The sequence below is a fragment of the Ranitomeya imitator genome, chromosome 3 (assembly GCF_032444005.1).
Source record: "Ranitomeya imitator isolate aRanImi1 chromosome 3, aRanImi1.pri, whole genome shotgun sequence".
In the NCBI taxonomy this organism is placed as follows: Eukaryota; Metazoa; Chordata; class Amphibia; order Anura; family Dendrobatidae; genus Ranitomeya; species Ranitomeya imitator.
The window spans coordinates 29,887,108-30,021,607 of NC_091284.1; the positions used below are offsets into that span (position 1 = coordinate 29,887,108).

At 45.1% G+C, this 134,500-nt stretch overlaps 1 protein-coding gene across 1 annotated transcript; it reads right to left on the reverse strand.

The window, feature by feature from the left end:
* Window positions 1-8,059: 8,059 nt before the first annotated feature.
* On the reverse strand, window positions 8,060-103,257 carry ABCG1 (ATP binding cassette subfamily G member 1). Its single transcript, XM_069760680.1, has 15 exons — window positions 103,161-103,257; window positions 95,172-95,415; window positions 49,269-49,386; window positions 48,821-48,953; window positions 48,309-48,359; window positions 45,857-46,002; window positions 42,034-42,157; window positions 41,284-41,398; window positions 39,166-39,311; window positions 29,844-29,945; window positions 17,760-17,928; window positions 16,440-16,540; window positions 15,910-16,068; window positions 15,392-15,510; window positions 8,060-10,999 (listed from the first exon to the last, which is right to left on the reverse strand). The coding sequence occupies exons 1-15, from the start codon at window positions 103,200-103,202 to the stop codon at window positions 10,771-10,773; spliced, it is 1,998 nt and encodes a 665-aa protein (XP_069616781.1). The 5' UTR covers window positions 103,203-103,257; the 3' UTR covers window positions 8,060-10,770.
* Window positions 103,258-134,500: the final 31,243 nt, after the last annotated feature.

The following is a 134,500-nucleotide window of genomic DNA, read 5'->3' on the forward strand; positions in this document are numbered from 1 at the left end:
CGCCATATAAAGTATAACAGAAAGTTCTACAATTTGTCAACATTCTTAGTTTCAGTTGTTTTGCTTTTTTTAAAAAAAAAAAATCTCTGGTTGCTGTCAGAGAACGTGACCGGTATTTCTTAAATCTGGAGGATGAATATTTCTACAAGTTTTGGTGCTGGGGTCTTGGGGTTTGGGTGCAAAGATGTTGACTGTGGGTGTTATGGAGTCTTGGTGATAGGATCATGGTGTTATTGTCTGAGTTCTGAAGTCATGATGTGTGGGACCTGGTGGTATGGTCGGGGTTCTGGAATCATGGTGTTGGGGACTGGGTGGTATGATCTTGGTTCTGGAGTGGAGTTATGTTGTTGAGGATTGGGTGGGACTGTCTCAGCTCTGGAGTCCTGGTGTTGGGGACTGGGTGGTATGATCTTGGTTCTCTAATGGAGTTATGTTGTTGAGGATTGGGTGGGACTGTCTCAGCTCTGGAGTCCTGGCGTTGGGGACTGGGTCGTATGATCTTGGTTCTCTAATGGAGTTACAGTATGTTGTTGAGGATTGGGTGGGACTGTCTCAGCTCTGGAGTCCTGGCGTTGGGGACTGGGTGGTATGATCTTGGTTCTCTAATGGAGTTATGTTGTTGAGGATTGGGTGGGACTGTCTCAGCTCTGGAGTCCTGGCGTTGGGGACTGGGTGGTATGATCTTGGTTCTCTAATGGAGTTATGTTGTTGAGGATTGGGTGGGACTGTCTCAGCTCTGGAGTCCTGGTGTTGGGGACTGGGTGGTATGATCTTGGTTCTAGAGTGGAGTTATGTTGTTGAGGATTGGGTGGGACTGTCTCAGCTCTTGAGTCCTGGTGTTGGGGACAGGGTGGTATGATCTTGGTTCTCTAATGGAGTTATGTTGTTGAGGATTGGGTGGGACTGTCTCAGCTCTGAAGTCCTGGTATTGGGGACTGGGTCGTATGATCTTGGTTCTCTAATGGAGTTACAGTATGTTGTTGAGGATTGGGTGGGACTGTCTCAGCTCTGGAGTCCTGGCGTTGGGGACTGGGTGGTATGATCTTGGTTCTCTAATGGAGTTATGTTGTTGAGGATTGGGTGGGACTGTCTCAGCTCTGGAGTCCTGGTGTTGGGGACTGGGTGGTATGATCTTGGTTCTCTAATGGAGTTATGTTGTTGAGGATTGGGCGGGACTGTCTCAGCTCTGGAGTCCTGGTGTTGGGGACTGGGTGGTATGATCTTGGTTCTAGAGTGGAGTTATGTTGTTGAGGATTGGGTGGGACTGTCTCAGCTCTGGAGTCCTGGTGTTGGGGACTGGGTCGTATGATCTTGGTTCTGGAGTGGAGTTATGTTGTTGAGGATTGGGTGGGACTGTCTCAGCTCTGGAGTCCTGGCGTTGGGGACTGGGTGGTATGATCTTGGTTCTCTAATGGAGTTATGTTGTTGAGGATTGGGTGGGACTGTCTCAGCTCTGGAGTCCTGGTGTTGGGGACTGGGTGGCATGATCTTGGTTCTCTAATGGAGTTATGTTGTTGAGGATTGGGCGGGACTGTCTCAGCTCTGGAGTCCTGGTGTTGGGGACTGGGTGGTATGATCTTGGTTCTAGAGTGGAGTTATGTTGTTGAGGATTGGGTGGGACTGTCTCAGCTCTGGAGTCCTGGTGTTGGGGACTGGGTCGTATGATCTTGGTTCTGGAGTGGAGTTATGTTGTTGAGGATTGGGTGGGACTGTCTCAGCTCTGGAGTACTGGTGTTGGGGACTGGGTCGTATGATCTTGGTTCTGGAGTGGAGTTATGTTGTTGAGAATTGGGTGGGACTGTCTCAGCTTTGAAGTCCTGGTGTTGGGGACAGGGTGGTATGATCTTGGTTCTCTAATGGAGTTATGTTGTTGAGGATTGGGTGGGACTGTCTCAGCTTTGAAGTCCTGGTGTTGGGGACTGGGTGGTATGATCTTGGTTCTAGAGTGGAGTTATGTTGTTGAGGATTGGGTGGGACTGTCTCAGCTCTGGAGTTCTGGTGTTGGGGACTGGGTGGTATGATCTTGGTTCTCTAATGGAGTTATGTTGTTGAGGATTGGGTGGGACTGTCTCAGCTCTGGAGTCCTGGTGTTGGGGACTGGGTGGTATGATCTTGGTTCTAGAGTGGAGTTATGTTGTTGAGGATTGGGTGGGACTGTCTCAGCTCTTGAGTCCTGGTGTAGGGGACAGGGTGGTATGATCTTGGTTCTCTAATGGAGTTATGTTGTTGAGGATTGGGTGGGACTGTCTCAGCTCTGGAGTCCTGGTGTTGGGGACTGGGTCGTATGATCTTGGTTCTCTAATGGAGTTATGTTGTTGAGGATTGGGTGGGACTGTCTCAGCTCTGGAGTCCTGGTGTTGGGGACTGAGTGGTATGATCTTGGTTCTCTAATGGAGTTATGTTGTTGAGGATTGGGTGGGACTGTCTCAGCTCTGGAGTCCTGGTGTTGGGGACTGGGTGGTATGATCTTGGTTCTCTAATGGAGTTATGTTGTTGAGAATTGGGTGGGACTGTCTCAGCTCTGGAGTCCTGGTGTTGGGGACTGGGTGGTATGATCTTGGTTCTCTAATGGAGTTATGTTGTTGAGGATTGGGTGGGACTGTCTCAGCTCTGGAGTTCTGGTGTTGGGGACTGAGTGGTATGATCTTGGTTCTCTAATGGAGTTATGTTGTTGAGGATTGGGTGGGACTGTCTCAGCTCTGGAGTCCTGGTGTTGGGGACTGGGTGGTATGATCTTGGTTCTCTAATGGGTTATGTTGTTGAGAATTGGGTGGGACTGTCTCAGCTCTGGAGTCCTGGTGTTGGGGACTGGGTGGTATGATCTTGGTTCTCTAATGGAGTTATGTTGTTGAGGATTGGGTGGGACTGTCTCAGCTCTGGAGTCCTGGTGTTGGGGACTGAGTGGTATGATCTTGGTTCGCTAATGGAGTTATGTTGTTGAGGATTGGGTGGGACTGTCTCAGCTCTGGAGTCCTGGTGTTGGTGACTGAGTGGTATGATCTTGGTTCTCTAATGGAGTTATGTTGTTGAGAATTGGGTGGGACTGTCTCAGCTCTGGAGTCCTGGTGTTGGGGACTGGGTGGTATGATCTTGGTTCTAGAGTTCTGGTTTTTGAGACTCATGGTATTGTCTTGCTTCAAGAGTCCTGGTGTGTTGAGGACTTGGTGGTATGGTCTACATTCTGGATTCTGGGGTTTTAAACTAGGTGGTATGCCCTGGGTTTTGGAATCATGTTGTTGGAGACTAGTTAGAACAGTATCGGTTCTGGAGTCCTGATGTTCAAGACTGAGTGGCATGGTCCTGGTTCTGGAGTCCTTACGTCGAGGTTTTTCATGGTATGGTCTGAGTTGTGGAGTCATGGTGTTGAGGTGTTGGTGTTTGGGTCTGAATTCTGAAGTCTTGAGGTCTTATTGTCAGGGTTCTAGAGTTTTGGTGTTGGAGTAGGGTTGTTAAAGTATTAATGATAGAGTCTCGTTGCTCTGCTCAGGGCAAAGGCGGACATATCATTGGTGCAACCTGTGCATCAAACAGGTGCCCAAGAGGAAAGGTAACCCATTTCCACATCTAAAGCAGAAAGAATTGTGCATTATGATGAGTTATTGGACTGTAAAGGGTCCATATACTATTCTTGCACAGGGGCCCTATTCTGTCTGTGTCTGCCAGTGGGTCAGGGTGCTACAATATGGGTCGTGCTGTCCTGATGTTGTGGTCAAGATGTCACGGTGTAGGTTCAGGATTTTTGGTGTTGAGGTGGAGTGTTGGTGCTGGTTTCTGACATTTTGATGTTGGGGTCAGGGTGTTTTGATTAGGATTATAGTCTCGATGTTAGAGTTAGTGTGTTACAATCTGGGTTGTGAAGTCCTGGTGTTGGGGTAAGACGTCATGGTCTAGGTTCTGGATTTTGGGTTTTGAGTTATGGTTTTGGGGTGTGACATTGTGGGTGTTTACATCTGGTTTCCGATTCATTACGTTGAGGTCAAGGTGTAATGTTACAGATTCAGAATTTTTGGTATTTGGCTCTGGGTGTTTTGGTTAAGATTATAGAGTTTTTTGTTAAGAGTTAGTGTGTTACAATCTGGGTCGTGAAGTCCTGGTGTTGTAGGTAAGATGAAATGGTCTAGGTTCTGAATTTTTGGTTTTGAGTTATGTTGGGGTAAGGGTATTATAGTAAAGGTTCTGGATTTTTAATGTTTGTGTGTAACAGTGTGGGTGCTTACATGTGGTTTCTGAGGTCAAGGTGTCATGTTATAGATTATGAATTTTTGGTGTTGGGGTCAGGGTGTCACGGTCAAGCTTCTGGATCTTCAAGGCCCTATTCATTAAGACTGGTGATGTACATGCCAAAAATATTCGACTTTTCAAAGTATTTTATGACAGTTTTCAGGCGTACAATCGAGTCCTTGGTATTGTGGTCAAGGTGTTGCGGAGTGTTGGAGTCTCAGGTCTGACATTCTGGGGGCTGGAGCTTTTCGGGTCACTAGTTCTGAATCATTGAAATCTGAAGGAGTTTTGAGAAGCTACCTATATATTAAAAACTGGGAAACGTGTATGTCATGCCATCCACAATTCCTCCCTGAATAAAATTTAGCAAAAAAGGGGGCAATTCTGACCCAGAATTATCACAACTGTTCGAAATACAACGATTATATCTATTAGAAACCAGAAAACCTTTCATACATTCAGTCTGGAGGTCTCAATGTAGACTAGAAAACAATCTACAAGGAAAACTAAATATGGACTCAATATAAGTGAACTATCACCATGTCTGGGCCCTGTGTTCTGGAATTCCTGCAATTGAGCTCAACCACAGGTGAAAAAAACAAAACAACTAATCTGGTTGCTATGGGCATGCAGGAGGTCCATAGCAACCAATCACAGCGCAGCTTATATCTCTTAAACAGCTCTACAAATATGGAAGTAGAGCTCTGATTGGTTGCTCGGGCCAAGCTAGATGAGATGTAATGAATGATAACACACAGATGGTAAAATCCGGGCCGGCATCAGTAAAAGGGCTGTCCAGTAAATAAACCTTAAAGGGATCTTCCCAATATTGGCATTTGTGGCATACGCACAGGAATCTGGGTGCATTCATTCTTTGCTTGGATGTTGTGGCTGGGGGCCACGTCACCCAGGACTGGGCTCAGGTTTATGGGGGCTCTTAGATGACAGATTACCAGGGGGCCTCTCTTGGTCGAATTTTTCTCCTCACTTTCCAGGCGTTATAACTTTTTTATATTTTGGGTGAAAGGGTTATAATTTTCCTCATTACCATTTTGGGGTCTGGTCTCTTTTTACACAATTTTCTAGGATGAGAAATGATCAAAACACCGATTCTGTCATTTCCAACCTCTTCTATGCTGCAGTCAGGATGGGCAGTGGCAGCTAAGCGGTTGAACTGATCCGATCTCAGCTGGGATACCTGCAGTTCAGAAGCCCAGCCCATACATGCAGTGTGTACGTCCGCTGTACTTGTGCAGTGGATGTCACCTATGGGGGGCTGCCCTGACCTCACCAGATGGGTTGGAGGACCTGCCTTCTCCATGTAGATCTGAATCCTAGAAATAGAACCCATATCTACCCTGTATATCCTGTAGATATGCCATTAACGCGCCTGGGAGGAGGAGCTGGTAATTTAGATGTAAGGGACACATCATGTAAATCTTATCCTGCAGTTACCAATTTTTACCCATAATTGCTTCTGGGAGTACTCCTATATATTGCATGTAGGTAGCATTTACAATTCCAGAGCTGCATTCATAATTCTGCTGTTTTTGAAATTCACACAGTTCGGCATTCTCTGTTGGTTCAGATTCTGCACGGAACTTGATCTGCTGATATGTTTTCTTTTAGGTGTCATCTGTATATCTGGTATTGTAGAGTAGCTGACTCCACCAGCAGAATAGTGAGTGCAGCTCTGGGGTATAATAGAGGTTGTAACTCAGGATCAGTAATGTAATGTTTTGTACACGGTGACTGCACCAGCTGAATAGTGAGTGCAGCTCTGGGGTATAATACAGGATGTAACTCAGGATCAGTAATGTAATGTATGTACACAGTGACTGCACCAGCAGAATAGTGAGTGCAGCTCTGGAGTATAATACAGGATGTAACTCAGGATCAGTAATGTAATGTATGTACACAGTGACTCCACCAGCAGAATAGTGAGTGCAGCTCTGGGGTACAATAGAGGTTGTAACTCAGGATCAGTAATGTTATGTTTTGTACACGGTGACTGCACCAGCTGAATAGTGAGTGCAGCTCTGGAGTAATATAGGATGTAACTCAGGATCTGTAATGTAATGTATGTACACAGTGTCTGCACCAGCAGAATAGTGAGTACAGCTCTGGAGTAATACAGGATGTAACTCAGGATCAGTAATGTAATGTATGTACACAGTGTCTGCACCAGCAGAATAGTGAGTGCAGCTCTGGAGTATAAAACAGGATGTAACTCAGGATCAGTAATGTAATGTATATACACAGTGAATGCACCAGCCGAATAGTGAGTGCAGCTCTGGGGTATAATACAGGATGTAACTCAGGATCAGTAATGTAATGTATGTATCGTGTATACTCAAGTATAAGCCGAGATTTTCAGCCCATTGTTTTAGGCTGAAAGTGCCCCTCTTGGCTTATACTCGAGTCATTGTCGGCGGGGGAGGGGGAGCGGCGGGCTATCACATACCTGCTCCTGGCGAGGTCCCTGCATCTCCGATGAGCTCCGGGCGCTGACAGCTTCCTCCTGTGTTCATCGGTCACATGGTACCACTCTTTACAGTAATGAATATGGACGTGACTCCAATCCCATAGGGGTTTAGCCGCATATTCATTACTGTAATGAGCGGTACCAGTGACCGCTCAACGCTGGAAGAAGCTGTCAGCGCCCGGAGACCATCAGTAAGAGAGAAGTAGGGACCACGCCGGGAGCAGGTGAGTATAATGGGGAGTGTGAGCACTGCGCAATATTCACCTGTCCCTATTCCACCGCCGGGCGCCGCTCCATCTTCCGCGTCCTCTGCAGTGACTGTTCAGGTCAGAAGGCGCGATGACGTGTATAGTGAGTGAACAGTCACTGCAGAGGATGCGGAAGACGGAGCCCGGCGGTGGAACGAGGACAGGTGAATATTGCAAGTACTGGGGGCCTGAGCGATGAGAGGTGAGTATGTCATGTTTTTTTTTTTTAAATCGCAGCAACAGCATATGGGGCAAACGTTTCTATGGAGCATCTTATGGGGCCATAATCAGCATTTGTGCAGGATTATATGGGGCATATTTTCTATGGAGCATCTTATGGGGGCCATAATCAGCATTTGTGCAGCATTATATGGGGCATATTTTCTATGGAGCATCTTATGGGGGCCATAATCAGCATTTGTGCAGCATTATATGGGGCATATTTTCTATGGAGCATCTTATGGGGCCATTATTAACCTTTGTGCAGCATTATATGGGGCATATTTTAATATCATCTTATGGGCCCATCATAAACTTTATGGAGCATTATATGGGGCTTCTGATTCAATATGGATATTCAAAAACACTTAACCTACTGATGTCTCAATTAATTTTACTTTTATTGGTAACTATTTTTACTTTTGACATTTACCAGTAGCTACTGCATTTTCCACCCTAGGCTTATACTCGAGTCATTAAGTTTTCCGAGTTTTTTTGTGGCAAAATTAGGGGGGGGGTCGGCTTATACTCGGGTCAGCTTATACTCGAGTATATACGGTACACAGCAACTACACCAGCAGAATAGTGAGTGCAGCTCTGGAGTATAATACAGGATGTAACTCAGGATCAGTAATATAATGTATGTACACAGTGACTGCACAAGCAGAATAGTGAATGCAGCTCTGAAGTATAATACAGGATGTAACTCAGGATCAGTAATGTAATGTATGTACACAGTGACTGCACCAGAAGAATAGTGAATGCAGCTCTGAAGTATAATACAGGATGTAACTCAGGATCTTACTCCTCTAATCATGTGACTCTGGCCACGATTATAATTTATATGAATTGATGCGATGAAATGAAAACAATGATTTGATGGATATAGGTTTTAAATACAAATTTATTTATCTATACAAAATATTAATATGTTCTCTGCTGATCCACTTTACAAACACAACAGGATCGCCAGAAATCTTTTGGTCAAAGAAAAGGAAAAATCTCTTCTAGTTCATTCTAGGTCGGTGTCGCAATCAGTTAATTAAATAAGTATAAAATAATAAAAATTAAAAGAAAAATCTACCATGAGGTTATCAGATGCTGCTGCGGAAGACCGGACAACCAGCAATGTGACGGCCGCCATTAATGTCCTCAGTATCGGGACCATGTATCCATGTACTATAAGTCTACACTTCTTCCGGCCACAAATTGGAATATGGTGACCACCTTTTATGTAGAATCGGAGTGACAATATTCAAGGTGGAAAAATGCTGAACCATGGCCCTCAATATTTCCCCCCCATGGGACCCCGATGCTGGTGACGGTGCTTTATAAACATGCAGGTAGCGTCGTAGATACATTCGGATAGGGAACACTTCTGCGTTGCAGACTCTAAAGAATACTTTACCTAAAACCCTCAGTGTAGTTGAGCTTATTGTTGAGGTAGTTTGTGCGTAGAGTGGAGAGCAAAAATACCACCAAGCTTGGGTGGGACAACAACGATCGAATGGGGTCTCCACCAAGAGTCTCGGGAGCGGTTTTGAGTCTACATTCAGTAAAGTTTTGTTTCATTCTACAGAACATCTGATCAATAAGTAACTTAAGAAACAATTTTCCATAGGTTTTTTTTTTTTTAGAAAAAATCTGATTACTAATACCAATGGCTACTGGATCCACTGCCTAAATCCATTGGGTCATTAGTCAGTCCTTTCCAGGACTAAGACAAAAAAGGGACAAGGAAGCTTAGCTGGATCTCCGCCATGTTCTTCTCTTACATTCTACTGATTTATTCATCAGATTTTGGTAAAAATATAGAGAATACTTAACCCCTGGCCTGGATTTACATTGAATACGATCTAGCACTATAGACGAGGGCAGACAGTGGTTGATAGGATTAAGACGGTTTTTTTTGCTCTGATTTTTTTTTAAGGTAAGTCAAAGTATAAATCTGTATATCTAAAAAAAAACATACAAATGGTCTTCAGTTTCTTTTTGCGTGGTCAAAAAAAAATCCATAACAAATTATCAGACTAAGGTATGACATCACTTTATGATCGGCGGGCTGCCAGCCTACTGGAACCCCCACTGGTCCTGGTTATAAAGGGGCAGTAGCGCTAATTTTACCCCTGTTCTCCTTTACTGCTTCTTTCTGCACACTGGCACTCTGCTACCTGCCCGCGCCCAATTCAAGTCGGTGGCCATTATAAAAGGAAAACTTAGAGGGGCACAGTGCGAAATCAGGTATATGGACCCTTCATTCTTAGAATCAATGGAGGTCCCAGGAGCCAGACCCCATCGGTCATAAAGTGATGGTATATTCTATTGATAAGCGAGCATTTTACAAGATGGGAGTAGTCTTCTAAGGACATGATAGGGTGGTGAAAGTCACCCCATCTTGGGTCATATAGACCACAAGTTCCCACATCCTTTGCTCCCCGAAAGTCCACAAATTTTTATGCAGAGAAAGATAGGGGCTGAAAAGTCTTTTGCTTGGGAGAGAGTCAGCTTTCTGGTGCCCCCTTCTCCTCCTCGTGGTCCCATAACGTTGCTTTGGCATGCCTCAAAAGACAAGTCCACTAAAGACAAGTGAAATTACAAACCTGGATGTGGATGATTTTGGTTAAAAGTTTTTGTGAGCGATTTTGTAAGTACCTTACAATCAAATGACTCCCTCAAAATCATCTCGTGACTACATTCAGACCTCAACCAAGTCTATGGTGGGGCCATATAATAAAAGTTACGTTTAGATATACGCCTTCAAGAATACTTCTGAGACCAGTTCTGGAAAAGCAGAACAAAATTTTAAAGGATTCCCATTCCTAATCAAGCTGAAGCAAGACTCTATAGGTCATATTTGGGTCTCGCCTTTTTCACCAGAAAACGACCATGATGTTGCCCTAAGGTCAACATCTCCCTGCCCCACAGGGGCAGAAATCACTAGTTCCCACGACTTCCAGGATGTCCCTGCTAAGAGGGTATTAGCACATAAGGCATGTTTTATTACCACCCCCCATCCCCAATAGCTACCTGGGGTAGTTTTTTAATAGATGCAACTGTACCCACCAGGTCAATCCTATTGCGTTATCTCAAATATTCCCTTGGTGACCGATTCTGGGATTGTCAAAGTCATCTGGAGCATTTGGAAGATCTATAATTTCCAAGAAGCAGATGTCTTCAGGATTCAAAAAAGGAAACATTTTTCCTAGTGTCAAATTAGCAAAATTACCCCATTACACAGTCATTAGCTGCAGGGACATTCTACGTCAATAATAGACCAAGGTTTATGGGATGAAGATGTCTGTCCGCCCTTATCCTTGAAGGAACACTGAGAAGTTGACTCTTGACCTTCTAGATTTCCCTTCTGCTTCTTCCTAGTTAAATCTAGGAAGTTTATAATTAACCAATGGCCTGAAGGAAAAGAAAAATACCTCCACAGTTTTTGAGAAGATCACCCAACGAGTCAACTAACCCAACCAGGATGCAGCAAAGTTGGGTCTGGTGGCATCTCCCGAGCCCTTGTAGACCAGTACAATAATGATCTTCGGTGGAAGTCTTCCATGTATCCATCTAACTAACCTTTCTTCATAGCCCAAACTTTTACCTCTCCGCCCGGATTTTGTATCGTAGTACGAAATAGGCTATGAGGCGCAGAGTGATGAAGAAGACTCCCAGGATGATAAAGTCTAAGTACAGCTTTGCATTTTCAACATCCAGTTCTTTCAGTATGGCTTCCGACTTCTGGAAGTGGCAGGTTTCATCTTTGTCGCAGTGAAGGTCTTCTCTGTCCAGACCGTAAATAGATAAAATGACTCCCTCGAAGCCGTATCTGTTTAAAAAAAGATATTGTGTAAATCTAGTGGGAGTGAAAAATAAAGGTGAAAAGAAAAATTGCTATTGAGGTGGAGAACATAAAGAGCACCCGTCGTTTTAATTTTTATTTCATAAATCAATAGTACAAGTAAAGATAAGCAACTTTGCAATATATGTTATGGGTGAAATCTGCTTCTTTCTCCTGAACTGATAATTTGCTCTCAAACCAGGGAACTAAAATTAGCAAAATCTGTGTTCAGGGAAGACACATTTTCCCATTACTGAGATTGGAGATGATAGATGGTGCTGTTAAAAGTCCATGGTGGAGGGAGGAGCTAGAGGCGGATACAGACATTCTATGGAGGGGGAGGAGCTAAAGGAACACAGACATTCCATGCAGGGGGAGGAGCTAGAGGAACACACAGACATTCTGTGGAGGGGAGGAGCTAGTGGAACAGACATTCTATGGAGGGGAGGAGCTAGAGGCATACATAGACATTCTATGGAGGGGAGGAGCTAGAGGAACACACAGACATTCTATGGAGGGGAGGAGCTAGAGGAACAGCCAGACATTCTATGCAGGGGAGGAGCTAGAGGAACACACAGACATTCTATGGAGGGGAGGAGCTAGAGGCAGACAGACATTCTATGGAGGGGAAGAGCTAGAGGAACACACAGACATTCTATGGAGGGGAGGAGCTAGAGGCAGACAGACATTCTATGGAGGGGAAGAGCTAGATGAACACACAGACATTCTATGGAGGGGAGGAGCTAGAGGAACAGACAGACATTCTATGCAGGGGAGGAGCTAGAGGCAGACATAGACATTCTATGGAGGGGAGGAGCTAGAGGCAGACATAGACATTCTATGGAGGGGAGGAGCTAGAGGCAGACATAGACATTCTATGGAGGGGAGGAGCTAAAGGCAGACAGACATTCTATGGAGGGGGAGGAGCTAGTGGCAGACACAGACATCCTATGGAGGGGAGGAGCTAGAGGCAGACACAGACATTCTATGGAGGGGAGGAGCTAGAGGAACACACAGACATTCTATGGAGGGGAGGAGCTAGTGGCAGACACAGACATTCTATGGAGGGGAGGAGCTAGAGGAACACACAGACATTCTATGGAGGGGAGGAGCTAGAGGAACAGACAGACATTCTATGGAGGGGAGGAGCTAGAGGAACAGACAGACATTCTATGGAGGGGAGGAGCTAGAGGCAGACATAGACATTCTATGGAGGGGAGGAGCTAGAGGAACACACAGACATTCTATGGAGGGGAGGAGCTAGAGGAACACACAGACATTCTATGGAGGGGAGGAGCTAGAGGAACAGACAGACATTCTATGGAGGGGAGGAGCTAGAGGCAGACATAGACATTCTATGGAGGGGGAGGAGCTAGTGGCAGACACAGACATTCTATGGAGAGGAGGAGCTAGAGACTGACATAGACATTCTATGGAGGGGAGGAGCTAGAGGAACACACAGACATTCTATGGAGGGGAGGAGCTAGAGGAACACACAGACATTCTATGCAGGGGAGGAGCTAGAGGCAGACATACACATTCTATGGAGGGGAGGAGCTAGAGGCAGACACAGACATTCTATGGAGGGGAGGAGCTAGAGGAACACACAGACATTCTATGCAGGGGAGGAGCTAGAGGCAGACATAGACATTCTATGGAGGGAAGGAGCTAGAGGCAGACATAGACATTCTATGGAGGGGAGGAGCTAGAGGCAGACATAGACATTCTATGGAGGGGAGGAGCTAGAGGCAGACATAGACATTCTATGGAGGGGAGGAGCTAGAGGCAGACAGACATTCTATGGAGGGGGAGGAGCTAGAGGCAGACATACACATTCTATGGAGGGGAGGAGCTAGAGGCAGACATAGACATTCTATGGAGGGGGAGGAGCTAGTGGCAGACACAGACATTCTATGGAGGGGAGGAGCTAGAGGAACACACAGACATTCTATGGAGAGGAGGAGCTAGAGGCAGACATAGACATTCTATGGAGGGGAGGAGCTAGAGGCAGACATACACATTCTATGGAGGGGAGGAGCTAGTGGCAGACATAGACATTCTATGGAGGGGAGGAGCTAGAGGCAGACATACACATTCTATGGAGGGGAGGAGCTAGAGGCAGACATACACATTCTATGGAGGGGAGGAGCTAGTGGCAGACATAGACATTCTATGGAGGGGGAGGAGCTAGTGGCAGACACAGACATTCTATGGAGGGGAGGAGCTAGAGGAACACACAGACATTCTATGCAGGGGAGGAGCTAGAGGCAGACATAGACATTCTATGGAGGGAAGGAGCTAGAGGCAGACATAGACATTCTATGGAGGGGGAGGAGCTAGTGGCAGACACAGACATTCTATGGAGAGGAGGAGCTAGAGGCAGACATAGACATTCTATGGAGGGGAGGAGCTAGAGGCAGACATACACATTCTATGGAGGGGAGGAGCTAGAGGCAGACATAGACATTCTATGGAGGGGGAGGAGCTAGTGGCAGACACAGACATTCTATGGAGGGGAGGAGCTAGAGGAACACACAGACATTCTATGCATGGGAGGAGCTAGAGGCAGACATAGACATTCTATGGAGGGAAGGAGCTAGAGGCAGACATAGACATTCTATGGAGGGGGAGGAGCTAGTGGCAGACACAGACATTCTATGGAGAGGAGGAGCTAGAGGCAGACATAGACATTCTATGGAGGGGAGGAGCTAGAGGCAGACATACACATTCTATGGAGGGGAGGAGCTAGAGGCAGACAGACATTCTATGGAGGGGAGGAGCTAGTGGCAGACATACACATTCTATGGAGAGGAGGAGCTAGAGGCAGACATAGACATTCTATGGAGGGAAGGAGCTAGAGGCAGACATAGACATTCTATGGAGGGGAGGAGCTAGAGGCAGACATAGACATTCTATGGAGGGGAGGAGCTAGAGGCAGACATAGACATTCTATGGAGGGGGAGGAGCTAGTGGCAGACATAGACATTCTATGGAGGGGAGGAGCTAGAGGCAGACACACATTCTATGGAGGGGAGGAGCTAGAGGCAGACATAGACATTCTATGGAGGGGAGGAGCTAGAGGCAGACAGACATTCTATGGAGGGGAGGAGCTAGAGGCAGACAGACATTCTATGGAGGGGAGGAGCTAGCAAAACACACACACATTCTGTGAAAGAGGAAGGAGTTCGTGGTACACACAGACATTCTACAGAAGGGTGGAACTAGTTGCACACACACATTCTGTAGAGGGGGAACAAGTTAGTGGAACACACATTCTGTAGAGAGGGAGGAGCTAGTGGAAGTTACACACCAACATTCCACTGCAAGTTCTTCTTCACACTCCTCCGTAGAACTTTATAAGCACCAACTGTCATCTCCTATCTCAGGAAAGGGAAAATCTGTGTTTACATGAAAATTGAGAATTTTGAGAATAAGAAAATTGGTCTAGGAGGAGAAACAGGCAGATTTTGGTAATAAGATATATTACTTGTTTCTTGTTTTCACATGTACTTTTGAATTATGGAAGAAAAAAAAAATTCAACTGACACCTAGTCATCAAAAGAAGGGGAAAGGGTGTCCACTACTAAAAAAGTTTGCTCTTATTGTGCATGATCCAACTGTCAGATCAGTTGGATCTTTGATCAGTCACCCTGCATGTTGATGGTTTCCTGACAGCAACAGATTTTTTTTTACACTAAAACTAATGAACAGAGCTGAAAGCTAAGAATAATAAATGCTGCGCACTACCTCACTCCCGGAAAGAAATGGCGGGCATCCTAGAACAACAGCACTACCTGAATAGCAAATGTTAATACAAAGCGAACAAACATAATCTCTGTGGGAACTGTCATGTTTATGTCTCTGATCATCATTAATATATATTTTTTATTTTCAAATAGATTAACAAAGCGACGGCTCCATGGTTGGCATCGATCACTGATGATGCCGGCAGCAGGCTGGCGTTGCGCCATTAGCCGTTGCTGTGTGGTTGTAAAATAGCTCCCCCCGGTGGACACAATGAAAATCTCTAGGATAGTTTTCAGGGGCAAATAGCATTGAAGGGGTTGTTCATGATTAGAAAAATGTCTGCTTTCTCCCAGAAACAGCAACACCCCTGGGTTCTTGTGTTATTTCAGCTCAGCTCCATTCACTTCAATGGGGCTGATTTGCAGTACCAGATACAACCCATTTTCAGAGGGGAGTGCTGTTTCTAAAAGAAACCAGACATTTTCTATTCCTGGACAACCCCTTTAAGTGGGGTCATAGACTCATTTGTTGTCCTAGTGTAGCTTTCATGTCTACCGGGCGCTGCTTATCTCTATAGGAACCACGGCCTCATATAAATACAGGAATGCACAAGGCAAATTAATGCCGCCATACCTGACATATGACATATAGGACATCCACTGCAGGTAGCCGGGAATAGTGTCAAAGCTGACAAAGAATCCAGAAAACAGCAAAACGGGGATCGCCGTCACCGGACCCACAAAAGTCGCCACCTGTAGAAGGAAGAGGAGTATTAGTCTTAAAGCGATCTTTGACGTTGACGTTCAATATCCTAAAAATCCCTCTAGATTTACTGATGTAGCAGAGCTGAGTCAGAATTCACATTCTGATGCGTCATCTATTCTTTATAAAGGAAGGTAAAGCCGTAGTGAAGAAATAAAGCCGCCCCAAAAACGTACATGACAAATTCAGCTCTGCTATATCGGTATGAATCCGTGCACTATATACGGTATACTGACAAACATTCATTTTCTCACTAGGTGGCAGAGTGTACATGTCTCATAGAGCGAGTCTTACACAGGACGCCCCCTAGTGGTGGCGACAGGCGGTAGATATTTTAACATTGATGTATGAAAGCGGAGGGAATGATCCGAATCCGGTAACCTCCGTACCTGTAACGAGGTCGACGCTGCCCCAATCAGAAGTCCCAAGGACTGAGCCACTAGGGAGGTCATGGTTCCCAGAGCCGAGAACAAGACGAATCTCAGGGCGTCCGACGGCTGCGATGTCATCCAGTACACGATGCTGCAGTACGCCACCGGGAACATAATCTAGAAATAAAAAGAATACATGGATGGGGTGACTACCGCCTTCAGCTCCAGGAGGGGGGGTACATACATGCATAACAGGATTGGGAAGTCCCACATTTGTCTGACTATTTCCCAAAAAATTGGGACAGTCCGGTCAATCTGGGACTGTTGGCAAGTATATAGCATTCCCAAAAACTCAAAAAATTCCTATCTGTAGGAAATCTCATAACCAGGGACGTAACTATAGTGTGTGCAGCAGAGGATGCAGCCGCACCAGAGCCCAAAAAAGCCCCGTATATATATATACACAGCTGGATGCCGGTCACCTAGCTTCATTTTTAAAACCTTGCTTTAAAAAAAATGAATAAGTGTAAAATGTGTTTATATGTTACCTGGAAGGGGACGTCGGCCATGGTTTTGGCGAGGTAGTACGCCTTCAGACTGTACCAGTAGTTGAGATGTTCCCTAAGAAACACCCCCATCTCTAGAGGAACTGCGCAGAAACAGAAGGCAGGAGATTATTATTATCATTACATCCACTGCAATCACAGGATGGACACTGCTTTCCTGAAATACTCTGTGCTGCGGGGTAGTCTCTCAGTTGTCTTCTTCCCCGGCTCCCATCACGACACCGCCCCTGTCCTCACTAACATAACATGAGCCGACTGGTCACTGCTTCCCACAAGGTCAGCACACTCGTCTCCTGAAACACTCTGTGCTGCTGGGGGACTCATTCCCAGCCTGTGAATTCCTACCCCTCCGCAGGTCATGACACTATCAGCCATGTTCTTGCTAATGACAGAATTGACAGGTCGCTGCCTCCTCCAGGATCAGAGCGTTCATCTCCTGAAACACTCTGTGCTGCTGGGGTTACTCTGCTGCTTCCACTATTTGATACATCGCCATTCCCCTCCTCTCTAACGCCATCACATGATTGAATAGGTCACTGCCTCCTACTAACTCAGATCACTCATCTCCTGAAATACTCTGTGCTGCAGGAATCACTATTACTTCCCCTATGGGACTCTCAGTCCCTGACCTTGCACTTGCCTCCATTTCCCACCTCACTTCATGACGCTGTCCTCTCTAATATCATCACACGATGGGATAGGTCACTGCTTCCTACAAAGTCAGATCACTCATCTCCTGAAATACTTTGTGCTGCAGGAAATCCTACTACTTCCCCTATGGGACTCTCAGTCCCTGACCTTGCACTTGCCTCCATTTCACTGCTCGCATCATGCCCTCTCTAATGCCATCATCTAATGGGATAGGTCGCTGCCTCCTTCAAAATCAGATCACTCATCTCCTGAAATACTTTGTGCTGCAGGAAATCCTACTACTTCCCTTTGGGACTCTTAAACCCTGACATTACACTTACCTCAATTTCCCTCCTCACTTCATGACGCTGTCCTCTCTAATATCATCACACGATGGGGTAGGTCACTGCCTCCTACAAAATCAGATCACTCTTCCTATAATACTCTGTGCTGCAGGAAACCCTACTACTTCCACTATGGGAGTCTCATTCCCTGGCTTTGCTCTTCCCTCCATTTCCTTCCTCATATCCCCTGTCCTCAGTAGCCTCATCACAGGTCACTGCCTCCCACAAGGTCAGCGCACTCTTCTTCCGCTGCTGTAATCATTTCCCCACCATCACCTGGACTCGCATAGTGAAATGAACGGTAATAGTTTCCATACATTATACTCACACGTGAGGACGGTCGGCATGAGAGCCGCGAACATCAAGAAGAGCATGGAGAAGAAGAGGAAGCCGGAGTTACTCAGGACCTTCTTAGCCTCGTTACCGATCCCGAGGTAGAGCAGCCCGATAAGGAGGCCGATGCCAATGTGGGACATGATACGTAAGTGGGTCAGCACCTGGGGAGGGGAGGAAAGTCAGCTGAGGCCCAGACAACCCCCCGAAATGTTACACAATGCGCACTGGCTCTAGAGACTGCAGCTTGGGATGTGATTGGAGAACACAATGACAACGTCCCCTTAACGCGCCTATTTTAGGGAAAGAAAAGTTTCAGTCTTTTGAACACAACTTAAATGGAGAGGCATTGTACAGCACTGATATGTACTCACTGTATGGCACTATTATGTAGGCACTACGTGGCAGTATTATATGATATAGGCACTGTACAGCACTGATATGTACTCACTGTATGGCACTATTATGTAGGCACTACGTGGCAGTATTATATGATATAGGCACTGTATAGCACTGATATGTACTCACTGTATGGCACTGATATGTAGGCACTACGTGGCAGTATTATATGATATAGGCACTGTACAGCACTGATATGTACTCACTGTATGGCACTGATATGTAGGCACTACGTGGCAGTATTATATGATATAGGCACTGTATGGCACTGATATGTACTCACTGTATGGCACTGATATGTAGGCACTACGTGGCAGTATTATATGGTATAGGCACTGTATGGCACTGATATGTACTCAGTGTATGGCACTATTATGTAGGCACTACGTGGCAGTATTATATGATATAGGCACTGTGTAGCACTGATATGTACTCACTGTATGGCACTATTATGTAGGCACTACGTGGCAGTATTATATGATATAGGCACTGTACAGCACTGATATGTACTCACTGTATGGCACTATTATGTAGGCACTACGTGGCAGTATTATATGATATAGGCACTGTACAGCACTGATATGTACTCACTGTATGGCACTGATATGTAGGCACTACGTGGCAGTATTATATGGTATAGGCACTGTATAGCACTGATATGTACTCACTGTATGGCACTGATATGTAGGCACTACGTGGCAGTATTATATGATATAGGCACTGTATGGCACTGATATGTACTCACTGTATGGCACTGATATGTAGGCACTACGTGGCAGTATTATATGGTATAGGCACTGTATGGCACTGATATGTACTCAGTGTATGGCACTATTATGTAGGCACTACGTGGCAGTATTATATGATATAGGCACTGTGTAGCACTGATATGTACTCATTGTATGGCACTGTTATGTAGGCACTACGTGGCAGTATTATATGGTATAGGCACTGTATGGCACTGATATGTACTCACTGTATGGCACTGATATGTAGGCACTACGTGGCAGTATTATATGGTATAGGCACTGTATGGCACTGATATGTACTCACTGTATGGCACTGATATGTAGGCACTACGTGGCAGTATTATATGGTATAGGCACTGTATAGCACTGATATGTACTCACTGTATGGCACTGATATGTAGGCACTACGTGGCAGTATTATATGATATAGGCACTGTATGGCACTGATATGTACTCACTGTATGGCACTGATATGTAGGCACTACGTGGCAGTATTATATGATATAGGCACTGTATAGCACTGATATGTACTCACTGTATGGCACTGATATGTAGGCACTACGTGGCAGTATTATATGGTATAGGCACTGTATAGCACTGATATGTACTCATTGTATGGCACTATTATGTAGGCACTACGTGGCAGTATTATATGGTATAGGCACTGTATGGCACTGATATGTACTCAGTGTATGGCACTATTATGTAGGCACTACGTGGCAGTATTATATGATATAGGCACTGTGTAGCACTGATATGTACTCATTGTATGGCACTATTATGTAGGCACTACGTGGCAGTATTATATGGTATAGGCACTGTATGGCACTGATATGTACTCATTGTATGGCACTATTATGTAGGCACTACGTGGCAGTATTATATGATATAGGCACTGTATAGCACTGATATGTACTCATTGTATGGCACTATTATGTAGGCACTACGTGGCAGTATTATATGATATAGGCACTGTATGGCACTGATATGTACTCACTGTATGGCACTGTTATGTAGGCGCTATATGGCACTATTTTATGAGATAGGCACTGTATAGCACTGATATGTACTCACTGTATGGCACTATTATGTAGGCACTATGTGGCAGTATTTTATGAGATGGGCATTGTACAGCACTGATATGTACTCACTGTATGGCACTATTATGTAGGCACTACGTGGCAGTATTTTATGAGATGGGCACTGTATAGCACTGATATATACTCACTTTATGGCACTATTATGTAGGCACTACGTGGTAGTATTATATGGTATAGGCACTGTATGGCACTGATATGTACTCACTGTATGGCACTATTATGTAGGCACTACGTGGCAGTATTTTATGAGATAGGCACTGTATGGCACTGATATGTACTCATTGTATGGCACTATTATGTAGGCGCTATATGGCAGTATTTTATGAGATAGGCACTGTATGGCACTGATATGTACTCACTGTATGGCGCTATTATGTAGGCACTACGTGGCAGTATTATATGGTATAGGCACTGTATGGCACTGATATGTACTCATTGTATGGCACTATTATGTAGGCACTACGTGGCAGTATTATATGATATAGGCACTGTATGGCACTATTATGTAGGCACTACGTGGCAGTATTTTATTAGATAGGCACTGTATAGCACTGATATGTACTCACTGTATGGCACTATTATGTAGGCGCTATATGGCAGTATTTTATGAGATAGGCACTGTATGGCACTGATATGTACTCACTGTATGGCACTATTATGTAGGCACTACGTGGCAGTATTTTATGAGATAGGCACTGTATAGCACTGATATGTACTCACTGTATGGCACTATTATGTAGGCACTACGTGGCAGTATTTTATGAGATAGGCACTGTATGGCACTGATATGTACTCATTGTATGGCACTATTATGTAGGCACTATGTGGCAGTATTTTATGAGATAGGCACTGTATAGCACTGATATGTACTCACTGTATGGCACTATTATGTAGGCACTACGTGGCAGTATTTTATGAGATGGGCACTGTATAGCACTGATATGTACTCACTTTATGGCACTATTATGTAGGCACTACGTGTCAGTATTATATGGTATAGGCACTGTATGGAACTGATATGTACTCACTGTATGGCACTATTATGTAGGCACTACGTGGCAGTATTTTATGAGATAGGCACTGTATGGCACTGATATGTACTCATTGTATGGCACTATTATGTAGGCGCTATATGGCAGTATTTTATGAGATAGGCACTGTATGGCACTGATATGTACTCACTGTATGGCACTATTATGTAGGCACTACGTGGCAGTATTTTATTAGATAGGCACTGTATAGCACTGATATGTACTCACTGTATGGCACTATTATGTAGGCACTACGTGGCAGTATTTTATGAGATGGGCACTGTATAGTACTGATATGTACTCACTGTATGGCACTATTATGTAGGCACTACGTGGCAGTATTATATGATATAGGCACTGTATAGCACTGATATGTACTCACTGTATGGCACTGATATGTAGGCACTACGTGGCAGTATTATATGGTATAGGCACTGTATAGCACTGATATGTACTCATTGTATGGCACTATTATGTAGGCACTACGTGGCAGTATTATATGGTATAGGCACTGTATGGCACTGATATGTACTCAGTGTATGGCACTATTATGTAGGCACTACGTGGCAGTATTATATGATATAGGCACTGTGTAGCACTGATATGTACTCATTGTATGGCACTATTATGTAGGCACTACGTGGCAGTATTATATGGTATAGGCACTGTATGGCACTGATATGTACTCATTGTATGGCACTATTATGTAGGCACTACGTGGCAGTATTATATGATATAGGCACTGTATAGCACTGATATGTACTCATTGTATGGCACTATTATGTAGGCACTACGTGGCAGTATTATATGATATAGGCACTGTATGGCACTGATATGTACTCACTGTATGGCACTGTTATGTAGGCGCTATATGGCAGTATTTTATGAGATAGGCACTGTATAGCACTGATATGTACTCACTGTATGGCACTATTATGTAGGCACTATGTGGCAGTATTTTATGAGATGGGCATTGTACAGCACTGATATGTACTCACTGTATGGCACTATTATGTAGGCACTACGTGGCAGTATTTTATGAGATGGGCACTGTATAGCACTGATATATACTCACTTTATGGCACTATTATGTAGGCACTACGTGGTAGTATTATATGGTATAGGCACTGTATGGCACTGATATGTACTCACTGTATGGCACTATTATGTAGGCACTACGTGGCAGTATTTTATGAGATAGGCACTGTATGGCACTGATATGTACTCATTGTATGGCACTATTATGTAGGCGCTATATGGCAGTATTTTATGAGATAGGCACTGTATGGCACTGATATGTACTCACTGTATGGCACTATTATGTAGGCACTACGTGGCAGTATTTTATGAGATAGGCACTGTATGGTACTGATGTGTACTCTTTGTGTGGCACTGTTATGTAGGCACTATATGGCAGTATTATATGATATAGGCACTGTATGGCACTGATGTGTACTCATTGTGTGTAGGGTATGTGTCCACGTTCAGGATTGCATCAGGATTTGGTCAGTATTTTACATCAGTATTTGTAGCCAAAACCAGGAGTGGGTGATAAATGCAGAAGTTGTGCATATGTTTCTATTATACTTTTCCTCTAATTGTTCCACTCCTGGTTTTGGCTACAAATACTGACATAAAATCCTGACCAAATCCTGATGCAATCCTGAACGTGGACACATACCCTTATGTAGGCGCTATATGGCAGTATTTTATGAGATAGGCACTATATGGCACTGATATGTACTCATTGTGTGGCACTGTTATGTAGGCGCTATATGGCAGTATTTTATGAGATAGGCGCTATATGGCACTGATATGTACTCATTGTGTGGCACTGTTATGTAGGCTGTGAGGCAGTGACCCCTGTTACAGCTAGGGGGCGCTGTATGTGCTCTGCAGAATGTGCATGGAAGCGTAGTGAGGCCATGAGGGTACTACAGACACAGGTGTGGCTGTAACTAGAATGATGAAGCAGTGACTGATTAAAAGCCCTGTAGTAGTGGGGGAGGTGAGTCAGTGTGTTCTTGGAAGCAGACAGTCTGTTGTCTGCAGAGCTCTCTGTGTGGAGCAGCACAGAGGCTAAAGGAACCAAAGAGACTGACACCCTGCGTCTTAGGCTGTCTTATGTGTACCCGGCTGCACTCCAGAGGATAAAGAGTGCAGTGCGCTGAAGTGAGTACAGAGACTTGTTACCGGCGTGCGGTCACCCAGGGAAACTGGACAGAGGGAAGTTCGGCCTGTGTATTGACTGTGTCATATAGCCATGCATTATTAATGGACTGTATGAAGAAGCTGTATACTATATTGACTGTGTGAAGTAACACAATAAAAGAATGTTTTGTTTGAAATTGCTTGGGTCACTGCGGTTTCACTGTGTATGGTCCTACCGCTGCATCACATATGGTGGAAAGAATGCGGGCCATGAGAACTGAGGCATACCCAAAGCGTGCTGCATGTCACTGATTAAGCCTGCAAAGCTACAGTTTGAGCCAGCTGGAAAAATGGAGGAACTTTTGGAGCAGGTTGTGCTCAGTCAGCAAAGGCTTCATCGAGAGACGCTGCAGTTTCAACATTCCCAGCAAGAGGTTTTTCAGCAGCAGCAGCAGCGGCAGCAGGAGACACTGCAGAGGGAGCTAGCACAGCTTCAACGATGTAAAGTGGAGACCTCTAATGTGAGGGGTGAACAGCAGATACGTAGGTGACAGGATGACCCGTGGGGTTAGTGAACCTGAAGTAAACAAAGTAAAGACCACCCAAAACTGGCCCAAATCTGCGGTTAATCAGAAAAGATTTCACTTCTGCAATGGAGATCGGGGTGGGTGGTCCCGTAATGAAATATGGAGGAGAAACGCAAAGGGGAGGGATGCGTGCGTTGATCGATGGTTCCAGTCCCTACTTTGGTTTCTTAATGTAGAGAGCGGGGATGTCAGGGGGGCATACCGATGCCCTGGCTTTTGCCCTTACGGGGTAACAAATGTTCAACCCCACAGGTATGAACAGGGGGAGAGGATATGTGAGGCAGTGACCCCTGTTACAGCTAAGGGGCGCTGTATGTGCTCTGCAGAATGTGCATGGAAGCGTAGTGAGGCCATGAGGGTACTACAAGTTGCAAAATACTCCGGTCACATGGAAGCGCACAGGACACAGATGAAAGGATTAAAAGTTTCTTTGTTTATTGAAATCCACACAGCGGTAGAGGGCAATTTTGCCAACCGCCAGTGGGGACTGCGCGATGAAGACGGACTCCGTCTCTGCGCTCCGTTAGCCTGTCCTTTCTGTATCTATGAGGGTACTACAGACACAGGTGTGGCTGTAATTAGAATAGTGAAGCAGTGACTGATTAAAAAGCCCTGTAGTAGTGGGGGAGGTGTCAGTGTGTTCTTGGAAGCAGACAGTCTGTTGTCTGCAGAGCTCTCTGTGTGGAGCAGCACAGAGGCTAAAGGAACCAGAGAGACTGACACCCTGCGTCTTGGGATGTCTTGTATGTACCCGGCTGCACTCCAGAGGATAAAGAGTGCAGTGCCCTGAGTGAGTACAGAGACTTGTTACCGGCGTGCGGTCACCCAGGGAAACTGGACAGAGGGAAGTTCAGTCTGTGTATTGACTGCGTCATATAGCCATGCATTATTAATGGACTGTATGAAGAAGCCGTATATTATATTGACTGTGTGAAGTAACACAATAAAAGAACGTTTTGTTTGAACTTGCTTGGGTCACTGCCATTATACTGTATATGGTCCTACCGCTGCATCACAAGGCGCTATATGGCAGTATTTTATGAGATAGGCACTGTATGGTACTGATATGTACTTATTGTGTGGCACTGTTATGTAGGCGCTATATGGCAGTATTATATGGTATAGGCGCTATATGGCACTGATGTGTACTCATTGTGTGGCACTGTTATGTAGGCGCTATATGGCAGTATTTTATGAGATAGGCACTGTATGGCACTGATATGTACACATTGTATGGCACTTATGTAGGCGCTATGTGGCAGTATTATATGATGTGGGCAATGTATGACACTGATATGTAATCATGTAGAACTAATTAGGTAGACACTGTATGGCAGCATTATACAGACAATGTATGGCACGCTCATGTGCTTACTGCATGACACTTTTATGTCAGAACAATAGGGTAATACAATGTGGGCCGTGAATTGCAGTATTATGTGTTGTTGCTATTATTTCAGAGGCCGTGTACCGTAGTATCATGTGGCCGCCATAGGGTACTCATGTTCTTTGTATGGATCTATTACGTAGGCATTATATGTGAGTATCATGTGGGCTCTGTATGACATGTGTACACGGTATGGTAATATGATGTAGGCACTGTATGGGGGTACAATGTGGGCTCTGTATGACGTGTACACGGTATGGTAATATGATGCAGGCACTGTATGGGGGTATAGTGTGGGCTCTGTATGGCATGTGTACACGGTATGGTAATATGATGTAGGTACTGTATGGGGGTATAATGTGGGCTCTGTATGACATGTGTACACGGTATGGTAATATGATGCAGGCACTGTATGGGGGTACAATGTGGGCTCTGTATGACATGTGTACACGGAATGGTAATATGATGTAAGTACTGTATGGGGGTACAATGTGGGCTCTGTATGACATGTGTACACGGTATGGTGACATGATGTAGGCAGTGTATGGGGGTATAATGTGGGCTCTGTATGACATGTGTACACGGTATGGTAATATGATGTAGGTACTGTATGGGGGTATAATGTGGGCTCTGTATGACATGTGTACACGGTATGGTAATATGATGTAGGTACTGTATGGGGGTATAATGTGGGCTCTGTATGGCATGTGTACACGGTATGGTAATATGATGTAGGTACTGTATGGGGGTACAATGTGGGCTCTGTATGACGTGTACACGGTATGGTAATATGATGCAGGCACTGTATGGGGGTACAATGTGGGCTCTGTATGGCATGTGTACACGGTATGGTAATATGATGTAGGCACTGTATGGAGGTATAATGTGGGCTCTGTATGACGTGTACACGGGATGGTAATATGATGTAAGCACTGTATGGGGGTGTAATTTGGGCTCTGTATGACATGTGTACACGGTATGGTAATATGATGTAGGTACTGTATGGGGGTACAATGTGGGCTCTGTATGGCATGTGTACATGGTATGGTAATATGATGCAGGCACTGTATGGAGGTATAATGTGGGCTCTGTATGGCATGTGTACACGGTATGGAAATATGATGTAGGTACTGTATGGGGGTACAATGTGGGCTCTGTATGACATGTGTACACGGTATGGTAATATGATGCAGGCACTGTATGGGGGTATAATGTGGGCTCTGTATGACATGTGTACACGGTATGGTAATATGATGCAGGCACTGTATGGGGGTATAATGTGGGCTCTGTATGACGTGTACACGGGATGGTAATATGATGTAAGCACTGTATGGGGGTGTAATGTGGGCTCTGTATGACATGTGTACACGGTATGGTAATATGATGTAGGTACTGTATGGTGGTATAATGTGGGCTCTGTATGACGTGTACACGGTATGGTAATATGATGTAGGCACTGTATGGAGGTATAATGTGGGCTCTGTATGACATGTGTACACGGTATGGTAATATGATATAGGCACTGTATGGGGGTATAATGTGGGCTCTGTATGACATGTGTATATGGTATGGTAATATGATGTAGATACTGTATGGGGGTATAATGTGGGCTCTGTATGACATGTGTACACGGTATGGAAATATGATGTAGGTACTGTATGGGGGTATAATGTGGGCTCTGTATGACATGTGTATATGGTATGGTAATATGATGTAGATACTGTATGGGGGTATAATGTGGGCTCTGTATGACATGTGTACACGGTATGGAAATATGATGCAGGCACTGTATGGGGGTACAATGTGGGCTCTGTATGACATGTGTACACGGTATGGTAATATGATGTAGGCACTGTATGGGGGTATAATGTGGGCTCTGTATGACATGTGTACACGGTATGGTAATATGATGTAGGTACTGTATGGTGGTATAATGTGGGCTCTGTATGACATGTGTATACGGTATGGTAATATGATGTAGGCACTGTATGGGGGTATAATGTGGGCTCTGTATGGCATGTGTACACGGTATGGTAATATGATGCAGGCACTGTATGGGGGTACAATGTGGGCTCTGTATGACATGTGTACACGGTATGGTAATATGATGTAGGTACTGTATGGGGGTATAATGTGGGCTCTGTATGACATGTGTACACGGTATGGTAATATGATGTAGGTACTGTATGGGGGTATAATGTGGGCTCTGTATGACGTGTACACGGGATGGTAATATGATGTAGGTACTGTATGGGGGTATAATGTGGGCTCTGTATGACATGTGTACACGGTATGGTAATATGATGTAGGTACTGTATGGGGGTACAATGTGGGCTCTGTATGACATGTGTACACGGTATGGTAATATGATGTAGGCACTGTATGGGGATATAATGTGGGCTCTGTATGGCATGTGTATATGGTATGGTAATATGATGCAGGCACTGTATGGGGGTACAATGTGGGCTCTGTATGACATGTGTACACGGTATGGTAATATGATGTAGGTACTGTATGGGGGTACAATGTGGGCTCTGTATGACATGTGTACACGGTATGGTAATATGATGTAGGTACTGTATGGGGGTACAATGTGGGCTCTGTATGACATGTGTACACGGTATGGTAATATGATGTAGGTACTGTATGGGGGTATAATGTGGGCTCTGTATGACATGTGTATATGGTATGGTAATATGATGCAGGTACTGTATGGGGGTATAATGTGGGCTCTGTATGACATGTGTACACGGTATTGTAATATGGTGCAGGCACTGTATGGGGGTATAATGTGGGCTCTGTATGGCATGTGTACACGGTATGGAAATATGATGTAGGTACTGTATGGGGGTATAATGTGGGCTCTGTATGGCATGTGTACACGGTATGGTAATATGCAGGCACTGTATGGGGGTATAATGTGGGCTCTGTATGACATGTGTACACAGTATGGTAATATGATGTAGGCACTGTATGGGGGTACAATGTGGGCTCTGTATGACATGTGTACACAGTATGGTAATATGATGTAGGCACTGTATGGGGGTATAATGTGGGCTCTGTATGGCATGTGTACACGGTATGGTAATATGATGTAGGCACTGTATGGGGGTATAATGTGGGCTCTGTATGGCATGTGTACACGGTATTGTAATATGATGCAGGCACTGTATGGGGGTATAATGTGGGCTCTGTATGGCATGTGTACACGGTATTGTAATATGATGCAGGCACTGTATGGGGGTACAATGTGGGCTCTGTATGGCATGTGTACACGGTATTGTAATATGATGCAGGCACTGTATGGGGGTATAATGTGGGCTCTGTATGGCATGTGTACACGGTATTGTAATATGATGCAGGCACTGTATGGGGGTACAATGTGGGCTCTGTATGGCATGTGTACACGGTATTGTAATATGATGCAGGCACTGTATGGGGGTACAATGTGGGCTCTGTATGGCATGTGTACACGGTATTGTAATATGATGCAGGCACTGTATGGGGGTACAATGTGGGCTCTGTATGGCATGTGTACACGGTATTGTAATATGATGCAGGCACTGTATGGGGGTATAATGTGGGCTCTGTATGGCATGTGTACACGGTATTGTAATATGATGCAGGCACTGTATGGGGGTACAATGTGGGCTCTGTATGGCATGTGTACACGGTATTGTAATATGATGCAGGCACTGTATGGGGGTACAATGTGGGCTCTGTATGGCATGTGTACACGGTATTGTAATATGATGCAGGCACTGTATGGGGGTGTAATGTGGGCTCTGTATGGCATGTGTACACGGTATTGTAATATGATGCAGGCACTGTATGGGGGTACAATGTGGGCTCTGTATGGCATGTGTACACGGTATTGTAATATGATGCAGGCACTGTATGGGGGTACAATGTGGGCTCTGTATGGCATGTGTACACGGTATTGTAATATGATGCAGGCACTGTATGGGGGTATAATGTGGGCTCTGTATGGCACTCATATGTTCACTGTATGGTATACCATAAACGCTATTATATACTGTAATAGTACATCTGGTTTGTATGGACACTGTTATGTGTTCATTGTATGGTATTTGGAGGTGTACGGTGATATTTTTGGGCAGTATTGAACCAAAATGATTTACATGACTTTCCATTAACAAAAATGAGCAGCGGCTTCTTCACAAATTTCATTAGCACCAACCTTTCTCATAGGATAGAGATGGGGGTTATTACCGTAAGTGACCCCTATTCCCAGGGCCTGGATCTATTCTTATACAATCGCTCTCATACAGAACCCGATTGTTCTCATTCCTCCCAATATTTCCTGGAAAGGTCAATTTCCCATTGATTGCCGCCCTTCAGACAATTATAATAACCCTACATTTTGTGTTCCTGTCACGCAGATCACAGAAAATTATACCCGTCGTCATGGAAACTGAGGTAAACGAGTATTATTTTTAAAGTCAACACAATGGGGGAGTTTTATAAAAACCCGACAGTGTTGCCTATAGCAACCAATCACAACTCAGCTTTCATTTCGTATAGTGCTCTTAAAAAATGAAAGCTGCGCAGTGATTGGTTGTTATGGACAACACTGATAGTTGATAAATCTGTCTCATAAACCATTCATTTTAACCCATTCCGGTATAATATCTGGACGGACGGCGTGACTTACCGAGTCCCTCATGATGCTCAGACACGTCCGCTTAAACAGGATACAGAACTGGGTAAGGCAGCTGGCGGAGAAGCTGTGACAGCCCTCTGTGGGCGACGCGTCCTGCAACAAGAAGGGCCGCGGTTATCGGGCATTTACTATCATCTGTAGAAATGTACAGCATACTCAACTCTGCTACATCATCGTTACAGAATCCTGGATTCCCTGACTACCCTCCTGATCACCATCACAGTACAGCATACCCGACTCTGCTACATCACCATTACAGAATCCTGGATTCCCTGATTACCGTCCTGATCACCATCACAGTACAGCATACCCGACTCTGCTACATCACCATTACAGAATCCTGGATTCCCTGATTACCGTCCTGATCACCATCACAGTACAGCATACCCGACTCTGCTACATCACCATTACAGAATCCTGGATTCCCTGATTACCCTCCTGACCACCATCACAGTACAGCATACCCGACTCTGCTACATCACCATTACAGCATCCTGGATTCCCTGATTACCGTCCTGACCACCATCACAGTACAGCATACCCGACTCTGCTACATCACCGCTACAGAATCCTGGATTCCCTGATTACCCTCCTGATCACCATCACAGTACAGCATACCCGACTCTGCTACATCACCATTACAGCATCCTGGATTCCCTGATTACCCTCCTGATCACCATCACAGTACAGCATACCCAACTCTGCTACATCACCATTACAGAATCCTGGATTCCCTGACTACCCTCCCGATCACCATCACAGTACAGCATACCCGACCCTGCTACATCACCGCTACAGAATCCTGGATTCCCTGATTACCCTCCTGACCACCATCACAGTACAGCATACCCGACTCTGCTACATCACCGCTACAGAATCCTGGATTCCCTGATTACCGTCCTGACCACCATCACAGTACAGCATACCCGACTCTGCTACATCACCATTACAGCATCCTGGATTCCCTGATTACCCACCCAATCACCATCACAGTACAGCATACCCGACTCTGCTACATCACCGCTACAGAATCCTGGATTCCCTGATTACCGTCCTGACCACCATCACAGTACAGCATACCCGACTCTGCTACATCACCGTTACAGAATCCTGGATTCCCTGATTACCCACCCAATCACCATCACAGTACAGCATACCCGACTCTGCTACATCACCATTACAGAATCCTGGATTCCCTGATTACCCACCCAATCACCATCACAGTACAGCATACCCGACTCTGCTACATCACCATTACAGAATCCTGGATTCCCTGACTACCCTCCTGATCACCATCACAGTACAGCATACCCGACTCTGCTACATCACCATTACAGAATCCTGGATTCCCTGACTACCCTCCTGATCACCATCACAGTACAGCATACCCGACTCTGCTACATCACCATTACAGAATCCTGGATTCCCTGATTACCCACCTGATCACCATCACAGTACAGCATACCCGACTCTGCTACATCACCATTACAGCATCCTGGATTCCCTGATTACCCACCCAATCAACATCACAGTACAGCATACCCGACACTGCTACATCACCATTACAGAATCCTGGATTCCCTGATTACCCACCCAATCACCATCACAGTACAGCATACCCGACTCTGCTACATCACCATTACAGCATCCTGGATTCCCTGATTACCCTTCCGATCACCATCACAGTACAGCATACCCGACTCTGCTACATCACCATTACAGAATCCTGGATTCCCTGACTACCCTCCTGATCACCATCACAGTACAGCATACCCAACTCTGCTACATCACCATTACAGAATCCTGGATTCCCTGATTACCCTCCTGATTACCATCACAGTACAGCATACCCGACTCTGCTACATCACCATTACAGCATCCTGGATTCCCTGATTACCCTTCCGATCACCATCACAGTACAGCATACCCGACTCTGCTACATCACCATTACAGAATCCTGGATTCCCTGACTACCCTCCTGATCACCATCACAGTACAGCATACCCAACTCTGCTACATCACCGTTACAGAATCCTGGATTCCCTGATTACCCACCTGACCACCATCACAGTACAGCATACCCGACTCTGCTACATCACCATTACAGAATCCTGGATTCCCTGATTACCCTCCGGATCACCATCACAGTACAGCATACCCGACTCTGCTACATCACCATTACAGAATCCTGGATTCCCTGATTACCCTCCGGATCACCATCACAGTACAGCATACCCGACTCTGCTACATCACCGTTACAGAATCCTGGATTCCCTGATTACCCTCCCGATCACCATCACAGTACAGCATACCCGACCCTGCTACATCACCGTTACAGAATCCTGGATTCCCTGACTACCCTCCCGATCACCATCACAGTACAGCATACCCGACTCTGCTACATCACCGTTACAGAATCCTGGATTCCCTGATTACCGTCCTGACCACCATCACAGTACAGCATACCCAACTCTGCTACATCACCGTTACAGAATCCTGGATTCCCTGATTACCCACCTGACCACCATCACAGTACAGCATACCCGACTCTGCTACATCACCATTACAGAATCCTGGATTCCCTGATTACCCACCTGACCACCATCACAGTACAGCATACCCGACTCTGCTACATCACCATTACAGAATCCTGGATTCCCTGACTACCCTCCTGATCACCATCACAGTACAGCATACCCGACTCTGCTACATCACCATTACAGAATCCTGGATTCCCTGATTACCCTCCCGATCACCATCACAGTACAGCATACCCGACTCTGCTACATCACCATTACAGAATCCTGGATTCCCTGATTACCCTCCTGATCACCATCACAGTACAGCATACCCGACTCTGCTACATCACCATTACAGCATCCTGGATTCCCTGATTACCGTCCTGACCACCATCACAGTACAGCATACCCGACTCTGCTACATCACCATTACAGAATCCTGGATTCCCTGACTACCCTCCTGATCACCATCACAGTACAGCATACCCGACTCTGCTACATCACCATAACAGAATCCTGGATTCCCTGACTACCCTCCTGATCACCATCACAGTACAGCATACCCGACTCTGCTACATCACCATTACAGAATCCTGGATTCCCTGACTACCCTCCTGACCACCATCACAGTACAGCATACCCGACTCTGCTACATCACCGTTACAGAATCCTGGATTCCCTGACTACCCTCCCGATCACCATCACAGTACAGCATACCCGACTCTGCTACATCACCGTTACAGAATCCTGGATTCCCTGATTACCCTCCTGATCATCATCACAGTACAGCATACCCGACTCTGCTACATCACCGCTACAGAATCCTGGATTCCCTGACTACCCTCCTGATCACCATGACAGTGACTGCCACCTCTGACTATATGACTACCCTCCTCACCAGTCCTATATAATCCCTGGACTTTTCTATGTGTAATAATCCCGCAATATTTCATCATTAAAGGTTCACCGCAGGGCATCCGTCCTCTGTACGCTGAATGAATATGTCGGGGGGCTCTCCAGATACCAGTATGGGGGGCTGTGTTGTGAATTCTGTGGCTGAGTTCACTTCTGTGGTCACAAGTGGTATTGCAGTCTCTGGGCTTCCTCCCTCAGGTGTTTTGGTGAGCTCGTTGGCTGCCTTGCTATTTAGCTCCACCTGAGTCTGTCTTCCTTGCTCCTTGTCAATGTTCCAGTGTTGGATCTGAGCTACTGCATCTTTCCTTGGGCCTGCTGCTCTGCTAGATAAGTGCTTCTAGTTTGTTTTCTGTTTTTTCTGTCCAGCTTGCTATTAACTTTTGCTGGAAGCTCTGAGAAGCAAAGGGGTGCACCGCCGTGCTGTTAGTTCGGCACGGTGGGTCTTTTTGCCCCTTTGCGTGGTTTTCGTTTTAGGGTTTTTTGTAGACTGCATAGTTCTCTTTGCTATCCTCGCTCTGTCTAGAATATCGGGCCTCACTTTGCTGAATCTATTTCATTCCTACGTTTGTCTTTTCATCTTGCTAACAGTCATTATATGTGGGGGGCTGCCTATTCCTTTGGGGTAATTCTCTGAGGTAAGTCAGGCTTGTATTTCTATCTTCAGGCTAGTCAGCTCCTCAGGCAGTGCCGAGTTGCATAGGTAGTGATAGGCGCAATCCACTGCTGCTTATAGTTGTGTGAGGATAGATCAGGTACTGCAGTCTACAGAGATTCCACGTCTCAGAGCTCGTCCTATTGTTTTTGGTTATTGCCAGATCTCTGTATGTGCGCTGATTACTGCACGCTGTGTTGCCTGATTGCCAGCCATAACAGTACAAGGAGCCTCACCAATGATTCCCAATAGAGGGAAAAAAGAAATCCTGACATCATTTTTTTTTCTTAGCTCTGTCTTCAGTCTTTTTTTTCCCCTAGACATTAGAGTGCTTCAGGACACAGCTGTGGACATGGATATTCAGGCTCTGTGCTCCTCAATGGATAATCTCGTTGTAAATGTACAAAAGATTCAAGATACTATTGATCAGAAATCGATGCTAGAACCAAGAATTCCGATTCCTGATTTGTTTTTTGGTGACAGAACTAAGTTCCTGAGCTTCAGAAATAATTGTAAGCTATTTTTGGCCTTGAAACCTCATTCTTCTGGTAATCCTATTCAACAGGTTTTGATTATTATTTCTTTTTTGCGCGGCGACCCACAGGACTGGGCGTTTTCTCTTGCACCAGGAGATTCTGCATTGAGTAATGTTGATGCATTTTTCCAGGCGCTGGGATTGCTTTACGATGAGCCTAATTCAGTGGATCAGGCTGAGAAAAATCTGCTGGCTTTATGCCAGGGTCAGGATGATGTAGAAGTATATTGTCAGAAATTTAGGAAGTGGTCAGTACTCACTCTGTGGAATGAATCTGCACTAGCGGCTTTGTTCAGAAAGGGTCTCTCTGAAGCTCTTAAGGATGTAATGGTGGGATTTCCTATGCCTGCTGGTTTGAATGAGTCTATGTCCTTGGCCATTCAGATCGGTCGTCGCTTGCGCGAGCGTAAATCTGTGCACCATCTGGCGGTATTGTCTGAGAGTAAACCTGAGCCTATGCAGTGCGACAGGACTATGACTAAAGTAGAACGGCAAGAACACAGACGTCTGAACAGACTGTGTTTCTATTGTGGTGATTCTACTCATGCTATTTCTAATTGTCCTAAACGCACTAGGCGGTTCGATAGCACTGCCGTTATTGGTACTGTACAGTCCAAATTCCTTCTGTCCATTACCTTGATATGCTCTTTGTCGTCGTTTTCTGTCATGGCGTTTGTGGATTCAGGCGCTGCCCTGAATCTGATGGATTTGGATTATGCTAAACGTTGTGGATTTTTCTTGGAGCCTTTGCGGTGTCCTATTCCGTTGAGAGGAATTGATGCTACACCTTTGGCCAAGAATAAACCTCAGTACTGGGCCCAGCTGACCATGTGCATGGCTCCTGCACATCAGGAAGTTATTCGCTTTCTGGTACTGCATAATTTGCATGATGTGGTCGTGTTGGGTTTGCCATGGCTACAAACCCATAATCCAGTATTGGATTGGAACTCTATGTCGGTAACCAGCTGGGGTTGTCAGGGAGTACATGGTGATGTTCCATTTTTGTCTATTTCGTCATCCATTCCTTCTGACATCCCAGAGTTTTTGTCTGATTATCAGGATGTATTTGAAGAGTCCAAGTCCGATGCTCTACCTCCGCATAGGAATTGTGATTGTGCTATCGATTTGATTCCTGGTAGTAAATTCCCTAAGGGTCATTTATTTAATTTGTCCGTACCTGAACACACCGCTATGCGCAGTTATGTGAAGGAGTCCCTGGAGAAGGGACATATTCGCCCATCGTCGTCACCACTGGGAGCAGGGTTCTTTTTTGTAGCCAAGAAGGATGGTTCGCTGAGACCGTGTATTGATTACCGCCTTCTTAATAAGATCACTGTTAAGTTTCAGTATCCCTTGCCATTGATTTCTGACTTGTTTGCTCGGATTAAGGGGGCTAGTTGGTTTACTAAGATTGATCTTCGTGGTGCGTATAATCTGGTGAGAATCAGGCAGGGAGATGAATGGAAAACGGCATTTAATACGCCCGAGGGTCATTTTGAGTATCTGGTGATGCCGTTCGGACTTGCCAATGCTCCATCTGTTTTTCAGTCTTTTATGCATGACATTTTCCGTGAGTATCTGGATAAATTCTTGATTGTTTACTTGGATGACATTTTGATCTTCTCAGATGATTGGGAGTCTCATGTGAAGCAAGTCAGAATGGTTTTCCAGGTACTGCGTGCTAATTCCTTGTTCGTGAAGGGATCAAAGTGTCTCTTCGGTGTGCAGAAAGTTTCATTTTTGGGGTTCATCTTTACCCCTTCTACTATCGAGATGGATCCAGTTAAGGTTCAGGCCATCCAGGATTGGACTCAGCCGACATCTCTAAAAAGTCTGCAGAAATTCCTGGGCTTTGCTAATTTTTATCGTCGCTTCATCTGTAATTTTTCTAGCATTGCCAGACCATTGACCGATTTGACCAAGAAGGGTGCTGATTTGGTTAATTGGTCTTCTGCTGCCGTGGAAGCTTTTCAGGAGTTGAAGCGTCGTTTTTGTTCTGCCCCTGTGTTGTGTCAACCTGATGTTTCTCTTCCGTTCCAGGTCGAGGTTGATGCTTCTGAGATTGGAGCAGGGGCGGTTTTGTCACAGAGAGGTTCTGGTTGCTCAGTGTTCAAACCATGTGCTTTCTTTTCCAGGAAATTTTCTGCTGCTGAGCGTAATTATGATGTGGGTAACCGAGAGTTGCTGGCCATGAAGTGGGCATTCGAGGAGTGGCGTCATTGGCTTGAGGGTGCTAAGCATCGCGTGGTGGTTTTGACTGATCATAAGAACCTTACTTATCTTGAGTCTGCCAAGCGCTTGAATCCTAGACAGGCCCGTTGGTCGTTATTTTTTGCTCGTTTTGATTTTGTGATTTCATACCTTCCGGGCTCTAAAAATGTGAAGGCGGATGCTCTGTCTAGGAGTTTTGTGCCCGACTCTCCGGGGTTATCTGAGCCGGCGAGTATCCTCAAGGAAGGAGTCATTGTGTCTGCCATCTCCCCTGATTTGCGGAGAGTGTTGCAGAAATTTCAGGCGAATAAACCTGATCGTTGTCCGGCCGAGAAACTGTTCGTCCCTGATAGGTGGACTAATAAACTTATCTCTGAACTTCATTGTTCGGTGTTGGCTGGTCATCCTGGAATCTTTGGTACCAGAGAGTTAGTGGCTAGATCCTTTTGGTGGCCGTCTCTGTCGCGGGATGTGCGTGCTTTTGTGCAGTCCTGTGGAATTTGTGCTAGGGCTAAGCCCTGCTGTTCACGTGCCAGTGGGTTGCTTTTGCCCTTGCCGGTCCCGAAGAGGCCTTGGACACATATTTCGATGGATTTCATTTCTGACCTTCCCGTTTCTCAAAAAATGTCGGTCATTTGGGTGGTCTGTGATCGCTTTTCTAAAATGGTCCATCTGGTGCCCTTGGTTAAATTGCCTTCCTCCTCTGATTTGGTGCCTTTGTTCTTCCAGCATGTGGTTCGTTTACATGGCATTCCTGAGAATATTGTTTCTGACAGAGGTTCCCAGTTTGTCTCAAGGTTCTGGCGAGCCTTTTGTGGTAGGATGGGCATTGACCTATCTTTCTCCTCGGCTTTCCATCCTCAGACTAATGGCCAGACCGAACGAACCAATCAGACCTTGGAAACATATCTGAGATGTTTTGTTTCCGCTGACCAGGATGATTGGGTGTCATTTTTGCCGTTGGCTGAGTTCGCCCTTAATAATCGGGCCAGCTCGGCTACCTTGGTCTCTCCATTTTTCTGCAATTCTGGGTTCCATCCTCGTTTCTCTTCAGGACAGGTTGAGTCTTCGGACTGTCCTGGTGTGGATTCTGTGGTGGACAGGTTGCAGCAGATCTGGACTCAGGTAGTGGACAATTTGACCTTGTCCCAGGAGAAGGCTCAGCTTTTCGCTAATCGCAGACGCCGTGTGGGACCCCGACTTCGTGTTGGGGATCTGGTTTGGTTATCTTCTCGTCATATTCCTATGAAGGTTTCCTCTCCTAAATTTAAACCTCGTTTTATTGGTCCGTATAGGATTTCTGAGATTCTCAATCCGGTGTCTTTTCGTCTGATCCTCCCAGACTCCTTTTCCATACATAATGTATTCCATAGGTCGTTGTTGAGGAGATACGTGGCACCTATGGTTCCATCTGTGGAGCCTCCTGCCCCTGTTTTGGTGGAGGGGGAATTGGAGTATATTGTGGAGAAGATTTTGGATTCTCGTGTCTCTAGACGGAAACTCCAGTATCTGGTCAAATGGAAGGGTTATGCTCAGGAGGATAATTCCTGGGTTTTTGCCTCTGATGTCCATGCCCCAGATCTTGTTCGTGCCTTTCATGTGGCTCATCCTGGTCGGCCTGGGGGTTCTGGTGAGGGTTCGGTGACCCCTCCTCAAGGGGGGGGTACTGTTGTGAATTCTGTGGCTGAGTTCACTTCTGTGGTCACAAGTGGTATTGCAGTCTCTGGGCTTCCTCCCTCAGGTGTTTTGGTGAGCTCGTTGGCTGCCTTGCTATTTAGCTCCACCTGAGTCTGTCTTCCTTGCTCCTTGTCAATGTTCCAGTGTTGGATCTGAGCTACTGCATCTTTCCTTGGGCCTGCTGCTCTGCTAGATAAGTGCTTCTAGTTTGTTTTCTGTTTTTTCTGTCCAGCTTGCTATTAACTTTTGCTGGAAGCTCTGAGAAGCAAAGGGGTGCACCGCCGTGCTGTTAGTTCGGCACGGTGGGTCTTTTTGCCCCTTTGCGTGGTTTTCGTTTTAGGGTTTTTTGTAGACTGCATAGTTCTCTTTGCTATCCTCGCTCTGTCTAGAATATCGGGCCTCACTTTGCTGAATCTATTTCATTCCTACGTTTGTTTTTTCATCTTGCTAACAGTCATTATATGTGGGGGGCTGCCTATTCCTTTGGGGTATTTCTCTGAGGTAAGTCAGGCTTGTATTTCTATCTTCAGGCTAGTCAGCTCCTCAGGCAGTGCCGAGTTGCATAGGTAGTGATAGGCGCAATCCACTGCTGCTTACAGTTGTGTGAGGATAGATCAGGTACTGCAGTCTACAGATATTCCACGTCTCAGAGCTCGTCCTATTGTTTTGGGTTATTGCCAGATTTCTGTATGTGCGCTGATTACTGCACGCTGTGTTGCCTGATTGCCAGCCATAACAGGGCTGTACCCCAGCACATAGGTATATGGGTATACGGCTGTAATAAACCATCCTAGCCCTGATTACCTCCTCGGATGGTTTGTGCCACAGGAACAGGTTGGGTTCGGTCTCCCCGCAATGATCCCTTTTCTGCTCGGCCGCGCACACCTCCTGGACGGCTCTCACAAGCCGCGGATTCTGGTCGCCGTACTCTCCGGAGGCCACCTCCATGACTGCGGGCGGGGAAGAAGAAGACATGAATCATGGGGATATCATGGTATAACATAGGTACAAGTGAGGATGTGGGTATACAGCTCCTATGCAGACCTATGCGTCTCCATGGTAACAGACTACAAATAAATCCTGCGTAGTCTGAAGCTGCAGTCATATTGTCATCTGTTTCTCATCCCCAATTTATCACTAATTTTCCAAATGTATCCGAGCAATAAGTAAGGATCAGATGGAAACACACAGGTTGTGTGAACATAGGGAGGTTGTGTGCGCAAAATTAAAGGTGAATTATAATAAAAGACTATCGGCAAAGTTCCTTCATTTGTTATTTTAGGAGTTGAGGCAACACAAGAAATAGTATATGGTTTATACAACTGCAAAGGTCTATGGTCAGCCAAGATACTAGGCTAGCAGGATTTTAGAACTGTCCGGTTATACACCGTTTGACCACTAGAGGGCAATAGTGTATAATTAGGAAAATATTTAATCTACTTTTTTTTAAATATTAACATTTATAAGCATCTAAAAAATAAAAAAAAGTAGAAAAACAGACATTTTTCTCTATTGCTTGAGGTAGGACCCAATTGTACGTTAGATATAATGCAAGATTGCCCCTCTACTATATAAATATATACATATATACACACACACACACACACACACACACACACACACACACACACACACACACACACATTCTAAGTCTGTAAACTTTTTCACACGTAAAGCACCCTGGAATTAAAGATGCTTTAAAAATAAATACATTAATTAATAAAAAATACTCATTTATAAATAATACTAAATACTATAATTAATAGTCATAATTACAGTATTTTTATAATAATAAAAATATAATTTATAAATGATGATAATAATGAAATAAAATAAATAATACCAGTTATAATGATAGTATCTTTTATAAATAGCACAACCAATAATAAAATAATAATCATTGTATAAATGATAGTAATATAACACTTATAAATAACTATACAAATAATAATAAAATAAATCACAAATTATGACAATAAATCGTAATAATACCGATAGTAAAAAATCATTGTATAAATGGCAATAGCTATTTATTTATAAATAATTATACATATAATATTTGCATAATAATAATAATAATGTCAAAATAATAATAATATAATTTACAATATTTTTATAATAATAATATAACTTTATAAATAATAATGTATGAGTGAAAACAGTAATATTAATTTATAAATAATAATACCAATAATAATAGTAATTTTTTATACATACTAATGTCAATAATTAAATAATAATATTTATATAAATTAAAATAGTAATTTATTTATAAAAAATGATAATTTTTATACCAATAAAATGCTAATAATTTTTATAATTAATAGTAATAAGCATAATGAAAATAAAATAATAATAATTATAGAAAAAATGCTCCAGACCCCACCCCCATCCCAAAATAATATGCAATTAAATTTACTGATGTTAATGTCAATAATAATAATATTTATATAAATTAAAATAATAATTTATTTATAAAAATGATAAATTTTTATACCAATAAAATGCTAATAATTTTTTTTATAAATAATAGTAATAAGAATAATGAAAATAAAATAATAATTATAGAAAAAATGTTCCAGACCCTACCCCCATCCCAAAATAATATGCAATTATTATTACTGATGTCCTGTAGCATAGAGGTAAGGATGACCCTAGTGACTAGCAGGGCAGTACCTAATGCCCCTCTGGTTACACCCACTGAATCATAACGCAACCAGTATTTTTTTTTTTTTTTTTTTTGGAGTAGCCCTTTTTTTTTCCATGCATCCGCTCTGCCTGACGAAAAGATGACACCAGAAAATAAATTAAAATAGTAAGCATTTGTATGCTGGGAGTAGTAGTTCTACAACGACTGGAGGGCCTGATACTTTTGTTGCACAAGGTCCATTATTTTATTACAGAGAAGCAGATTTTACTCACTGAAGTCGGCCGGGTTGTGATAGGTCGGGCAGTTTAATCCTAGAACCCGCAAGTACGGAACGAGATTTGACACTTTCCCACGGTAGATACATTGTCCCTGGCTTAGTACATAAAGCTGTGTATGAAAAGGAGAGAGAAACGTGTAACGTTATCCGTTCTGCAGATTTACTGAGAATTTAATGCTAGAAACTAATCATCAGTCTTAACAGTCCTGCAAATTGGGTTTGTGGATTGGGAGGGAGGAGAGAGGGAGAGAAAAAAGATCATCGATAAAACTTCCGCAGGTCCTATCACATATTGTTACAAGGGTCTCCAGATAATAAGCTGACTGCAGTGTGTCATCATCAGCTGCAAACTATAGAGGATCAAGTGTTTAATTTCCCCACAGCACCCCCGCAGGTGAAATAAAGTATTGCATAATTCCAGTTAATGGGAATTAGCTGTCCTAATACATAGACATGCCGGGTTCTCCATAGAGAAATGCTCCTTGTATTGGTTCCCAGCTCAGCCTAATAGACAAAGATCCAAAATCAAGGAACCCCTGTTTTTTTAGGGAAAGGGGGGCTTTTATCGTACAGCTAGGTCACTTGACAAGGGTGGTATGAACCATAAAGGAAGATATTATGGCTCCTCAGGGGCTGGTCGATAGGAAGAACCCAGCTCTGATTGGCTAAATCCATTTCCTCATGGGAGGTACAAACTCTAACATACATACAATTTTTTTTCAGTGATTTCAGGTGATTAACTCACCTGATCAAAAAGCTCGAACAGTTTGGCACTGGGCTGGTGAATGGTACAGATTATATTCCGGCCGCCTTGTGCCAATGATTTCATTAAGGAGACAACCTGAAAACAAGAAGAACTGTCCAGTCCACTAGAAAAGGGAAAGATAAAAAAAAATCATAAAATATATATAAAAACCCAACAAAAGCAAAAAGCAGGTGACATTTCCTGATAAAGGTAATATACTACATTACATAGTAACCTGTATTTGTGTAAACCCAGCTGTATTGCGGTATTATTAACCACGGTATTGTTACCTAATCCCTGTATCACAGTACTGTATAGTATCTACAGTGGCATGTAAAAGTTTGGGCGCCCCTGGTCAAAATTACTGTGAACAGTTAAGTAAGGCCTAAAGTTAAAGATGACACATTTCCTTTGTATTTTAGGCAAAAAAATATATTTATATTTTCATCTTACATTTTAAAAATTACAAAAATGAAAATTGTCCGATGCCAAAGTTTGGGCACCCTGTATGGTTAGTACCTAGTACCACTTCCTTTTGCAAGTATCACATATTGTAAATGCTTTTTGTAGCCAGACAAGAGTCTTTCATTTCTTGTTTGAGGGATTTTCATCCATTCTTCCTTGGAGAATTCCAGTTCTGGATCGTCTTGCTTCCTCTGCTATTTTGAGGACTAGACACAGATTTTCAATGATGTTTAGATCAGGGGACTGTGAGGGCCATTGTAAATCCTTCAGTTTGCGCATTTTGAGGTCGTCTATTCTGGATTTTGCCATGTGTTTAGGATCATTATCCATTTGTAGAAGCCGTCCTCTTCCTCTTTTCATCTTCAGCTTTTTTATAGATGGTGTTATGTTTGCATCAAGAATTTGTTTAAATTTCATTGAATCCGTCCTTACCTCTATTAGTGAAATGTTCTGCGTACCAATGGCGGCAACACAACCCCAAAGCATGATTGATCCACCCCCATGTATATTGGTTGGCGAGATGTTCTTTTCCTGAAATTATGTGCCCCTTTATCTCCACACCCATCTTTCATCATTATGGCCAAAGAGTTCTATTTTAACCTCATCGATCCACACGACTTGTTTCCATCAGTCTTGTTTAGATGTTCTTTTGCATACTTCTGATGCTGAATTTTATGGTGAGAACGCAGGAGAGGTTTTCTTCTGATGACTTTTCCATGAAGGCCATATTTGTACCGGTGTCTCTGAACAGTAGAACAATATACAACAACTCTAGAGTCTGCTAAATATTTCTGAAGGTCTTTTGCAGTCAAAGAGGGTTCTGATTTGCCTCTCTAGCAATCCTACGATCAGCTCTTTGCTTGGTCTTCCAGACCTTATCTCGACCTCCATTTCTTAATTGCATTTCGAACTGTGGAAAGGGCAACTAGAAAACGTTTTGCTATCTTCTTATAGCCTTCTCCTGCTTTGTGCGCCTCCACCATTTTCATTTTCAGACTGCTAGGCTGCTGCTTAGAAGAACCCATGGCTTCTATTTTTGTGGCAGAAGGCTAGAGGAGGCTGGGTTTTTATCAAGCTGGGAAATTTGGGCCTTTCCTAACGATGATATTCATAACACTAACAGGCTAATTAAGGTCTGAAGCCTCCAAATTTCCAAGGGAGCCCAAATTTCTGCATCGGCCTATTGGCTGCCATTATTTGTATACATAGATGTATTATATAGGTGCTGTTATCTGAGCACAGTCTGGCGCTTTTTTTATTTAAATTCCTTCTCTTAAGCTTTTTCATTTATCATCACTTCCAAACATGGCGAAATAAAAAATGGAAATCAGCGCAATACTTATATATATATATATATATATATATATACACAGTGGGGCAAAAAAGTATTTAGTCAGTCAGCAATAGTGCAAGTTCCACCACTTAAAAAGATGAGAGGGACTTTCAACTCCCTCCAAAGGTTTTCTATAGGGTTGAGATCTGGAGACTGGCTAGGCCACTCCAGGACCTTGAAATGCTTCTTACGAAGCCACTCCTTCGTTGCCCTGGCGGTGTGCTTTGGATCATTGTCATGTTGAAAGACCCAGCCACGTTTCATCTTCAATGCCCTTGCTGATGGAAGGAGGTTTGCACTCAAAATCTCACGATACATGGCCCCATTCATTCTTTCATGTACCCGGATCAGTCGTCCTGGCCCCTTTGCAGAGAAACAGCCCCAAAGCATGATGTTTCCACCACCATGCTTTACAGTAGGTATGGTGTTTGATGGATGCAACTCAGTATTCTTTTTCCTCCAAACACGACAAGTTGTGTTTCTACCAAACAGTTCCAGTTTGGTTTCATCAAACCATAGGACATTCTCCCAAAACTCCTCTGGATCATCCAAATGCTCTCTAGCAAACTTCAGACGGGCCCGGACATGTACTGGCTTAAGCAGTGGGACACGTCTGGCACTGCAGGATCTGAGTCCATGGTGGCGTAGTGTGTTACTTATGGTAGGCCTTGTTACATTGGTCCCAGCTCTCTGCAGTTCATTCACTAGGTCTCCCCGCGTGGTTCTGGGATTTTTGCTCACCGTTCTTGTGATCATTCTGACCCCACGGGGTGGGATTTTGCGTGGAGCCCCAGATCGAGGGAGATTATCAGTGGTCTTGTATGTCTTCCATTTTCTAATTATTGCTCTAACTGTTGATTTCTTCACTCCAAGCTGGTTGGCTATTGCAGATTCAGTCTTCCCAGTCTGGTGCAGGGCTACAATTTTGTTTCTGGTGTCCTTTGACAGCTCTTTGGTCTTCACCATAGTGGAGTTTGGAGTCAGACTGTTTGAGGGTGTGCACAGGTGTCTTTTTATACTGATAACAAGTTTAAACAGGTGCCATTACTACAGGTAATGAGTGGAGGAAAGAGGAGACTCTTAAAGAAGAAGTTACAGGTCTGTGAGAGCCAGAAATCTTGATTGTTTGTTTCTGACCAAATACTTATTTTCCACCATAATATGCAAAAAAAATGATAAAAAAACAGACAATGTGATTTTCTGGATTTTTTTTTCTCAGTTTGTCTCCCATAGTTGAGGTCTACCTATGATGTAAATTACAGACGCCTCTCATCTTTTTAAGTGGTGGAACTTGCACTATTGCTGACTGACTAAATACTTTTTTGCCCCACTGTATGTATATATATATATATATATATATATATATATATATATATATATATATATATATATATATATATATATATATTTTTTTTTACTGAGGCTTCTATAGACCTTTATCCGGCCCTGAATCTACAAATGTATAACACACTGCAGAGCCGACTAAGCAGTAAAAGCCAGCCCATAATACAACCCGCAGCACACCGAGCCGCCTCTGACCCACTTTCATGATTACTGCTTTAATTAAAAGTTAATGGATTAAAAGATTACAAGTTTTCTCTGTTCTCAGCCAAACACGGCCAAGACTCCTCGACGGAGTAAGACGTAAAAAAAAAATCACAATCGCATTATAAATGAAAAAAAACGCAAAATCGGATAAATGTAATCATCTGACTCAGGACTTCTCCATTGGCATCGGTGTGCGATTTCCTACCCACAGGATGACTTGGCTGCTACCATTGGCTCCAGGATTAAAAATACATGGCCGCTTTCTTTTAAAAACAGCGCCACCCTTGACGATGGGCTCTGCGTGGTATTGCAGCTCAGCTCCAATGACTTTAATGGGGCTGAGTTGCAATACCAGATGCAACCCGTGGTCAGAGGTGGCAATTTCTTAAAGAAAACAGCCAGTTTTTATAATTCTGGACAACCCCTTTAAGTCGACCATAAGTGTAGCTTTTCACTAATTTTGATATAGGCACCTACCTGGTGGGTTCATCAAAGAACATGACTGGGGGATTGTTCACCAGTTCTAGAGCAATCGCCAAACGTTTCCTCTGCCCCCCAGAGAGGCATCCAGTCCTGGTGTCCGCACACGGCATCAATCCCAGCGCAGTCAGGATCTCCTTTACCTGAAATAAAAGTTTTACAATGATTCACATCTAACATACCTTTATCTATCGCACCTCTGTTTTTTCTGACACAGAGCTCCAAATCTACAGCATAAACATGAATTTAGGCATTTCAGATTCTTAATACCGCCAACCACCACTAGAGGGAGCCTACTGCACACTGTGTAGACATCATAGAGCCTCAGAGCTCCCTCTAGTGGTGGCTGAAAGCTACATTTTATCATACTCTAGTGTTGCAAAAAAAAAAAATTCAGGAATTCAAACTTGGAAAATATTTAAAGAAATGTGGTGTTAGATCTAAAAACTACATTTTGTTAAATTAAATTCGCTTTAAATTAAAGGAATATTAAAGAAAACCAAAACAAACTGTTGATCATTTTTTATAATATGGCAATTCTGACGTTATAATTATGAACGAGGAAGATCGGTTCTATAGGTTCCGGTAGCTCTTATAGTACTCTTGTATTGTCATTATAGCTACAAACCAGAAAGATCAGGATGATCGGTTCTATACGTCTCAATAGATGGTGCAGTATTGTAATCCAGGCTATTTTACTAATGAACCAGGAAGATTAGGATGATCTGGTCTATAAGTCTCAATATTGTTTAGTAAAAGCAGATAGGCCACAAAGTGTGAATTCCTATCCCACGAAGTGATGGCACAACACTAGGATATAATGCCACTTAAGGTCCCAGAGTTTGGGTCCCCACAAATGAAAAAGTGATGACATATCCTGGTTATATACCATTATTTAATCATATGCAAATATATAGAGAAACAAACAGAAAACTAGGAGGAGGAACCATCAGCAATTGTCAATTTACCCCTTTCTGAAGAAGTCACACCTCTCCGCACCCTTTTCCCCACAATCCTGAATAAAGAAATCTCCCAGAATCACTGGATTCCCAGAATGATTGGTGAGGTTTGACAGGACAACAGTATGATTCCCCCCACAAATTACCTACACAGTATGATGTCACCACAGTCACCCTACACAGTATAATGCCCCCAAAGTCCCCCTACACAGTAGGATGCCCCTAAAGTCTTTCTACATAGTATGATGTCACCATAATCACCCTACACAGTATAATGTCCCCAAAGTCCCCCTACACAGTAGGATGCCCCCAAAGTCTCTCTACATAGTATGATGTCACCATAATCACCCTACACAGTATAATGCCCCCAAAGTCCCCCTACACAGTAGGATGCCCCCAAAGTCTCTCTACACAGTATGATGTCACCATAATCACCCTACACAGTATAATGCACCCAAAGTTCCTCTACACAGTATGATGCCACTGTAGGTCCCCATACAATATAATACTCCCAAAGTCCTCCACACACCGTATGATAAACCTACAATCCTCATGCACAGTATGATGCCCCCACAGTACCACACACAATTTGATGCCCAAAAGTCCTCCATACACAATATGATGTCCACATAGTCCCCCTACACAGTATGCCTTCACAGTCCCATTCACAGTATGATGCCGCCACATTGCCACACAAAGTATGATGCTCCCCATGTCCCACACGCAAAATATGATGACCTCCACAGTCTCATTTACCCAGTATGATGCCCTGACAGTCTGACTCACGCATACTGTGATACCCTCACAGTACATCCTACATAGTATGATGTCCCCACAGTCCCACACAAACAGTAAGATGCCCCCATAGTCATCCACACAATTTCATGACCTCCACAGTCTCACCTACCCAGTATGATACCCTCACAGTCTGACTCGCACACACTGTGATACCTACCTACCTACTACAGAGTATGATGTCCCCACAGCCCCACACAAACAGTAAGATGCCCCCATAGTCCTCCACACACAATTTGATGACCTCCACAGTCTCACCTACCCAGTATGATGCCCTCACAGTCTGACCCACACACAGTGTGATACCCTCACAGTACATCCTACACAGTATGATGTCCCCACAGTCCCACACAAAAAGCATGATTCCCCCATAGTCCTCCACACACACTTTGATACCCTCACAGTCCTTTCTACACAATATGTTGCCCCCATAGTCCCCCCTTCCGCAAACAGAGTATGATGTTCCCCCGACACAGACTTCACACTTGCCAGTCACATCTCTGCTTTCTGCTCCTGTTACTGAGCTGGTCTCTACTGCCAGTCAAGGTAATGCCTGAAGGTCTATCATGATTTGCTGACTCTTCCTGGAGTCCATAGGTCTCCGTTTATTCCGGGAGTCTCCCAGGCATTATAGAAGTGTGGTCAAGTATGAGCTAGTGGGATATGATAAGAATATACTGTATACTATAACTTACCATTTCCCTCCGTCCCTCGTCTTTCTCTTGCAGCTTCAGGTGAGCAGAGACCTACAATACAATTCATATATGAGAGATATAAGGGCGGCCTATATCAGCATCACCCTCCCAGCGACACCATTCAATACAATATGGAGGACATATAATAAGAGTATAACAGTAATAATGTGGTATTATGATGCTCAAAACCATAAGAATTAAAAATCAACATGCCCCATTGTCTCACGTTTTCTGGTTCTATAGAAGTTGTCTTTTTTGGGGATATGGGGGTGTAATGGCCCCCATAACAGGACCCCTCAAAATAAGTAAGGTACAGGAGGATAAGGAGCTCTTCAAGGTGGACATCCTCTTTGGTCAACATATGCTAACAGGAAAAGCCCACAAGATGGTTCTGGAATTTTTAGAACTTTTTATGGCTGCTAAGTATAAGGTGACCCTCAGCACAGGAGCGGCATAAGAAGGCGGCCACCAGATGACATGATCGTATATGTAGGGTTTGCCATTGAACTTACCATCATGGCCTCCTGTACAGTTAGATGGGGCAGCAACATGTCATCCTGCATGATGTAACAGGACACTTTCCGGAAGGTCCTCAAGTCACGAGGCTGCCCATTGATGAGAATCTCTCCCTTCATGCCAGTCTCTCTGGAAAACAGCAGAAAAAAAACTCGTATCAATGATGTCCCCTGCCTGTAATACCAGGTACAACATCGTAGACCCCTAAAAACAAAAGTCCAGACCGAAAATGTTTACTTTCTCTACAGCGCCCCCAGAGGTGAATTGAAGAATGGCATAGCTTCCATTGAAACCCAGTAGTTGTCTGTATAATGAATGGACTTGCTTAGACCTCCACAGAAGGTCCCAAATATGTGACCCCCATTTATTACGCAGCCTCCCCAGTACCTTCTGTATTATATTAGGTTAACTTACATTATTCATGATCTGTTCCTCATTACTGACCTGTATCCTGCTAGTATGTTCATCAGCGTAGACTTTCCAGCCCCTGATGGGCCCATTATTGCTACAAGTTCTCCGCATCCGAATTTCCCGGAGATTCCTTTCAGCAACGTTTTATAACCTGAGGACAAAAAAAAATTAGAAACCATCAAAAATGTCCTGATGAAGCAGGCAACAGGCGAAACCACATCCATGCTATGATGAGACTGCTGTAAATCTTTTTTCCTTTTTTCTCTTGTATTCTTTAACATTTTTTGTGACAAATTCTTGAATTTTGAGCAATATAAAAAACACTTTATATTTAACCTTTTTTGCACCTTTTTCGAGCAAAAAAAAAAATCACACGTTCCATTAAAAATTTTTTTTACAAAACTCAAATTTGCAGAAAAAAAATATTTCATACAAAAAAATAATTCCTTGGGGGCGGGACAAAAGAAGTACATTTCGGCAAAAAATTTAGCAACTTTTAAAAAAAAAAATTGCCATTAATGATTCGGCCGCAGATATCTGGATAATAAAAATCAGGTCGACAGTGACAAACAAACAAAAAAAAAAAACCCAGATGAACAGGTCGTCTTCCATGAAAAATTCCTTTTTCATCTGTGATTTTGTTTTGCATGTGTGACTGTATTATAATATGATGAAAAAATTAAATAAATAAAAAAACTTCTTTTTCTGGAAGGATTTAACGAAAATTACAGAGAATCCGGTTGTTTGCATCGGCAGTGATCAGCTCTGATCTATAAAGGAACATAGAAAGCAGGTTTTATTCTCCCTGCAGCTCCCCCAAAGGGAAGAAGAGGTATTACATGGTGCTCATTGAAATCAGTGGGCTGTCCAGGTAATGCACAGATGTGTTGGGTCCTCCAGAGTCAAAAACAGTCTTGGTGCAAATGTATGACTTTGAGTATTAGATGTAGGTTCCGAATTAGTGACTGTCTTCATTTAAAGGGGTTGTCTGGTTTAGGAAACCAGTTTTAATACACCATATTAGGAAAGTGAGGTAACAGGGAGAGCCTCGTTTTTTTTGCCTAGAGTAGACAGCAGTTTCTCTCTCTGGAGGACCCATCTTGTCCATAGACAGCCCATTGATGTGAATAGACACTGTGTAATGCTTCATTCGGCCTGTGGGGGCGCTGCAGGGAAATGTAATACATGTTTCCCTACGGATTACAGCTGATCGCTGGTGGTCCCAGCAGAAACTCGCGTTGTGATCAGCGGGGAACCTTCTAAAAAGTAGAGATTTAATTTTCAACCATTCCTTAAAGGCAACTTCCCGTTCCTATAAGACACTATAGTGTAACAGTTGACTCCTTTCTCACATTAATTAACCATCAGGCCACACGGAAATCCGGGATACAGGGAACGGCTCCCGTCTGAGCAGCTACACTATATCCATTGTCCACCTCACAGAAGGAGGCGAATGTGTCCTGATGAACCCCCCGCACAGGATTTCACCGCCGTCGCCGGCTTATCATCCGCCATTGTACACTGATTATCCATTCGACCTCATGACAAAATAATGGGATCATTTCACGTCTTCTCTCAGGCAATAAATGGCTTCCATTCATCTCCTGTGGGGTCTGAGACAGAACATCAGTGTCCGGGCGATCGCCATGGCGGATCTTCCAAAAGTTCCACAAGGGAATATTACCGCCAGTTTTATTTATCAGAAAATATAGGAAATCCTTACTATAATACATTAATATTATTGTCTCATATTAACTATAACTTTCCATATTATAGGGTGACAAATACGGGGGTCTTAACTCTGGACCCGGTCAGAAGTTATACACCTGGTGTGAAGGACCGGAGGATTAAACACCGGGGGGGGGGGGGGAGGAATTGGGGTGCGAGATGTTATACACCGGGGGTGAGGAGGCAGAGGTTATACACTGGGGTGGGGGCCAGAGATTATACATCGGACGCGGAGGCCGTAGGTTATACATCCGGGAGCGAGGGACCAGAGGTTATTCACCGTGAGTGAGAGGCCAGCAGTTATACGGTGGGAGGTGAGGGACCAGAGGTTATACACCGGGGGGTGGGGGGGGCCATAGGTTAGACACCTCGCACCCTGCACCCTGCACCTCGCACCATGCACCCCACACCCTGCACCTCGCACCCCACACCCTACACCTCGCACCCTACACCCACACCCTGCACCTCGCACCATGCACCCCACACCCTGCACCCCACACCCTACACCTCGCACCCTACACCCACACCCCACACCTTACACCCTGCACCCCACACCTCGCACCCCACACCCTGCACCTCGCACCCCGGCAGCCGAATGCTCCCTGAATATTTCTATTTTCCATTGTGCATTAAGTGATCAATAGACACTGCAGACCTCGGCTATTACTACAGGGTCGTGTCCAGTATTGATTGGAGAGGACAATGTAGGTCACCGATCTATCATGGCCCATCCATTAGACAGGGTGATGGGATACCAGAGCCGACCCATGGACCCCGAGAACTGGATACAGCAAGTGAGTTATATCAGGACAAGCAGCAGTTATAGAATACAGATCATGACATATCTGAGCTTCTATCAGGAGAATAAAAGTGTCACATTGTACTGAAGAACTACAAATAGATAATAGATAGATAATAGATAATAGATAGATAATAGACAGATAATAGATAGATACAGGTGCTTCTCACTAAATTAGAATATCATCAAAAAGTTAATTTATTTCAGTTCTTCGATACAAAAGGTGAATCTCCTATATTCTATAGAGTCATTACACACAGAGTGATCTATTTCACATGTTTATTTCTGTTAATGTTGATGATTATGGCTTACAGCCAATGAAAACCCAAAAGTCATTATCTCAGTAAATTAGAATAATTAACAAAAAACACCTGTAAAGGCTCCTAAGTGATTATAAAGGTCCCTTAGTCTGTTTCAGTAGCTCCACAATCATGGGGAAGACTGCTGACCTGACTGATGTCCAGAAGGCGTCACTGACACACTCCACAAGGAGGAGAAGCCACAAAAGGTCATTGCTAAGAAGGCGGCTGTTCAGAGTGCTGCATCCAAGCAGATTAATGGAAAGTAGAGTGGAAGAAAAAAGAATGGTAGAAAAAGGTGCACAAGCAAGCGGGATAACCGCAGCCTGGACAGGATTGTTAAGAAAAGGACAGTCAATAATTTGGGGAAGATTCACAAGGAGCGGACTGCTGCCGGAGTGATTGGTTTAAGAGCCACCGCACACAGACGTATCCAGGACATGGGCTACAAGTGTCGCATTCCTTGTGTCAAGTCACTCATGACCAATAGACAACGCCAGAAGCATCTTACCTGGGCCAAGGAGAAAAAGAACCGGACTGTTGTCAGTGGTCCAAGGTGTTGTGTTCAGATAAAAGTAAATTTTGCATTTCATTTGGAAATCAAAGTCCCAGACTCTGGAGGAAGAGTGGAGGCCACAATCCAAGCTGCTGGAGGTCTAGCGTGAAGTGTCCACAATCAGTGATGGTTTGGGAGCCATATCATCTGCTGGTGTAGGTCCACTGTGTTTTATCAAGGCCAAAGTCAGCACAGCCGTCAACCAGGAAATGTTAGAGCCCTTCATGCTTCCCTCTGCCGACAAGCTTTTTGGAGATGGAAATTTCATTCTCCAGTAGGACTTGTCCCCTGTCCACACGGCCAAAAGTATCAATACCTGGTGTAAAAACAACAGTATCACTGGGCTTCATTGGCAGCAAACTCGCCTGACCTTAACCCCATAGAGAATCTATGGAGTATTGTCAAGAGGAAAATGAGACACCAGACCCAACAATGCAGACGAGCTGAAGGTTTCTATCAAAGCAACCTGGGCTTCCATAACCTCTCAGCAGCGCCACAGGCTGATCGCCTCCATGCCACGCTGCATTGATGCAGTAATTGCTGCAAAAGGAGCCTGACCAAGTACTGAGTGCATTTACAGAACATACATTTCAGTAGGACAACATTTCGGATCTTAAAATCATGTTTCAAGCTGCTGTTATAAAGTATTCTAATTTACTGAGATAATAACTTTTGGGTTTTCATTGGCTGTAAGCCATAATCATCAACATTAACAGAAATAAACACGTGAAATAGATCACCCTGTGTGTAATGACTCTACAGAATATATAAGATTCACTTTTTGTATTGAAGAACTGAAATAAATGAACTTTTTGATGATATTCTAATTTTGTGAGAAGCCCCTGTAGATAACAGATAGATAATAGAAATATGGATAATTATTAGACGTTACACACAGTCAGTATTTTGCACACGTCGTTGCTCTTCTCCTTCCCCACAGATTTCATGATCACACAGAACATTTTGCAGGGAGTCTACGCTAAAAAACCCTGTAGTGCCAGGAGAGAAGTGAGGAATTGTGGGTAATAGAGGGGATGAGGGCCCGAGGCCTGTTCACATCCTGACACTTTTTAATGAGCTCCTTCTTTTTCTGTTCTTTGACTTAAAAATGGAACTTTCTAACAAAATACTGAAAACCTGTTTCCTGTATAAATGATTAATGTCAGCCTCAAATCCGAGATATTATTGAATGCGAAAATGAAAAATAAAAAAAAAAACCGAAAACTTTCCTGAGATTTACATATAAAAAATGTTGACAGCTAGAACTTAAGAGGATAACTCCACCCAGACATGATAACACTTCTGGAGTTATCTTAGGTGTACTATGTAATGGGGTCTACTGTGCTGTAGTACCTCTTCAGCACCCCCCCCCCACGTGTTTCAGGAGGTCCATTCTGACTTTTGCTGGATTCCGAATGAAGGACGCTGGCTAGGATTTCTTGATTACATGAGAGCATATAAAAGCTGACTGCTACTCCAGGTATTTGCAGTCTTAAAGAACACACTTTATTTACAGCACACAGAATATATAACACAGATACACAGGGCAGGCCAATAGAAAAAACAGGCCAGACATACATTACAATAGCCACAGGGGGCCGGAACCTGCTGATATTTACTGGGGGAATTACAAAGGTGGGGGAGGACAGAAGGGGGATATCTTGTCCTCTCTGCCCAGGGATGCAGCCTGTGGATTGATGCATTTCACATGGAACCTATTATACCTAATATATATATATAGCATAACATATTCTTGGTGCTGGGGGTTCTGTAACATACTATGATTAGCATTCCTTTTCGGTTGGATGGATCCCCGTTGATCAGATGTCCTTTTGCTAGGATCTCCAATGATCAGCTGTAATGTGTAAGTGCTCCTTTTTCCTGCAGCACTTCCAGAGGAAAAATGAGGTATTACACCTGATCTCACTATTTGTAATTACATCTATATAACGTCTGGACTTGCTGGTCCTTTCTAGCCTCACTTTACTCTAGTTAGAAGATGAGGGTCTTGAACAGTGAATTCCCTCTAAGAACTGAGAATTGAACAACAGGTTATGTGGCCGGATCATACAGGCAGTGCCCAACTGATCTATGCACTTCATGATTAGCCTCTATATGTAAATAAAAATGTTCCTGTTCACTGACAGCAAGCGCGGATTATGAAAATGTTCAGAAATTGAAGCACAAAGTGTATTACAAAACTGCAGAATTTTTCATCATATGGTGAACGACATTTATTTAGCTTACTTTAGAAAACCTCATAATTAATGATAATTACTGAATGGCAGCATTTGCTTCACATCGGCTTCTACTTCCCAGCACATACTGACAGCGTTTTCCAGACATCAAGGATAGGGGAAGCTCCTATTGACTTCAGCACCATCTATATAAATCCATTTGTAGTGAGCTCCCTCTAGTGGTGGTCGTATAGAGTGGTATGTGGGGCGCTCCCCCTAGTGGTGACTGTATAGATCTGTATGTAGTGAGCTCCCTCTAGTGGTGGCGGCATAAATCTGAATGTACTGAGTGCAATCTAGTGGTGGCTGTACAGATCTGTATGTAGTGAGCTCCCCATAGTGGTGACTGTATAAATCTGTATGTAGTGAGCTCCCACTAGTGGTGACTGTATAAATCTGTATGTAGTGAGCTCAGTAAGGGGCTATATAAATCTGAATGTTTTGAGCTCCCCCTAGTGGTGGCTGTATAGATCTGTATGTAGTGAGCTCCCACTAGTGGTGACTGTATAGATCTGTATGTAGTGAGCTCCCACTAGTGGTGGCTGTATAAATCTGTATGTAGTGAGCTCCCACTAGTGGTGACTGTACAGATCTGTATGGGGTGAGCTCCCACTAGTGGTGGCTGTATAGATCTGTATGTAGTGAGCTGCCCATAGTGGTGACTGTATAAATCTGTATGTAGTGAGCTCCCACTAGTGGTGACTGTATAAATCTGTATGTAGTGAGCTCAGTAGGGGGCTGTATAAATCTGAATGTTTTGAGCTCCCCCTAGTGGTGGCTGTATAGATCTGTATGTAGTGAGCTCCCACTAGTGGTGACTGTATAGATCTGTATGTAGTGAGCTCCCCCTAGTGGTGGCTGTATAAATCTGTATGTAGTGAGCTCCCACTAGTGGTGACTGTATAAATCTGTATGTAGTGAGCTCAGTAGGGGGCTGTATAAATCTGAATGTTTTGAGCTCCCCCTAGTGGTGGCTGTATAGATCTGTATGTAGTGAGCTCCCCCTAGTGGTGGCTGTATAGATCTGTATGTAGTGAGCTCCCACTAGTGGTGGCTGTATAAATCTGTATGTAGTGAGCTCCCACTAGTGGTGACTGTACAGATCTGTATGGGGTGAGCTCCCACTAGTGGTGGCTGTATAAATCTGTATGTAGTGAGCTCCCCCTAGTGGTGGCGGCATAAGTCTGAATGTACTGAGTGCCCTCTAGTGGTAAAAACCACCAAAAATATATATTCCAGAACCCTTTCAAGCTCAAAAAACCAAAAAAAAAAAAAAAACAGGATTCATAAAAAATAACCTTTAATAATATATACTACTAAAATCTCTAATCATTAAAACACAACAGCAGAAATGTGCCTATATAGTCCTAGAGCGACACTAAGCTTAGTCCTACCTGGCAGCGGGGGTTGGCACCCTAAATTACGCTTGGCGCCCCCACTCCACGGCGGCTCGCCCTCAGAATCCCTAAAAATCCCTACAATGCAGGAAACCTGGAGGGACCTAATAAACGCCTAACGGACAAACCCTACCTAACAGTGGAGGTTGGCACCCTACTTTGAAACGGTTGGCGCCCCCACTCGACGTCGACTTACCCTAGGATCCCTCAAACATCCCTACAATGGAGATAAAGGATAGAAAAATGTCCCAATACAGCCTGATAACCACAAAAAGAAATTGAAAAAAAGTGTAAACAAAAACATAAAAAACATAAACCAACAAAATAGTGTAATGCAGTATTTCACAGATTGGGCTTCAATCAGCAAAGTGAGATATACCTAGCTGATGGAAATCAGATGTGCCCGACTCATAAAGGTATATCAGGATGCAATAAATAAATCTCATATCATCAAAATAAGCGAAGATGATAGCAAGTATCCAGTAGGGGGATGCACTTATATCTCAAAGTCAAATAGGTAAATGACTATATAACCGAGACACAATCGTCTCTAACAGGTCAGGCAATATACAGGTATCTAGATCAATTGCCCTAAAGGCCCCCTTATATGGACACAAACATAGGCTATTATACCATTCTCCAATCATATAGATACCAACGGCAATAATAAAGTGCAAAGTGCCAAACTAATCCTACACCCCTTAGTAGAGGGCACAGTAATCCAGTGATTTAGCATAGTAAGATCAGGGATACTCATCTGTGTGCCGCAGCTCACAGATGAGTATCCCTGATCTTACTATGCTAAATCACTGGATTACTGTGCTGCTGTAACCTCTATTATTGAGGATTGAGCTCAAATCAGTACGGTGCACTTTGTGACAACAACGCTGCTTAATTGTCGGTCCTGTGCCCTCTACTAAGGGGTGTACAGCCACCCTCTACTGGTGACTGTATAAATCTGTATGTAGTGAGCTCCCCCTAGTGGTGACTGTATAAATCTGTATGTAGTGAGCTCCCTCTAGTGGTGACTGTATAGATCTGTATGCAGTGAGCTCCTTCTAGTGGTGACTGTATAGATCTGTATGTAGTGAGCTCCCCTAGTGGTGGCTGTACAGATCTGTATGTAGTGAGCTCCCCCTAGTGGTGACTGTATAAATCTGTATGTAGTGAGCTCCCTCTAGTGGTGACTGTATAGATATGTATGTAGTGAGCTCCCTCTAGTGGTGACTGTATAGATCTGTATGCAGTGAGCTCCTTCTAGTGGTGGCTGTATAAATCTGTATGTAGTGAGCTCCCTCTAGTGGTGGCTGTACAGATCTGTATGTAGTGAGCTCCCCCTAGTGGTGACTGTATAAATCTGTATGTAGTGAGCTCCCTCTAGTGGTGACTGTATAGATATGTATGTAGTGAGCTCCCTCTAGTGGTGACTGTATAGATCTGTATGTAGTGAGCTCCCTCTAGTGGTGACTGTATAAATCTGTATGTAGTGAGCTCCCCCTAGTGGTGACTGTATAGATCTGCATGTAGTGAGCTCCCCCTAGTGGTGACTGTATAGATCTGTATGTAGTGAGCTCCCCCTAGTGGTGGCTGTACAGATCTGTATGTAGTGAACTCCCTCTAGTGGTGACTGTATAGATCTGTATGGGGTGAGCTTCCTCTAGTGGTGACTGTATAAATCTGTATGTAGTGAGCTCCCCCTAGTGGTGGCTGTATAGATCTGTATGTAGTGAACTCCCTCTAGTGGTGACTGTATAGATCTGTATGCAGTGAGCTTCCTCTAGTGGTGGCTGTATAGATCTGTATGTAGTGAGCTCCCTCTAGTGGTGACTGTATAAATCTGTATGTAGTGAGCTCCCCCTAGTGGTGACTGTATAGATCTGCATGTAGTGAGCTCCCCCTAGTGGTGACTGTATAGATCTGCATGTAGTGAGCTCCCCCTAGTGGTGACTGTATAGATCTGCATGTAGTGAGCTCCCCCTAGTGGTGACTGTATAGATCTGCATGTAGTGAGCTCCCCCTAGTGGTGACTGTATAGATCTGCATGTAGTGAGCTCCCCCTAGTGGTGACCGCAAATAACAAGTGTTGTATCCTTCTACATCTGTGGCTATTGCACATCTGTCACAGATCGCAGTAATATTTGGACCCTCCCTTGATTCCTAAAGTAGAACATAAAGGAAAATGTTTTCACATGGGAGAGAAATGTAGAAGAAAATGGTTTTATATATAAGTGGGTCAGTGGTAACGGGTTCAGAGAGAAAAATGTTGAATATTTAATTCCGTCTTTGTTTAACATGAATGAGACATTAGTTTGTGTTTAGCGGGACCGAGAAGCCTTAAAGGGACGGTAAAAGGGGCAGAAGCCGCTTAAAGTTGTTTTCAGGTTTAATGTAATTAAAGAAATCATTGGAAGTCGAAAACGTTTGCAACTTTCCAATCTACTTTTTGATACATCTTAAGAGCACTGCTTGCTGTCAGTGAATTGGAATATTCATCTTATATCTATTTATCAGTGCCGCTGGCTATCTAGGAGGGAGGAGACCTGGGGTAAAAGGCACACGCCGGGGCGCGCGGGGGGCACCAACCAGCCACTTTGCCCCCATTAGGGTATTTATGGTGAGGGCAGTAAACTGATCCTTTGCACTGGGTTACAGAGAGCCCAGCAGAGGGGCGATTACATTTCACAGCTGAGGGTTTGCTACAAATAATTAAAAAAAAATGTACAAAAAAAAAGCACAAAAATTCAAAGCCGATTAGAAAATCAAACCATACGTCATCCTGATTAGTGAAGTAATTTGCGGCATATTAACCCCTTCCTGACACATACTAAACAACTGCAGCGAATAAATGTTTAGGAAGTCTTTGGGGAGGGGACTAAAAAAAATTTGTGAAAAAAAATAAAATAAAATAAAAAAAAATAGAAAAAACAATATGGCTGCCACTTGCGGAAGTAAGGATGTCACAGACAGAATTTTAGAAGCTAGACAGAATTAAAAAATCCATTTTCCAGTCCGGTGTGTACTGCTCCTTTAAAAACCGAAGTGTTTGACCTTCTGAACTATCAATGAGGAAGGTGACCAACCTTTCACCACATGCAATCTATTGTTCTCTGTTATCAGCCATCAATGGAGTGACTGACAGAAGCTTGGAGAACTATCACTTTGCCCAACCTATCTATGATGTGAGCTCTGGTTATAACGCTCTGGCACTATTATAAGCTGCGGGCTGTACTGCACAGTGCCCCTCCGAGGTGCTGCATGCTGCGCTCCCCTGCCGAACACGTCCTGATACGGTAGGATGTAAACCGGTCTTTCTAGTTTCAGGAACAACAGATGATGACACCATGAATTCTGTCGGCTTTACAGAAAAACTTGAAGCCGGTCCAAATTTTTTTAACTATTTGAGATCATGAAAAAAGGTACCATCTGGTCCAGCGTCTGTATTGTGGTGTCTGGCGTCTGTACGAAAGGAAATTCAGGGTCTATATTAGCTCAGAGGCTCTGGAGTGTCTGGAGATATTTAGAGGTTCTAGTCTGGGGTCTGTATATATTTAGGGAACCTGATCTAGGGTCTGTGCTTGTTTATGGGGATTGGCATAGGATTTGTATTTGTTTGGACATCTGAGCTGGGTTCTGTATCTATGTAATGTGCTTCACCTGGGCTTGGTATTTGTTTAGGGCTCTGGTCTCAGGTCTGTATATAATTAGGGGATCTGGTCTGGGATCTTTACTTGTTTATGGGGATTGGCCTGAGATCTGTATTTGTTTAGACATCTGATCTGGGTTCTGTATCTATGTAATGTGTTTCACCTGGGCTTAGTATTTGTTTAGAGGTCTGGTCTCAGGTCTGTATATATTTAGAGGATCTGGTCTGCGGTCTGTACTTGTTTATGGGGATTGGCCTGGGATCGGTATTTGTTTGGGCAACTAGTCTGGGTTCTGTATTTGTGTAATGTGTTTTGGCTAGGCTTAGTATTTGTTTAGGGGTCTGGGTCTATATACAGGTCCTTCTCAAAAAATTAGCATATAGTGTTAAATTTCATTATTTACCATAATGTAATGATTACAATTAAACTTTCATATATTATAGATTCATTATCCACCAACTGAAATTTGTCAGGTCTTTTATTGTTTTAATACTGATGATTTTGGCATACAACTCCTGATAACCCAAAAAACCTGTCTCAATAAATTAGCATATCAAGAAAAGGTTCTCTAAACGACCTATTACCCTAATCTTCTGAAATCAACTAATTAACTCTAAACACATGCAAAAGATACCTGAGGCTTTTATAAACTCCCTGCCTGGTTCATTACTCAAAACCCCCATCATGGGTAAGACTAGCGACCTGACAGATGTCAAGAAGGCCATCATTGACACCCTCAAGCAAGAGGGTAAGACCCAGAAAGAAATTTCTCAACAAATAGGCTGTTCCCAGAGTGCTGTATCAAGGCACCTCAATGGTAAGTCTGTTGGAAGGAAACAATGTGGCAGAAAGCGCTGTACAACGAGAAGAGGAGACCGGACCCTGAGGAAGATTGTGGAGAAGGACCGATTCCAGACCTTGGGGAACCTGAGGAAGCAGTGGACTGAGTCTGGTGTGGAAACATCCAGAGCCACCGTGCACAGGCGTGTGCAGGAAATGGGCTACAGGTGCCGCATTCCCCAGGTAAAGCCACATTTGAACCATAAACAGCGGCAGAGGCGCCTGACCTGGGCTACAGAGAAGCAGCACTGGACTGTTGCTAAGTGGTCCCAAGTACTTTTTTCTGATGAAAGCAAATTTTGCATGTCATTCGGAAATCAAGGTGCCAGAGTCTGGAGGAAGACTGGGGAGAAGGAAATGCCAAAATGCCTGAAGTCCAGTGTCAAGTACCCACAGTCAGTGATGGTGTGGGGTGCCATGTCAGCTGCTGGTGTTGGTCCACTGTGTTTCATCAAGGGCAGGGTCAATGCAGCTAGCTATCAGGAGATTTTGGAGCACTTCATGCTTCCATCGGCTGAAATGCTTTATGGAGATGAAGATTTCATTTTTCAGCACGACCTGGCACCTGCTCACAGTGCCAAAACCACTGGTAAATGGTTTACTGACCATGGTATTACTGTGCTCAATTGGCCTGCCAACTCTCCTGACCTGAACCCCATAGAGAATCTGTGGGATATTGTGAACAGAAAGTTGAGAGACGCAAGACCCAACACTCTGGATGAGCTTAAGGCCGCTATTGAAGCATCCTGGGCCTCCATAACATCTCAGCAGTGTCACAGGCTGATTGCCTCCATGCCACGCCGCATTGAAGCAGTCATTTCTGCCAAAGGATTCCCGACCAAGTATTGAGTGCATAACTGAACATTATTATTTGATGGTTTTTTTGTTTGTTATTAAAAAACACTTTTATTTGATTGGATGGGTGAAATATGCTAATTTATTGAGACAGGTTTTTTGGGTTATCAGGAGTTGTATGCCAAAATCATCAGTATTAAAACAATAAAAGACCTGACAAATTTCAGTTGGTGGATAATGAATCTATAATATATGAAAGTTTAATTGTAATCACTACATTATGGTAAATAATGAAATTTAACACTATATGCTAATTTTTTGAGAAGGACCTGTAATTAGGGTATCTGGTCTGCGGTCTGTAATTGTTTATGGGGATTGGCCTGGGATTGGTATTTGTTTGGACATCTGATCTGGGTTCTGTATCTATGTAATGTGCTTCACCTGGGCTTGGTATTTGTTTAGGGCTCTGGTCTCGGGTCTGTATATAATTAGGGGATCTGGTCTGGGATCTTTACTTGTTTATGGGGATTGGCCTGAGATCTGTATTTAATTAGACATCTGATCTGGGTTCTGTATCTATGTAATGTGTTTCACCCGGGCTTAGTATTTGTTTAGAGGTCTGGTCTCAGGTCTGTATATATTTAGAGGATCTGGTCTGCGGTCTGTACTTGTTTATGGGGATTGGCCTGGGATCGGTATTTGTTTGGGCAACTAGTCTGGGTTCTGTATTTGTGTAATGTGTTTTGGCTAGGCTTAGTATTTGTTTAGGGGTCTGGGTCTATATAATTAGGGTATCTGGTCTGCGGTCTGTAATTGTTTATGGGGATTGGCCTGGGATTGGTATTTGTTTGGACATCTGATCTGGGTTCTGTATCTATGTAATGTGCTTCACCTGGGCTTGGTATTTGTTTAGGGCTCTGGTCTCGGGTCTGTATATAATTAGGGGATCTGGTCTGGGATCTTTACTTGTTTATGGGGATTGGCCTGAGATCTGTATTTAATTAGACATCTGATCTGGGTTCTGTATCTATGTAATGTGTTTCACCCGGGCTTAGTATTTGTTTAGAGGTCTGGTCTCAGGTCTGTATATATTTAGAGGATCTGGTCTGCGGTCTGTACTTGTTTATGGGGATTGGCCTGGAATCGGTATTTGTTTGGGCAACTAGTCTGGGTTCTGTATTTGTGTAATGTGTTTTGGCTAGGCTTAGTATTTGTTTAGGGGTCTGGGTCTATATAATTAGGGTATCTGGTCTGCGGTCTGTAATTGTTTATGGGGATTGGCCTGGGATTGGTATTTGTTTGGACATCTGATCTGGGTTCTGTATCTATGTAATGTGTTTCACCTGGGCTTGGTACTTGTTTAGGGCTCTGGTCTCGGGTCTGTGTATATTTAGGGGATCTGGTCTGTGGTCTGTAAATGTTTATGGGAATTGGCACATGATTTGTATTTGTTTGGGCTTATAGTCTGGGATCTGCATTTTTGTAATATGTTTGATCTGGGCTTGGTATTTGTTTAGGGGTCTGGTCTCGGGTCTGTATATAATTAGGGGATTTGGTCTGGGATCTTTACTTGTTTATGGGGATTGGCCTGAGATCTGTATTTAATTAGACATCTGATCTGGGTTCTGTATTTATGTAATTTGTTTCACCTGGGCTTGGTATTTGTTTAATGGTCTGGTCTCGGGTCTGTATATAATTAGGGGATCTAGTCTGTGGTCTGTATATAATTAGGGGATCTGGTCTGTGGTCTGTAAAGGTTTATGGGAATTGGCATAGGATTTGTATTTGTTTAGGCTTCTAGTCTGGGATCTGTATTTGTGTAATATGTGTCATCTGGGTTTGGTATTTTTTTAGGGGTCTGGTCTCAGGTCTGTATATATTTAGAAGATCTGGTCTGCGATCTGTACTTGATTATGAAGATTGGCCTGGGATTGGTATTTGTTTGGGCATCTGGTCTGGGTTCTGTATTTGTGTAATGTGCTTCATCTGGGCTTAGTATTCGTTTAGGGGTCTGGTCTGAGGTTGGAATTTGTTTAGGAGGTCTGATCTGTGTTCTATATTTTTTAGGGGTCCAGCCTAGGGTCTGTATTTAGAGGGTTTGGTTGGGGGTCTGCATTTGTTTAGTGCTCCAGCCTGGTGTCTGTATTAAGACAGTCAAATTGGGGGTCTGTAATTGTTTAGGTGCCCTGGTCTGATAACTGCAGGTGTTTAAAGGGTCTAGTCGGGTGGCTGCATTTGCCTGGTGGTCTAAAATAGTCTTGACCTTTTTGATTAGGTTTCTCGTCTGGGATCTGTATTAATTTGGGGTTTCTGCTCTGGGGTCTATATTTATTTGATCTAGGGGGGTCTGTACTCATTATGGATGTGATGAGGGGTCTCATGTGCACTATTTGGAAATGGATTACCATAGGCTGGGGAGTCGGACACACCATATATATATATATGGGGCAAAAGTTAGTACTCTGGTCTCCTGAGGTCCCATCCCAAACATTGGAGAGTACAATTTTAGCAGAGAGCTGTCCCCCCGACTGTAGGGAGAGAGAACATAGCCGTGACTTCTATGGGACCCCTGGAGAGTGAGGACCCCAGATCTGATTAACCTTAGTGACAACTTGCACTGCTGTTACATTGTTAGTACAGTCACACTTTTATTATTATTATCACAGTTTTGAACGCTCTAATACAGTTTGTATGTCGATTTGCCATCATTTCCAATATCTCTGCTTGCTGCCAGTGAATGGTCACACTCTGGTTTACATCCAAATTCTGTTCCTATATATTGGCCAATGATTGTCTCTTTCTGCTTCTCCGGGCACATTTCCATCCTGAGCCCGCTGCAGTGATGACATCATGGTACGAGCTGGAAAGCGTCGGGCAGGCAGGTGGCAGCGTGCGGCCGCAGAAAGACTGCAATATTTTCATCTATTTTTAATATGAGACGGCGGCGTTCACAGCCTTCCCAAAAACTGCAAAATCTGACATTCTCTGTTCACACTGATATGGAAAAAATCCTTAAAAGTTTGTACCTCTCCAGTTTTCATTGGGTACACCTTGTTGTTACTAGTGTTAGGGACCATCCTGATTGGGGGCACCTTGTCGTTATTAGAATTAGGGACCATCTTGATTGGGGGCACCTTGTTGTTACTAGTGTTAGGGACCATCCTGATTGGGGGCACCTTATCGTTACTGGTGTTAGGGACCATCCTGATTAGGGCACCTTGTCGTTAGTAGAATTAGGTATTATCCTGATTGGGGCACCTTGTCCTTATTAGAGTTAGGGACCATCCTGATTAGGGACACCTTGTCGTTACTAGAGTTAGGGAATGTCCTGATTGGGGACACCTTGGCATTACTAGAGTTAGGTACTGACCTGATTGGGGATACCTTGTTGTTAATAGAGTCATGGTACGTCCTGATTGGGGACACCTTGTCATTCCTAGAGTTAGGGACCATCCTGATTGGGGACACCTTGTCGTTACTGGAGTTAGGGAATGTCTTGATTGGGGACACCTTGTCGTTACTAGAGTTAGGGAATGTCCTGATCAGGGCACCTTGTCGTTAGTAGCATTAGGGACCATCCTGATTGGGGGCACCTTATCGTTACTGGAGTTAGGGACCATCCTGATTAGGGACACCTTGTCATTACTAGAGTTAGGGACCATCCTGATTAGGGACACCTTGTCGTTACTAGAGTTAGGGACCATCCTGATTAGGGCACCTTGTCGTTAGTAGAATTAGGTATTATCCTGATTGGGGCACCTTGTCCTTATTAGAGTTAGGGACCATCCTGATTAGGGACACCTTGTCGTTACTAGAGTTAGGGAATGTCCTGATTGGGGACACCTTGGCATTACTAGAGTTAGGTACTGACCTGATTGGGGATACCTTGTTGTTAATAGAGTTATGGTACGTCCTGATTGGGGACACCTTGTCGTTAATAGAGTTAAGGACTGTCCTGATTGAGGACACCTTGTCATTCCTAGAGTTAGGGACCATCCTGATTGGGGACACCTTGTCGTTACTAGAATTAGGGACCGTTCTGATTGGGGTCACCTTGTCGTTACTAGAATTAGGGACCGTTCTGATTGGGTTCACCTTGTCGTTACTAGAATTAGGGACCGTTCTGATTGGGGACACCTTGTTGTTACTAGAATTAGGGACCGTCCTAATTGGGAATACCTTGTCGTTACTAGAATTAGGGACCGTTCTGATTGGGGTCACCTTGTCGTTACTAGAATTAGGGACCGTTCTGATTGGGGTCACCTTGTCGTGGTGGCAGCTAAGTCCCCTATTTTATTTATATGTACTATTACTATTTACTTACTGCAGGAGATTTGCTCATTTTTTCCCTAGGTTTTGTGGCTCAGCTCTGCTCCATCTCTTGCTGTGCTGCAGGCAGGCATGTGAGGGCAGCAGCGTCATACATCGGGTGTGTATACTTATGCACTGAGCCGGAGCGCTGCACAATCCTGCTTCCCTCTTAGCAACAAGGCAGGCGTCAGCCAATCAGCCGCCGGTGTATTCAGCCTGGATCCGGTGCGGGGTTACTGTCGGGCAATGTCCAGGAGTAACCGGGGAGCGATGCTGGCGACGGGCGCTGCACCTCCACTGCAATGCACCTGCCGGGCGGCCGCCTCCATTGTCTGCTGGGGATTAGGTGATAAACTAGGGCACATCCGAATGGCGATGATACAGATGATACGACGCACGCGGCTGATAATATCTGCAGATCTCCCCTGCAAATAGCATTAACCAGCCGGCTGCCGCAATGGGATTGTCAGCAGAGTCCGGGGTTACTATAGGGCAAAAAGTCCTCGACCTGGAATACAGCCCGCGGCTCCACGTACCGCAACCATCACAGTGCGGAAGCCTGACGCTGCCACAATGGCGGGATAAAATCAGAATAATCTGAATCATAATGTAATAATATGGAAATAATAAGAGCGGAGGGCTGTGTGCAAGCGATGCGCAGCCATAGTGCCGCCATATATCAATCTCTGGGGCCATACCGCACCCCCACGTCATTAATTATGTATAGACAGGGGGCTATCGCGCTGCGGAGCTGTAATCCCCCCGGAGCACGGATTTTATGGTAAAATACGACGTGTCGCTCGAAGTCTCCAATACAGAAGACACCACTACTAATCATAAAATAGGAAACTACTACTAATACCGCTAATACTGCACCGCAACCATTAGTCTATACCGCGGCCAGCACAGGTGATAAGGAAGATATAGTAAAAAATACTACTAGTAATAACAACGATGATATTGTAAGAAATGACTAATGATAATAAATGGTAAAACACTAGAGCCACCGCGCTCTACTTATCACTCCCACTAATAATAGGAATATGATTAAATACCTCTCTACTATCTCCACAAGTCATGATGTCTTTCAGCAGATTTCACAGCACAAACTACATGTTAAAAAGCATATTTCTCAGACCTGATGAAAGTGGTGTACTTACTTTCAAAATCCATGTCAGAATAGATGTGTGAACATGAAAAGCTTGACTCAGTTTTCTCCATTAGTCTGATTGACAATTCCTCAGTGTGCCTCCTCCCTGCTCCTGAATCCATGTCCACCTAGTCCGATAGACAATTCCTCAGTGTGCCTCCTCCCTGCTGCTGAATCCATGCCAACCTAGCCCAACTGACAATTCCTCAGTGTGCCTTCTCCCTGCTGCTGAATCCATGCCAACCTAGCCCAACTGACAATTCCTCAGTGTACCTCCTCCCTGCTGCTGAATCCATGCCAACCTAGCCCAACTGACAATTCCTCAGTGTTCCTCCTCCCTGCTCCTGAATCCATGCCCACCTAGCCTGATTGACAATTCCTCAGTGTGCCTCCTCCCTGCTGCTGAATCCATGTCCACCTAGTCCGATAGACAATTCCTCAGTGTGCCTCCTCCCTGCTGCTGAATCCATGCCAACCTAGCCCAACTGACAATTCCTCAGTGTGCCTTCTCCCTGCTGCTGAATCCATGCCAACCTAGCCCAACTGACAATTCCTCAGTGTACCTCCTCCCTGCTGCTGAATCCATGCCAACCTAGCCCAACTGACAATTCCTCAGTGTGCCTCCTCCCTGCTCCTGAATCCATGCCCACCTAGCCTGATTGACAATTCCTCAGTGTGCCTCCTCCCTGCTGCTGAATCCTTGCCACCCTAGCCCAACTGACAATTCCTCAGTGGGCCTCCTCCCTGCTACTGAATCCATGCCAACCTAGCCCAACTGACAATTCCTCAGTGTGCCTCCTCCCTGCTGCTGAATCCATGCCCACCTAGCCCAACTGACAATTCCTCAGTGTGCCTCCTCCCTGCTGCTGAATCCATGCCAACCTAGCCCAACTGACAATTCCTCAGTGTTCCTCCTCCCTGCTGCTGAATCCATGCCCACCTAGCCTGATTGACAATTCCTCAGTGTGCCTCCTCCCTGCTGCTGAATCCATGCCAACCTAGCCCAACTGACAATTCCTCAGTGTGCCTCCTCCCTGCTGCTGAATCCTTGCCACCCTAGCCCAACTGACAATTCCTCAGTGGGCCTCCTCCCTGCTACTGAATCCATGCCAACCTAGCCCAACTGACAATTCCTCAGTGTGCCTCCTCCCTGCTGCTGAATCCATGCCCACCTAGCCCAACTGACAATTCCTCAGTGTGCCTCCTCCCTGCTGCTGAATCCATGCCAACCTAGCCCAACTGACAATTCCTCAGTGTTCCTCCTCCCTGCTGCTGAATCCATGCCCACCTAACAATTCCTCAGTGTGCCTCCTCCCTGCTGCTGAATCCATGCCAACCTAGCCCAACTGACAATTCCTCAGTGTGCCTCCTCCCTGCTGTTGAATCCTTGCCAACGTAGCCCAACTGACAATGCCTCAGTGTGCCTCCTCCCTGCTGCTGAATCCATGCCAACCTAGCCCTACTGACAATTCCTCAGTGTACCTCCTCCCTGCTCCTGAATCCATGCCCACCTAGCCTGATTGACAATTCCTCAGTGTGCCTCCTCCCTGCTACTGAATCCATGCCAACCTAGCCCAACTGACAATTCCTCAGTGTACCTCCTCCCTGCTGCTGAATCCATGCCCACCTAGCCCAACTGACAATTCCTCAGTGTGCCTCATCCCTGCTGCTGAATCCATGCCAACCTAGCCCAACTGACAATTCCTCAGTGTGCCTCCTCCCTGCTGCTGAATCCATGCCAACCTAGCCCAACTGACAATTCCTCAGTGTGCCTCCTCCCTGCTGCTGAATCCATGCCAACCTAGCCCAACTGACAATTCCTCAGTGTGCCTCCTCCCTGCTGCTGAATCCATGCCAACCTAGCCCAACTGACAATTCCTCAGTGTGCCTCCTCCCTGCTGCTGAATCCATGCCAACCTAGCCCAATTGACAATTCCTCAGTGTCTCCTCCCTGCTGCTGAATCCATGCCCAACTGACAATTCCCCAGTGTGCCTCTTCCCTGCTGCTGAATCCATGCCAACCTAGCCCAACTGACAATTCCTCAGTGTGCCTCCTCTCTGCTGCTGAATCTCTGCCCATATTGTCTGATTGACAGCTCCTCAGTGTCCTTCCTCCCTGCTGCTGAATCTCTGCCTACCTACCATGATTGACAGCTCCTCAGTGTCCTTCCTCCCTGCTGCTGAATCTCTGCCTACCTACCATGATTGACAGCTTGACAGTGTACCTCCTCCCTGCTGCTGATTCTTTACGCACCTAGTTTGTTTGACAGCTCCTCAGTGTCCCTCTCCCCTGCTGTTGTTTGCCCACCTACGTTGATTAACAGCTTTTCAGCGTCATTACTTCTTGTGGCTGCTAAATTTCTGCCCACCTAGCATGACTAACAGCTCACCAGTGTCCCTCCTCCCTGCGGCCTCTGAATCTCCGTCCTTGTAGCCTGATTGACGGCTCTTCAGTGTCACACCTTTCTCCTCCTGCTCAGTACAAGCTGCAGCTGTCAATCAGGATGGATGGACAGAGGCTGAATACACGTGGACTCAAACCGATTCATTCTGTAGGTCAACTCCTAAAATGCTCAATTTATTACACGACTATGCCATGGATTTTTTTTTTTTAAGTAAGTACATCCGTCTCATCTGGTCTAAGAGACCTATGTAATCATATATGCAGTTTGTATTGTGAAATCAGCTGACACATCTGCCTTAATGATATAATTCACAAAGCGATTTTTCCTCTGAACGTCCGCTGTGTATTTTATTTCTAAGCTTATTAAATACATTGTGACATTTTACTCTTAAAAGAATGAAAAAAAGCAAAAGAGTGAACTACTAATGAAAAAATACCGCAATACTAATGACCACAGTAATAATAATCAGCATTAACGTTTTTGCTGTTTTTCATACATGTCTGTGCTACACGGCTAAGAACCGGGTGGTGAAACTTCACGCGGATATACTTTTTATACTCGCGGTTTTTCAATTTTTTTGTAGGAGGGTATTTGCCCTGTACCTTGATGGGCTCTGCAATTCTGGTGGTACTTTAAAAGGATTTGTCATGAGGTCAAAATTGGCCATTACTTGCTCTTATTTTATTCCCGCTAATCCCTTGAATATTCCATTTTTTTATTTTTTAAAACCCGCCATATAGTTCCAGAGATGTGAACCTTTTTATTTAGTGTTAGTTTTTATGGTCTTTACAAGGTGGTGTTGCTCACAGGATCCTCGGGGGCGTGTCTTTAGGCTCCTTTCTACACGTGAGCCACGCCTCTTTGACCATAAAAAATTAGCACAAAATAAAAAGGTCCATAACTCTGAAACTGTATAGCGGATTTTAAAAAAGAAAAAAGTTTAATACTCGGGGGAACAGCGGGAATAAAAGAAGAGCCAAAAAAACTAAACCATTTACACTCTCTGTTCTACGTGGGAATCATATAGCAGCATCAGAATCTATTCATTATGGCGGAAACATAGAACAATAATTCTATTAGAAAGTTGCAGAACTTTTCATTCTCCGATGATTTATTTATAGGGGTCAGGATCATCAATACATCTCAAACGCGGCTGCTCCAAGGTGACATTGCGGCCCCTCTGCAGTCCTCACCCTTCGCCCAGGCAGTTTTTTGGCAGGTAAAATCCTAACTAGCACTTCTGGAAAAAAAAAAAAAAAAAAAAGAGGCAAAATGTTTCCAGGACGGAATAATTATTGTCCCCTGAGGTCATATATAAAGCGCACTGTCAGGATCTCAGCACAGACCATGAGGCCACGCTTCACAATGTGAATCTAATTACCCAGAATTCAGATATTTATTTCCCACTATTCGTATAAGCACCAACATAGTCTGTAGCGCTGTACAAAGAATTATTCCATAGCCTATTTATGGCCGGTGCCATCAGGGGCACAATGTTCTTCTCTTATGCTTTATGTCCCCTTGTACATAGTATTAGGGCTAGTAACCAGCACAGTATTGGCTGCAGCAGACACAGTATTGGGACAGTCAATTTATTTGGGTGAGAAGTAACACAGTATTAGGAGGGAACAACTATTTCTGGTAGTGGCAGGCACAGTATTAGGGGTAGAGGCAGGCACAGTATTAGGGGTAGAGGCAGGCACAGTATTTGGGGTAGTGGCAGGCACAGTATTAGGGGTAGAGGCAGGCACAGTATTAGGGGTAGAGGCAGGCACAGTATTAGGGGTAGTGGCAGGCACAGTATTAGGGGTAGTGGCAGGCACAGTATTAGGGGAAGTGGCAGGCACAGTATTAGGGACAGTGGCAGGCACAGTATTAGGGACAGTGGCAGGCACTTTATTAGGGACAGTGGCAGGCACAGTATTTGGGGTAGTTGCAGGCACAGTATTAGGAGTAGTAACAGGCACAGTATTAGGGATAGTGGCAGGAACAGTATTAGGGGTAGTGGCAGGCACAATATTTGGGGTAGTGGCAGGCACACTATTAGGAGTAGTGGTAGGCACAGTATTAGGGATAGTGGCAGGCACAATATTAGGGGTAGTGGCAGGCACAGTATTTGGTGTAGTGGCAGGTGCAGTATTTGGGATAGTGGAAGGTACAGTATTAAGGATAGTGGCAGGCACATTTTTTGGGGGAGAAATATCAGTGCAGCAAGAACAATATTGTGTACCCCTGAGACAGTACCATGGCATGATATTGGGACCAGCAGGCACAGCATTGGGGGTAGCATTAGACGGTATAATCAGACACTATATGGAGGGAGTAGTGCAGCAGGCACAGTATTGGAGGTAGCATTAGACGGTATAATCAGACACTATATGGAGGGAGCAGTGCAGCAGGCACAGTATTGGGGGTAGCATTAGACGGTATAATCAGACACTATATGGAGGGAGTAGTGCAGCAGGCACAGTATTGGGGGTAGCATTAGACGGTATAATCAGACACTATATGGAGGGAGTAGTGCAGCAGGCACAGTATTGGAGGGAGCATTAGACGGTATAATCAGACACTATATGGAGGGAGTAGTGCAGCAGGCACAGCATTGGGGGTAGCATTAGACGGTATAATCAGACACTATATGGAGGGAGTAGTGCAGCAGGCACAGCATTGGGGGTAGCATTAGACGGTATAATCAGACACTATATGGAGGGAGTAGTGCAGCAGGCACAGCATTGGGGGTAGCATTAGACGGTATAATCAGACACTATATGGAGGGAGTAGTGCAGCAGGCACAGTATTGGGGGTAGCATTAGACGGTATAATCAGACACTATATGGAGGGAGTAGTGCAGCAGGTACAGTATTGGGGGTCGCATTAGACGGTATAATCAGACACTATATGGAGGGAGTAGTGCAGCAGGCACAGTATTGGGGGTCGCATTAGACGGTATAATCAGACACTATATGGAGGGAGTAGTGCAGCAGGCACAGTATTGGAGGGAGCATTAGACGGTATAATCAGACACTATATGGAGGGAGTAGTGCAGCAGGCACAGCATTGGGGGTCGCATTAGACGGTATAATCAGACACTATATGGAGGGAGTAGTGCAGCAGGCACAGTATTGCGGGTAGCATTAGACGGTATAATCAGACACTATATGGAGGGAGTAGTGCAGCAGGCACAGTATTGGGGGTAGCATTAGACGGTATAATCAGACACTATATGGAGGGAGTAGTGCAGCAGGTACAGCATTGGGGGTAGCATTAGACGGTATAATCAGACACTATATGGAGGGAGTAGTGCAGCAGGCACAGTATTGGGGGTAGCATTAGACGGTATAATCAGACACTATATGGAGGGAGTAGTGCAGCAGGCACAGCATTGGGGGTAGCATTAGACGGTATAATCAGACACTATATGGAGGGAGTAGTGCAGCAGGCACAGTATTGGGGGTAGCATTAGACGGTATAATCAGACACTATATGGAGGGAGCAGTGCAGCAGGCACAGTATTGGGGGTAGCATTAGACGGTATAATCAGACACTATATGGAGGGAGTAGTGCAGCAGGCACAGTATTGGAGGGAGCATTAGACGGTATAATCAGACACTATATGGAGGGAGTAGTGCAGCAGGCACAGTATTGGGGGTCGCATTAGACGGTATAATCAGACACTATATGGAGGGAGTAGTGCAGCAGGCACAGTATTGGAGGTAGCATTAGACGGTATAATCAGACACTATATGGAGGGAGTAGTGCAGCAGGTACAGCATTGGGGGTCGCATTAGACGGTATAATCAGACACTATATGGAGGGAGTAGTGCAGCAGGCACAGTATTGGGGGTAGCATTAGACGGTATAATCAGACACTATATGGAGGGAGTAGTGCAGCAGGCACAGTATTGGGGGTAGCATTAGACGGTATAATCAGACACTATATGGAGGGAGTAGTGCAGCAGGTACAGCATTGGGGGTAGCATTAGACGGTATAATCAGACACTATATGGAGGGAGTAGTGCAGCAGGCACAGTATTGGGGGTAGCATTAGACGGTATAATCAGACACTATATGGAGGGAGTAGTGCAGCAGGCACAGTATTGGGGGTCGCATTAGACGGTATAATCAGACACTATATGGAGGGAGTAGTGCAGCAGGCACAGTATTGGGGGTCGCATTAGACGGTATAATCAGACACTATATGGAGGGAGTAGTGCAGCAGGCACAGTATTGGGGGTCGCATTAGACGGTATAATCAGACACTATATGGAGGGAGTAGTGCAGCAGGCACAGTATTGGGGGTCGCATTAGACGGTATAATCAGACACTATATGGAGGGAGTAGTGCAGCAGGCACAGCATTGGGGGTAGCATTAGACGGTATAATCAGACACTATATGGAGGGAGTAGTGCAGCAGGTACAGTATTGGGGGTCGCATTAGACGGTATAATCAGACACTATATGGAGGGAGTAGTGCAGCAGGCACAGTATTGGAGGGAGCATTAGACGGTATAATCAGACACTATATGGAGGGAGTAGTGCAGCAGGCACAGCATTGGGGGTAGCATTAGACGGTATAATCAGACACTATATGGAGGGAGTAGTGCAGCAGGTACAGTATTGGGGGTCGCATTAGACGGTATAATCAGACACTATATGGAGGGAGTAGTGCAGCAGGCACAGTATTGGAGGGAGCATTAGACGGTATAATCAGACACTATATGGAGGGAGTAGTGCAGCAGGCACAGTATTGGGGGTAGCATTAGACGGTATAATCAGACACTATATGGAGGGAGTAGTGCAGCAGGTACAGTATTGGGGGTCGCATTAGACGGTATAATCAGACACTATATGGAGGGAGTAGTGCAGCAGGCACAGTATTGGGGGTAGCATTAGACGGTATAATCAGACACTATATGGAGGGAGTAGTGCAGCAGGTACAGTATTGGGGGTCGCATTAGACGGTATAATCAGACACTATATGGAGGGAGTAGTGCAGCAGGCACAGTATTGGGGGTAGCATTAGACGGTATAATCAGACACTATATGGAGGGAGTAGTGCAGCAGGCACAGTATTGGGGGTCGCATTAGACGGTATAATCAGACACTATATGGAGGGAGTAGTGCAGCAGGCACAGTATTGGGGGTCGCATTAGACGGTATAATCAGACACTATATGGAGGGAGTAGTGCAGCAGGCACAGTATTGGGGGTAGCATTAGACGGTATAATCAGACACTATATGGAGGGAGTAGTGCAGCAGGCACAGCATTGGGGGTAGCATTAGACGGTATAATGAGACACTATATGGAGGGAGTAGTGCAGCAGGCACAGCATTGGGGGTCACATTAGACGGTATAATCAGACACTATATGGAGGGAGCAGTGCAGCAGGCACAGTATTGGGGGTAGCATTAGACGGTATAATCAGACACTATATGGAGGGAGTAGTGCAGCAGGCACAGTATTGGGGGTAGCATTAGACGGTATAATCAGACACTATATGGAGGGAGTAGTGCAGCAGGTACAGTATTGGGGGTAGCATTAGACGGTATAATCAGACACTATATGGAGGTAGTAGTGCAGCAGGCACAGTATTGGGGGTCGCATTAGACGGTATAATCAGACACTATATGGAGGGAGTAGTGCAGCAGGCACAGCATTGGGGGGAGCATTAGACGGTATAATCAGACACTATATGGAGGGAGTAGTGCAGCAGGCACAGTATTGGGGGTAGCATTAGACGGTATAATCAGACACTATATGGAGGTAGTAGTGCAGCAGGCACAGTATTGGAGGTAGCATTAGACGGTATAATCAGACACTATATGGAGGGAGTAGTGCAGCAGGCACAGCATTGGGGGGAGCATTAGACGGTATAATCAGACACTATATGGAGGGAGCAGTGCAGCAGGCACAGTATTGGGGGTAGCATTAGACGGTATAATCAGACACTATATGGAGGTAGTAGTGCAGCAGGCACAGTATTGGAGGTAGCATTAGACGGTATAATCAGACACTATATGGAGGGAGCAGTGCAGCAGGCACAGTATTGGGGGTAGCATTAGACGGTATAATCAGACACTATATGGAGGGAGTAGTGCAGCAGGCACAGTATTGGGGGTAGCATTAGACAGTATAATCAGACACTATATGGAGGGAGTAGTGCAGCAGGCACAGTATTGGGGGTAGCATTAGACGGTATAATCAGACACTATATGGAGGGAGTAGTGCAGCAGGCACAGCATTGGGGGTAGCATTAGACGGTATAATCAGACACTATATGGAGGGAGCAGTGCAGCAGGCACAGCATTGGGGGTAGCATTAGACGGTATAATCAGACACTATATGGAGGGAGTAGTGCAGCAGGCACAGTATTGGGGGTAGCATTAGACGGTATAATCAGACACTATATGGAGGGAGTAGTGCAGCAGGTACAGTATTGGGGGTAGCATTAGACAGTATAATCAGACACTATATGGAGGGAGTAGTGCAGCAGGCACAGTATTGGGGGTAGCATTAGACGGTATAATCAGACACTATATGGAGGGAGCAGTGCAGCAGGCACAGCATTGGGGGTAGCATTAGACGGTATAATCAGACACTATATGGAGGGAGTAGTGCAGCAGGCACAGTATTGGGGGTAGCATTAGACGGTATAATCAGACACTATATGGAGGGAGTAGTGCAGCAGGCACAGCATTGGGGGTAGCATTAGACACTATATGGAGGGAGTAGTGCAGCAGGCACAGTATTGGGGGTAGCATTAGACGGTATAATCAGACACTATATGGAGGGAGTAGTGCAGCAGGCACAGCATTGGGGGTCGCATTAGACGGTATAATCAGACACTATATGGAGGGAGTAGTGCAGCAGGCACAGCATTGGGGGTAGCATTAGACGGTATAATCAGACACTATATGGAGGGAGTAGTGCAGCAGGCACAGCATTGGGGGTAGCATTAGACGGTATAATCAGACACTATATGGAGGGAGTAGTGCAGCAGGCACAGTATTGGGGGTAGCATTAGACGGTATAATCAGACACTATATGGAGGGAGTAGTGCAGCAGGTACAGTATTGGGGGTAGCATTAGACGGTATAATCAGACACTATATGGAGGGAGTAGTGCAGCAGGCACAGTATTGGAGGGAGCATTAGACGGTATAATCAGACACTATATGGAGGGAGTAGTGCAGCAGGTACAGTATTGGGGGTCGCATTAGACGGTATAATCAGACACTATATGGAGGGAGTAGTGCAGCAGGCACAGTATTGGGGGTCGCATTAGACGGTATAATCAGACACTATATGGAGGGAGTAGTGCAGCAGGCACAGTATTGGGGGTAGCATTAGACGGTATAATCAGACACTATATGGAGGGAGTAGTGCAGCAGGCACAGCATTGGGGGTAGCATTAGACGGTATAATCAGACACTATATGGAGGGAGTAGTGCAGCAGGCACAGTATTGGGGGTAGCATTAGACGGTATAATCAGACACTATATGGAGGGAGTAGTGCAGCAGGTACAGTATTGGGGGTCGCATTAGACGGTATAATCAGACACTATATGGAGGGAGTAGTGCAGCAGGCACAGTATTGGGGGTAGCATTAGACGGTATAATCAGACACTATATGGAGGGAGTAGTGCAGCAGGCACAGTATTGGGGGTAGCATTAGACGGTATAATCAGACACTATATGGAGGGAGTAGTGCAGCAGGCACAGTATTGGGGGTAGCATTAGACGGTATAATCAGACACTATATGGAGGGAGTAGTGCAGCAGGCACAGTATTGGGGGTAGCATTAGACGCTATAATCAGACACTATATGGAGGGAGTAGTGCAGCAGGCACAGTATTGGGGGTAGCATTAGACGGTATAATCAGACACTATATGGAGGGAGTAGTGCAGCAGGCACAGCATTGGGGGTAGCATTAGACGGTATAATCAGACACTATATGGAGGGAGTAGTGCAGCAGGCACAGTATTGGGGGTCGCATTAGACGGTATAATCAGACACTATATGGAGGGAGTAGTGCAGCAGGCACAGTATTGGGGGTAGCATTAGACGGTATAATCAGACACTATATGGAGGGAGTAGTGCAGCAGGTACAGCATTGGGGGTCGCATTAGACGGTATAATCAGACACTATATGGAGGGAGTAGTGCAGCAGGTACAGCATTGGGGGTCGCATTAGACGGTATAATCAGACACTATATGGAGGGAGTAGTGCAGCAGGTACAGCATTGGGGGTCGCATTAGACGGTATAATCAGACACTATATGGAGGGAGTAGTGCAGCAGGTACAGCATTGGGGGTCGCATTAGACGGTATAATGAGACACTATATGGAGGGAGTAGTGCAGCAGGCACAGTATTGGAGGGAGCATTAGACGGTATAATCAGACACTATATGGAGGGAGTAGTGCAGCAGGCACAGTATTGGGGGTAGCATTAGACGGTATAATCAGACACTATATGGAGGGAGTAGTGCAGCAGGCACAGTATTGGGGGTCGCATTAGACGGTATAATCAGACACTATATGGAGGGAGTAGTGCAGCAGGCACAGTATTGGGGGTCGCATTAGACGGTATAATCAGACACTATATGGAGGGAGTAGTGCAGCAGGCACAGTATTGGGGGTCGCATTAGACGGTATAATCAGACACTATATGGAGGGAGTAGTGCAGCAGGCACAGTATTGGAGGGAGCATTAGACGGTATAATCAGACACTATATGGAGGGAGTAGTGCAGCAGGCACAGTATTGGAGGGAGCATTAGACGGTATAATCAGACACTATATGGAGGGAGTAGTGCAGCAGGCACAGCATTGGGGGTAGCATTAGACGGTATAATCAGACACTATATGGAGGGAGTAGTGCAGCAGGCACAGTATTGGGGGTAGCATTAGACGGTATAATCAGACACTATATGGAGGGAGTAGTGCAGCAGGCACAGCATTGGGGGTAGCATTAGACGGTATAATCAGACACTATATGGAGGGAGTAGTGCAGCAGGCACAGTATTGGAGGGAGCATTAGACGGTATAATCAGACACTATATGGAGGGAGCAGTGCAGCAGGCACAGTATTGGAGGTAGCATTAGACGGTATAATCAGACACTATATGGAGGGAGTAGTGCAGCAGGCACAGTATTGGAGGGAGCATTAGACGGTATAATCAGACACTATATGGAGGGAGCAGTGCAGCAGGCACAGTATTGGAGGGAGCATTAGACGGTATAATCAGACACTATATGGAGGGAGCAGTGCAGCAGGCACAGTATTGGGGGTCGCATTAGACGGTATAATCAGACACTATATGGAGGGAGTAGTGCAGCAGGCACAGTATTGGGGGTAGCATTAGACGGTATAATCAGACACTATATGGAGGGAGTAGTGCAGCAGGCACAGTATTGGGGGTAGCATTAGACGGTATAATCAGACACTATATGGAGGGAGTAGTGCAGCAGGCACAGCATTGGGGGTAGCATTAGACGGTATAATCAGACACTATATGGAGGGAGTAGTGCAGCAGGCACAGTATTGGAGGTAGCATTAGACGGTATAATCAGACACTATATGGAGGGAGTAGTGCAGCAGGCACAGTATTGGGGGTCGCATTAGACGGTATAATCAGACACTATATGGAGGGAGTAGTGCAGCAGGCACAGCATTGGGGGTAGCATTAGACGGTATAATCAGACACTATATGGAGGGAGTAGTGCAGCAGGCACAGTATTGGGGGTCGCATTAGACGGTATAATCAGACACTATATGGAGGGAGTAGTGCAGCATGCACAGTATTGGGGGTAGCATTAGACGGTATAATCAGACACTATATGGAGGGAGTAGTGCAGCAGGCACAGCATTGGGGGTAGCATTAGACGGTATAATCAGACACTATATGGAGGGAGTAGTGCAGCAGGCACAGTATTGGAGGTAGCATTAGACGGTATAATCAGACACTATATGGAGGGAGTAGTGCAGCAGGCACAGTATTGGGTGTAGCATTAGACGGTATAATCAGACACTATATGGAGGGAGTAGTGCAGCAGGCACAGTATTGGGTGTAGCATTAGACGGTATAATCAGACACTATATGGAGGGAGTAGTGCAGCAGGCACAGTATTGGGGGTCGCATTAGACGCTATAATCAGACACTATATGGAGGGAGTAGTGCAGCAGGCACAGTATTGGGGGGAGCATTAGACGGTATAATCAGACACTATATGGAGGGAGTAGTGCAGCAGGCACAGTATTGGGGGTAGCATTAGACGGTATAATCAGACACTATATGGAGGGAGTAGTGCAGCAGGCACAGCATTGGGGGGAGCATTAGACGGTATAATCAGACACTATATGGAGGGAGTAGTGCAGCAGGCACAGCATTGGGGGGAGCATTAGACGGTATAATCAGACACTATATGGAGGGAGTAGTGCAGCAGGCACAGTATTGGGGGTAGCATTAGACGGTATAATCAGACACTATATGGAGGGAGTAGTGCAGCAGGTACAGTATTGGAGGGAGCATTAGACGGTATAATCAGACACTATATGGAGGGAGTAGTGCAGCAGGCACAGTATTGGGGGTCGCATTAGACGGTATAATCAGACACTATATGGAGGGAGTAGTGCAGCAGGCACAGTATTGGGGGTCGCATTAGACGGTATAATCAGACACTATATGGAGGGAGTAGTGCAGCAGGCACAGTATTGGGGGTCGCATTAGACGGTATAATCAGACACTATATGGAGGGAGTAGTGCAGCAGGCACAGTATTGGGGGTAGCATTAGACGGTATAATCAGACACTATATGGAGGGAGTAGTGCAGCAGGCACAGTATTGGGGGTCGCATTAGACGGTATAATCAGACACTATATGGAGGGAGTAGTGCAGCAGGCACAGTATTGGGGGTAGCATTAGACGGTATAATCAGACACTATATGGAGGGAGTAGTGCAGCAGGCACAGTATTGGGGGTCGCATTAGACGGTATAATCAGACACTATATTGAGGGAGTAGTGCAGCAGGCACAGTATTGGGGGTCGCATTAGACGGTATAATCAGACACTATATGGAGGGAGTAGTGCAGCAGGCACAGTATTGGGGGTAGCATTAGACGGTATAATCAGACACTATATGGAGGGAGTAGTGCAGCAGGCACAGTATTGGGGGTAGCATTAGACGGTATAATCAGACACTATATGGAGGGAGTAGTGCAGCAGGCACAGCATTGGGGGTAGCATTAGACGGTATAATCAGACACTATATGGAGGGAGTAGTGCAGCAGGCACAGTATTGGGGGTCGCATTAGACGGTATAATCAGACACTATATGGAGGGAGTAGTGCAGCAGGCACAGTATTGGGGGTAGCATTAGACGGTATAATCAGACACTATATGGAGGGAGTAGTGCAGCAGGCACAGTATTGGGGGTAGCATTAGACGGTATAATCAGACACTATATGGAGGGAGTAGTGCAGCAGGCACAGTATTGGGGGTAGCATTAGACGGTATAATCAGACACTATATGGAGGGAGTAGTGCAGCAGGCACAGTATTGGGGGTCGCATTAGACGGTATAATCAGACACTATATGGAGGGAGTAGTGCAGCAGGCACAGTATTGGGGGTAGCATTAGACGGTATAATCAGACACTATATGGAGGGAGTAGTGCAGCAGGCACAGTATTGGGGGTCGCATTAGACGGTATAATCAGACACTATATGGAGGGAGTAGTGCAGCAGGCACAGTATTGGGGGTAGCATTAGACGGTATAATCAGACACTATATGGAGGGAGTAGTGCAGCAGGCACAGTATTGGGGGTAGCATTAGACGGTATAATCAGACACTATATGGAGGGAGTAGTGCAGCAGGCACAGTATTGGGGGTCGCATTAGACGGTATAATCAGACACTATATGGAGGGAGTAGTGCAGCAGGTACAGTATTGGGGGTAGCATTAGACGGTATAATCAGACACTATATGGAGGGAGTAGTGCAGCAGGCACAGTATTGGGGGTAGCATTAGACGGTATAATCAGACACTATATGGAGGGAGTAGTGCAGCAGGCACAGTATTGGGGGTAGCATTAGACGGTATAATCAGACACTATATGGAGGGAGTAGTGCAGCAGGCACAGTATTGGGGGTCGCATTAGACGGTATAATCAGACACTATATGGAGGGAGTAGTGCAGCAGGCACAGTATTGGGGGTAGCATTAGACGGTATAATCAGACACTATATGGAGGGAGTAGTGCAGCAGGCACAGTATTGGGGGTCGCATTAGACGGTATAATCAGACACTATATGGAGGGAGCAGTGCAGCAGGCACAGTATTGGGGGTAGCATTAGACGGTATAATCAGACACTATATGGAGGGAGTAGTGCAGCAGGCACAGTATTGGGGGTCGCATTAGACGGTATAATCAGACACTATATGGAGGGAGTAGTGCAGCAGGCACAGCATTGGGGGTAGCATTAGACGGTATAATCAGACACTATATGGAGGGAGTAGTGCAGCAGGCACAGTATTGGGGGTAGCATTAGACGGTATAATCAGACACTATATGGAGGGAGTAGTGCAGCAGGCACAGTATTGGGGGTCGCATTAGACGGTATAATCAGACACTATATGGAGGGAGTAGTGCAGCAGGCACAGCATTGGGGGTAGCATTAGACGGTATAATCAGACACTATATGGAGGGAGTAGTGCAGCAGGCACAGTATTGGGGGTAGCATTAGACGGTATAATCAGACACTATATGGAGGGAGTAGTGCAGCATGCACAGTATTGGGGGTCGCATTAGACGGTATAATCAGACACTATATGGAGGGAGTAGTGCAGCAGGCACAGTATTGGGGGTCGCATTAGACGGTATAATCAGACACTATATGGAGGGAGTAGTGCAGCAGGCACAGTATTGGGGGTCGCATTAGACGGTATAATCAGACACTATATGGAGGGAGTAGTGCAGCAGGCACAGCATTGGGGGTAGCATTAGACGGTATAATCAGACACTATATGGAGGGAGTAGTGCAGCAGGCACAGTATTGGGGGTAGCATTAGACGGTATAATCAGACACTATATGGAGGGAGTAGTGCAGCATGCACAGTATTGGGGGTCGCATTAGACGGTATAATCAGACACTATATGGAGGGAGTAGTGCAGCAGGCACAGTATTGGGGGTCGCATTAGACGGTATAATCAGACACTATATGGAGGGAGTAGTGCAGCAGGCACAGCATTGGGGGTAGCATTAGACGGTATAATCAGACACTATATGGAGGGAGTAGTGCAGCAGGCACAGTATTGGGGGTAGCATTAGACGGTATAATCAGACACTATATGGAGGGAGTAGTGCAGCAGGCACAGTATTGGGGGTCGCATTAGACGGTATAATCAGACACTATATGGAGGGAGTAGTGCAGCAGGCACAGCATTGGGGGTAGCATTAGACGGTATAATCAGACACTATATGGAGGGAGTAGTGCAGCATGCACAGTATTGGGGGTCGCATTAGACGGTATAATCAGACACTATATGGAGGGAGTAGTGCAGCAGGCACAGTATTGGGGGTAGCATTAGACGGTATAATCAGACACTATATGGAGGGAGTAGTGCAGCAGGCACAGTATTGGGGGTAGCATTAGACGGTATAATCAGATACTATATGGAGGGAGTAGTGCAGCAGGCACAGTATTGGGGGTCGCATTAGACGGTATAATCAGACACTATATGGAGGGAGTAGTGCAGCAGGCACAGCATTGGGGGTCGCATTAGACGGTATAATCAGACACTATATGGAGGGAGTAGTGCAGCAGGCACAGTATTGGGGGTAGCATTAGACGGTATAATCAGACACTATATGGAGGGAGTAGTGCAGCAGGTATAGTTTTGGGGGGCACTGGATAAGCACTGATAATGGTGGCTGCACGTCGGAGGGTTTTTTGCCACAGAAGGTGGAGAGCTGCTGCAAATGCACTTTTGGGAAGCAAACATCACAGTAAGCAAGAAATCGGAGGAGACCCCCACAAACAATACTGTATTTGGGGTCTGTGCTGTGCATAGTACAGGACCACCACTGTGATTCCTGCTTCCCACCCTGCGCTGCCTGTACTTCCGATGCTCGGGCCGCTGTGGTGTCTTATGCACTGTAACAAGATCCACAAGGAGCTGAAGAGTCGCTGGAGGTTTCGCTAATTGCTCGGATGGATCTGTGATGTGTAGAATGGGATGAGCTCCAGAGTCAGCGCCGGAAACCACCAAATGGTATCAATTCAATCAATGGGTCTCGTCTATTAAAAGCTGGTCCAGATCTATGGAGGTCTCTGAGCGAAGCAGGACCAGGAGGAAACAGCTCAGTACAACCCTAAATACCGCCACACACTGTGCCCAGATAATATGGGTGCAGTGTTACTACCATCATAGACTGCTAAACCGCCACTATATGGTGCCCAAATAATTCCGTCATACAAATCTAAAATGATATAATCATACGGTACCAAAATAATACCGCTATAGAATGCCCGAATATTACTCACGTATGGAGCTCAAATTTATAGCGCCATACAGTACACGAATAGTGCCACTCAGTACTTGAAAATCAATGGGTAAAAATATGTGCACTCTGTAGTTCACAGCCCCAATGACTGGAAGCGAGTGGCTGCAGGGAGAATATAACTGCATTTTCTCCCTGCATCCGCACTGCCAATGATTCACACTGCAAAAGATTTTCTTTATACCCCAGAATTATGGGGCTAAACTATTGTGCCACATGGTGCATAAAAAAACTCCGCAACACAATTCTGAGATATCATTATTCAGCTCCTCAATGATACTAATAAACAATACCCAGATCCATAAGAAGACCGTATTAACAGTGCCTTAATAAAACCACCATACAGTGCTCAAACGTTGCAGCGCAGTGTTTAGTTATCAATGTATGAAAATTAATTTGACTTTATTCTAAAAGAAATCATCGCACATTTCCCAAATAATAACAACCAAATACTGCTGTCATACAGTACAATTCATACAAATATTTCCGCCATACAATTCTAAAATAACACCATCATATAATACCCAAATAATGCCACTGTCACAAGCAAATATTACTGAATACAGTGCCTATATCCAGGGTCTAAATAAAAAGCTCCATATTGTGCAATTACACATTTTATTTGTGCTGTGCAAAAAATTATTCACCAACAACTTCACAATAAGGTGTGAAAATAATACTGCCACACAGTGCCCCGAGGATCTTGTATTCGATTCCATAATATCATACAATACCCACATATAACTGACATACCAAATCCAAATGGACAGTGCCTAAATGGTGCCAAGTTGTGATTAAATAATACCGTAATTGTTCTAGCCGGTGTCCAAACAAATGTGCCATAAAATTCTAAAATAAAATAATTTTTACACTGTCCAAATATTACAGTGCCCATAAAGTACCCAATGAAAACTGCCATATTGTGTCCATAAAATTCCAAAATAAAATTACTTTACGGTACTCAACTATTACAGCCCAAACTGACAATGCTTAAACAAATCCTGCATACGGTGCCCACATAGAGTCAATGCTTAAATAATTCCGCTATACAGTCCATACAGTTCTAAAATAACACTACCCAAAAATTACTGTTATACAGTGCCTAAAAATTATCACATACAGTACCAAACATACCACTATATCGTACCCAAATAATACTGCCTTACAGTAATTCCAAATAGATGTACCATACAGCGTTCAAATAATTATACAATACAGTAATGAAATATTACTGATATGGAGAGCTCAAAAAAGTTCTACCATGCAGTTAACAAGTAGTTCTGCCATATAGTGTCCATAAAATACTACCGTAAATTGGTGATGAAGCAATATGGCTAGGTTTTATGCACATTGTATGGCGGTTTCGGGTAATATAGGAGTGTTGGTATATTTGGTGCTGTATGTGATATTATTTGGGCACCGTATACAGTAACATTTGGGTAGTGTATAATGGTATTATCGTAGAACTTTATGGCAAAATTGTGTAGACACTGTATAGCGGAATTATTTCATTGCATTTAAATGGCACTATATCCTGACGATTTGGGCACAGTATGTCAGTAATATTTTGGGTACTGAAAAATATTATTTTGGATTCCTAAGGACACTATGTACGGCAGTTTTCTTTGGGTACTATATGGATTCACTAATATTTGGGTTTTATGTATTAATTCTTTAGCTAAATTGTATGGCGGCATTTTTTTTGCAACACATGCAGTTTTACATGATTAACCGAATCTTGTATCACTCGGCTTATCATCATTTGTAGTGATGCCCTGAGGCTAATGCCCATTTATCCCTCCTGATCACAGAAGTCAAGCAGATCCTGCTTTACATTTTCTAAAAAAATAAAAATAAAGCTGCATTCTGATTGATTCCATTGAAGTCAATGGAGCTGAGTTGCAATACCACAAACAGCCTGCGGGAAAAGGTGGCGCTGTTTTTTTGTTTGTTTTTTGGGGAAGAAAGCAGCCATGTTTTTTGTGCATCCCCTTTAATATAGGCACACAATCATACGATCCGATATATTATATCGCACCGGTATGAATGAGCTCGGCCATAATCCCGCACACTAGCGCTGTTTTTCAGAATTATAAGGATTAGAAGGGTTAATTGCCCCCTAATACACAGGAGGGGAACCTCACCCAGGTCAGGTCTTGTAATCTCACCCGATCCTGCGGGGATGGAGACGTAAGCTGCAGCTTAGATCTGTAAGCACAGTGCAGCCCTTACAATGATATAGATGTAGCAGAGCCGAGTTTGTCATTCAGGCTACATGACCTGTAGGATTACATTAAAACGCGGCCTCACCTTAGTAAAGCTATCTCCATAGTCACCATTTAAAATCCCTCTTTGTGATATAGCTGCCTTTTTTTTTCTATTTGGAAACTGTCAGCAAGTTGCTGTTGATGGATCTAATTGTGGCTTTTTTTTTTTTGCCTATTATTATTTTTCGAATTATTTTTTTAACAATCAAACTTTCATATATCATGTAAAAATATGAGATGGAAGCAACTTGGAACCCTTTCTGCACGCAACGTACTGCATTATCTGTATAAGATCCGTCAACAGCAGCATGCTGATGGTTTCCTTTTGACAGCTGTGAGATAGCACTCACTAATGGGTTGGGGAACACTCGCTTGGCAACGGGATAAATGCACACGGGCACGGTTTTTAACACAAAACAGTCTATCCGGTTTATTCAGGTATCATAAACCGCAACCAGGAACAGTTCATTACATCACTTCATATACGGCTTCATCTCGCAGACACTGAACATGATGGATCTTACTTGGTCCAGTTACCACATGCCGCACAGTTCATTAGCTCATGGAACACAATAAGTACCAACAGTCTGTGGAGGTCCCTTACGGGAGCTCCTGCTCCATCAGGACTGTGGCCATGCACACTTGGTAGTATCCAATATGGGTCCTGTCCTCCGGAGAAGCTGCCTTACGGGGATCACCAACTTGCCTGGCAGGCACACATCAGTCAGTTCCAGACCCACCGAAGGATGGTAGCTTCCCCAACACAGTAGCCGTCACCGGCTCTGAAGATCCATGGCCTCACCTCGTGCTCTTCAGGAATCCGGTCCACACTCTGGACCTCCCAAGACAAAGGCCACTCATGATCACGGCCTCACATTGTGCTCTTCAGGGATCCGGTCCACACTCTGGACCTCCCAACACAGAGGCCACTCAGGATCATGGCCTCACCTCATGCTCTTCAGGGATCCGGTCCCCACTCTAGACCTCCCAACAGAGAGGTCACTCAGGATCACGGCTTCACCTTGTGCTCTTCAGGGATCCGGTCCACACTCTGACCTCCCAACACAGAGGCCACTCAGGATCATGGCCTCACCTCATGCTCTTCAGGGATCCGGTCCACACTCTAGACCTCCCAACAGAGAGGTCACTCAGGATCACGGCTTCACCTTGTGCTCTTTAGGGATCCGGTCCACAATCTGGACCTCCCAACACAGAGGCCACTCAGGATCTCGGCCTCACCTCGTGCTCTTCAGGAATCCGGTCCAGACTCTGGACCTCCCAAGACAGAGGCCTCTCAGGATCACGGCCTCACCTCGTGCTCTTCAGGAATCCGGTCCACACTCTGGACCTCCCAAGACAGAGGCCACTCAGGATCACGGCCTCACCATGTGCTCTTCAAGGATCCCGTCCACACTCTGGACCTCCCAACACCCAGGCCTTCCTCTCACAGGACCTTAGAGCCAAGAACCATTCAGGTCCATACATTCAGAACCATGTGACCCACACCCTGGTCACATTATCAACCTGTAACCCCACCCCCTGGGTGGGAGGTGTGTGTGGTTAGACCCACCCAGCTCTCCAACTAACCCTGCAAGCTTCCCTTTAAAACTAAGCAAATACTTGGGGGATTACAGGTCCAAGAACAACCTTACTTCAGGCTTACAGCGCAGACTCCCACTGCGACAATCCTACCGGTCACTGTTTCACCATCATAATCACAGATACGCCTCCATGCGGCGCCCCCTACCTGTAACAGGGGTCACTACATCACACAGCATACTTATTTTGTGCACTGCACAGGACAAAAACGGACTGTAAATAAGAGAAAACATCATAGAATGCAGCAACAAATCTATATATGAAGCCGTCAGGACGTGCTGAGACTTGTAGTTCCACAGCCTTTGGCATGCTCTGTAGAGAATGCTTCCAACTTTTTCTTTAAATGTTACAGAATGTTCTTTTCCACTCGATTTATAGTCTGTAATTGCCAGTTACGGGCACTGGAACCACCCGACAGTGGAGGTAATGGATTCCTGTCTGCTGATGCCGCGCATTTATCTCGCACCCGTCACAAACATAAAGGATTCTCTAAGATGCAAAGCGGAACAATCCCGCAGCGCGGCACAACATGGCGGTGTCTTCACAGCTCAACCACATTCCTCCTAGTCCCACTATTTAAGGACTTTATTTCCACCAGCTGCCTCCATGCCCCCTTTGGGTTTCAGTTCTTCACCATTTGTAAGACTTCCGCTTGCTGTCAGTGAATAGAGGGCGCGCCGTATAGCGGCTCTCTGCTGTACGGAGTGAAGCTCATCAGATGGACGTGATCACGATGAGTTTTTGCTGCATTGTGACGCAAGTATTATGTGACGGTAATATTGTGTGAGCTGTATATGGCAGTATTATTTGGATCCTGTGTGGCAGTATAATTTCAGCATTATATGGCCATATATTGTGGGATATATATGGCAGTATTATATGTTTGTAATAGATGGTAGTATTATATGGACACTGTATGGAGATATTATTTAAGCATTGTGCGGCGGTATTATGTGACGGTAATATTGTGTCACCTGTATATGGCAGTATTATGTGTGGCAGTATAATTTCAGCATTGTATGGCCATATATTGTGAGAAATATATGGCAGTATTATATGGCTGTATTACATGGTAGTATTATATGGACACTGTATGGAGATATTATTTAAGCATTGTGCGGCAGTATTATGTGACGGTAATATTGTGTCACCTGTATATGGCAGTATTATGTGTGGCAGTATAATTTCAGCATTGTATGGCCATATATTGTGAGAAATATATGGCAGTATTATATGGCTGTATTACATGGTAGTATTATATGGACACTGTATGGTGATATTATTTAAGCATTGTGTGGCAGCCTGGTGTGATAGCAATATTGTGTGATCTTCATATGGCAGTATTATTTGGAAACTGTATGGCAGTATTATTCCAGCATTGTATGGTAATATTGTGTGGGAAATATATGGCCTTATTATGTAAACCCTCTATGGTTATATTATTTGGATACTGTATGGAGGTAATAACATATGGCAGAATAATATACGGTAGATAATAATACTGTATGGAGGTGATATTTAGGCATTGGTATGGTAGTATTGTATGGTAAATATTAGGCTGGATTGTGAAAGCTCTCTATGGTAGTATTATATAGATCCTATATGGCGGTATTATTAAGGCCTACTGCTAGAAACCCCTTTAAGAGGATAACAATGAAAATGTTCCCAGTTGATTTTGCATTGTCCCCTGTTGAGCAGGAGGAGGTCAGGAAGAAGGATGTCGTGCACTGAAAAGTGCTGGGAATAATGACTGTATTACCTGAGCCCTCAATGGTACTATTATTTGGATACTGGATGGCGGTATTATTTAGGTATTGTGTAAGAAATATATGGCATACCATGTCAGCTCTTTAGATTCTATTATTTGGATACTGGATGGCGGTATTATTTAGGTATTGTGTAAGAAATATATGGCATACCATGTCAGCTCTTTAGATTCTATTATTTGGATACTGTATGGCGATATTATTTGAGTGTTGAATAAGAAATGTATGGCATACCATGTCAGCTCTCTAGATTCTATTATTTGGATACTGTATGGCGATATTATTTGAGTGTTGAATAAGAAATATATGGCATACCATGTCAGCTCTTTAGATTCTATTATTTGGATACTGTATAGCGATATTATTTGAGTGTTGAATAAGAAATGTATGGCATACCATGTCAGCTCTCTAGATTCTATTATTTGGATACTGGATGGCGGTATTATTTAGGTATTGTGTAAGAAATATATGGCATACCATGTCAGCTCTCTAGATTCTATTATTTGGATACTGGATGGCGGTATTATTTAGGTATTGTGTAAGAAATATATGGCATACCATGTCAGCTCTCTAGATTCTATTATTTGGATACTGTATGGCGATATTATTTGAGTGTTGAATAAGAAATGTATGGCATACCATGTCAGCTCTCTAGATTCTATTATTTGGATACTGGATGGCGGTATTATTTAGGTATTGTGTAAGAAATATATGGCATACCATGTCAGCTCTCTAGATTCTATTATTTGGATACTGGATGGCGGTATTATTTAGGTATTGTGTAAGAAATATATGGCATACCATGTCAGCTCTCTAGATTCTATTATTTGGATACTGTATGGCGGTATTATTTGAGTGTTGAATAAGAAATGTATGGCATTACTATGTGAGCTCTCTAGATACTATTATTGGTATACTATATGGCAGTATTATATAGCTATTATATGGTTGTATTATGTATCGCTGCACTCAATGGTACTATTTTTTGGATACTGTTTGGTGGTATTATGTGAGAAATATATGGTGTTATTATGTGAGCTCTTCATGGTGCTATTATTTGGATAGTCGATGGCGGTATTATTTAGATACTGAATGAGACATATTTGGCATTATCATGTTAGCTCTCTAGATACTATTATTTGGATTCTTCAGCCTCTTGGCAGAGAACGTAATGGCGCCGTCTTCCCGTGATATCTCACGGATTTTCCTCTTTTTCGTTTTAATATTTTCTTTATGGTCGATTTATAGAAACTTTTTTTTTTTCCTACTTACCAAAAACCTAAATCAGATTATGAAGCACTTACAAAACGAGAACAAGATAATCCTCGAAAATAAAGCGCCAGACACTTAATGTTCAGCGGAACAACCTCCCGATTACAGATTTGTAGAAAATTCACATTTCATCCCGTGGGTTTTAGTTTTGTAAAGAGGTCAGGATTAAAGGGTTAAAGGGGTTTTCCAATTTCCCATTTTTTTGATAGGAGAGCTTAACAAAATAAACTAAGCACAGGGCGATCCTTCACTGGGATCATCAGCGATCGGCTGTAATCTGTAAGTGTTCAGTTTTCCTGCAGCGCCTCCGCAGGGAATATGAGGTATTGCACTGTCCTCATTGAAAATAGTGGATTCTGTGTGTAATGCAGGACAGGTCCTCCAGAGTGAGAGTCGCTCTTATCTATCTGCTCTCTAAGAGATGAAGAATCTTAAAGGGCAGTTTCTTCTATTATTATCCTATGACCGGTTTCCTAGCAGTGCTCATTCCAAAAGGGCGTGAGTCCGAGCTTCACCCCACAGGTCATTTAGTAGGTTCATAAGCTGCCAAAATACTGCCTACACCCATAAGGCTATGTTCACATGTTACTTTTTTTGCTGCTTCTTTTTCTGCAGCCAAAACTGGATCTCTTGGCGAAAAGGTTTTGCTGTTTTTTTGTTGTTGCGCTTTTCAAGATCCCAAAGTTTAGCTTTGGTTCCACCGTGCAAGCAGGGATAATACAAGGTGTTAGGCCACCAATGTAACACATATGTGACACCATAAACATTTTTAGAAAAAAAAGGGCAATTTAATCAAGTTACCTAGTGGAAAAGGTTTTTTTTTTTTAAACTATTCTGAACTAAAAAGTTCATGAAAAAATACACAAATACAAATGTAAAAACAGCGGGGGGGGGGGGGGGAGGAGGTGAATTGGTCAGGCATAGCTTACCTAAGACACTGGCAGTGCAATGCATTTTTCGGGCATAGTTCAATTTCACACATTGGTCAGGCATTGTTTACTTTCACACATTGGTAGTCCATTGAGTTTGTCAGGAAGTGCTTTTTTCACACATTGGTAGGGAATTGCTGACTATCACACATTGGTAGGACATTGTTTACTTTCCCACATTGGTAGGGGATTGAGTTGGCCAGTCATTGCTTACATCCACACATTGGTAGGGCATTAAGTTGGTCGGACATTGCTGACTTTCACACATTGGTCGGTCATTATTTACTTTCACACATTGGTTGGTCATTGAGTTGGTCGGGCATTGTTTACTTTGTCACATTGGTCAGGTATTGCTTACTTTCACACATTGGTTGGGCATTGCTTACTTTTACACATTGGTAGGGCATTAAGTTGGTCGGACATTGCTGACTTTCAGACATTGGTCAGGCATTGCTTACTTTCACACATTGGTCGGTCATTATTTACTTTCACACATTGGTTGGTCATTGAGTTGGTCGGGCATTGTTTACTTTCACACATTGGTAGGGGATTGAGTTGGTGGGGCATTACTTACTTTTGCACATTGCTAGGGCATTGAGTTAGTTGGGTATTGTTTACTTTCTCACATTGGTCAGGTATTGCTTACTTTCACACATTGGTCGGACATTGCTTACTTTCACACATTGGTCGGTCATTATTTACTTTCACACATTGGTCGGGCATTGCTTACTTTTACACATTGGTAGGGCATTAAGTTGGTCGGACATTGCTGACTTTCAGACATTGGTCGGGCATTGCTTACTTTCACACATTGGTCGGTCATTATTTACTTTCACACATTGGTTGGTCATTGAGTTGGTCGGGCATTGTTTACTTTCACACATTGGTAGGGGATTGAGTTGGTGGGGCATTACTTACTTCTGCACATTGCTAGGGCATTGAGTTAGTTGGGTATTGTTTACTTTCTCACATTGGTCAGGTATTGCTTACTTTCACACATTGGGCGGGCATTGAGTTGGTTGGGTATTGTTTCGTTTCACACATTGGACGGACATTTTGTTGGTCTAGCATAGTTTACTTTCACTCATCAGTAGGGCATTGAGCTGGTCGGGCATAGTTTATTTTTACACATTGGAAGGACATTGAGTTGGTCGGGCATTGTTTCCTTTTATACATATCACTAGTTTAAAGGGAACCGGTCATCAGAACAATTGCTATTAACCTGCAGATGCGTATAAAGGGTTAATAGCATATCACTGATTCCCTTTAACTAAACTGTACTAATACTAACGTCCATGCTCAGGTGAGGCCACCAAGGCATTATGGTTTAAACTTGGGAAAATCCCCAAAACACATGGATTTCACATCCTCCTTTTTTTCCACTAAAAACGCTGCAATACATTTTTGCTGCTTTTTTGTATTCATTGCTTTCCATGGATGAAAAAAAACATTGCAAAAACGCTGAAAGAATTGAAACGCCGCAATTTTCATATTCAGTCAAGAAAAAAAAAACACAAACGAGTGCATGAGATTTCTGAACTCACATAGTTTTTGCTGGCACGGTAAAAAAGCAGCTTTTAATTTGCATAAAAAAAACAGAAGTAAAAAAAACTGCAGCAATAACGCAACGTATGAATATAGCCTAACGTTTTTTTTGTTCCAATTCACCAAAAAGATGGATAGAAACAACAATTTTTCCATTCACTGACAGCAAGCAGATTTGATCATGGCATAATGAAATTAAAATATTTACCCAAAATACATTTTTTTTTCCTTGCTCCAAATTTCATCATTATCAATATATCTGCTTGCTGTCAGTGAATGCAACCTGTCTCAATGGCATGTAATTGCCCTTAATACAGCTGAGGGACAGCCTTGGGAACAATGGGCACAGCGCCCGCTCCTCCTGCACATGGGGCAACGACGCCTCGGCTATCCGGATGATTTCAGCACCTTCCTGGCACGTGAGGAAGCTAGGAGGCAGCACAAACTGGGCTCGCTACTTATTATCTCCTCTGATTCATCAGCGGGCTGTAATCATAGGTGAGAACGCTACACGCAGCGAGGTGGGCACATGGGGCGGCACGCAGCCCACTGAATAACCCGCGGTGCCAACCTGTCATTTACTTCACAAAGGATGACGGACAGCAGGTGACGGAGCCACTTATAGGGAAGCGCGGAGCATTACGGGGTCCGAGAGCAGCGCTGCACACGCAGAACATCGCTCCTTTGGTTTCCGGAGGATTAATATGTGAAATCCAATATTAAGGGGATGTCTCATCCGGATAAATTGGAGAAAAAATGCAAAAAAAGTCAAGTACGGAGGGATTTTATCATCCTATTGTGTACGGCCGCTGCCTGCTTTACCTATGCAGTCAATCAGCAGAGGCAGGGAGGGAGCTTGCAAGCTTTTCGCTTTAGAGCTTGGAAGCGCTCCTCCGAAGCTCCAGTTTCAGTGTCCTGGCTGCGCTCCTTCGATTTTGCGCACAGTTCGGGCAGGCGGCTCAGGAGGAATATCACTGGTCTGAACTGTCAGTCATCAGGAGCGCACTGCTCCCTGGCAAGCAGGAGGCAGGGGAGCGCTGCGCTCCTGAAAAAAAAAGAGCATAAAAAGACCCTTTTAAAAATTTTCTTTTCTATTCTAAGAGATTATGAAGCTGGATGGCAGGATCGCAAGGAAAAAAACATAAATGCCCAGAGTGAGCGCCATAAGATCGCCTCAATTCTGACCTGTAGGTGGCTCTATAAGGAATAGGGGGGATCCAAGAATGTCGCTCTTAAAGGAAATCTGCCAGCAGGTTTTTGTTATGTAATCTGAGAACAGCATAATGTTGGGGCAGAGACCCTGATTCCAGGGATGTGTCACTTATTAGGCTGTTTCTATAAAATCAGTGTTTTATCAGCAGGAGATTATCACTAGAGGACTAGATGCCTTGTGCTTCCTGGTCCAGCCCTGCACTGATTGGCAGCTTTATGCAAATATACAGAGCACACAGAAAGCTGACAAACCAGTGGCGTAGGCGGGGATAGACAAGGATCAGCATTCAGAGCTCTGCTAGAGCTGCAGCACAGAAAACTGATTCTAAAACAACCGCTCCACACAGGAAACTAAGTGGCACAGCGCTGGAATCAGGTTCTCTGACCCTACAAGAAAGTTGCCCATAGGGGGCACTAGAGTAACACTCTTCTTCCTTCTGGAAGAGAGCTTATTTGCATACTTATTTCCCAGAGAGCATTGCCTGGGCTGCCCTCCCGGATGTCGGCCGCTCTTACTGAAGGACACGTAACACGTTGCGCCATCACCAGACAAAAGGACATTTATCACTTTTAACGAGAAGCCGCCGTCAGTGATTTCTCCCCCCCTGGAATCGATCATTACCTTTCTTTTTCCACCACGGCCCTTCAGGGATAGAGAAGGAGAGATCCTTGAATTCGATATTCACAGCCGGCCTGCGGGGTAACGAGGAGAAGCGCTGCGCTTCCGTCAGGCTGTTGTCCACTTTCTTTAAATGTCCATTAAGCAGGGGGGTGTCCTGACTCCCAGCGCAGCCGGAGACCACCTCATCCAGCGACACGCAGACTGACTTTGGGTCGGACATTGCAGCGGCGGGGATGCTAGAATTCTGCAAAAAAAAGAAGAAAAAAATCAGTATAAATAAACCTAAAATATAACAATTGTGAGATTTAAAGGGCCAGTGTCACCAGACTAATTAATCCCAACTTTGTCTTTATATTTAAAGGGGTTGTCTGGATTCAAACAAAAACAGCGTCAAACACAATTACAAAGGGCGTTTCTTTCTCTGGAGGACCCAACACACCCCTAAATAACACAGGCAGTGTAATACCTCATCTTTCCTATGGGGGTGCTGCAGGGAAAACTAAACCTGCCGTGTTTTCCCACTTTTTTTTTGCAGCTGATCGCTCATTTTTGGAGCGTTTTATAAACATCTTTAACCATTTACAGAAAAAAACAAAAACCTAACACCTAAGCACTCTGGGCACGTCATTGGGCTTATGCTCCTTAAAGGGATATTCCAGTTCCATCAAATAAAGCGCAATCCTTACATGCTGAAAACTTCTGCAATTTTCCCACATAACTTTCGTATAAGGACTCGTCCAAGATCTCTGCTTGCTGTCCTCGAATGGAAGATCTAAAAGTTGTTGTCACTTTTTTACATGTATCGATTTTTTTTTTCTCATTGATTGACGCCTATAAGTCTTAATATTCGCTTTTTATATGTTAAATGTATCGATTTTTACTTTTACTCGTTGATCGGCGCCTATAAGTCTTAATATTCGCCTTTTATATGTTAAATGTATCGATTTTTTCTTTTTCTCATTGATTGACGCCTATAAGTCTTAATATTCGCTTTTTTATATGTTAAATGTATCGATTTTTACTTTTTCTCATTGATTGACGCCTATAAGTCTTAATATTCGCCTTTTATATGTTAAATGTATCAATTTTTACTTTTACTTATTGATCGGCGCCTATAAGTCTTAATATTCGCCTTTTATATGTTAAATGTTTCGATTTTTTCTTTTTCTCATTGATTGACGCCTATAAGTCTTAATATTCGCCTTTTATATGTTAAATGTATAAATTTTTACTTTTACTCGTTGATTGGCGCCTATAAGTCTTAATATTCGCCTTTTATTTTTCCACCTTATTTTTGGAGCAAGAAAGCGACGTTACCGATTGATACAAATTTTGCGACTTTTCAGGCACAACGTCTTTGTGGAAGAGGAGCGTTGGGAATCCTAGCACGGAATGAGGCTTTTAGGTAAATTGCGCCATTTTTTTCTGGTCCCGAAGTCGCTCTTGCGTCTTTCTTCCCGCTGCAGCTCGCGGAGCGACCTGTGATGCCAGATTACACAATGAGCCGGGGCTTGGTGGCATCTGATACCGATCGACGGTACAAAAAGTTCAAATCTTTCTCGTCTGGTTCCCATTGATCAAATATCTCCCCGAGGGCACGAAAAAGACAAAACCCCCAACGATCGGGTTACCCTGCTGGAAAACACACAGCGCCGCGGGCAGGAAACCTGCGTCCCGATTCCAGGCTAAATCAAGGCCGTCCATTGAGCGGTGCCAGGACTGAAGGCGACCGAGACGAGGGATGAATGTGCCCGCGCCAGTGATGGAAGCGACTTATTCTAGAAAATATCCAGAAACAACGCCCGAGAGATACACAGGGAGAAAAGGGCCACGTGACGGGCAGTAAATGTGCCGCCATATCGGCGGTCAGAAGTCACGGCCAGATCACATAATCACCGCCGGCACCAATATGGCTACCAACCATGCCATGTAAAGGGAATGTAGACAGGGAATGTCTGCCCCATGATCTGTGCGGACGGCGGCAGCGGAGCGGGGGGATCACACCAGGTTGTGCAGGGAAGAAGCCGGGATTGTGCGAGGGTCCGGCGCTCGGCTGCGCGGACAAATCTGCTTTTGTGATTCTGTCGCTGGCCGCTGGCAAAACAGAGAGCGGGCGCCGCGCCAAGTGCCACCAACATAGTCAGCCCTCCGAGGCTGTGCCCGCAGACAGGAAGCTGGAGGGGTGCCAGCTCCATGCTGGGGGTTGTAGTGCTCTATAGGGAGTTATAGAGATGTTACATGGACATGATGGGGGTAGTAGTGGGTTATGCAGTCGAGCCGAGCTCGGCAGACCCCATAGACCCCGCTGGGCTTCGTCGTCATTCCCGACCGCGCTCTGTGGAGGTGACGGATCCGACAGGTTTGTGGTTCGGTCTCAGAGAAGAGTCAGAGAAAGAGAAAAACTTTTTTTTAATATTCCCATTGACCACGTGCGAGGGTGAATACTGCATATGGGGGGACGAGTTGTATTTTTAGGGGCATTCATTTTGGGTTCAATTAGTTATTTAACTTTGTTGGATAAGAAAACCGCATGAACCATTAGAGCGAGAAGTGTTTTCCATCTTGGACAATCTATTCTTATTAGATCGGACCCCCAATAATAACCTGATCACAGGACGTAACTGCAGAAACCCCCCACTGATCGGCTGTAACCTGAGATAGAACTCCCTGCAGCGCCACCACAGGGGGGGAAGATGCATTACACAGCGTCCAATCACATCACTGGGCTGCCTTGTCTCTCATCCAGCTCCAGCAATAGTCGCCATCATATGTGAGTCCCACCGGCCTTGATACCGTTCTTCCACTGTTTTAATGTCCTGATGAATACGCTCCCCTTGTTCCTCGCTCACATCCCCAAGGTTCTCTGGAAATAGTGAATCTTCATCCTCATTCTACATCCAAGATTTCGCAGACTCGTTAGTAGCTCTTCTCTTCCACAATCTCTTCATAGTTCTCGGCTTTCTTATTCCCCAGAAAATTCTGCACATTACAAAATGCCTCCAAGCTCTTTCTTCTGTCTCATTCATTGTTGTGATAACATTTGGGTCTCTCATAAATGTTCTTATTTGAGGTCCATCAAATATTCCAGCCTTTTTCTTCTCTTCACTAAGACCAGGAAAACGTGAACATATATAGATAAAGCATTCTCCACCGTGATTGAGAGCTGTGACGAACTGCTTCATCAATCCAAGTTTTATGTGTAAGGGAGGAAAGACAATGTCCTTCCTGTCCACCAGAGGATCATGGATGACATTCTTATCTCCAGATGCCAAACTCTGTCGCTGAGGCCGTTCAGTTTTCACCCAACGCTCTGCTGTAGCTCTACTGTCCCAGTAGCACAGAAAACAAGGGTGTTATCATAACAAATGGGAATTATGCATGTTCAAAGAAAACAAAGATATTCTCACATTTATTGGGAGACTAAATGAAAACTAAATTTACCTTAGTGAACCGTATAAACCGGCACCTTTCATACATTACTTATATTTATCATGGAATTCATGAAAATGGGCTCTATACCTATAGCGCAAAAACGTGATGTGATCGAGAAATTATAAGATCAGATTTTAATTCCGCACCCTCAAATTAGTCTAAAACTGTTCTTAAAGTCCATGCCAGAAATTTTTTTTTTGTAGACCAGTGTTATCCATCTTTCTATTATCTATCATCTATCATCTATCTATTATCTATCTTATTACAATATTTCATTTGATGAGCTATCATACCACCCCCCTGTCCAGCACAGCTCCTCCCCATGTATCAGTCCAGTGTCTCCCCCCATTCCTTCCCCCGTGGCTAGCTCTCCCGTTCCTTCCCCCGTGGCTAGCTCTCCCGTTCCTTCCCCCGTGGCTAGCTCTCCCGTTCCTTCCCCCGTGGCTAGCTCTCCCGTTCCTTCCCCCGTGGCTAGCTCTCCCGTTCCTTCCCCCGTGGCTAGCTCTCCCGTTCCTTCCCCCGTGGCTAGCTCTCCCGTTCCTTCCCCCGTGGCTAGCTCTCCCGTTCCTTCCCCCGTGGCTAGCTCTCCCGTTCCTTCCCCCGTGGCTAGCTCTCCCGTTCCTTCCCCCGTGGCTAGCTCCCCCGTTCCTTCCCCCGTGGCTAGCTCTCCCGTTCCTTCCCCCGTGGCTAGCTCTCCCGTTCCTTCCCCCGTGGCTAGCTCCCCCGTTCCTTCCCCCGTGGCTAGCTCTCCCGTTCCTTCCCCCGTGGCTAGCTCCCCCGTTCCTTCCCCCGTGGCTAGCTCCCCCGTGGCTAGCTCTCCCGTTCCTTCCCCCGTGGCTAGCTCTCCCGTTCCTTCCCCCGTGGCTAGCTCTCCCGTTCCTTCCCCCGTGGCTAGCTCTCCCGTTCCTTCCCCCGTGGCTAGCTCTCCCATTCCTTCCACCGCCGGCCTCTGCTCCTTCCCCCCGCCGGCCTCTGCCCCTTCCCCCGCCGGCCTCTGCCCCTTCCTCCGCCGGCCTCTGCTCCTTCCCCTCCCTGCCGGCCTCTGCCCCTTCCTCCGCCGGCCTCTGCCCCTTCCCCCTCCGGCCTCTGCCCCTTCCCCCCGCCGGCCTCTGCCCCTTCCCCCGCCGGCCTCTGCCCCTTCCCCCGCCGGCCTCTGCCCCTTCCCCCCGCCGGCCTCTGCCCCTTCCCCCGCCGGCCTCTGCCCCTTCCCCCGCCGGCCTCTGCTCCTTCCCCCCGCCGGCCTCTGCCCCTTCCCCCGCCGGCCTCTGCCCCTTCCCCCCGCCGGCCTCTGCCCCTTCCCCCGCCGGCCTCTGCCCCTTCCCCCCGCCGGCCTCTGCCCCTTCCCCCCGCCGGCCTCTGCCCCTTCCCCCGCCGGCCTCTGCCCCTTCCCCCCGCCGGCCTCTGCCCCTTCCCCCCGCCGGCCTCTGCCCCTTCCCCCCGCCGGCCTCTGCCCCTTCCCCCGCCGGCCTCTGCCCCTTCCCCCGCCGGCCTCTGTCCTGTCCTCTCTCTCTGTCCTCTCTCTCCTCTTACATAATCCGCTTGGCCTCTCTATATCTTTTCCAGGAGGATGCTCGGAGCCGGCACTGCGCCTGCGCACAGCATCCTGTAATCCTGGGCTCAGAGGTAACTCTCGGTCAGTGGCCGCCGCTCCGCTCTGCAGGCGCCCGGTGCCCACAAGCTGCAGCCAGGAGGCTTCTCACATTCCCACAAAGGGTTAATCCTCCCGGACTTGTGCAACCCATCTCCAATAACCCATAATAAGGACCTGGAATAACCCTGCAGCTGCCGGTCACAGGGCAGATCGCCATTAACCCTTTTGCAACCAAGTCTCATTTGCAGCATTTTTAAAGCGAGTGAAAGTCCTGCAAATCCAATGATGGCAGGAAAAGGATTGTCAGCAGCCGGGCACTACAGGGTTAACCCTGCACGACAGCCGCACTGCAGGCATCAATCATCGCTCCCATTCATTACTATCACAGCAATTAATATTAGAATGAATGATTCACAGCCTCAATATCTGCACCTAGAATATAGGAGGAAGCCAGGGACTACAAGTCCCAGCAGCCAACCGGTGAGTCTAGGCATGCTGTAGAACTACAAAGCCCAGCAGGCAACCAGAGATTCTAGGAATTCTGTAGAACTGCAAGTCTCAGCAGCCAACCGGTGAGTCTAGGCATGCTGTAGAACTACAAAGCCCAGCAGGCAACGAGCGATTCTAGGAATTCTGTAGAACTGTAAGTTTCAGCAGCCAACCGGTGATTCTATCCATGCTGTAGAACTACAAAGCCCAGCAGGCAAGAAGTGATTCTAGGAATTCTGTAGAACTGCAAGTCTCAGAAGGCAACTGGTGATTCTATCCATGCTGTAGAGTTATAAGACCCAGGAGACAACCTGTGATTCTAGGATTTCAGTAGAACAACAACTCCCAGCGTGCAATCAGTGATTCTATGCGTGTTGTAGAACTACAAGTCCCAGACAAAAACCCGTCCATTACTGAAGGAAAACCACACAATGGACCCAAGTGTCAGATGACAAAAACAAGCAGCGGTTCTCCCCCTGCTATAGAAGGACTGCAAGTCCCAGCATGCAACCAGTGTTTCTATGCGTGTTGTAGAACTACAAGTCGCAGAAGGAAACCCGTGAAATACTGAAGAACCGCACAATAAATACAAGTATCAGATGACAGCAACAAGCAGTGGTTCTCCCCCTGCTATAGAAGGACTACAAATCCCAGCAAGCAAGAAGTGTCTATAGATCGCGGAGAACTAGAAGTCCCAGGTTTTCCTATCCCAGTGCAGCTGTGACCTTGAGGCATTTTATAAGGCTGGGATGATTTATAGATGTAATCTCAGGCAGAGCCAGGGTGGGGGAGGGGAGCTGTCTCTGACCATCCCGGCTCTGCTACATCCACGGTCCACAACACAGACCCAGGACACAGGAGAGTACGGAGATGTAGCAGAGCTGAGTGTGCTGAGTACATCCATACACGCTATATACTGTACTGAATGCTGTATACGGCACACAGGAGTACATAGAGATGTAGCAGAGCTGAGTGTGCTCCTGAGTACATCCATACACGCTGTATACGGCACACAGCCCCCGGTGTGTACGGAGGTGTAGCAGAGCTGAGTGTGCTCCTGAGTACATCCATACAGGCTATATACTGTACTGAATGCTGTATACGGCACACAGGACACAGGAGAGTACGGAGATGTAGCAGAGCTGAGTGTGCTGAGTACATCCATACACACTATATACTGTACTGAATGCTGTATACGGCACACAGGACACAGGAGTACATAGAGATGTAGCAGAGCTGAGTGTGCTCCTGAGTACATCCATACACGCTGTATACGGCACACAGCCGCCGGTGTGTACGGAGGTGTAGCAGAGCTGAGTGTGCTGAGTACATCCATACACGCTGTATACGGCACACAGCCCCCGGTGTGTACGGAGGTGTAGCAGAGCTGAGTGTGCTGAGTACATCCATACATGCTGTATACGGCGCACAGCCCCCGGTGTGTACGGAGGTGTAGCAGAGCTGAGTGTGCTGAGTACATCCATACAGGCTGTATACGGCACACAGCCCCCGGTGTGTACGGAGGTGTAGCAGAGCTGAGTGTGCTCCTGAGTACATCCATACATGCTGTATACGGCACACAGCCCCCGGTGTGTACGGAGGTGTAGCAGAGCTGAGTGTGCTGAGTACATCCATACAGGCTGTATACGGCACACAGCCCCCGGTGTGTACGGAGGTGTAGCAGAGCTGAGTGTGCTGAGTACATCCATACAGGCTGTATACGGCACACAGCCCCCGGTGTGTACGGAGGTGTAGCAGAGCTGAGTGTGCTGAGTACATCCATACAGGCTGTATACGGCACACAGCCCCCGGTGTGTACGGAGGTGTAGCAGAGCTGAGTGTGCTGAGTACATCCATACACGCTGTATACGGCACACAGCCCCCGGTGTGTACGGAGGTGTAGCAGAGCTGAGTGTGCTGAGTACATCCATACAGGCTGTATACGGCACTGAGCCCCCGGTGTGTACGGAGGTGTAGCAGAGCTGAGTGTGCTGAGTACATCCATACACGCTGTATACGGCACACAGCCCCCGGTGTGTACGGAGGTGTAGCAGAGCTGAGTGTGCTGAGTACATCCATACACGCTGTATACGGCACACAGCCCCCGGTGTGTACGGAGGGGTAGCAGAGCTGAGTGTGCTGAGTACATCCATACACGCTGTATACGGCACACAGCCCCCGGTGTGTACGGAGGGGTAGCAGAGCTGAGTGTGCTGAGTACATCCATACATGCTGTATACGGCACACAGCCCCCGGTGAGCCCCCGGTGTGTACGGAGGTGTAGCAGAGCTGAGTGTGCTGAGTACATCCATACATGCTGTATACGGCGCACAGCCCCCGGTGAGCCCCCGGTGTGTACGGAGGTGTAGCAGAGCTGAGTACATCCATACATGCTGTATACGGCGCACAGCCCCCGGTGAGCCCCCGGTGTGTACGGAGGTGTACCGGGCGCAGTGTCGGGTGACTCGGGCACTCACCATGGTGGCGGGCACGCTGAAGGCGGCAGTCAGGCAGGCCATCCCCTGCCCCGGCCGGGCTCGGTGCGCTGTCTACAGCTGCTGGTGCTGAACTGACGCTCTGCCTCCCGCCCGCCAGCGCCCTCTCCCGTCCTTCTTGACCGGCCTCGGCCGCTGATTGGCTGGAGCCGGCAGATGGGCGGAGCCTCTGGGTGCAGCTAAACGTGCTCTTGTTTTCTTCCCAGTCTCCTTCATGTGTCATTATCTCCACAATGTTTAGTCAATGAGCTGTCAGAGAATGGCGCTGCAGAGGGAAGGGGGGCCCTGCTCACTCACAGCGGTACAGCGGGGGACTACAAGGCCCAGGAGACAGCTAACAATACAATGTATACAGAGGAACTACAAGGCCCAGGAGTCAGCTAACAATGCAATGTATACAGGGGAACTACAAGGCCCAGGAGTCAGCTAACAATGCAATGTATACAGGGGAACTACAAGGCCCAGGAGTCAGCTAACAATGCAATGTATACAGGGGAACTACAAGGCCCAGGAGTCAGCTAACAATGCAATGTATACAGGGGAACTACAAGGCCCAGGAGTCAGCTAACAATGCAATGTATACAGGGGAACTACAAGGCCCAGGAGTCAGCTAACAATACAATGTATACAGGGGAACTACAAGGCCCAGGAGTCAGCTAACAATGCAATGTATACAGGGGAACTACAAGGCCCAGGAGTCAGCTAACAATACAATGTATACAGGGGAACTACAAGGCCCAGGAGTCAGCTAACAATACAATGTATACAGGGGAACTTCAAGGCCCAGGAGACAGATAACAATACAATGTATACAGGGGAACTACAAGGCCCAGGAGACAGCTAACAATACAATGTATACAGAGGAACTACAAGGCCCAGGAGACAGCTAACAATGCAATGTATACAGAGGAACTACAAGGCCCAGGAGACAGCTAACAATGCAATGTATACAGGGGAACTACAAGGCCCAGGAGACAGCTAACAATACAATGTATACAGGGGAACTACAAGGCCCAGGAGACAGCTAACAATACAATGTATACAGGGGAACTACAAGACCCAGGAGACAGCTAACAATACAATGTATACAGGGGAACTACAAGACCCAGGAGACAGCTAACAATACAATGAATACAGGGGAACTACAAGTCCCAGGAGACAGCTAACAATACAATGTATACAGGGGAACTACAAGACCCAGGAGACAGCTAACAATACAATGTATACAGGGGAACTACAAGGCCCAGGAGACAGATAACAATGCAATGTATACAGAGGAACTACAAGGCCCAGGAGACAGCTAACAATGCAATGTATACAGGGGAACTACAAGGCCCAGGAGACAGCTAACAATGCAATGTATACAGGGGAACTACAAGGCCCAGGAGACAGCTAACAATACAATGTATACAGGGGAACTACAAGGCCCAGGAGACAGCTAACAATACAATGTATACAGGGGAACTACAAGGCCCAGGAGACAGCTAACAATACAATGTATACAGGGGAACTACAAGGCCCAGGAGACAGCTAACGATACAATGTATACAGGGGAACTACAAGGCCCAGGAGACAGCTAACGATACAATGTATACAGGGGAACTACAAGGCCCAGGAGACAGCTAACGATACAATGTATACAGGGGAACTACAAGGCCCAGGAGACAGCTAACGATACAATGTATACAGGGGAACTACAAGGCCCAGGAGACAGCTAACGATACAATGTATACAGGGGAACTACAAGGCCCAGGAGACAGCTAACAATACAATGTATACAGGGGAACTACAAGGCCCAGGAGACAGATAACAATACAATGTATACAGAGGGACTACAAGTCCCAGGAGACAGCTAACAATACAATGTATACAGGGGAACTACAAGTCCCAGGAGACAGCTAACAATACAATGTATACAGGGGAACTACAAGGCCCAGGAGACAGCTAACAATACAATGTATACAGGGGAACTACGAGTCCCAGGAGACAGCTAACAATACAATGTATACAGGGGAACTACAAGTCCCAGGAGACAGCTAACAATACAATGTATACAGGGGAACTACAAGTCCCAGGAGACAGCTAACAATACAATGTATACAGGGGAACTACAAGACCCAGGAGACAGCTAACAATACAATGTATACAGGGGAACTACAAGACCCAGGAGACAGCTATCAATACAATGTATACAGGGGAACTACAAGTCCCAGGAGACAGCTATCAATACAATGTATACAGGGGAACTACAAGTCCCAGGAGACAGCTAACAATACAATGTATACAGGGGAACTACAAGTCCCAGGAGACAGCTAACAATACAATGTATACAGGGGAACTACAAGTCCCAGGAGACAGCTAACGATACAATGTATACAGGGGAACTACAAGTCCCAGGAGACAGCTATCGATACAATGTATACAGGGGAACTACGAGTCCCAGGAGACAGCAAACGATACAATGTATAGAGAGGAACTACAAGTCCCAGGAGACAAATATACAATGTATACAGGGGAACTACAAGTCCCAGGAGACAGCTAACAATACAATGTATACAGGGGAACTACAAGACCCAGGAGACAGCTAACGATACAATGTATACAGGGGAACTACAAGTCCCAGGAGACAGCTAACAATACAATGTATACAGGGGAACTACAAGTCCCAGGAGACAGCTAACAATACAATGTATACAGGGGAACTACAAGACCCAGGAGACAGCTAACAATACAATGTACACAGGGAACTACAAGTCACAGGAGACAGCTAACAATACAATGTATACAGGGGAACTACAAGACCCAGGAGACAGCTAACAATACAATGTGTACAGGGGAACTACAAGGCCCAGGAGACAGCTAACAATACAATGTATACAGGGGAACTACAAGTCCCAGGAGACAGCTAACGATACAATGTATAGAGAGGCACTACAAGTCCCAGGAGACAAATATACAATGTATACAGGGGAACTACAAGTCCCAGGAGACAGCTAACAATACAATGTATACAGGGGAACTACAAGTCCCAGGAGACAGCTAACGATACAATGTATAGAGAGGAACTACAAGTCCCAGGAGACAAATATACAATGTATACAGGGGAACTACAAGTCCCAGGAGACAGCTAACGATACAATGTATACAGGGGAACTACAAGACCCAGGAGACAGCTAACAATACAATGTATACAGGGGAACTACAAGTCCCAGGAGACAGCTAACAATACAATGTATACAGGGGAACTACAAGACCCAGGAGACAGCTAACAATACAATGTATACAGGGGAACTACAAGGCCCAGGAGACAGCTAACGATACAATGTATACAGGGGAACTACAAGTCCCAGGAGACAGCTAACGATACAATGTATACAGGGGAACTACAAGACCCAGGAGACAGCTAACAATACAATGTATACAGGGGAACTACAAGTCCCAGGAGACAGCTAACGATACAATGTATACAGGGGAACTACAAGACCCAGGAGACAGCTAACAATACAATGTATACAGGGGAACTACAAGACCCAGGAGACAGCTAACAATACAATGTATACAGGGGAACTACGAGTCCCAGGAGACAGCTAACAATACAATGTATACAGGGGAACTACGAGTCCCAGGAGACAGCTAACAATACAATGTATACAGGGGAACTACAAGACCCAGGAGACAGCTAACAATACAATGTATACAGGGGAACTACAAGACCCAGGAGACAGCTAACAATACAATGTATACAGGGGAACTACAAGTCCCAGGAGACAGCTAACAATACAATGTATACAGGGGAACTACAAGTCCCAGGAGACAGCTAACAATACAATGTATACAGGGGAACTACAAGACCCAGGAGACAGCTACCAATACAATGTATACAGGGGAACTACAAGTCCCAGGAGACAGCTAACAATACAATGTATACAGGGGAACTACAAGACCCAGGAGACAGCTAACAATACAATGTATACAGGGGAACTACAAGACCCAGGAGACAGCTAACAATACAATGTATACAGGGGAACTACAAGACCCAGGAGACAGCTAACAATACAATGTATACAGGGGAACTACAAGTCCCAGGAGACAGCTAACAATACAATGTATACAGGGGAACTACAAGTCCCAGGAGACAGCTAACAATACAATGTATACAGGGGAACTACAAGACCCAGGAGACAGCTAACAATACAATGTATACAGGGGAACTACAAGTCCCAGGAGACAGCTAACAATACAATGTATACAGGGGAACTACAAGACCCAGGAGACAGCTAACAATACAATGTATACAGGGGAACTACAAGTCCCAGGAGACAGCTAACAATACAATGTATACAGGGGAACTACAAGTCCCAGGAGACAGCTAACAATACAATGTATACAGGGGAACTACAAGTCCCAGGAGACAGCTAACAATACAATGTATACAGGGGAACTACAAGACCCAGGAGACAGCTAACAATACAATGTATACAGGGGAACTACAAGTCCCAGGAGACAGCTAACACTACAATGAATACAGGGGAACTACAAGACCCAGGAGACAGCTAACAATACAATGTATACAGGGGAACTACAAGACCCAGGAGACAGCTAACAATACAATGTATACAGGGGAACTACAAGTCCCAGGAGACAGCTAACAATACAATGTATACAGGGGAACTACAAGACCCAGGAGACAGCTAACAATACAATGTATACAGGGAACTACAAGACCCAGGAGACAGCTAACAATACAATGTATACAGGGGAACTACAAGACCCAGGAGACAGCTAACAATACAATGTATACAGGGGAACTACAAGACCCAGGAGACAGCTAACAATACAATGTATACAGGGGAACTACAAGACCCAGGAGACAGCTAACAATACAATGTATACAGGGGAACTACAAGTCCCAGGAGACAGCTAACAATACAATGTATACAGGGGAACTACAAGACCCAGGAGACAGCTAACAATACAATGTATACAGGGGAACTACAAGTCCCAGGAGACAGCTAACAATACAATGTATACAGGGGAACTACAAGACCCAGGAGACAGCTAACAATACAATGTATACAGGGGAACTACAAGTCCCAGGAGACAGCTAACAATACAATGTATACAGGGGAACTACAAGACCCAGGAGACAGCTAACAATACAATGTATACAGGGGAACTACAAGTCCCAGGAGACAGCTAACAATACAATGTATACAGGGGAACTACAAGACCCAGGAGACAGCTAACAATACAATGTATACAGGGGAACTACAAGTCCCAGGAGACAGCTAACACTACAATGAATACAGGGGAACTACACGTCCCAGGAGACAGCTAACAATACAATGTATACAGGGGAACTACAAGTCCCAGGAGACAGCTAACAATACAATGTATACAGGGGAACTACAAGACCCAGGAGACAGCTAACAATACAATGTATACAGGGGAACTACGAGTCCCAGGAGACAGCTAACAATACAATGTATACAGGGGAACTACAAGTCCCAGGAGACAGCTAACAATACAATGTATACAGAGGGACTACAAGTCCCAGGAGACAGCTAACAATACAATGTATACAGGGGAACTACAAGTCCCAGGAGACAGCTAACAATACAATGTATACAGGGGAACTACAAGACCCAGGAGACAGCTAACAATACAATGTATACAGGGGAACTACAAGTCCCAGGAGACAGCTAACAATACAATGTATACAGGGAACTACAAGTCACAGGAGACAGCTAACAATACAATGTATACAGGGAACTACAAGTCACAGGAGACAGCTAACAATACAATGTATACAGGGGAACTACAAGTCCCAGGAGACAGCTAACAATACAATGTATACAGGGGAACTACAAGTCCCAGGAGACAGCTAACAATACAATGTATACAGGGGAACTACAAGACCCAGGAGACAGCTAACAATACAATGTATACAGGGGAACTACAAGACCCAGGAGACAGCTAACAATACAATGTATACAGGGAACTACAAGTCCCAGGAGACAGCTAACAATACAATGTATACAGGGGAACTACAAGACCCAGGAGACAGCTAACAATACAATGTATACAGGGGAACTACAAGTCCCAGGAGACAGCTAACAATACAATGTATACAGGGGAACTACAAGACCCAGGAGACAGCTAACAATACAATGTATACAGGGGAACTACAAGGCCCAGGAGACAGCTAACAATACAATGTATACAGGGGAACTACAAGACCCAGGAGACAGCTAACAATACAATGTATACAGGGGAACTACAAGACCCAGGAGACAGCTAACAATACAATGTATACAGGGGAACTACAAGGCCCAGGAGACAGCTAACAATACAATGTATACAGGGGAACTACAAGACTCAGGAGACAGCTAACAATACAATGAATACAGGGGAACTACAAGACTCAGGAGACAGCTAACAATACAATGAATACAGGGGAACTACAAGGCCCAGGAGACAGCTAACAATACAATGTATACAGGGGAACTACAAGACTCAGGAGACAGCTAACAATACAATGAATACAGGGGAACTACAAGTCCCAGGAGACAGCTAACAATACAATGTATACAGAGGGACTACAAGTCCCAGTAGACAGCTAACAATACAATGTATACAGGGGAACTACAAGGCCCAGGAGACAGCTAACAATACAATGTATACAGGGGAACTACAAGACCCAGGAGACAGCTAACAATACAATGTATACAGGGGAACTACAAGGCCCAGGAGACAGCTAACAATACAATGTATACAGGGGAACTACAAGACTCAGGAGACAGCTAACAATACAATGAATACAGGGGAACTACAAGTCCCAGGAGACAGCTAACAATACAATGTATACAGGGGAACTACAAGACCCAGGAGACAGCTACCAATACAATGTATACAGGGGAACTACAAGGCCCAGGAGACAGCTATCAATACAATGAATACAGGGGAACTACAAGTCCCAGGAGACAGCTAACAATACAATGTATACAGGGGAACTACAAGGCCCAGGAGACAGCTAACAATACAATGTATACAGGGGAACTACAAGGCCCAGGAGACAGCTAACAATACAATGTATACAGGGGAACTACAAGACTCAGGAGACAGCCAACAATACAATGAATACAGGGGAACTACAAGTCCCAGGAGACAGCTAACAATACAATGTATACAGAGGGACTACAAGGCCCAGGAGACAGCTAACAATACAATGTATACAGGGGAACTACAAGGCCCAGGAGACAGCTATCAATACAATGTATACAGGGGAACTACAAGTCCCAGGAGACAGCTAACAATACAATGTATACAGGGGAACTACAAGGCCCAGGAGACAGCTAACAATACAATGTATACAGGGGAACTACAGGTCCCAGGAGACAGCTAACAATACAATGTATACAGGGGAACTACAAGGCCCAGGAGACAGCTAACAATACAATGTATACAGAGGGACTACAAGTCCCAGGAGACAGCTAACAATACAATGTATACAGGGGAACTACAAGGCCCAGGAGACAGCTAACAATACAATGAATACAGGGGAACTACAAGTCCCAGGAGACAGCTAACAATACAATGTATACAGAGGGACTACAAGTCCCAGGAGACAGCTAACAATACAATGTATACAGGGGAACTACAAGGCCCAGGAGACAGCTATCAATACAATGTATACAGGGGAACTACAAGTCCCAGGAGACAGCTAACAATACAATGTATACAGAGGAACTACAAGTCCCAGGAGACAGCTAACAATACAATGTATACAGGGGAACTACAAGGCCCAGGAGACAGCTAACAATACAATGTATACAGGGGAACTACAGGTCCCAGGAGACAGCTAACAATACAATGTATACAGGGGAACTACAAGGCCCAGGAGACAGCTAACAATACAATGTATACAGAGGGACTACAAGTCCCAGGAGACAGCTAACAATACAATGTATACAGGGGAACTACAAGGCCCAGGAGACAGCTAACAATACAATGAATACAGGGGAACTACAAGGTCCAGGAGACAGCTAACAATACAATGTATACAGGGGAACTACAAGTCCCAGGAGACAGCTAATGATACTGTCTATGCAAGAGAACTGAATGTCCCAGAAAACGTTTATTCTGTAGCTATAGAAGGACTAAGAGTCCCAGAAGAGAAACAAAATGCTATCAATGCAGGAGAACTACAAGTTCCATAATACCATTTAGATACAGTGCCTGAGAAGAACTACAAGTTGAGTAGCCCATCTCAGCCTTGTGCAGGTCTACAATTTTGTCCCTGGTGTCCTTAGACAGCTCTTTGGTCTTGGCCATGGTGGAGAGGTTGGACTGTAATTGTGTGGACAGGTGTCTTTTATACAGATAACGAGTTCAAACTGGAGCAATTAATACAGGTAATGAGTGCAGAGTAGGAGGCTTCTTACAGACAAACTAACAGGTCGGTGAGAGTCAGAATTCCTAGGTGATCAAATACTTATTTCATGCAATAAATTGCAATTTAATTAGTAAAAATATCACACAATGTGATTTCCTGGTTTTATTTGTAGATTCTGTCTCTTACAGGTGAAGTATACCTACAATAAAAATGACGGACCTCTCCATTCTTTGTAACTTGCAAGATCGGCAGTGTATCTGGAGCGCCCCTGCAGGGTTAGAGGTACTCGGTACTGGGCCCTTGGGTTCTCACGGCGGCTGACCCGGTCCGTGGCCCTAGGGAGGTCTGTTGTAAAAGGGAAAGGTCTTTAAAGGGGAAATGTTCATGACGCCACCTATGGTATTCGGTCAGGGTGACCGACGCTGCTCAGGGGTCCGCTGGGGTGATGTGATGGCAGCTAGATGGTATACCTTCCCACAGGTGAAGTATGTCCCCAGGGCTTCCCAGTGTGTAGATGGTGGATGGTGTGAGGCGCAGTGAAGAACGAGGACACAAGGTTGCAGTCTCTTTACCTTTACTGAAGGCTTCAGCATCCACAGTCCAGAGCACCAGATCACAGGGCAGGCAGAGTCCGGCCCGTCCGAAGGCAAATCCAGAGTCCCCTTATCCAGGTGGAAATCAGTAGCCTTCCTCTAGCGCCTGGGTGTTGTAGTACCTCCCTGCTGAGCCTCTCATAAGGTCCTCATGCAGCGCCCCAGAGACCTGGTCGTTGCAGTAATGTCACTCTGCCACTAAGGGGAGTGATGGTACGTCTGATGGCACTAAAGGAGTTCTCCTGACCAGGTATCACCAGCACACATTACACTTCACACTCCGGCCACTAGGGGGAGCAAAAGGTTTTATTTATTAGGCCACTCCTCACACTGGTAAAACTAGGGGTTGGATAGGAAGTTAGACAGAAGCTGACTGGGTTTTGTCCAGGCAACATCCCGTGGCAGGGGGTGTTGCGGGGAAGATTCAGGGGGGTCCCTGTCAGGCGTGGGAACCTGGCAGGCACCTAGCGACAAGGACAGATCGTTACAGAGCCGCGCCTGCACTACCTTGCAGCGGCATCTAAAGAAAGGACACGAAGCGAAGGATATTGTGGACAGTGAGAAACAAGATCAAAGCAAAAAGGAGAGCTAGTAGGAGTTGTGCCCGGAGAACGGCAACATCCTACTGAGGCGCGTAGCCGGTGACCGGAACACCGAGGAAGTAACTGACTTTATGCCTTACTTCAAATACCGCAGGACAGTTAATTATAGGTTGGCTGTCTACCTTACATCACCTAAGCAGACATAGGGGGCAACCGTGAATAGCTCCGAGCCTACCCGTTAAACGGGTGCGTCCTAGCCATAACAAACCTGGGGGACGGAGAATAGAAAGAACGAGAAAGAACTAGAAAGAACGAGAACAGAAGTTGTGAGGACTATCCCGAATGCTCAGCAGGGTAGCACTACAACACACAGGCGCTAGTGGTAGGCCACAATTTCCACCTGCAAAGGGAACTCTGGATGTGCCCATCGGACCGGCCGGTCTCTGATAGCCCTGTTGACCGTGCTCTGGATTGAGGATCCTGAAGCCTTCAGTAAAGAGGTAAAGAGACTGCAACCCTGTGTCCTCGTTATTGACTGCGCCTCACACCATCGCCATCTACATTATCGGGAAGCCCTGGGGACATACTTCACCTGTGGGAAGTTATACCATCTAGCTGCCATCACATCACCCCAGTGGACCCCAAGCAGCGTCGGTCTCCCTGGCCGAATACCACAGGTGGCATCACGAAACCTTAGCTGACTTTCATCATCCCTTTCATTGGACGCCCCTTAGCAGGGTCACGGACCGGGTCCAGCCACTGTGACAACCCCAGAACTGAGACAGAGAGGACCGGTACCGAGTAACCTGCGGCCCTGCGTCTGGGGGCGCTCCACTCACAACTGTTGTAGATGTTCTAGATGTTATGCCTTTCTCTCTCTGTCCCCCAGATGGATAGGAACAAAGCTGTATGACTGGTGGCCTGAGGCTTTTTACAGGGACTCTAGCATGCCCCAGCCCCCACAAGTTGCCACCGGGCCTCCTGGGTATAGGTCGGGCAGATAATATGGAATTAGCTGTCCTGCCAGTCTCTGGAGCAAGGCTTGGAGACGACTCCCTCGGTGTTCTGGCTACCGGATCCTGCGCCTCAGAAAGGAGGCAGCCTTTGTAGGGCAGAACTCCTGGTTTTCTCTTCTTTTGCTATGACTTCGTTTCTCACTCTCTACAATACAATTCGCTGTTCGTGTCTCTTTCTTAGGATGCTGCCGCACGTGGGGCAGGTGCAGCTCGGTGGCCTTCTGTCTAGGTCTCTGACAGGATCCCACCCCTGTCAGGGACCCTCCTGTTTGCAGCTGCTAAATGTTCCTCCTTTCCCTCTGGCTGCCTGACAGGGGCTGCCTGGGTGAAGCCCAGCTCACTTCTGCCTAATTTCATATCCAGACCACCAGTTTTACCTGATTGTGAGGAGTGCCCTACTAAATAGGAGCGTAGCTCCCCCTGGCGGGCTGGAGTGTGAAGTGTGTTGTGTGGTTTGTGATACCTGGTAAGGTGATCTCCTTTATTGCCCTCAGATGTAACATCACTCCCCCTGATGGAAGAATGACATTACGGCAACGACCAGGACCCTGGGGCGCTGCATATCAAATATTTATTTTCCCCACTGTGCATCTTGTAAGGAGGCTGTAGGACACATAGTGAATGGGAGATAAACCTGGAGAAATGCTTTAGTACATATAGGACTTAGGGTACCGTCACACAGTGCAATTTTGATCGCTACGACGGCACGATTCGTGACGCTCCAGCATCGTAACAATATCGCTCCAGCGTCGTAGACTGCTGTCACACTTTGCAATGTACGACGCTGGAGCGATAATTTCATGACGTATGTGCGATGTAGAAGCCGTTGGTTACTATGCGCACATCGTATACGATATATGTTACACCATGCGATCATGCCGCCACAGCGGGACACTAGACGACGAAAGAAAGTTTCAAACGATCTGCTACGACGTACGATTCTCAGCGGGGTCCCTGATCGCAGGAGCGTGTCAGACACTGCGATATCGTAACTATATCGCTCGAACGTCACGAATCGTGCCGTCGTAGCGATCAAAATTGCACTGTGTGACGGTACCCTAAGGCTTCTTTCACACTAGCGTCGGAATCTCCCGTCGCAATGCGTCGGGGAGAGATTCCGACGCTAGCGTTTAACGCTTTGCACAATGGGTGCAGCGGATGCATTTTCCGGCGCATCCGCTGCCCCATTGTGAGGTGCGGGGAGGTGGGGGCGGAGTTCCGGCCGCGCATGCACGGTCGGAAAAAGCGGTCCGTCGGGAGAAAAAAATGTTACATGTAGGGTTTTTTTTTCCCGACTGTCCGCCAAAGCACGACGCATTCGTCGCAAGACGGATGCGAAGTGTACAAATCCGTCGCAAATGCGTCGCCAATAGAAGTCTATGGGGAAAAAACGCATCCTGCAAGCACTTTTGCAGGATGCGTTTTTTCTGCAAAACGACGCATTGTGACGGATTTACAAAAAACGCTAGTGTGAAAGTAGCCTAAAAGGAGTTAATTGGCCTTGACAGATTGACTGTGATCAGCTGATGAGTTGGGGGAGACAGCTGCTCACTTTTTCTCCATTGCTGGGGGTGGTTCACTTAGTAAATTGAGAGCTGTTTATCTCACACATGGCTGTGTGGATGGAGGTGTGCAGATCTCCTGGATTGATTGCCTTTGCTAAAGAACTAAGAAGCTCGACTCTAAGCCAGGTGGCCTAACCAGCACCTTTGTATTGAGTTGTTTCTTTATGTTTCACTTTGTGCCGGACAAGGGCTGTATTTACATTTTCCTGTGATGTGTTTTATGTGGACTGAACTAAACTAACCGAACTTTAAATCGAAACGGTTCCTGTCAGTGCCGTAACGTGAAGCTCATGTGCCCCGATGCAAAATCTTAAATGGAGCACCCAATTATTGCAAGTCTTTAATAGAATTGGTCTCTTCACATGGGTCAAAGGGACTTTTTGGGCCCCTTGGGCTCCAGGGCCCCGGTGTGTTGGCAACCCCTATACCTATTGTAGTTATGTCCCTGGTTCCTGCGATACCTCAGGTCGCTCCAAATAGTTACATCCTGAACAAGAACTAGTAGTCCAAGAATACAACAACCAGTGTTTCTTATGTCTGAAGAAGAACTACAAGTTCTAGATATAACCAGTGACTCTGCATCCAAAGAACTAGAAGTTCCAGAATAATTTTTTTTCTATAGTTTGAAAACTACAATCCCAGAATACCACTCTTCTTTCTATATCTGGAGAACTATAGGTCCCAGAATACAAGTGAATCTGTTTCTGAAGAACTACAAGTTCCAGAATAAACCATAGACTCTATAAGTGAAGAATTATTATTTATTATGCTTTGCTTACACAGCGCCATCATATTCTGTAGCACTGTACAGACATTATCAGAAGAACTATGAGTCCCAGAATACAAGTGATGCTGTTTCGTGAACTACAAGTCTCAGACATCTCCAGTAAAACTATGCTCGTGTGAGAACAATAGGTCCTGGGTCATGAATGCAATGCAAGATGAGCAGTGTAGACTGACACAACAAAAGTATAAAAAGATGCAAAATATGTCATCCTCTCATAGTGCCGCCAAGTACAGTTGTGCTCAAAAGTTTACATACCCCGGCAGAATTTTTGCTTTCTTGGCCTTTTTTTCAGAGAATATGAATGATAACACCAAAACTTTATCTCCTCTCATGGTTAGTGGTTGAGTGAAGCCATTTATTGTCAAACTACTGTGTTTTCTCTTTTTAAATCATAATGACAACCCAAAAACATCCAAATGACCGTGATCAAAAGTTCACACACCCTGGTGATTTTAGCCTGATACCATGCACAGAAGTTGACACAAATGGCCTTTAGTAAAAGGTAACATCCTCACCTGTGACCTGTTTGCTTGTAATCAGTGTGTGCGCATAAAAGCTGATAGAGTTTCTGGGATCCAGACAGACTCTTGCATCTATCATCCAGCCACTGACATTTCTGGATGTTGAGGAGTCAGAAATGGCACATAAGAAGATACCAGCACTATAAGAATAGTACAGCCGGTGGGCAGCCATGTTGCAGGGATGGACTGGATGGAACTAATGAGACTCTTTCAGAACATTACCCAGAACTTTTCTAAAAGACGAGTTTGCCAAAACTGGTGTAAAATTGCTAAAAGTCGCGAAATGTTTGCCCATCTATGTCAAAAACTGTTTGATGAGAATGGACCAAAATGTTTTTGAAAAACTGATATCGTACATTGTCTTAGTATAAGGGCCATACAACTTGTGCTGTATATTGCACATATAATATACTGGACATTGTCTAAGTAACAGCACAATGCAAATACCGCCATAAAGTGCTGAAATAATGGCACTATATGATGACCAAACACCAGCTTTATACATAAAGTCAAATGATATGATAAATGATAATACTGCAGTATAAATAGTACTGCTATACAGCGCCATAAATGTATCTAATAACAGTGCTGTACAATATATACGTAATAAAATGACTATTCAGATCTGTGGTGGTCTCAGCTGGCAGGACGTCAGTGGTGCCCCCTTCACCAGCTAAATTTCTCCAACCAGTAAAAAATATTAAAAACTTTTAAATCATTTAGTGTTTAGCCACGATTGAGCTGGAAGGAGCCTCGTCATTGTACAGAGCAGCAGCCTCGTGTTTATGACATCCAGGAATGTAAGATTCACCCAGAAGAACCTGCTGGGCTGGAATATCACTAGTGATTACCCAGCACTGATGATGGGTGCGAACTATCAGTCACACGGTCATAGCCAAGCACTAGAACAGCTCCACATTGGCACGTGTGAGTAGCGTCCTGGGCTGATTGTCACTCTTCGGTCCAGCTGATAAAGATTTTTTTCAGTGTTCCCATAGTTATATTTGCTCCAATGAAAACAGGGGTAACAAACAATTTGACTCCCATAGAGATTCACTAGAGTTTTAAGATATAGGTAGATAAATGTTCAATATTAAACAACTTTGATATATAATTAATTCATATTTAAGATACTCAGATTACAGACTTTAATGGAATTCAGAAGTTTGGGAACAGCAATGGGGTCAAACTTAGATCCAATTTAAGCCAATAAAATGCCTTCATATTTGTACAGTACAGACCAAGAGTTTGGACACACCTTCTCATTTAAAGATTTTTCTGTATTTTCATGACTATGAAAATTGTACATTCACACTGAAGGCATCAAAACTATGAATTAACACATGTGGAATTATATACTTAACAAAAAGGTGTGAAACAGCTGAAAATATTTCTTATGTTCTAGGTTCTTCAAAGTAGCCACTTTTTACTTTGATGACTGCTTTGCACACTCTTGGCATTCTCTTGATGAGCTTCAAGAGGTAGTCACCGGGAATGGTCTTCCAACAATCTTGAAGGAGTTCCCAGAGATGCTTAGCGCTTGTTGGCCCTTTTGCATTCTTCACTCTGCGGTCCAGCTCACCCCAAACCATCTCGATTGGGTTCAGGTTTGGTGACTGTGTAGGCCAGGTCATCTGGCGTAGCACCCCATCACTCTCCTTCTTGGTCAAATAGCCCTTACACAGCCTGGAGGTGTGTTTGGGGTCATTGTCCTGTTGAAAAATAAATGATGGTCCAACTAAACGCAAACCGGATGGAATAGCATGCTGCTGCAAGATGCTGTGGTAGCCATGCTGGTTCAGTATGCCTTCAATTTTGAATAAATCCCCACCAGTGTCACCAGCAAAGCCCCCCCACACCATCACACCACCTCCTTCACGGTGGGAACCAGGCATGTAGAGTCCATCCGTTCACCTTTTCTGCGTCGCACAAAGACACGGTGGTTGGAACCAAAGATCTCAAATTTGGACTCATCAGACCAAAGCACAGATTTCCACTGGTCTAATGTCCATTCCTTGTGTTCTTTAGCCCAAACAAGTCTCTTCTGCTTGTTGCCTGTCCTTAGCAGTGGTTTCCTAGCAGCTATTTTACCATGAAGGCCTGCTGCACAAAGTCTCCTCTTAACAGTTGTTCTAGAGATGTGTCTGCTGCTAGAACTCTGTGTGGCATTGACCTGGGCTCTAATCTGAGCTGCTGTTAACCTGCGATTTCTGAGGCTGGTGACTCGGATAAACTTATCCTCAGAAGCAGAGGTGACTCTTGGTCTTCCTTTCCTGGGCTGGTCCTTATGTGAGCCAGTTTCTTTGCAGTGCTTGCACTTGGGGACACTTTCAAAGTTTTCCCAATTTTTCCGACTGACTGACTTTTTTTTATTAAAGTAATGATGGCCACTCATTTTTCTTTACTTAGCTGCTTTTTTCTTGCCATAATACGAATTCTAACAGTCTAGTCAATAGGACTATCAGCTGTGTATCCACCAGACTTCTGCACAACACAACTGATGGTCCCAACACCATTTATAAGGCAAGAAATCCCACTTATTAAACCTGACAGGGCACACCTGTGAAGTGAAAACCATTCCCGGTGACTACCTCTTGAAGCTCATCAAGAGAATGCTAAGAGTGTGCAAAGCAGTCATCAAAGCAAAAGGTGGCTACTTTGAAGAACCTAGAATATAAGACATAATTTCAGTTGTTTCACACTTTCTTGTAAAGTATATAATTCCACATGTGTTAATTCATAGTTTTGATGTCTTCAGTGTGAATGTACAATTTTCAAAGTCATGAAAATACAGAAAAATCTTTAAATGAGGTGTGTCCAAACTTTTGGTCTGTACTGTATATGATCAGTAAAAGTTAATTTACTTATACTCTAGTTCTATAATATGTCTGCAACAGTTTTATAGACCCATTATTAAAATTTACCATCTTTATTTTGCTTTATGTGTTACTCACTGCTGTCATAACAATAACTTAACTCAAGATTCAGAATGAAAACACTGTTTATTAGTAATTAGACCAGTAATTGTGCATTTAGAAAAACAAATCATCCCATATTCTGCAGGCTTTCTGCTCAGATTCAGCTTGGACATGTATTTTCTTTTGGAACATTTAGTTTACATTTAATATAATAATAATAATTAAATCATCACCACAATGCATGAATCAATGCAGGCTTTTTTTAAAATGAAACTTGAGGAACAGCCATGGGGTTCAGTTCAATCCCATTCAAAACAATTAGACTACATTCATAATCTCATTTAAATCAATCAAACATAACTAATTAAAGGTTTTGAATTAAGCAGTTGTTTAAATCAAATGGGATTAAATAAAAAATAACATGTGAAATCCCCCATTGCTCTAGTACTTATTGTTTGGGGTCCCGTACAACATTCCAGGAGGATTTATTAGTGATAAGTGAATCTGCTGAAAATCAAATTTGTCACATTCATTCAAAGTTAGCCAGGAAACTCTATTCAAATTGAATTTATTCAATGTGAATCAATGGTTCATTATCGCATTTGGAGGTCTGTCTAGAAAGCAAAGCACAGTAAACATATGTAAAAGAAAAAGGAAAAAAGAATTATGTTTACCTGCGCACAACTGCTCTCCAACGGCATCTTTGAAGCCACCTGCGTTGACTTAACCCCAATGTGACAACCTTGGGCGACACACAACATCATCATGTCAATGTGAATCGACATCGTGATATCACGGCATAGTCAGAGCAGGAAACGCCAAGGATTCCAAAAGATGCCAAAGATGCAGGCCACAGAAGACACCAAAGACTTCTTCGGTGAGTGGACCAAAGAAGACACTGTGTGTATATCAATTTCTTTTTTGAACATTTTTTGAATTAACGTGAATCGAATCACAAAAAAAATAGAATTTAATGTTTTCTGAAAATCGATGCAAATTTCTTCAAAATGATTCACTGATCTCTAGCAATTACGGACATTAGTCTCACATCACTAATTAACTGCCTCGGTGATCACGTGCTGTTCTTCCTGGCTACTCTCACAAATCCTCTTAACAATTGTTCAAGTGTGTGATAGACGTTTGAGGGGTTCTTCACTCCTGGAACAACTCTGCTGTCACCGCTGACATTGCTGCCTCGCAGCAGTTCCCCCATGAGCCGTGCACTTTGCAGCTTTGCCTCCAGTAATGAGACTTTTGACAGCGGCACAATCAATAAAGGTCAATGTTAAACTATAGTTTTAGGATTTATCATTGATCTCCTCTTTTAGTTTCACACTAAGCTAACTGGCCAGTGTAAAAAAAAATCAGCCTTAATCTGAATTTCAATGATTTTTTTATTTGACATTTTCACCAATTTCTGACAGTATTCTTTACTTCTTTTTATTAATACTGTGATTCTGTAGCACGTCTACTCTTGTACTTGTTTCTGGCACACTGACAACGCGTGTTAGACGTAGGCTTTCCTTTCTAATAACCAGCTGAGATATTTTCGCAATGTCGCTGACAAGATTTTTGTTCAATGACTGTTTTGTTCAGGAATGATCTAGTTGATCATCCTGTGATGCAACAGATGATACAGCCGGGGATGGGAAAGTTATTTATTCTACTCATATTAAAATAAGAGGCAGGAGTTATACAGCGTGACATTGTTACATTGTGTTGATATCAGGCGTATATTGATATATTAGATTATTAATTGTCTTTCTGTCCAAGGATAAATATTTAGCATCAGAAATATAATTACCACATTTCAACTTTAGATCAATCATTAGTATCCGAATACATCTGTAGGATTTCAAGTGATATGTGAAAACGATAAGTAACATTTTGGGGTAGAGTCTGACCCCATGGCCAGTCCTGGCAATCTGTGAATTTTACATTTTACAGCACCCCTGAAAGTGGTTGTATCAACATGTAATTAGGATATGGCATGTGCAAGGTAAAATCAATGTAGGTTTGGTGGGTATCCAACAACTATGACCTCCGCAGATCTCTGTAGATGCAGGAGGAGCATTGTATAACACTGTCTCCTGGAGAACTACATGGTTGGACATTAACAAGAATGGTCATCCATGCAACCAGGCACCCACCAATATCTCTAGTGAGACATCCCCTTTAAATTAGACTTGTCACCAATTCAAAAATGGCCGCCCGGTGGTCGGCGCTCATAGCAAGTGAGTAATTCTGCTACATACAGGTGATATGATCATTGCCTGTATGAAGCAGAGCCAATCGGGTTATGGCAACTTCTTGTCTCCCATGGAGGCTATAGAAGCATGCCAAAAGTTAAAAAAAAAAGGGTTTTAAAAATATAAAAAAAAAATAAAATAAAATAAACGTTCAAATCACCTCCCTTTCGCCCCATTCTAAGTAAAACAATAAAAAAAATCAAACATACACATATTTGGTTTCACTGCATTCAGAATCGCCCCATTTATCAATTAAAGAAAGGATTAAGCTGATCGCTAAACGGCGTAGTGAGAAAAAAGTAAAAAAAATCAGAATTATGTTTTTTTAGTCGACACGACATTGCGCTAAAATGCAATAACGGGCGATCAAAAGACCTTATCTGCACTAACATGCTATCATTAAATAAGGAATCGTTCAATCCAGGTGACCATTTACTGGGAAAACTCTTCACAGTATTGTGTCCTCCGACTTCTAAATGTGTTAGAGTTATTTGCCCTTTAATTATACTTGTTTTGTAAGTTGTGCCCGTGTTTTTAAGATTTGGAACCAGAAGCCTCTTTAATAAAATTACAAATTCATCATGAATGCCGATTTTTTTTTTTTCCCCTCAAAATTAATATCCTCTTTCTCATGCTGAGTCCTGAATGCCAGTATCAGTGCTGCCCGCATCTTGCACCAAATGTACAACTGCGTGATAACTTCTATTCTTATACAGCCGATCACCCGTCGATGGCAAACACTTAGGAATGTGTCATCTTCCCTTTACACTCATTTACATTAAGTACGATTAGCAGAACTAGTGCCGAGGAAAATTCTCTCACGCCTAAAACCGGGTGCGATTTCGAAGACATCACAATATTACAGCACAAGAAAACAAGCGAGAAAAGTTCATGTTAATTTGGATAAATAAAGGGGCATTTACAGCTGTTTGTTAGAGTTTTCCTTTGTCGGAGGTGGAAAGCCACTTGCCTACAAATATACTCTTCCTCTAGAAAAGTTAAAGGGATATTTGAATTTTATGACGTGATCATCTATGACGCCATCCATTCTTTTCGGTGGGGGTCTGACTGCCGAAACTCCCAAGAATCCTCAGGAAAACGGAGACTCTCTGTTAGTTAGCTGCTCTATGTCCTTTCCAGTAATTCAATGGACAAGCTCTTTACATGGACAATGCAACCAAACCTGTTTACATGCAGAAAATAATCCCATAGTCCCTTCATGCTTGTGTATTTCTGGCTTCATATATGATAAAATTATGGCTGTGCATAATGAGTTTGGCCACTAGGGGGCGCAGACAATATATAGAATTATATAGCTATTTTTCCAGTTAGAATGGCAATGTATACGTTTGTATACAGAGAGCTCCCTCTAGTGGTGGCTCCATATCGCTGTAAAATAGTCTAGGGAATGCAGAGGTAGCAGTCACATACGGGCTCTTGTGCCTGTGAGGGCCCAAAGTGGAAGAAATTGGTATTGTTAAATGGTACATGTTATATACTAATGTTACTTTTAATTATTATGTCAAAATAAATGCTGGAGCCTGATTTTTTCTCTTGGCCTTGTATCACCCTGGTGCTCGTGTCCCCGTTTCTGCAGGTCGGCCTGGGATCTGCGCTTCTTCTTGGAACGCTCTAATCCTATTACGAGCTGTAATGGTTGTGCTATGTAGCTGCTGATCTGTCTCGCATTACTACACATGCAAACCCAGGAACGGCGATGTCATGGCAAACTTAATACTAGCGGGATTATTGGAGAATTAAAGGGGTATTCCATGTATTTCAATGTAACACTGATTCTTGGGGTCAGTTGTAAATTCAGGTGGTAAGTGAATTAATTGCTAGCTGTTAGAGTTATTCCTATCCTGCATAAAAATACAGATTAAATAAATAATATGGATTTTTTTTTACAGTTTGCAGTTTTTGTTCTTTATTTTGTCCTGAGTTTTCCCGTTTTCGTCCATATTTATCTTTTTTTTTTGTTTTTGCTGTTTTGTGATGTGAAAGCAATTTCTTATATTGGGGTAGGAAAAAGAATGAATAATCCACAAGTGTGAATGAGCCCTTCATCCATGCAATTATAGGGAGTGCAGCAGTGACATCTAGTGGTCGGTCATGTTATGTACTGTGCAGCAGTGACATCTAGTCGTCATGTTATGTACTGTGCAACAGTGACATCTAGTGATCATGTTATGTACTGTACAACAGTGACATCTAGTGGTCATGTTATGTACTGTGCAACAGTGACATCTAGTGGTCATGTTATGTACTGTGCAACAGTGACATCTAGTGGTCATGTTATGTACTGTGCAACAGTGACATCTAGTGGTCATGTTATGTACTGTGCAGCAGTGACATCTAGTGGTCATGTTATGTACTGCCAAGTAATTTCATGACTTGCGCTTGACATCATTATTTTGCTGCGGACGTTCTCCAGAAAATGTCCAGTTATTGTAATTGTAGAAAAGTGGTTGAACATCGTCAAATAATGACACAGCGCAGGCTACCTGGAGGACTCCGTGCCATATGTCCACCCAAATATAAATGCAGTTATTGTGTGTGCATGTGTGTGTTTCAATGTAGCAGATTTGTGTGTGTGTTCAGTGTAGCAGAGCTGGAGTGTGTGTGTTTCGATGTAGCAGACTTTGTGTGTGTTTTGGTGTAGTAGAATTTTTTGGTGTTTTTGTGTAGCAGTGGTGTGTGTGTGGGTTGATAAAGCTGAGTTATGTGTGTTTTGGTGAAGGAGAGTTGAGTGTGTTTTGATGTACCACATTTTGTGCTTTTTTGGTGTAGTAGGGTTGTGTGTGTGTTTGTGTGGCACAGTTGTGTGTGTGTTTCGGTGTAGGAGATAGCAGGGTTGTGTGTGTTAGCCCAGTAGAGTTGTGGTGTAGTTGTGTGCGTTTTGTTGTAGCATTGGTGTATGTGTATGTTTTGTTATGTCTGTGTGTGTTGATGTAGCTGAGTTGTGTGTGTCATGGTGTTATAGAGTTGTGTGTGTTTGATGTAGCGGGGTTGTTGGTGTTTTGGTGCAGCAGAGCTGTGTGTGCTTTGATGTAGTATAGTTGTGTGCTTCTTGGTGTAGCAGGGCTGTGTGTGTTAGTGTAGAATAGTTGTGTTTGCTTTGGTGTGGCAGAGTTTTGTCTGTGTGTTAGTGTAGCTGAGCGGTGTGTTGTGGTGTAGCACAGTTTGTGTGTATTAGTCCAGGAGAGTTATGGTGTAGTAGAATTGTGTTTTAATGTGTGTGTTTTATTGTAGCATTGGTGTCTGTGTGTTTGCTGGTGTAGCAGAGTTATGTGTTTTGGTGTAGTTGAGTTGTGTTGGTTTGGTGTAGCAGAGTTATGCATGTATGTAGCAGAACTGAGGGGGATCAGTGTAAGGCCGGTGTCACACAACCGTAAAATATGAGCGACTGCTATGTGAGAAAACATCGCATCGCACTCGGCCCAGTGTTAATCTATGGGGCAGCTCACATCAGCGTTTATTTTCTCGGGCGTATTCAGCGTGCATGCTGCAATTGTCACCAAGAATCAGCCGAGAATCGCCAATGCAAGCCTACGGGTGCAAGAAAAAAAACGCACGGCATTCAGACCATGCGAGGGCTGTCCTTTTTTTACGCACCGGTGTCCCTTGAAAAGTCGGCAATTCAGTGCAGTGTACAGTAAAATCACACTGACAGGTTAGAATAGAATAGATATATACACCTAGAATACCCAGATATATAGATGTCAGTGACACACACATATATATTACATAGATAGATAGAAGAAAATCCAGCAATTCATCTGCCGTGTTGTTGTGAATTCTGTGGCTGAATTCACTCCTGTGGTCACAAGTGGTACTGCAGCTTCTGAGCTTCCTCCCTCAGGTGTTCTGGTGAGCTCGTTAACTGCTTCATTACTTAACTCCGCCTGATGCTGCTATCCTTGCTCCTTGTCAATGTTTCAGTGTTGGATCTGAGCTTCTCCTGATTGTTCCTGTGACCTGCTGCTCTGTATAGCTAAGTGCTTTTTGCTTTTTTGTTGCTTTTTTTCTGTCCAGCTTGTCTTTTGTTTTGCTGGAAGCTCTGAGACGCAAAGGGTGTACCGCCGTGCCGTTAGTTCGGCACGGTGGGTTTTTTTTTGCCCCCTTTGCGTGGTTTTGCTTTAGGGTTTTTTGTAGACTGCAAAGTTCCCTTTACTGTCCTCGCTCTGTCCTAGAATATCGGGCCCCACTTTGCTGAATCTATTTCATCCCTACGTTTTGTCTTTTCATCTTACTCACAGTCATTATATGTGGGGGGCTGCCTTTTCCTTTGGGGAATTTCTCTGGGGCAAGTCAGGCCTATTTTTCTATCTTCAGGCTAGCTAGTTTCTTAGGCTGTGCCGAGTTGCCTAGGTAGTTGTTAGGCGCAATCCACAGCCGCTTTTAGTTGTGTTTAGGATAGGATCAGGTGTGCAGTCTACAGAGTTTCCACGTCTCAGAGCTCGTTCTTGTATTTTTGGGTATTTGTCAGATCACTGTGTGCGCTCTGATCGCTAAGCACACTGTGTTTCTGGATTGCCTTCATAACACCTGTCATTAGCAAACATAACAGTACAAGGAGCCAAACTAATGATTCTCAATAGAGGGAAAGAAAAAGTTCTGACATCATTTTTTTTTTTTTTCTGCTCTGTGTTCACTTTTTTTTTTTCCCCTAGACATTTGGGTGATTCTGGACACAGGTGTGGACATGGATATTCAGGGTCTGTGCTCTTCAATGGATAATCTCGTTATAAATGTACAAAAGATTCAAGATACTATTGATCAGAAATCTATGTTAGAACCAAGAATTCCTATTCCTGATTTGTTTTTTGGAGATAGAACTAAGTTTCTAAGTTTCAAAAATAATTGTAAGCTATTTCTGGCCTTGAAACCTCGTTCTTCTGGTAATCCTGTTCAACAGGTTTTGATTATTATTTATTTTTTGCGCGGCGACCCTCAAGACTGGGCATTTTCTCTTGCGCCAGGAGACCCTGCATTGAGTAGTGTCGATGCGTTTTTCCTGGCGCTCGGATTGCTGTACGATGAGCCTAATTCAGTGGATCAGGCTGAGAAAAATTTGCTGGCTTTGTGCCAGGGTCAGGATGATATAGAAGTATATTGTCAGAAATTTAGGAAATGGTCAGTACTCACTCAGTGGAATGAATCTGCGCTGGCAGCTTTGTTCAGAAAGGGTCTCTCTGAGGCTCTTAAGGATGTCATGGTGGGATTTCCTATGCCTGCTGGTTTGAATGAGTCTTTGTCTTTGGCCATTCAGATCGGTCGACGCTTGCGCGAGCGTAAATCTGTGCACCATTTGGCGGTACTGCCTGAGGTTAAACCTGAGCCTATGCAGTGCGATAGGACTATGACTAGAGTTGAACGGCAAGAACACAGACGTCTGAATGGTCTGTGTTTCTACTGTGGTGATTCCACTCATGCTATTTCTGATTGTCCTAAGCGCACTAAGCGGTCCGCTAGGTCTGCCGTCATTGGTACTGTACAGTCCAAATTCCTTCTGTCCATTACCTTGATATGCTCTTTGTCGTCGTTTTCTGTCATGGCGTTTGTGGATTCGGGCGCTGCCCTGAATCTGATGGATTTGTGTAATGACCAGAGGTCCGAATAAGATCCAGTGAGTCACAAACCAAGACCAAGGCAGAAATCTCCAACGGTATTTACTCAAAGGCAAAATAATCAAGGTAATATGGAGAATATTAAGACAGATGCACCCCAAAGATACACTAATTCAGCAGCAGCTGAAATCACTGTGCCACTCCAAGGTCTCCTGAGAACTGTGTACTACAACAGACTAGTAAGAAATTTACCTAACAGGCAACTAAAAACAGGAACAAGTGTAAATTGAATGTAGTGTTATTAAGGGAGCCCCTGGAATGGCACATTGAGTATAACTTACACAACTCTAATATAAGATACACCTCTAAAGTAACAACTTAACACTCTGAGCAGAGATACCCGGGTATCTATAACTATGGTACCGTATCCTGAGATGGATTTCCTCTCAGGCAGGAATCCGCACAGGCTGCAGCCAGTTCATATTTTCAGCGCCAATAAGTTACAGCAAACTCCTCTTGTCTTGTCGGCCGATGCCGAGCCCAAACGCCGGGGACTTAGTTAGTGGTCTCACGATGTAGTCTCTGCTTCTGTAGCTCCTAGGAATGCTTCCACGACAATCCGTCCGTCTCTGTATCAGCAGTCTGTCCAGACTTGGTTCTCCACTCAATGCACAGGGAATCCACAGACTTCCAAATACGTACTGGGTTCTTAGTAAAGTCTCAGTCTTTTGTTAAATAAAGGGTTAACTCCTCTCCAGGAAACGTTAGCCACACAAGTCTCTCACAGAGTTAAACAAAAGGTTAATTCTTCTCCAGGGGAACGTTAGCAACAAAAAGTCTCTCAAAAGCTTCTTTTCCTCCAAAAACACTTGCAGTAAATCCACACAGTCTCTCTTTAAGATATCACAGCAGCTTCTGCCTTTGCTTCCCGCCTTTTTCTCTCTCAGCTCTCACTTCCAAGTTTCACTTTACACCTGAGACACTAGACCCCACCCAGCAGCACACATTGTCTCTGGGAGTTTTGCACGGTCTGTTCTCTTCTGCAATAGGCAAAAACCACAGGGTCCTAGTGCCCTCTCAGTGGGACTACAGTTCACCCTCTTACATGCCACCCCACTAGAGGTTGGCGTCCTCGACATACCTTCCCACTCAAATTCATCTTGAGCATATCGCTGAGGCGGTATTCCTGCCGTAGATCGTGTAGTTCTCCTGAGTCCTACATCAACAGGTGCGACCTTAGAGGGAGCTAGAGTCTCTTCCATGGTCGTGTCAGTGGGCGTAAGTGGAGTTGTCTCCTCCTGCGGCTCGATGTCCTGTGATACAGCGTCAGGACCAAGCAGTTGACCTGATGCACTCTCCTCAACAACATCCTCCATATCCCCAACATTCTCATCACCCGAGGCCAGATCGGTCACAGGGGGCAAATAAGCAGGCGCAGGAGTAAGCACACCATCAAACTCAAGATCATTCAGAGCTTCCGCCCCTTGAAACATGGCCTCTGGCTCTAGGGGGGTAGGCGCCGAATCTTCAAACCAGCACCGCTGTAACATGTTACGATGCAAATTACGGGTTGGCCCCCCTGTCCCCACCGGTTCGACCTCGTACACTGGAATCTCAGGGTTCACCTGTTTTTTTATCAGATACGGTATCGCCTCCCATCGGTCACTCAGCTTTCCTGACCGTCGTTTTGTCCTCACCAACACTCTGTCTCCCGGAGAGAACAGCTCTGTTTGTACAGGTCGCGTGTCCTTATGGACCACCTGGCGAAGGCGGTCACCCACCACCTGATGCACCACCCTCAACCGCCGCCGATGCTCTCGTACCCACTCGGATGCAGTCCGAAGGGGGGCGGAGGAGGGATCTGGCATGCTCAAATCCTCAATGTCTCGGCCAGGTCTACCAAACATCAACATGTGTGGTGAGTAACCAGTAGTACTGTGCACCCTGTTATTGTAAGCCCACATCAATTCGGGGAGATACTCAGGCCAGCATGTCTGTTGCTGACTCTCTAAGGACCTCAACATTTGCAACAGGGTCCGATTAAAACGCTCACACGCCCCGTTACTCTGAGGGTGGTAAGGCGTTGTTCTCGACTGCTCGATACCATAGAGCTGGTGCAACTCTTTCATCAGCGTTCCCTGAAAGCAGGCCCCTTGATCTGAATGTATTCTCTGCGGACACCCGAACACTTGGAAGAAATGTCGGCACACTGCCTCAGCCGCCGACTTGGCCGTCTGATCTCTTGTCGGCACTGCTACAGCATACTTGGTAAAGTGATCTGTCATCACCAGGCAGTAGGAGTACCCTGATGTAGAGTACCCTATCAACACGTAGTCAATCATGAGTAGTTCCAGTGGAGCTGAAGTCTTAATAGACTGTGTGGGAGCCCGCTGCTCAGGGCTTTTGTTGAGCCCACAAATTCGGCACTGCCGACACGCGTCGGCCACCATCCCTCCCAACTCAGGGCAGTAGAGGACTCGCTGCAACCACTGAAGTGTCTTTTCACTTCCAAAATGGGCCCCCTTCTCATGCGCCTCACGAGCGACCACCGGCCCCATCCCCACAGGAATTATCAGTTGGTACCGATGCTGCAGCTCCGATGGCAGGTACACCTTACGATACAAAAGACCTTGTTCCACACACAATTTATCCCATTGTCGAAGGAGTTTCATTCCTTCCATGGACAACTGAGCCTTGTCCTCTGCACTGGGCCAGGCCTTGTTTTGTACCCAACGGCGCACAAGTGCAACGTCCGGACACTCATCCTGGACTCTTGTCCAATCTGAGGGTGTTTTACCCAGGACACAGGGCATCCCGGTGGCCACCCCACTTGAGTGTACCACACTTTGGAAGATAGGTATTTGCCCCAAAGCTGGAGTTTCAGTATCCTCAAGTTGTTCATCAACATCTTCCCCGGATGACCCAAGGGGCACTCTTGACAATGCATCTGCATTGCCGTTCTCTCGACCAGAGCGAAATTTAATGCGGTAATTGAACTTGGCCAGTCTGGCGACCCACCGCTGCTCCAACGCCCCCAGTTTTGCATTCTCTAAGTGAGCTAGCGGGTTGTTATCTGTCATGACTAGCACCTCAGCTCCTGTTAGATACTCGGCGAAGCGTTCTGTCATTGCCCACACCAGGGCCAGCAATTCCAGACGGAATGAGCTGTAGTTAGCCGGATTTCGCTCGGAGTCTCTTAAAGATCTGCTGCCATAAGAAATCACTTGTTCTCGGCCGTCCTGCACCTGTGCTAGTACTGCCCCCAACCCATGAAGACTACCATCGGTATACAACAAAAAAGGGGTGTCAAACCGGGCGTAGGCCAGCAATGGGGCACTCGTTAGGGCGGTTTTCACTCCATCAAATGCCTTTTTCTGTAGGGGCCCCCATGGAATGGGGCGATTTCGAGGACCCAGCGCTGTCCCTCTCAAAAGTTCATTCAAGGGACTCACCACTTGTGAGAATTTAGGCACAAACCGCCGATAGTATCCTGCTAGGCCCAGGAAGGCCCGCACTTCTCGCAGGTCACAAGGAGGTGGCCACTCTTGTACCGCCTTAATCTTACTGGCTAAAGGTAGTACCCCGTCCGGGGTCACCAGATGCCCCAAATATTCAATCTGGTTTCGTAACAGCTGACATTTTTTTGGCTTTATTTTCAGGCCGTAGCTCTTGAGCCGCCGGAGAACTTGACGCAGCTTCTCCAGATGATCTTCAAATGAGGTTCCGAACACCACAATGTCGTCCAAATATATCAGGACTGATTCAAAATTTAGATCACCCAAGCAATGTTCCATCAGGCGTTGGAAGGTTCCCGGGGCGGTAGCGAGGCCAAAGGGCATCCGGTTGAACTCAAAGAGCCCCATTGGCAATACAAACGCCGTCTTGGCCCGATCTTTTTCAGCCATTGGGACCTGCCAGTACCCGCTTGCCAAATCCAACGTTGAGAAATACTTGGCCCGACCCAGGGCCGACAGGGATTCTTCAATACGGGGTAAAGGATATGCGTCCCGTACGGTGTGGGCATTCAATTTCCGATAGTCCACACAAAATCGGAGTGTCCCATCCTTCTTGCGGACCAAGACTACAGGGGCCGCCCAGGGACTCCGGCTCTCTCGGATCACTTGGTTGTCCAGCATACTGGCCACCATGCTCTTCACCTCTTGATAGAGCGCCGGAGGAATTTGGCGATATCTTTCTCTAATGGGTGGAGTATCCCCCGTTGGAATCTCATGCTCAATCGTCTGGGTACACCCGAAGTCCTCTCCATGTCGGGAAAAGGTCTCTTGATGTTCCCACAAAACTCTCTCCAACTGCTCCAACTGCACGGGGGTCAGCTTCTCCCGATCCACTCCCATCTGCTCCATGATCACATGAACATTCCATTCCTCCGTAGGAGGTTCAGTCCGGCCTACCTCGACCGCGAATGTCCAGGATGACTGTTGGTCTGGTCGCAATTCGAACCCTGCATTTTCCGGCACCTTCTCTGCCGGTACGAACAGTTCAGCCAGTATGGTCCCAGCGGGAATTGCAACAGCTTCATCTAAAACATTGATGCATCGGACCGGTACTCGTCCATTCTTCACAATCGCCAAAGAACGGGCCACATGTACCTTGGCAAATGAGGAACCCTCTCGGGCGGGCTCAAGTAGCACTTCAAGCCCATTCAATCTCTGTGCAGCTCCCACAGGCAGCATTAAGAGTTCCTCTTGTCTGGGTCCCAGCAGGATCGGGGCCCTCGAAGTCACTCGGACCCGGCCCACCCGGCCACCTGGGACCGCACTTTTCAGCAAGTCGCAACTCAGCACTAGACGGTGTAGAATTCTCTGTGTGGGTCGGTGTCTTGTCGCACGGGCCCAGTATCGGGGTCCTTCACTGGCATACATCTGGTGATTCAAATCTCGCAGCACGTTCATTCCGAGCGTCACTTCCATCCCTCTTCTAGGGGGGTGATCCACCAGTACTACCCCTTTCTGCCCCAGCTCTTGACCAAACATTTTTAGTTGCATCCACACGATCCCTTTTACTGACAATTGACCATTATTTGCGGCGGTCAGTCGTATCACTCGGCCATCCTCTGGAATCACTAGTCGACTGAAGTATCTCTCATATACTTCTAGAGGCATTATAGTACATTCGGATCCCGTGTCAACCAAGCACCTCATCTTCCGCCCTTCAAACTCTGCTTCTATCACTGGACTACATGCAAACAAATCTTGTTCATTCCGTCGAGGGCTTTGTGTGGGTGGGGCCGCTGCTGCTTGCCCTCTCATGGCAGCGGCCGGAAGTTTAAAGCCGGCGACGGGGTTTCTGGGGCTGTAAGCGCCCGGCAGTAACGCGAGATGTGTCCCTGGCGGCCACACTTCCAGCAGGTGATTGTTCCTCGTGGGCGAGGGCTTGACTCATTCTGATAGGACGACCTGGCCATTTGCGGGGTCACCGTTCCAGGGGGTGAGGCAGGAGGTTCCCGCGAGGGGGTAGAGGCGGGATCAACTGTCAGTTGAGACAATTTCAGCTTCAACTCCTTCACCTCAGCACGCAGAGCTTGTACCACGCTTACCAGCCCCTCTCCCCCCGACCCTGATGAACCACCTTCCTCCAGCTGGGCACTGTTCACTGACCCCTCGGGAACATAGGCCGATTTCTCTTCCCTTTCCACTGCAGCTCGGTAAATCTGCCAGAAAGATAACTCTGGTGCAACCCGGGCCATTTCCAACAGTTTGTCCCGGAGAAGTCTATTGGCTACACCGGTGATGAATTGGTCCCGGAGCAAGCGGTCTACCTCCCGGAATGCCCCCATGGCCCCCGGGTCTAGTCGCTGCATCTCATTCAACATCTCTTGCAAAATATTAGAGTACTGCATCAGGGACTCACACTCTCTTTGGGGATGATTAAAGAATAGGGACCGAAGCTGGGCCACACGCGCTCGGCCCCCCAAACTCCCCTCTAACAGTTCCAAAATCTTTTCTAATGTATCCCTCTCTGATTCTGGGCGCACCATCACCATACGCCTAATATCACCCTCCAGTGCATTTAATGCCAGCTCAGCGCGTAACGCGGGGGTCAAATTACACATGCGCAGAATACTCCGGATTCTCTCAGCCCAATCTTGCAACGCCATATTGCGCCCATCGTATTTCGGCATGTGCTGAAGTAAAGCTCCTACAGGCACATACCCTCCCGGAGTCGCAGCGGCTGCCAGGGGAACCCCAACCCCCGAGGAGGATGCGGATACAGCGGGGTCATTTCCACCATCGCCCTCGTCCATGACAAACACTGGATCCTGCCAACTACGCCAAAAATGTAATGACCAGAGGTCCGAATAAGATCCAGTGAGTCACAAACCAAGACCAAGGCAGAAATCTCCAACGGTATTTACTCAAAGGCAAAATAATCAAGGTAATATGGAGAATATTAAGACAGATGCACCCCAAAGATACACCAATTCAGCAGCAGCTGAAATCACTGTGCCACTCCAAGGTCTCCTGAGAACTGTGTACTACAACAGACTAGTAAGAAATTTACCTAACAGGCAACTAAAAACAGGAACAAGTGTAAATTGAATGTAGTGTTATTAAGGGAGCCCCTGGAATGGCACATTGAGTATAACTTACACAACTCTAATATAAGATACACCTCTAAAGTAACAACTTAACACTCTGAGCAGAGATACCCGGGTATCTATAACTATGGTACCGTATCCTGAGATAGATTTCCTCTCAGGCAGGAATCCGCACAGGCTGCAGCCAGTTCATATTTTCAGCGCCAATAAGTTACAGCAAGCTCCTCTTGTCTTGTCGGCCGATGCCGAGCCCAAACGCCGGGGACTTAGTTAGTGGTCTCACGATGTAGTCTCTGCTTCTGTAGCTCCTAGGAATGCTTCCACGACAATCCGTCCGTCTCTGTATCAGCAGTCTGTCCAGACTTGGTTCTCCACTCAATGCACAGGGAATCCACAGACTTCCAAATACGTATTGGGTTCTTAGTAAAGTCTCAGTCTTTTGTTAAATAAAGGGTTAACTCCTCTCCAGGAAACGTTAGCCACACAAGTCTCTCACAGAGTTAAACAAAAGGTTAATTCTTCTCCAGGGGAACGTTAGCAACAAAAAGTCTCTCAAAAGCTTCTTTTCCTCCAAAAACACTTGCAGTAAATCCACACAGTCTCTCTT

Bases quoted from the DNA above. Each gene is read 5' to 3' on its own strand.
- ABCG1 (XM_069760680.1), bottom strand. From the start codon at position 103,202: ATGGCCTGCCTGACTGCCGCCTTCAGCGTGCCCGCCACCATG. The intron at 46,003-48,308 runs GTAAGTTATAGT...CTTTTATTTCAG, and splicing joins ACGAGGGACGGAGGGAAATG to GTAAAGGAGATCCTGACTGC. The intron at 39,312-41,283 runs GTGAGTAAAATC...CCCCGCCCGCAG, and splicing joins TCACAACCCGGCCGACTTCA to TCATGGAGGTGGCCTCCGGA.